The sequence below is a fragment of the Hemicordylus capensis genome, chromosome 12, assembly GCF_027244095.1.
Source record: "Hemicordylus capensis ecotype Gifberg chromosome 12, rHemCap1.1.pri, whole genome shotgun sequence".
Lineage (NCBI taxonomy): Eukaryota > Metazoa > Chordata > Lepidosauria > Squamata > Cordylidae > Hemicordylus > Hemicordylus capensis.
In genome coordinates this window covers 16,560,732-16,703,051 of record NC_069668.1, presented here as the reverse complement: position 1 = coordinate 16,703,051, position 142,320 = coordinate 16,560,732, and the positions used below count along the sequence as shown (strand labels likewise).

At 51.0% G+C, this 142,320-nt stretch overlaps 3 protein-coding genes across 13 annotated transcripts; all 3 read right to left on the bottom strand.

Annotated features, from left to right (window-relative positions):
- Window positions 1–10,747: 10,747 nt before the first annotated feature.
- Window positions 10,748–18,928, bottom strand: MRPS23 (mitochondrial ribosomal protein S23). 3 transcript variants are annotated; one of them, XM_053275608.1, is made up of 5 exons: window positions 18,773–18,928; window positions 15,763–15,939; window positions 14,694–14,771; window positions 14,389–14,512; window positions 10,748–11,179 (listed from the first exon to the last, which is right to left on the bottom strand). In XM_053275608.1, exons 1-5 carry the CDS (start codon window positions 18,814–18,816, stop codon window positions 11,036–11,038), a joined length of 567 nt encoding a protein of 188 aa, XP_053131583.1. In that variant the 5' UTR covers window positions 18,817–18,928; the 3' UTR covers window positions 10,748–11,035. The 3 variants fall into 3 exon arrangements, with proteins under 3 accessions (XP_053131583.1, XP_053131582.1, XP_053131585.1); XM_053275607.1 differs by lacking the exon at window positions 18,773–18,928 and adding an exon at window positions 18,578–18,708; XM_053275610.1 differs by lacking the exon at window positions 18,773–18,928 and adding an exon at window positions 18,571–18,614.
- Window positions 18,929–30,169: 11,241 nt separating this feature from the next.
- CUEDC1 (CUE domain containing 1) lies at window positions 30,170–81,910 on the bottom strand. Of its 7 annotated transcripts, none has more exons than XM_053275225.1 (13): window positions 81,773–81,910; window positions 79,065–79,136; window positions 65,158–65,284; window positions 53,248–53,868; window positions 47,929–48,056; window positions 45,330–45,456; window positions 44,096–44,279; window positions 43,514–43,597; window positions 40,223–40,312; window positions 37,776–37,869; window positions 36,214–36,272; window positions 34,911–34,979; window positions 30,170–34,434 (listed from the first exon to the last, which is right to left on the bottom strand). In XM_053275225.1, the coding sequence occupies exons 4-12, from the start codon at window positions 53,545–53,547 to the stop codon at window positions 34,912–34,914; spliced, it is 1,134 nt and encodes a 377-aa protein (XP_053131200.1). In that variant the 5' UTR covers window positions 53,548–53,868; window positions 65,158–65,284; window positions 79,065–79,136; window positions 81,773–81,910; the 3' UTR covers window positions 30,170–34,434; window position 34,911. The 7 variants fall into 7 exon arrangements, with proteins under 7 accessions (XP_053131200.1, XP_053131199.1, XP_053131201.1 ...); XM_053275224.1 differs by lacking the exon at window positions 81,773–81,910 and adding an exon at window positions 80,972–81,097; XM_053275226.1 differs by lacking the exon at window positions 81,773–81,910 and adding an exon at window positions 80,276–80,361.
- Window positions 81,911–83,962: 2,052 nt separating this feature from the next.
- On the bottom strand, window positions 83,963–114,422 carry VEZF1 (vascular endothelial zinc finger 1). Of its 3 annotated transcripts, none has more exons than XM_053275625.1 (9): window positions 114,001–114,422; window positions 102,944–103,662; window positions 102,239–102,302; window positions 96,339–96,522; window positions 94,966–95,007; window positions 93,408–93,548; window positions 87,711–87,749; window positions 87,025–87,069; window positions 83,963–86,354 (listed from the first exon to the last, which is right to left on the bottom strand). In XM_053275625.1, exons 1-9 carry the CDS (start codon window positions 114,031–114,033, stop codon window positions 85,924–85,926), a joined length of 1,698 nt encoding a protein of 565 aa, XP_053131600.1. In that variant the 5' UTR covers window positions 114,034–114,422; the 3' UTR covers window positions 83,963–85,923. The 3 variants fall into 3 exon arrangements, with proteins under 3 accessions (XP_053131600.1, XP_053131601.1, XP_053131603.1); XM_053275626.1 differs by having other exon boundaries at window positions 102,965–103,662; XM_053275628.1 differs by lacking the exon at window positions 87,025–87,069.
- Window positions 114,423–142,320: the final 27,898 nt, after the last annotated feature.

The following is a 142,320-nucleotide window of genomic DNA, read 5'->3' as shown; positions in this document are numbered from 1 at the left end:
GAAAATATATTTATGCAGCTGAATGCCATGGTCTCCTAGAGGAGGAAGGTGTAAATTATTCCAATTAATGTCTGTATCCCCTAATGACCTCTTAGATATTTCTCCTCTGACAACACCGGCAGCGCTTAGAGCAGCTGAAAACGCGGCTGGAAATTTTTTCGCAATAAAACAGCAGCTCGCGACATCTTCCCCCCTAACTAATTAGAACCTCTCTTTGCCTCGAACTCCTCCTCGCTTCCAACTTCTCAACAGCCGCTCTGCTCCGGGCAGCAATTAAGAGACTCAGGGGTGTTTTCCACGTCCTGCTTCCAGATCATTTACAACAGTGCAAGCTTTTCGGTCCACAGTGCCGCACACGAGGCTGGACGTTCCCAAACTGAGAGCAGCGAGGGGAAGACCTCGGCTCCCGCAGCGAGGGACGGTTTCCCATACACAAGGCAACAGGTTCACTCCCTTTCCCAGGTAGAGCTGGGAATTAAAAATTCCCACCCGGAACCTAGGAAGTGGCTGCCGACTGAGTCAGACCTTTGGCCCAGCTAGCTCAGCATGGCCAGCACTGGCTGGCAGCAACACTGCAAGGATTCCATCAGGGGTCGTTCCCAGCCCTACCTGGAAAGGCTGCCAGGGACTGAACCTGGGGCCTTCTGCATGCAAAGCAGATTCTCTACCATTGAGTTGCAGCCCGCTTGCAGCGCTCACAGGTCAAGGCAAACTCTCTTGTGCTTGCCTCCTTCCCATCATCCTAATAGGGCCAAGGATCTGCATCTGTGCTTGGAGGATCCGGCCACGCTCTGGGCAGGCACACCGTGGGATCGCCTGCTTCCAGATGGGGCTACTTTCGCCTCTCAGAGACGACTTCATCTCTCTGCTCCGGCTTGGCCCTCTTCTGGTCTGGAAGGCTGCCCGATAAGTGTCTTAGAGCAACATGCTGGGCAGGCAATCCTCATACGCTTTAGGAGTAAAGAGATATCCTGTGGCAGCTTCCGAAGCAAATCAAATGAACTTGCATTGACTTCCGTCATAGGGACGCAGGAAGCTGCCATATACTGAGTCAGACCCTTGGTCCACCTAGCTCAGTATTGTCTTCACAGACTGGCAGCGGCTTCTCCAAGGTTGCAGGCAGGAGTCTCTCTCCTAGCCCGATCTGGAGATGCTGCCAGGGAGGGAACTGGGAACCTGCAGCTCTTCCCAGAGTGGCCCCATTATCCCCTGAGGGGGAATCTCTTCCAGTGCTGACACTTCTAGTCTCCCTTTCATATGCAACCAGGGTGGACCCTGCTTAGCTAAGGGGACAAGGCATGCTTGCTACCACCAGACCAGCTTTCCTCTCCTAAAAAGATCTCAAGTACAGAGCCAGGAAAGATCTTAGGGAATATAGGAAGCTGCCATATACTGAGTCAGACCCTTGGTCCACCTAGCTGAGTATTGTCTTCACAGACTGGCAGCAGCTTCTCCAAGGTTGCAGGCAGGAGTCTCTCTTCCAGCCCTGTCTCGCTGGAGATGCTGCCAGGGAGGGAACTGGGAACCTTCTGCTCTTCCCAGAGTGGCGGTTCCATCATCCCCTGAGGGGGAATCTCTTGCAGGGCTCACACTTCTGGTCTCCCTTTCATATGCAACCAGGGCAGACCCTGCTTAGCTAAGGGGGACAAGTCATGCTTGCGACCACCAGACCAGCTTTCCTCTCCTAAAAAGATCTCGAGTACAGAGCCAGGAAAGATCTTAGGGAATATAGGAAGCTGCCATCTACTGAGTCAGACCCTTGGTCCACCTTGCTCAGTATTGTCTTCACAGACTGGCAGCGGCTTCTCCAAGGTTGCAGGCAGGAGTCTCTCTCCCAGCCCTATCTCGTTGGAGATGCTGCCAGGGAGGGAACTGGGAACCTTCAGCTCTTCCCAGAGTGGCTCCATCATCCCCTGAGAGGGAATCTCTTCCAGTGCTCACACTTCTGGTCTCCCTTTCATATGCAACCAGGGCAGACCCTGCTTAGCTAAGGGGACAAGTCATGCTTGCGACCACAAGACCAGCTCTCCTCTCCACCTCCATCCCTTCAAGCACAGGCTGGGACATCAGTAAGTGGAACAATCCCAAGAAGAACCATCCAGGAATCCTCTATCTGTCTATCTGATTTGTACACCGCCCCAAACTCCTGCCTCTGGGCGGTTAACAATAATATGAAAGCAAGTTAAAAACATACACAAACACTTTAAAAAACCATTTAAAACAATTTAAATCCCAACACAGATGAGCCATAGCGGACCACATGAACTGTTGATAGATTTTGTTAAATCTATTCTTTTTAAAAAAAACACTGTTTTAACTGTGTTTTAAAACTGTTTTTAATGGCTGTCAGCTGGTTTATAAATGTGATGAATGAATGGATGAATGGATGGATAAATAAATAAAGCAACATTGTGGGAATTGGCCTTATAATACTCATCCTATTACAAACTCATAATCAGTCAGTGTGTTGTTTAAATATTTATTATTATTATTTATTTCTTGTTGACACAGTCAGACAGGTGTTCTTGACTGGTTTGTTTTATCCAGACATCGAGTCCTTCCCAAGGTCCTGGGATGCCAGGATTTTATTGTCAATGGTTATAGATATCATCGCAGAATATAGGCTGTTCCCAGTAAAGCTGCTTTTTGTCATTGGCTGATGGTGATTTCTGTGGCCCCTCTGGTGTTGAGGTGCTCTTCAAGGTCTTTTGGGACTGCACCCAGGGCGCCAATGACCACTGGGATTATTTGGGTCTTCTTCTGCCACAGCCTTTCAATTTTTGATCTTTGTATTTGGTGATTTTTTTCTATTTCCTTATAAGCAGGTCTGGTGGTCGCAAGCAGGACTTGTCCCCTTAGCTAAGCAGGGTCCGCCCTGGTTGCATATGAAAGGGAGACTAGAAGTGTGAGCACTGGAAGAGATTCCCCCTGTTAGGGGATGGAGCCGCTCTGGGAAGAGCAGAAGGTTCCCAGTTCCCTCCCTGGCAGCATCTCCAACGAGATAGGGCTGGGAGAGAGACTCCTGCCTGCCACCTTGGAGAAGCCGCTGCCAGCCTGGGTAGACAATACTGAGCTAGGTGGACCAAGGGTCTGACTCAGTATATAGCAGTTTCCTATGTACAAGAGTTCACTCCTGATCAAAAGTGCCCGGATGCGAGGATGCCATTTCACAGCTCCGTGGTGCCTTGAGCCAGATGGAGGGATGGAGACGCTAGCCTCTTGGCACCTACGGCAAACGTGGCTGCCACACCATGTGTTCTGCGGAAGCTTGCCAGACAACCGGGGAGGTTGCCGGGGGGTGCGTTGTGACCCACATCCCCTCTGGTGAGCTCTCGGGAAGGAGGAGGCCAGCCATTCGGCCCAGAAAGGTCAACAGGGAGCTCTCTTAATGGGACGCAGCAGGGAGAGGGACAAGGACCTGCTCCACTCATTAACAGGACACGCCGTCACATCCTTCGGACCCAGACCGAAGCGAGACGCTTCGTGCCGCCTCCCAGCGCCGTGCCGGTGCGATGCGGAGCTTAAGAGGGCAGGTATTTCTGCTCCTTGTTTTGCACAAGACCCGACAGCACCTCTTATTCCGCACTAGACCAAATCCCTTCACACCGCAGAGCCCTAAAGGGAAGCCCTGTTGCTTTGAGCGGAATGGATTTTCAGGGAAGGATCTGGTCCTCCATTGGGAGCGCCGGGCAGGAGTAGCACGGGCGATCGCCGGAAGGCCGGCTCTCGCATCGCCCACCTCGCAGCTGTGAGAAACGGCAGTATGCATCGCCAGCCCCGAGACCGGGGCGGGCAACCGGAGGCGCTCCGGCAGTTGCTGGACTACAACACCCATCGTCCACGGTAAGTGCGGCTGGGGGTGATGGGAGTTGTAGTCCAGCGGCTGGAGAGTCTCTGGTTGGGCCATCCCTGGCCAAGCAGATGATGGTCCATGATGCCAGGGGTTCTCAAACTTGGGTACGCAGATGGTATCGAGTTGCCACCCCCGTTGGCCTTTGGGCATTGTAGCCGGGGATGATGGGAGTGGAGGTCCAGCAAGATCGGGGGACCCCAGTTCAAAGACCCCTGCACGATGCAGAAAGTTCTGCCTGTGCTGCGTATGAAAAACGAAAAACTTCACCGGTGTCGCGTGGGGAAAAATATACTCTGTACATGGTAGCCGATGCACACAGCCGGCCAGCCAGCCCGGCCTGGGAGGCTGCTGCCCACACATCTAAGCCTGCGGGGTGTCCCCATCGCGTACTTTACACCACTCCTTTGGATTTTGACATGGATGGTCTCCCTTGCTAAGCAGGCTCCGCCTTGGTTTGCATTTAGATGGCCGACTACTTGCGAGCGCTCCCGGATCTTCCCCTTAGGGGATGGAGCCATACCTGTGTGCAGACGGTCCGAGGGTCAGCCCCTGGCCGCATCTCCAAGATAGGGCTGGGAAAGACTCCCGCCTGCAACCCGGGAGAGGACGCTGCCAGTCCGGGTTGACCAAGGGTTGACCAAGGGTCTGACTCAGTAAGTGGCCGCATCCTGTGTCGCTGACGACCACAACCATCTCCAAAGGGCGCATTGGGGGGTACTCCGATCCTATCAGGCAGGAGGATTCTTCCCCCTTTGCTATTCTGAGATCACTCCCGACGGCGGCGCTCGTGTGAACATCAGAGCACCCTGGGCCGGACGGGGCGGGCTTCAGTCTCTCCCACCCGGGAGAACGCAGGCCGCACTCCACCCGGTGCTGCAACTGCTGGCGGCGTCTTTCTTCGGAGCTCCGGCTTCCTCCTTGCGGAGCGGGAAGACGATGGCCAGGAGGAGTTTCGAGCGATGAAATCTCAGGGTGGCGAGAAGGCCAGTCGTGGCTGCGCTCGGGCGGATACACGGCTACGCGCAGAGCTTGCCCGGTTGCCCTCTCCTGTTGCCCAGGCGCATTTCAAGGTCTTGGCAGGCTCTTGGCGGAGAACTATAGTTGCTAGATTGGCCTTTTTAAAAGCCCAATTTTTGGGTTACAGCCCATTGGACTCACGAGTATACCCCTTAGGTTCCGGCCAGGAGTCCCGCATTGCCTTGACTACTTTTGCCGACTGGGCCAAGAGGCCGCCTTGAGGCCAAGGCGTTGTGCCACGCTGCCTCTCCGTTCCAGCACCGCCTCTTTTCCAGTGGCGGGGTCTCCTTTGGGCCATTTCCCTTTTAGACTGGGAGCCCCTTTGGGGGCAGGGAACCGCCTCCAGGCCCCCCACGGTGTGGGGACCAGCCCTGCTGACTGGGCCAAGAGGCGCCTCTCCAAAATGGCGGCTCTCTTCCATTTAGCCGCTGAGGGGAGGGGGCTTGCTTAGCAACGGTCCCTCTCCGGCGTCGGGGGTCTCCCCCTTGGGGGCAGAGACCCCTCTTCTCCGGGCAAAGCCCAGCAGGCAGGGTCTCAAGGGCGGCCTCGTTAAGCGGCACCTGCCAACTGGGCCAGCCATGAGCCCCCTCTCAAAATGGCGGCTCCCTCACTCTCAGCGGGGGGAAGGGGCAGCGGTCCCTATTGAATATTAGTTTCCCCAGGCTGCATATCCTTCAATATGCAGAGAGCCAGCGTGGTGTAGTGGTTAGAGTGCTGGACTAGGACCGGGGAGACCCGAGTTCAAATCCCCATGAAACTAGCTGGGTGACTCTGGGGCCAGTCACTTCTCTCTCAGCCTAGCCTACCTCACAGGGTTGTTGTGAAAGAGAAACTCAAGGATGTAGGACACCGCTCTGGGCTCCTTGGAGGAAGAGCAGGAGATAAATGTAAATAAATAATTAATAATAATAATAATAATAATAATGAATAGCAGCTGACCTGAGGAAAACTCCTCAAAGTAGCCCCACTGGACTTAAAAGGAGCAGTTCGGCCGTGCCCAGAGGCATTTTTTGGGAGAGAGGGACCCATCTTCGCTTCTGCTCTGCAAACCGCTCCGAGAACCTTTTTGTTTACATACTGTAAATGCTTTTAGCAACACATGCGCAATCAAAAGAACGGAGTGCCATTGGGTGCCCAGCTCAGGAGAAGAGAGGCCGTGGGAAGAATGCACTTAGAATAAATAAATAAGTTTTTGTTTTGTATATTTTTTGTGTGTGTGTTCTGGGCGTGTTGAGATCTCATGCTCTCTGTTTTTCCTTGAAGTTTTGATGCTGGGTTGTGAGCCGCCCAGAAAACAATTTATTAGGGGGCGGCTAACAAATAAAGTGTATTATTATTGTTTACACAGTCAGACAGGTGTCATTGACCGGTTTGTTTTATCCAGACATCGAGTCCTTCCCAAGGACCTGGGGTGGCTGGATTTTATGGTCAATGGTTATAGATCTCGTCGCACAATATAGGCTGTTCCCAGTAAAGCTGCTTTTTGTAATTGGCTGATGGTGATTTCCGTGGCCCCGATGGTGTTGAGGTGCTCTTCAAGGTCTTTTGGGACTGCACCCAGGGCGCCAATGACCACTGGGATTATTTGGGTCTTTTTCTGCCACAGCCTTTCCATTTCAATTGGTAGATCTTTGTATTTGGGGGTGTTTTTAAATTTCTTTTTAGGAACATAGGAAGCTGCCATATACTGAGTCAGACCCTTGGTCTATCTAGCTCAGGATTGTCTGCACAGACTGGCAGCGGCTTCTCCAAGGTGGCAGGCAGGAGTCTCTCTCCCAGCCCTATCTCGTTGGAGATGCTGCCAGGGAGGGAACTTGAAACCTTCTGCTCTTTTTCTTCTATTCTGCGATCACCTCGTATTGCTATGTCGATTATTTTGACTTGTTTTTCTTTCTGCTGGACTACAATGATATCTGGTGTATTGCGTGGCTGTGTTTGTTGTCGGAAGTCCCATAATATCTTTGCATCTTCATTTTCTACCACATTTTCAATTTTATGGTCCCACCAATTTTTTTTTAATTATTATTATTGTTGTTGTTGTTGTTGTTGTCGCACACAGGCAGGTGGGGAAGAGGACCTCCAATGGCGTGTCATTCATGGAGAGCAGCTCACAAACTGACCACTAGCCCAAGCATTCCCCCATCTCCGACACACTGGTGGGGTCGCCCCACTCTTTCCCTGTGACCGGAGCCGGGGCGCCTTGGAGAGCACAACTGGGACATCCAAGGATGGCCTTCATATGGGAGGTGGGATGTTCCAGCCCCTCCGGCAGTTCACACAATTGACGGCAGTCACAATCCCCTGGGCAAGTGGTAATGCCAGCTCCCCACAACCACCATGGAGGAGTGGGGTGGAGACCCCCACTTCCTTCCTCCTGTGTAGGAAGAGTAGCTCTCCCTCCCACCCTCCCTGGGGCCTGCAGGGTGTGGGTGCCCTCCAACGGGAACCACGTTTCCTATTCCACCAACAGAACGAACACTGGCATTGCCAAGTAAGTGATCTGCTTGACGATCTTCAGCACACCGCTGTGTGTTCTCATTTAAGGAAAAGATACCAAAGGGTTTGGGGAAGGCATTGCTCCTTGGAAAACCAAACCACAAGCTAAGTAATAACCGTGTACAAATCTATGGACACACACTGCATACCTAAATTGAATTAGTCTTACACGTATATAGAGAAGCAACAAACTTTTTCACACATAATATTACATGTCTATAAAGAAGCAACGAAGAATAGAAGGATTGAACTGGACCCCCTCAAAAAATTTGTAAGAATAAATGAAAGTATATGAGTCCACTCTCTGGTGATGATAAATAAAGAGTCCTTCCATTCAAAATGTACTGGTTAATTATCCAACTGTCGTTCCAAAATTAGCTCACACTTCTTTCCAAAACTTGGATCCTGAACCAGCTCCTTATGCAAAACGTAGCTCCTTAGGTAAGTATTCCTTGTCCAGAAGATATTGGACCTGAATGTTCTCTGTCCACAAGATGTTTACTTGTTCAAAAAATATTTGCTCAACAGGTTTCCTAGGGAGTATAGACCTGTTTCCTCCTGCGAAAGCAGGACTTCCTCAGGAGGAAAAGAGATGTGTTTTCTTCCAATAGTGCCCCTGCACTACCCAGTGGCTTCTGAATTCAGAAATCCTACCGGATACCAAGTACATTTTGAATGGAAGGACTCTTTATTTACCATCACCAGATAGTGGACTCATATACTTTCATTTATTCTTACAACTTTTTCGAGGGGGTCCAGTTCAATCCTTCTATTCTTCGTTGCTTCTTTATAGACATGTAATATTGTGTGAAAAAGTTCGTTGCTTCTCTATATACATGTAAGACTAATTCAATTTAGGTATGTAGTGTGTGTCCATAGATTTGTACACGGTTATTACTTAGCTTGTAGTTTGGTTTTCTGATCCGTGTTTCCTCATTTTTTGTATTGCTCCTTGGAAGACAGGGATGCTGGTAGAGGAGGGGAAACGGGGACACCACGGGAAACCCCACAGCGACACCAAGCGGGCAGGAGAAAAGCGAGCACCCTCGCCGGCTGGCAGGGCTGTCCTTCCTGCAGTGACATTTCCCAAACGATCAATATCCCATTATTAGCCAGAATAATCCCGAGCCCGTGGTTTGGTCGTGGCAGAAACAGACCTCAATGAGAAACACACATTTGGGGAGGGTGTGTGTGTGGGTCTCTGGCTCCCCTGCTTGTGCACAGCTGGGCAGACACTGCATCCTAAAAGTCAAGATCCTTCTTGCCACGGGGGGAGCTTATGCATCTCACAGCCAAGGCTGGAGGGAGCCGGACCAGCTACTTTTTCAACGAAGCCCAAACAAGGGGTGGGTAGGGAGAGGGATTTAAGGACAAGGGGCACGTGCCCCCCACGCCCCCCCCATAACTTCAAAAGCAGCCACTGGAGCGGGTGACCTTTTGCTAACTGCTGGAAGGTAAAAGCTTGATAAATAAGTAAGCAGGTCACCGCTGGGGGTTTCGCTACCAACCTTTTAATTAAAATCCTCTGGCTCCTGGAAGGTCACCGTGAATGAGAGCGGCCCAAGTACAAAGCAGGCCTGCCCTTCGCAAGCTGTGAAGGATGCCTGCCTTGCACACTTGGCGGTTCAAAGAGGCAGACACCCCCACCACCCCGGCTGGGGACAGAGGTCAGCCATCCAGCAACTCTGGCTCCAGAAGGCCGTTTCTACAGGTGAAACTCGGAAAATGAGAATATCGTGCAAAAGTCCATTAATTTCAGCAATGCAAATTAAAAGGTGAAACTGATCTAGGAGGCAGACGCATTACCTGCAAAGCGAGATCAGTCCAGCCTTAATTGGTTATCATTGTGATGATCATGGCGTACAGCTCGTGAGAACCCCAAATCCACCATCCCAGAAAATGAGAATATTACATGGAACCAAGAAGACAAGGATGGTAGAAGAGAACAATATCGGACCTCTGAAAAGTAGAAGCATGCATATGTATTCAGTCCTTGGTTGGGGCCCCTTTGGCAGCAATTCCTGCCTCCATGCGGCGTGGCATGGATGCTCTCAGCCTGTGGCACTGAGGAGGTGTTATGGAAGACCAGGATGCTTCCTTAGCGGCCTTCAGCTCTTCTGCATGGTTTGCTCTCATGTCTCTCATCCTTCTCTCGGCAATGCCCCATAGATTCTCTATGGGGTCAGTTCAGGCGAGTTTGCTGGCCAGTCAAGCACAGGACACTGTCTACTTTTCGGAGGTCCGATATTGTTCTATTCTACCATCCTTGTCTTCTTGGTTCCATGTAATATTCTCATTTTCTGGGATTGTGGATTTGGGGTTTTCACGAGCTGTACGCCATGATCATCACAATGATAACACACTAAGGCTGGACTGATCTCGCTTTGCAGGTAATGCGTCTGTCTCATAGATCAGTTTCACCTTTTAATTTGCATGACTGAAATTCATGGACTTTGGCACGATATTCTCATTTTCCGAGTTTCACCTGTAAATCTGGAAGCTCCAGCACACACAAGCCCTGTTTCTGCCGCCAGGGAAGAGTCAGCAGCAAGGGCCGACCCCTGCCCGCTCGCTTAGCTGGGCTGCTCACTTGCAGTATTCCCAGTTAATTGGGCCACATCGCCAGCTAGGCCATCGGGCCTCTTTTCCTGCCCCCTTCCCCAGCCCCACCCGCAGGTCCTCTGGCTGTGGATTCTTTCCAGCAGGGGTGCGGCGGCAAAGCCACCATCACCGGGGGGGGAGAAGCCAACAAGCCAACTTCCAGGCTGTCCAAGGATGGCAGAAGCGGGTGGGAGGGGGGATCCTCCGAAGGGCACCGTCTGGGCACCGAGGGCAGAGGAGAGCCGGCTGCTGCCCCACAACTCCTTTTGAACGGGGGCGTTGCCAAGAGTCACAGCCGGGAAGGAGGCACCACCCGGACGCGGCCTGTTGCCACGAAGCAGGAGCTGAGGCTCAAGCAGAGATCCTGCTCAGGCAAGCCTAGGCCAGCGTATGCCGCCCCACCCACCCCCAGATCTCGATACGCCCAGATCTTCCGAGATCCGCTGGAGCCAAGCAGAAGCCGGGTTCGAAGCAGAAACCGGATCGTTCTGAACGAGGAGCCCCTCCAGAGCAGGCAGGGGACATGGACACATTACCAGACACACACTGGTGCCGTTTGAGCGAGACGCGGGTCTTTGTGGCAAGCCCTCCCAAGGACTACAAGCCCCATAATGCCTTGCTTCGCGCGGGCCCGTCTTGTGCCTAGGCAGGCGGCGTTGAGCAGGGTGTAGCAGCACGAGGAAGCAACAAGCACCTTAATACTCTGAAGTCCCAAGGACAGAAGGAGCCAGTGCTACGGATAGGGTTCGAAGGGCCCCCGGAGGACACAAGAGAGCAGGATGATTTCCACACACACACACTTTTAATCACTGGAATACACACAGACTTTTGACATGATGCAGTCTTTCCCCAGGCCTCAAGGCGAGATCCCTTCTGCAAGGAGCCCACATTTGCAACGGTTTGCACCACGGGAAGCAGGCGGTGGGCGGAACCCCACTGGCGAGGGAGACAGGCCTTCTCTTGCCGGCGGGAGGGTCTCTGGGTGAAAAGGCTGGCGGCCGACGGGGCAGGGGGTCGGCCCACAGAGCGTTGTGTCGCCGTCCCGGCCAGGGCAAGGCAGAGCCCCACTTAGGAGTCGTCTTTCTCCCCCTCCACTTCTCGCTGTGCGCCTGTGGACTCCGGCTCCTGCAGGCTCCCGTGCATCTCCTGCAAAACGCTCCCGAGCGGCATTCCCAACGCCGGATCCCTGGGTGTGGCTTCCTGGGGTGCAACCTGTGGGTGAGCAGGACAGGGGGTCACGAGGGGGGCTTCTTGGCTGGCGTCCACCACCGCACGGGTGCCGGCAGACCCCTTTCACCCAAAGGTCCCAGACCCAGGCCTTCTCTGGGCTGACAAGGCCCTGCTATCGTGAGCCTGGGACCACTGACTACACAACGGGAAGCTCCCCGACCCGGGACCCACCGCTGTGGAATGTCTGCTCAGGAAACGTGTGGGTCCCCCTCCTTTCCCCGGCTTTGGGTGGGCTGTTAAGGCATTCCTGTTCCTCCAGGCATTTGGCTTTTTCTTTTCTGTGGCTGCCTTCATAGCGCTGACTTTTTATTTTTATTGTTATGGGTTGGTTTTAGCTGATTGCCATTTTAACCCACCATACACTGGGACACAGGCAGCTGCCCATATACGGAGTCAGACCCTTGGTCTATTTAGCTCAGTATTGTCTTCACAGGCTGGCAGCGGCTTCTCCCAGGTTGCAGGCAGGAATCTCTCTCCCAGCCCTATCTCGTTGGAGATGCTGCCAGGGAAGGAACTTGGAGCCTTGTTGCTCTTCCCAGATCGGCTCCATCCCCGGAGGAGGAATCTCTTCCAGTGCTCACACTTCTGGTCTCCCTTTCATATGCAACCAGGGTGTGCCCTGCTTAGCTAAGGGGACAAGTCCTGCTTGCGACCACCACACCAGCTTTCCTCTCCTAAAAAGATCTCAAGTACAGAGCCAGGAAAGATCTTAGGGAATATAGGAAGCTGCCATATACTGAGTCAGACCCTTGGTCCACCTCGCTCAGTATTGTCTTCACAGACTGGCAGCGGCTTCTCCAAGGTTGCAGGCAGGAATCTCTTTCAGCCCTATCTTGAAGATGCTGCCAGGGAGGGAATCTGGAACCTTCTGCATGCAAGCAGGCAGGGGCTCTTCTCAGAGCGTCCCCCAAGGGGGTTATCTTCCAGTGCTCACACATGTAATCTCCCATTCAAATGCAACCAGGGCAGACCCTGCTTAGCTAAGGGGACCCGTCTCCATCACAGCTTTCAGAAAGCATGTTAAATCTTGGATTTTTACCCAGGCTTTTATATGATCGTCTCGGCTGCTGCTCTTTGTACTTGCATGCTGTATTGTTTTTATACAGTGGTCCCTTGACTTACGTAAATAATCCATTCCGAACGCACGTTCGGAGGTCGAAATTTTCGTAAGTCGAGGAGCGCACCACGGAAGTCTGAAAACATTCGTAATTCGAGGAAGCCGCATCTAAACATTCGTAGGTCGAGTAAGCTGAATCTAAACCGGCAACTACTTCCGGTCTTTTTTGTCGCTCGTAACTCGAAAACAACGTAAGTCGAGTAGTTCGTAGGTCGAGGGATTACTGTACTTGTGTTTTAAATTTTTTAACCAGCTTTGTCTTTATATTTTTAGCTTAATATTTTAACTGTGTCATTTTTTATAATCTTGTTTTTAAATTTTGCTGTAATTCGTGCTTGGGGTTGTTTTAATGAAAGGCGGGATATAAATTTAACAATAAACAAATCATAAAATAAATAAGTCATGCTTGCTACTACAAGACCAGCGCTCCACTTAGATGCTTGTTTCTTTTGCAGAAAAACCACCTAATAATGTTTCGGAAAACACACACACACACAGAGAACAGTCTGCCTAGCAAAAGGTGGCAATGAAGAAGACCAATTAGTGAAGACTCAATCGGCGCTCAAGTTACCGGGGTGGCCAGATCACTGGATGCAACCACCCTCGGACGGAGCAGTTTCCGGTGGTACTGGCTAAACTGTGTTCAAAGCCCTTGACGTGAATCGTCTTCCTCACACCCTCACGGGCAAGGATGACGCCGCTTAGCAGTGGGCGTCGGTGGGCTCTCTGCTTCCCTGGAGGTTTCCCCGACAGAGCCTGGCCTAGCAGACCTCAATAAGGTCCCTTCTAGCTCTGACGCGCCACGGTTCTCGCCATCCCATAAGGAAGGCATGGCCCACAATATGCAGAAAGAGCGGCTTGCTGAAGACGCTGCAGGGGGTCTCCCCAGCTGGAAGCTCGGCCTTAAGCACAACACACCAGCCTCAAGAAGGCGCTACTGTGAGAGAGACACAGACGGCTGCCAGGATTTCTAGGGTTCGTCCACAGCAAAAGCTGGCTGGCCAGCGCTGCCCAAGGTCCCCCCAAGTTTAGGGATTTAACACAGGGCCGATTTCAAGTGTCTTCGCACTACAGACCAGCAAGTGGGGTTTGTGCAAGAGAACAGAAGCGGGAGCCCAAGGCTGTGACCGGCACCGCACAGGCTCGCTTGCTTGCTTGCACATTTGTACACCACAGGCAGCGGCCAGACCCAGGGATTTGGCGATCAAGGACAAGAGGAGAGGCTGGAGAAAATCAACACACGAGAGAGTCTCACAAATGCACAGGAAACTCACAGGAAAGGAAACACACACAACACAACCCAATCCCATTTACAGAACGTGCAGCTGGGCTCCTGGGTGACAGAGCCTAGCTCGTCCCAGTGAGACCTGCTCCCAAGGAAGTGTGCACAGAAGCACCACACTCTCCGGCAGCTGCTGCACCAATTCCTTCTTTGACCAGACTCTTGGACAAGTTGGTTCTGACTCGTCAGTGACACGGTTCCCATGAAATCGACTGTTTGTGGTCCTGGTAATGTCTCGGCTAGTGCCAGTGAAACAACTCCTTACGTTATGTCCCTCAAGTCTGTATCTCACTGTAGTGGATTCCCTAAGTGGTGGCACCCAGTAAGAATTCAAGTACGTACTTTAAAAAAACTTTTTTTAAATGCCAGTACTGCTGTACAAGTCTACATTTAGGATGCCAAGTCCAAACCAAAAAAAAAAACAAGAGACCACTCTGTGTAAGGAATTACGACGCGAACGCCTTTTTTTGCTGACGGGGCCAACAGAAAAGGCTACCAACTTGGTAAGTATATTTTCTAGAGCTCCACTGAATCTTTACAATCCTTTCCCACTTTTTCCTTTTAGGCCACATGCTGTTCAGCTGACTCAGTATGGTGCTATTACCATACTGTGGCTTTAAGGGCTTTTTTTGGGGGGGGGGGTATATAATTTATAGATTGTTTATATACGATTTATAGATTGTTTGCTCCCCCCCCCACCGCTTGCTTTTTAAAAAATAACAACTCCAACTACTAGGCTTCACTTCCGGGCCATGCTTGCAGAACACCAGAGCACCCCTTCAGAATACATACATTTCCCATGGCTATTCTTCGTAAGATGATTCCCTCTGCCAAGAGCGCTCTCCCCGTCTCCTCAAACAGTTTCTCATCGTCCACTTCTCCTTGTTTCTGCAGTTCGGTGTATTTCTCCACAAACCTGGAATGCAAGGGGCTCATGGCGACTCAAAACATCAGCAAACAGGGGAAGAAATAAACATTTCCATCATCGTTTGGTCCAGGACCGTAAATAAAACTTGACTTGACTTGACATTTCCATCTCTTGAACGGAGGCAGAAATCTTCAGGTCAGAGTTTTCCAGCAGTCGTTTGCTCACTTACCTTTGGCAGGCAGATTTGAAGTTCGAGCGGGAAAGCTGAAAAGCTCTTGGGCCATTCCCATATGCGGCATAAAACTTCCTGTTCAATGAGACAAGAGGATTTGGGCTGAGACTGCTCTTTGCAGGGCTTGCAATCAGTATTTAAAGACACGAAGCAGGCATCTGAGAGGAAGCCAGGGCAGTTCCTTAGGGTGGATTTCCCTCCCAGGATCTCCACTGGCTTCCAAAAGCCTCCAAGACCAAGTCAAGAGTCTGGGCTAGCTCTACAACAGCTCTAAGCAAAGTGAGTCTGCTGTTCTGCCTTAGAGACCACCGATTTACACATTCTCCACTGCAATCGCCAAGATCAACCACGACCATCCCAGTCGCAATGTCAGGAAAAGGACTCAACTCAAGACCAATCATTTTGGGAAATGGGACACGTGACCCAGACTAGGACCGGGGAGATCCGAGTTCAAATCCCCATTCAGCCATGAGACTAGCTGGGTGACTCTGGGCCAGTCACTTCTCTCTCAGCCTAGCCTACTTCACAGGGTTGTTGTGAAAGAGAAACTCAAGGATGTTGTGCACCGCTCTGGGCTCCTTGGAGGAAGAGCGGGAGATAAATGTAATAATAATGATAAATAAATAAATAAATAAATAAATAAATAAATAAATAAATAATATGACTCTCCCCCCGACCCCTTCTAGCTTTAAAAGCAGCTACGGAGTGGTGTGATTTGGATTGGGGCTTTGGCGCTAGGGGAGGGGGAGTTTAATTATCCTCTAGGGCAGGGATTCTCAACGTTGGGTCCCCAGATGTTTTTGGACTTCAACTCCCATAATCCCCAACCAAAGGCCACTGAGGCTGGGGATTATGGGAGTTGAAGTCCAATAACACCTGAGGATCCAAGTTTGAGAATCCCTGCTCTAGAGAATGTGTCCCCCCCCCCTTAAAAACTGCTATCAGCCACAGATGTGGGAAGACAGGCAGGTACCCAGGAACTTTCTACACGCAAGCAGGTGTTCTATTCCAGAGCTACGGCTAGTATGTCAGAGAAAGACTACAGAAGGATGCCCTTGGGACTTACGCTCTGATTGCATCTTCCGGATACAGGATGGGGGGGACCACGTCTTGCACTTTGCCATACCGGGGACGAGGGTCCTGATAAAGAGGCTCTCTCAACGGAGGGAAAGCTGCATAAACATCGTACCAGATTGGTTTCTTGGATTCAGGCATGGCTCCCGAACGCAGCAAGTCCCGCGTCCTGACATAGACAGACAGACAGTATCAGCCAAGAACAAGACCAGGATTTTATTTAAAAGCTACAGCCAGGAAAAGGTCATCTCGCAAGAACAGCCCAGATTGGCCTGGAGCCTCCGGGAATCAGCATCCATCTCCAGGTGAGGAATGGAAACAAGTCTGGAGATTTTAATGACTTGGTATTCTACAAAATACCGGGGGGGGGGATCCCCAAGAATATCAGTCGAGCTCTGATATTCTGAGCAGTCCCACCACTTCTCAGCTCATTGGAGGAGCACGCAAGGCTCTGCCTTTTATTTAATGCTCACAACCACCCTGCAAGGTAGTAGGGCGACTACGACCCCTCCACGCTTGGCAAGGACTCTCTGGGAACTGGCATCCATCTCCAAGGGATTCTTGAAAACAACACAGCAAGGAGGCTTCATCGGGAGCACCCTCAGCTCAGCCACAGACGACCCCCTTGGCATGCAAAAGGCCCCCAAGTTTAAACCCTGGGGGGCAGAAAAGTGGGGGGGTGCTCTCTGAGAATGCGGGAGAGCTGCTGCCAGTCAGTGTAAGTAGGAAGATAGAGCTGGACGGGCCAGGAGCCTGACTCAAGATAGGGCAGCGTGGGGACACTTGCTGAAAAAGCGATATATAAATATTCGGCGTTGTCATAATTATAAACCAGGCCTGCTCCACTTTGGGGGCCCCGCCCAAGCTGCCTTTGGACTACAACTCCCATCATCCTCAGCCACAGTGGCCCACAGCCAGGGATGATGGGAGTTGTAGGCCAACATCTGCAGGAGGGCTGGAGTTGAGCAGCCGATATAAACACACACACACTTATTTGCATGCAGTACATACAGAAAACCGCCCTTTTTAGTGGACTGCCCCCCTCTAATTATTATTATTAATAATAATAATAATAATAATATTTCTTGTTTACACAGTCAGACAGCTGTTATTAACTGGTTTGTTTTATCCAGACATCGAGTCCTTCCCAAGGACCTGGGATAGCTGGAATTTATTGTCAATGTTGTTGCTGTTGTTATAGATCTCGTCGCAGAATATAGGCTGTTCCCAGTAAAGCTGCTTTTTGTAATTGGCTGATGGTGATTTCTGTGACCCCGATGGTGTTGAGGTGCTCTTCAAGGTCTTTTGGAACTGCACCCAGGGCGCCAATGACCACTGGGATTATTAATATTATTTTATTTTATTTTGTTATCCACGTAACTGTTGTAAGAAGATCGCACAGACTGACAACAAACAAAGGCATGACAAGGTAGCAGGAATGATACACTGGAACATCTGCAAAAAATACAAGCGACCTGTAGCCAAGAATTGGTGGGACCATCAAATTGAAAAAGTTGAAGAAAATGAAGATGTAAAAATATTATGGGACTTCCCACTACAAACAGACAAACATCTGCCACACAATACACCAGATATAACTGTAGTCGAGAAGAAAGAAAAACAAGTCAAAATAATCGACATAGCAATACCAGGGGATAGCAGAATAGAAGAAAAAGAAACAGAGAAAATCACCAAATACAAAGATCTACAAATTGAAATTGAAAGGCTGTAGCAGAAGAAGACCCAAATAATCCCAGTGGTCATTGGGCACCCTGGGTGCAATTCCAAAAGACCTTGGAGAGTTGGTTTTTTTTTTAATTTTTATTATTATTATTTTATTTATTTACACAGTCAGACAGGTGTGATTGACCAGTTTGTTTTATCCAGACACCGAGTCCTTCCCAAGGACCTGGGATGGCTGGATTTTATTGTCAATGGTTATAGATATCGTTGCAGAATATAGGCTGTTCCCAGTAAAGCTGCTTTTTGTAATTGGCTGGTGGTGATTTCTGTGGCCCCTCTGGGGTTGAGGTGCTCTCCAAGGTCTTTTGGGACTGCACCCAATGACCACTGGGATTATTTGGGTCTTTTTCTGCCTACAGCCTTTCAATTTCAATTTCAGTTTGTATTTACAAATTGAAATTGAAAGGCTGTGGCAGAAGACGACGAAAATAATCCCAGTAGTAATTGGAGCCCTAGGTGCAATTCCAAAACACCATGGAGAGTTGTTGTTTTTTTTTAAATTTATTATTTCGATCTTTATTTACACAGTCAGACAGGTGTCACTGACCAGTTTGTTTTATCCAGACATCGAGTCCTTCCCAAGGACCTGGGAAGGCTGGATTTTATGGTCAATATTACTGTTGTTGCTGTTATTATCATAGATATTGTTGCAAAATGTAAGCTGTTCCCAGTAAAGCTGCTTTTTGTAACTGACTGATGGTGATTTATTTTGGTCTTTGGGAATTGCACCCAGGGTGCCCAATGACCAGTGGGATTATTTTGGTCTTTTTCTGCCGCAGCCTTTTAATTTCAATTTGTAGATCTTTGTATTTTGTTGATTTTTCTAATTTTTTTTCTTTCTATTCTGCTATCCCCTGGTATGGCTATATTGATTATTTTGATTTGTTTTTCTTTCTTCTCGACTAGTTATATCTGGTGTATTGTGTGGCAGATGTTTGTCTGTTTTGTTTATTATTATCATTAATTTATTATTATTAATTTATTATTAATACATTATTATTAATATTAATAATTAATAATGGTGATGATAATAATAATGGGAATGCACAAGACAAACCGCAAACCATAAAACTGGCCAGAACTCATTCAGGGCTTGCAACCTGCCACCACCAGAGACTCCTAGACAGACCCTTGGAAAAAAGTAGAACGTCCACGTCCAGGAGCAGTCGGTCTCCTCCATGCCCTGCGGGGCGGGGGGGGGGGCTCTGCGGGAAAGGAAGAGCCGGCCTCCCCACCCCCGCCAACGCCGCCGTCCTTACCGCGTGAAGACGCTGCCCAGTTTCTCCAGCCGGCTCCCAGACATGGCGCGCCGCGAGCCTGCTGCGGGCAGGCCTTCCCTAGCAACCCCGCGCCGGCCCTAGCAACCCCGGCGGAAGCGGAAACGCGAAGCCTCGCGGGGCCGCCGAGCGACGCAGCCATAGACGGGGAAACCCTAGAGCGGCAGAGCGCGCGTCTCTCCTGCCTGCGTAGGGCGGAATGGGAAGCGCAGCCAGGGAGGGGCAGTTGCCAATCGAAGCCGGAGAAGGATGGGAGGGAGGGGGCAGGCAAAAGCAATCGAGGAGAGTGGAGTGAGCTGAAAAGAACCTCTGCTGAGGAATAGAGGAGCAAGCTGCCATTTACCGAGTCTGACCCTTGGACCAACTCGCTCAGTATTGTCTGCACAGACTGGCAGCAGCTTCTCCAAGGTTTTAGGCAGGAATCTCTCTCTCAGCCCTATCTTGGAGATGCTGCCAGGGAGGGAACTGGGAACCTTCTGCATGCAAGCAGGCAGATGGTCTTCCTCATCCCCTAAGGGAAATACCTTACACTGCTCACATGTGGTCGCCCATTCAAATGCAAACCACAGCAGATGCTGCTTAGCAAAGGGGACAACCCATGCTTGCTCCCACAAGACCAGCTCTCCTCTCCTGCTCCATAGGAGGCCGCAAGCAGAAGGCTCTGCAGCATCCCTTGAGCTCTGCCTGGCAACCCCTTTGCGGAAATTGGGACTCACCCCTGGAATTTGCAACTTGGCATGAAGAACGCAGCTTCACGTGCAGAGCGCTCAGTGGGAAAGCTTCGTGCAGAGGGTCCCAGGGTCATCATTCCCTGGCATTGCCTCCAGATAAGATGCTGCCAGGGTGAGACTCCTGCCTGAAACCGGGGATTGCTGCTTCCAGTCAGTGAAGGCAGGGCTGAGCTAGATGGACCAAGGGTCTGTCACACAGGAAGGCTGCTTCATCGGGAGCAGCCTTTGCTCAGCCGCGGAAGACCCACTGTGCATGCAAAAGGTCCCAAGCTTAAACCTCGGGTGCAGTGTTCCCTCTAAGGTGTGCACACACAAGTTATGTGATGTCTGCTCACCTGTGGGAAGGCTAAAGCCTATTGGGATATGAGTTATAATGAATTAAAGAAAATATTTAAAATGACATTTCCTAAGAAGCCAGAATCCTTCCTGCTGGGAATAACACAAGGTGTAATCTCTACAACTAACTTAACATTCTTTATGTATGCATCTACGGCGGCCAGAATTATATATGCACAGAAATGGAAGTCTAGTGAACTGCCTTCAAAAGAAGACTGGCTGATAAAAATTTTGGAATATGCGGAGATGGCAAAACTCACAGCACTATTGAGAGATCAAAACTTGGAATGTTTTAAAGAAGATTGGAAAGCATTTTTGTTGTAGCTAAAAAATTACTTTCCTACTATGGACTTGACAGCAGGGTTTGAAATTTAGTATAAATCGCAGGTTGGTTAGATTAATTATGTTTGTAAGGGTCTGAACTTATGTTTTGATTTATTATCATAGCAAAGGTAAATTTCATAGTTGTTGATTCACGAAGAAATGTGAGCGGGAAGTCCACCTTTTATGTGTGTTTGTTTAACGAATGATAATATTGCTATTGTTAAAATCAATAAAAATTGAATTTGCAAAAAACAAAAAACAAAAAACAAGTTATTTGATGTCTGCTCAGTTCATTTAAGATCCCACTCCGGTTGAATCAGGAAGGTCCCATTCTGAATGCACTGCCTGGATACTGCCACCCAGAACAAGACTCATTCTGCACACAGATGAGAAAAAAATTAGAACACTGGTTGTGTGTGAAATGTGGGGGTGTGTGTGAAATCCTTCCTGAAAATCTGGAGCTGCTGCCACTCAGTGTAGGGAGAGTGAGCTAGATGGACACAGGGCCTGATAATCATGGGGATATCTCCCACCTCCCCGTATTTTGTATCATACCAAGGCATGAACATCTCCAGAAATTGTCCATTCCTCACCTGAAGATGGGATACTGACTTCCTGGAAACTCCAGGCCGATCTGTGCTGTGCTTGTGAGATCACTTTCCCCTGCAGGCAGCTTTTAAATCTTTTAAATAAAATCCCTGGAATCCACTCTTGGTATGGGCTGATATGGTCTGGCCGTCAGGACACATTCTCCACGAGGGCATGTGTGCTCCCAGCTCTCTCATGCTTTAGCCTTTGGCTCCTTGTAACCATCATCATTATTATTATTTTTAATTATTATTTTTTTACATTTATATCCCACTCTTCCTCCAAGGAGCCCAGAGCGGTGTACGACATCCTTGAGTTTCTCTTTTCACAACAACCCTGTGAAGTAGGCTAGGCTGAGAGAGAAGTGACTGGCCTAGAGTGACCCACCCAGTCCTGCTCAAGGGCCACTCTCAAGGATAAATTATAGAACTGTCCTAGAACCTGCAAGGAACTCTTGACATGTACAGCAGGTCAGGCACTCTGAACATGCACAAGGGCTAGGGAAACACATGCCACAAACGCCCGCCCATCTTTCTCGGAGGAATCCGTTGCTCTGATGCTGACTTGCCATGAAGACACACGGGCCTCTTGGCGGACTGAACACTCGCCATGCCTTGTCCCCTGCTAACTGGGCAAAGAGGCACCTTTTAACGTGGGGATTCTCTTGATTGAGCAGGGGGAGAGTAACTGGCCCTATCCGTCCCCAGCACAGGACTTCCAGTGACTGTTGCTGGTGTGTGTCTTAAGTTTCTTTTTAGAATGTGAGCCCTTTGGGGACAGGGAGCCAACTTCTTTATTTATTATTTCTCTGTGTAAACCGCCCTGAGCCATTTTTGGAAGGGCGGTATAGAAATCAAATTATTATTATTATTATTTCTTGTTGACACAGTCAGACAGGTGTTATTGACTGGTTTGTTTTATCCAGACATCGAGTCCTTCCCAAGGACCTGGGATGGCTGGATTTTATCATCAATGTTGTTGCTGTTGTTTATAGATATCGTCGCAGAATATAGGCTGTTCCCAGTAAAGCTGCTTTTCGTAATTGGCTGAGGGTGATTTCATTATTATTATTATTATTATTATTATTATTATTATTATTATTATTATTTCTTGTTTACACAGTCAGACAGGTGTTATTGACTGGTTTGTTTTATCCAGACATCGAGTCCTTCCCAAGGACCTGGGAAGGCTGAATTTTATCATCAATACAATTTTATCATCAATGTTGGATGATGATGATGATGATGATGATGATGATGATGATGATGATGATGTTCGAAAGAGAGATCTGTGTGCATCCATAGGTCTCATAGCCATGTGTGTTTACAAACCACCCCAGTGTTTAGAAAGCCACATTTCCCCTCTCAAACTTTCCTGTATTTACCTGAAGGCGGATTGTGGATGGACTTGTTGCTCGACCAAGTGGAAGTGGAACTTTTGGAGCCAGCAAAGGGAGCTGCAGGGCTGCGTTTCCCTTGGTCTAACCTGGCCCCGGATGGCTTGGTGCAGAACTGGGGGCTCAGCTCAGGGGGCCCCCAAAGGCTCCGAATGGGGTCGTTGGACTCTGCCTTTGCGCCGCTGACTTCCAAAGAGCGCCCAACATTAATTGCTCTGGAAAACTCTCCTCTCTACCCCGAGCGGCTTGTCCGAATGAGCTGGGGTGTGTGGATAAGCGCGTGCAAAAGGAGGCACAGTGGCCTCGGCTTCCCGGAGTTCTCTTTGCCCCTCTCCCTGCCGGCCCCGCTGCCTGCAGGCTGGCCATTCATCAGGTAGAGCTCTTGGTCAAGACGGCCAGGGGCTTTGCGCTCAGCCCAGACCAGATCCGCTGGCTCCTCCGATGCCCTCCGGGGTGCAGACTGCCCGTGAAGCATCGGAGAAGTCAGTTTGACTGAGCTGCCCCCAAAGCATTTATATTTCCCCCCCCCTCCTCAAAAAAGTGTCTCTCCTTTCGCCCCAAGCAACTGCTCCAACCTTTCCGCTCGCTGCCCCCCTGGGTAGCTCAACTCCTCCCCTACGCCAGACAGCCTGGGTTTCTTTTCCTCTCCCTTTTGCACACACTGAATTACGATGGAGGACCTCTGTGTGGTCCCAAGGTCGGAGTGCCCAACTGCAGCCCGCTAGCTGCTGTTGGACTCAAACTCCCATCAGCCAGAGCGGCCAAGAGCCCTAGGAAGATCGCAAGCTGCCCGATGGTGAACTCGACCCTGGATCCATCTAGCTGAGTGTCGTCGGCACTGACTGGCAGCGGCTTCTCCAAGGTTCCGGGCAGGTGTGTCTCTACCTGGAGATGCTGCCAGCCAGGGACTGAACCGGGCACCTTCTGCATGCAAGCAAGCAGGTGCTATTCCACTGAGCTACAGGTGAAACACGGAAAATTAGAATATCGTGCAAAAGTCCATTCATTTCAGTCATGCAAATTAAAAGGTGAAACTGATTTATGAGACAGACGCATTTCATACAAAGCGAGATCAGTCCAGCCTTAATGTGTTATCATTGTGATGATCATGGCGTACAGCTCGTGAAAACCCCAAATCCACAATCCCAGAAAATGAGAATATTACATGGAACCAAGAAGACAAGGATTGTAGAATAGAACAATATCGGACCTCCGAAAAGTATACAGTGTACTGTGCTTGATTGGCCAGCAAACTCGCCTGACCTGACCCCATAGAGAATCTATGGGGCATTGCCGAGAGAAGGATGAGAGACATGAGAGCAAACAATGCAGAAGAGCTGAAGGCCGCTAAGGAAGCATCCTGGTCTTCCATAACACCTCCTCAGGGCCACAGGCTGAGAGCATCCATGCCACGCCGCATGGAGGCAGGAATTGCTGCCAAAGGGGCCCCAACCAAGGACTGAATACATATGCATGCTTCTACTTTTCGGAGGTCCGATATTGTTCTACTCTACAATCCTTGTCTTCTTGGTTCCATGGAATATTCTAATTTTCTGGGATGGTGGATTTGGGGTTTTCATGAGCGGTACGCCATGATCATCACAATGATAACACATTAAGGCTGGACTTCTCTCGCTTTGCAGGTAATGCGTCTGTCTCATAGATCAGTTTCACCTTTTAATTTGCATGACTGAAATTAATGGACTTTTGCACGATATTCTAATTTTCCGAGTTTCACCTGTATGGCCCCATCCCCTCAAGGAAAGGGTTAGCAAAGGGGGCAATTCATGCTGGCTGTCCCAGGACCAACTCTCTCCCCAGCCAGAGAGGAACAGCTGGAGGTCTGGTTCTCAGGGTCCCGGCGCCTTCCGGCAGCTTTCTCCTTCTTCGTTTCAGAGCACGCAAGGAAGAGGGACAACCGGCAACCACAGATGCTCCTCGAGAGGAGGAGAGCACGTCGGAGAAGGCGGAGACGGTGGTGGTGCCATCTGTGTGTCGCAGCGCCACACAAGCCCAAGTCCTTCCGCTGCGCCCAGATGGCCACGCAAGGCGGGCCCAGCTGGCTTCAGCACCTCGCCGTCTTCCACGGGGTGGCTTCTGCCAGCTTTGTTTCCCCGGCACCGGCATAAATAGCTGTGCACTTGATGCTGCCTGGAAGGCACATTTTTATAGCAATTGTCGGTTAAGAGGAAACCGTTCTGGAGGCCTTTCCCCCGCAAGCCCATTTGTTCCTCCTTTTTCGTTTTGTCTCGCATCCTGGAAAGAGGCTTCCCCGATGGCCCCGAACGCTTGCTCTGAGGGGGGCTTCTGGCTCCGAGGGGCAGCCCTCCAACTGGGGTGAAAGGCGGAGAGAGCCTTTTGCAGCTGGGGGAAGCCACTCAAGGGGGAAGGCAGGCAGGCCGTGGCATGGAGAAGTTTCTTGCAAGAGAAGGAAGGGAAGAGAGCTGGTCTTCTGGTCGCCAGCATGACTTATCCCCTTAAGCTAAGCAGGGTCCGCCCTGGTTGCATATGAAAGGGAGACCAGAAGTGTGAGCAGCACTGGAAGAGATTCCCCCTTAAGGGGATGGAGCCAATCTAGGAAGAGCTGAAGGTTCCCCGTTCCCTCCCTGGCAGCATCTCCAACGAGATAGGGCTGGGAGAGAGACTCCTGCCTGCAACCTTGGGGAAGCCGCTGCTGCCAGTCTGTGAAGACAATCCTGAGCTAGGTGGACCAAGGGTCTGACTCAGTAGATGGAAGCTTCCTATATTCCCTAAGATCTTTCCTGGCTCTGTACTTGAGATCTTTTTAGGAGAGGAAAGCTGGTCTGGTGGTCGCAAGCAGGACTTCTCCCATTAGCTAAGCAAGGTCCACCCTGGTTGCATCTGAATGGGAGACTTGATGTGTGAGCACTGCAAGATCTTCCCCTCTCAGGGGATGGAGCCGCTCTGGGAAGAGCAGAAGGTTCCCAGTTCCCTCCCTGGCTTCTCCAAGATAGGGCTGAGAGAGAGACTCCTGCCTGCAACCTTGGAGAAGACACTGCCAGTCTGTGTAGACAATACTGAGCTAGATAGACCAATGGCCTGACTCAGTATATGGCAGCTTCCTATGGTCCTTCTTCCAGGGAACAAGGCATACCTGCCTCTGGCTTGCAGCCCTCCCTCTCTTCCCGCCTCTGCGTTCACAAGAGCGGTGCTGCCGTGTGGTTAACCAGCCTCTCTGGGCGGGATGGGGAAGAGATGCTGCTGGGAAGCAGAGGCACTTGTGCCTCCGTGGAGGTCTGCCCGGGCTCATGAGGGCCAGCCGCTTACTGGGCTGGGTAGTCCGTTCGAAGAAGAGGAGTGAGACCTCTGTGCCGTTAACCACGCAGCTCTCCCTGACAAATGGCCAGCCTGCAGCTAGCGTGGCTTTTACTAATGCCAGGGTGGGGTGGGAAGAGGTGGGGGCACAAACTGAGCTCGGGGGGCATCCTCCTCCAGCTCATTATTATTATTATTATTATTATTATTATTATTATTATTATTATTATTATTATTACATTTATCTCCCGCTCTTCCTCCAAGGAGCCCAGAGCGGTGTACTACAGACTTGAGTTTCTTTTTCACAACAACCCTGTGAAGTAGGCTAGGCTGAGAGAGAAGTGACTGGCCCAGAGTCACCCAGCTAGTTTCATGGCTGAAGGGGGATTTGAACTCGGGTCTCCCCGGTCCTAGTCCAGCACTCTCACCACACCACCACACTGGCTCTCATGAGGACACTACTGTTGCTACTGTTCAATACCATCCCTCTTTACTTTTTTGGGGGGGGGGGAGAGAACGAAAGAGGCAGGGCTGGGGGTATCACATAAGCCCTATTCACACGTTATGTTTAATGCATCTGCCGTGGTATCCTTCCCATCTGTGGCCTGCATTTGACAACAACTCAGGTTCACCTTTAAAGTGAAGACGTGTACAAAAACCAGGTATACAAAATCATGAGTGCGAGCATAGACACCTGTCAAGTGTGCCCTCAAGTCGGTGTTCGACTCCTGGCGCCCACAGATCCCTGCGGTTGTCTTGGGTAGAATACAGGAGGGGTTGACCATTGCCTCCTCCCGCACAGTATGAGATGATGATGCCTTTCAGCACCTTCCAAAATCACTGCTGCCCCAATATAGTACCAGCGGGGATTCAAACCGGCAACCTCTCGCTTGCTAGTCAAGACATAGGAAGCTGCCATATACCGAGTCAGACCCTTGGTCCATCTAGCTCAGCGTTGTCTACCCAGGCTGGCAGCGGCTTCTCCCAGGCTGCAGGCAGGAGTCTCTCTCCCAGCCCTATTTGGAGATGCTGCCAGGGAGGGAAACTGGGAACCTCTACATGCAAGCAGGCAGGGTGCTCTTCCCAGAGGGGCCTCATCCCCTAGAGCAAATATCTTGCTCACACATGTAGCCTCCCATTCAAATGCAGACCAGGGTGGACCCTGCTTAGCTAAGGGGACAAATCATGCTGGCTCCCCAAAGGCCAGCTCTCCCCTCACAATTTCCCCGCTGCGCCATGAGGCGGCTACACAAGACACCCGTAGTCCAACGTAATGCCCGAATAGGGTTTCAGCTGCCCACCGGAGAATTACCCTGCCCTTCTGCCAACGATCTAGCTGGCTATGCCAAGGTCAAGGGATGGACCCGGAGCCATCTACATGCTCGACGTGGGTTCCTGCCGCCGTGCCATAACCCCTCCCGGTGTGTCACTCCAAGGAGATCGAGGTATCTGGTAGGTTCTTTCACTTTTTATAATTTTTTTCCCCGTTTTTAGCTTTTGAAATAACTTTTAATTTGAACCTAAATGAATGAGTCACTTTTATATATGCACAGAAATGGAAGTCTAGTGAACTGCCTTCAAAAGAAGACGGGCTGATAAAAATTTTGGAATATGCGGAGATGGCAAAACTCACAGCACTAATAAGAAACCCAAACTTGGAATGTTTTAAAGAAGACTGGAAACCATTCTTGATATATCTAAAGAATTACTTTCCTATTATGGTCTTGACAGCAGGGCTTGGAATTTAGCAAAAAAACTGCAGGTTGGCTAGATTAGCTATGTTTGTCAGGGTCTAAATTTATGTTTTGAATTATTATTATAGCAAGGGTAAATTTTACAGTTGATGATTCACAAAGAAATGTGAGTGGGAAGTCCACCTTTTATGTGTGTATTTGTAATGAATGACAATATTGCGATTGTTAAAATTAATAAAAAATGAACTTGGATAATTAAAAAAAAAAAAGAATGACTTTTAACTTGCTTGTTCAATTTGGTTCATTTCATCAGTGTGTCTTGTGTATCTATTTTATCTATTTATCTATTTTATTGCGGTGAGCTGCCCCGAGGGGTAGTGCACTGGAAGGACGGGGTATAATAAATAAATAAAGGTGAGACAGCTCACCTTCTGTCCTTGGCTGGTCACTCGCAAAAGAGGTCTGCAAACCCCACTCCATGCATGGCGGTGAATGGGGATGTGTCACATCCCTGGCGCTAGCCAATCAGTACTATGCCCAACTCACAGGGCCGGTTTCTCTCAGCTCGATCCTGGGAAGGAAAACTCTCCGTCTGGACATCGCTCCATTCCATTTTAAGCAACGTGCATTGCGGGGGGCGGGTTAAGTCATGTGCATTTCCATAATGTAGCCTAGAAAAGCTTGAGGCCCTATACCTTCTCTCTCTTTTTGCTTTAATTTTTTAAATTGATTTTAACAATATCTTAAGAAGCTCATTACATCAAACATTAAACAAAACTAACTTCCAGCTCACCAGTCAGCGCGAATCACTAACTATACAATTAACCCTTGCTATAATAATTCAGAACATATATCCTATACCTTACCAAACTCAATTTTCGTCTACTCAAACCTGCTAATATTGCTAAATTTCAAACCCTGTTGAAAAATCAATATTAGGAAAATAGTTCTTTAAGTACAGTAAGAATGGTTTCCAATCTTCTGTAAAACCTTCCAGATTTTGATCTCTTATCAGTACTGTCAGTTTTGCCATCTCCGCATATTCCAAAATTTTTATCAGCCAATCTTCTTTTGAGGGCAGTTCATTGTCCGTCCATTTCTGTGCGCAGACTATTCTGGCCACCGTGGTTGCATACATGAAGAATGTTAAATTGCTTGTGGAAAACTCTCCTTGCGTTATCCCCAGCAGGAAGGATTCTGGGCTCTTAGGAAATGTCTCTTTAAAGATTTTCTTCAACTCATTATATACCATGTCCCCAAAAGCCTTTGCCTTCCTACAAGACCACCACATATGAAAAAAAGTTCGGAGGCCCTGTACCTTCTTTGCACAATTCCTTGAAGGTGATCGGCACTTTTGGGATGCATCCACCAGGTGGCATCAAATGCAACGCTTCGGAGGCCGCCACCATTATGGGCGCTGTGCTCCTCCCCGCCTCCTCCATGATTAACGGCTTGGAACACCTACATGAAGGTTACTGCCACAAGTCAACAGGCTTCTCATGCCTGGACTGTTTCCAGGAACCGTCTGCTACCAGGGACAGCCTAAGACATACAGGTGAAACTCGGAAAATTAGAATATCGTGCCAAAGTCCCTTAATTTCAGTCATGCAAATTAAAAGGTGAAACTGATCTATGAGACAGACGCATTACATGCAAAGCGAGATCAGTCAAGCCTTAATGTGTTATCATTGTGATGATCATGGCGTACAGCTCGTGAAAACCCCAAATCCACAATCCCAGAAAATTAGAATATTACATGGAACCAAGAAGACAAGGATTGTAGAATAGAACAATATCGGACCTCCGAAAAGTAGAAGCATGCCTATGTATTCAGTCCTTGGTTGGGGCCCCTTTGGCAGCAATGACTGCCTCCATGCGGCGTGGCATGGATGCTCTCAGCCTGTGGCCCTGAGGAGGTGTTATGGGAGACCAGGATGCTTCCTTAGCGGCCTTCAGCTCTTCTGCATTGTTTGGTCTCATGTCTCTCATCCTTCTCTCGGCAATGCCCCATAGATTCTCTATGGGGTCAGGTCAGGCGAGTTTGCTGGCCAATCAAGCACAGTACACTGTATACTTTTCGGAGGTCCGATATTGTTCTATTCTACAATCCTTGTCTTCTGGGTTCCATGTAATATTCTAATTTTCTGGGATTGTGGATTTGGGGTTTTCATGAGCTGTACGCCATGATCATCACAATGATAACAAATGAAGGCTGGACTTCTCTCGCTTTGCATGTAATGCGTCTGTCTCATAGATCAGTTTCACCTTTTAATGTGCATGACTGAAATTAATGGACTTTTGCACAATATTCTAATTTTCCGAGTTTCACCTGTACCAGCCGGCTGCATTCAGAGAGCCCTGCCATTTCCTCCCAGTATGTGGAGTACTGCTCATGGGTCTGCATTGCATGTTGGCTTGGCTCTTCGGCCCAGGGCAAAGAGGCAAGCCTTCAAGGCTATTTAGGGAATATAGGAAGCTGCCATATACTGAGTCAGACCCTTGGTCCACCTAGCTCAATATTGTCTTCACAGACTGGCAGCGGCTTCTCCCAGGTTGCAGGCAGGAGTCTCTCTCCCAGCCCTATCTCCTAGGAGATGCTGCCAGGGAGGGAACTGGGAACCTTCAGCTCTTCCCAGAGCGGCTCCATCCCCTGAGGGGTAATCTCTTCCAGTGCTCCCACATCGTCTCCCTTTCATATGCAACCAGGGCGGACCCTGCTTAGCTATGGGGACAAGTCGTGCTTGCTACCCCAAGACCAGCTCTCTCCTAGGCTGAAGGCCTAGCTAATGATCCCTAGCATGGAATTTGCCTTCCCCCCCACCCTAAGAAGGGGGAAAGCCCAGAGCAGGGGCTCAAAACCTAAAACGGGAGACGAGGGAGATGAGCTGTGCTGGGGCTGGATGCGGCCAGCTGCTCTCCCCCTGCTCAATACAGGGGGGCCAGCACCCTAAAAGGAGGTTCTTTATCTGGTTAGGAAGGCAGGAGTAGGATGGCAACTGGGGGGGGGCGGGGGCTGCGAATCACAAAGCCAAGCTTTAAGAGAGTTCAACAGGACTTTATTATATGAATTACTATTAAACATCTTTTAAGGAAAGAAAAAAAATCATGTATGGAAATAAATTCTAAAATCAGCAACACTCACAAACGTCACAAGTTTTGTGTTTCTTTCCCGTGGGTTTGACTTTTTAAAAAGTTTTTATTGGGGGGGGGTGGGCGGCGGTTTAGAGAAAGCCATAGAAACATTACCAGGGATGTGTACACGGATTGAGAAACACAGCTCGGCTTCAGAGGCCACCTGGCAGCAATCGGGCACGTTTTACATCAGATCTTTTTTTAAAAAAAACCACACACACACACACACACACACACACACACACACACACACACAGGGAAGGAACACCCCTGGGTTCCCTTTCCACGGCTGGGTCGGTCGAAAGACGGCTGGCTCTCCGTTTCTGCCCACCCTTTGCTGCTTCCCGGCCGTACCAAGCAGGTCTGTTGTTCTCGTCTACCTGGCCGTACGATGCAACAGTCACGAACCCTTGTTTTGCACGGCGGGGGGGGGGGGCGCCTCCATTCCTGGCGGTGACAGTCCGGGGAGGCTTTGCAGGGGCCCGGAAGGTGTGAGGGGGAAGGTCTTTTTTCTTCCTCCCTCCCCGGAAGGTGGGCTGGAGCAGGGGCACGCACCGGCCGGGGTCCCCGAGTGCTGCTGGATCGCAACTCCCTGGATCGCAACACCCCCCGCCCCTGCTCTGCGGAGTGTCCATTGGGGAAGGGGAAACGGGCATCTAGCAGAAGTCTGTTTCCAACAGGAGGCAGGCAGGTGTTTCTGGGCAGCCCAGGAGCGAGCCGTGAAAGGCAGAGAGGCCTTTCCCGGGTGGGCATCCCCAGCAACCGGCGCACTGAGGTAGACTGCCGCCACACCCAGAGGTTCCACAGGGCCAACCTGCTGGCCCACGGCAGCCAAGAGGCCTCTCCTCTGCCCCGTGTTGGGCAAAAGCGACTTCTAAACCCAGTGGCCCAACCGTGCATCGCATGGTGGCCTCCCCAAAAGGTGCAGATGGGGGCTTTGCAGGTGGGAGAGGGCCGCTCTCCTCCCCACTCCTACCAGAGGCGGCACCGGGTTCTGGGAGCCCACAAGAGGGCTTCCGGGCTGGGATCCAGGGAGCCGTCTCCAGGGGGGTGGGGTCAGCTGTGGCAGAGGATTCTGCTCCTAGCCCCACTGCCCACCCTTCTCTTCCGGGACCCAGGAAGAGAGAGGGGCGGCTGCAGTGGGACCCTCCCTGGACAGCCCAGAGGGGTCTCTTGGCTGCAGATTCCCCTTCCCCTAATCAGCCCAGGAACCCCCCCAAGGGCTGCAGAAGCTCCGGAGCGGCTTGGAGGCCCAGATTCCTGTGGGCTTGCGGAAAACGGCACAGCCATCCAAGCGAGGGGCGTTCGCCACTTTCTAAAATGCATTTTGTTCCGGCTTTAAAAACAGAAATAAAAACAGGAGGAGGTTGTAGTGGCAGGAACTTTAAGAACAGCCCTGCTGGATCAGGCCTGAGGAGCCTCCGGTTTCCCACAGGGGCCCGCCAGATGCCTCTGGGGAGCCCGCAGGCAAGGGGTGAGAGCAGGCCCCCTCTCTGGCTGCTGCAGTCACCCCCCTGCAGCTGGAGACACCGTCCACGGTGTGGATCCAGAAGGGACGGCCAGTTAGGCGGGGAAGGCAAGCAAGGGGAAGCAAGTGGGTGGGAAGGCAAGGAAGGGGAAGCAAGTGGGTGGGAAGGCAAGCAAGGGGAAGCAAGTGGGTGGGAAGGCAAGCAAGGGGAAGCAAGTGGGTGGGCAGCCAGAAGCCCTGGGCTACGGTTGCTTGGACAGCGGCCCCCTGCTCTCCAGGAGCCAATCCAGAGGTGAGAAGAGTGCAAGGCAGGGTCGGGGGGGGGGGGTTGGCAGAGAGATTTCACCACGGATGTGCTTGGAACTGACAGAGCGCAGTGGCCTTCCCTGCTTTTCAGGCGGTGTCTACTTGGGCAGAAGACCTTCGGTGTCGGAGCCCTTCCCCACCGGGCAGCCCTCGGCATAGTAGTACGGGGCCATTCTCCGCGCTGGGAGGGCCCTTAGGACCGACGGAGCCCTATCTCAAGAGCTCTGTGGGGAAAGCACCCGGAGGGGTGACACTGCCCAGACGGTGCCGGGGCTCAAGTGGGCCCCCGTCCCCCTTTAAGGATGCCCCCCCCACCTGCCCCGGGCAAAGCATGCCGCGGCGCGGGGAGGAGGACCGTCTCTGCATCGTGCCAAGGGGGCTGTGCAGAGGATTCAGCAGCCTCCGAAGCGTCACCAAGGCCCAAGAAAGAGCCAGGCCGCCCCACTCCGGGTTGACGGGGGTCGCCATCAGCCCCCCGGGCCTTGCAATGAAGAAGGCGGTCCTAGGGGGACCTTTTGATGCCCCCAGCCCTGCCCAAGGCGGCCATCCATCCAACCAACGAGTGGCCGCGAAAGGCACGAGGCGGGGAGGTGACACCACAGCACCACGGGCAGCCCTCAGCTCCAAGCAGGCGGGCCCGTTTCCCTGCCTCAAGGGGGTGGGGCACATCCACCCGCCTCTCTTCACAGCACTGCATTCCAGAAACACACACACATACACACACTGCCCGCCTCTCTCTGGAAAGGAGAACACACACCGCCCGCCCGCTTTCCCTCACCGCATTCCACAAAGGCTCCTGTTTGGGGCCTCTTTAAACCATCCCCGGAGCCTGGAGGGAAGCCCAGCCTGCCAGCGGCCACGAAGAAGCAGCGCTGGAAGGCTCCACGGGCAGCTCCCACAACCCAGACGCCTTCGCCGGCATGCAGAGAGCAACGCTGGCGGGAGGGAGGGAAGGAGGGAGGGAGGGAGGGACAGCCGCCTCTCCCGGGAGAAGCTCGCCCGGGCACGCACAAGTGGGGCAAGGAGAGGGGCACGGTGGGGCACCTCTCCGGGAAGACCCGCTCGCTGGGCTTCCCAGAGGGACCCGCTCACGCCTGGACACTTGGGGTGCTTCTGTTTCGTCTTAAAGCCAGCTTCCTCCCCCCTCCCCTCTCCGAAACTTGGCTCTCGCCCCACAGAAGGGCCACCACCGCATGACGGATTCCCAGGGGCGGCAGCTTTTGTCTGAGCGGGGCCGGTGCCGCTTGCCAGCAGGCCGGCCCTGGAGGGGACACAAGTCTCCATTCAGCCGTCCCCCCCCCCGCCCGCTCGTGAAGCCTGCCTGACCTTCCCCTCTTCCATTTTAACGTCTCGGGCGCCTCGAACCGGGCTCCCTTCCAACGGGGCCATGTTGGCGATCTGCAGCGTCAGCCCCAGTCCTCACGGTGGGGGGAGGCCTGCCCGCCAGGCAAGACCCACCCACCCACACACACACAAACACACACCTCTACACAACCCGGGGCAGGGGGTAATCCAAAGCCCTCCTCCCCACGGGACCCTTCGCTGGAGCTGTCCATACACACACACACACGCGGCTGAAAGAGGTGGCCCGGAGATCCCAAAGGGTCACCCAGGGCTGAAATGGCCAGGAGGAGACGCGGGAGGGAGACGCCAGAGCGACAGGGAGAAGGTTGGCTTCCCTGCTGCAGCCGCCGGTACAAAGGACGGGCGCCGGGGCCCGATCCGTCGCCAAGCTGGACGGTGGGCTCCGCAGAAAGAGCTCTCCGTGGAGCGGATTTTAAGTCGTGATTCGGATTGCGACCCCCGGACGTTTCGAATCAGGCTTATTTCTATTAGCAGCAGCAGCAGCAATCATCATCATCATCATCATCATAACAACAATTAATAATAAAACAACGCCATGACATTCCGGGGCCATCTTATCCCTGGGCAAAAAACGGCCACACGACTCCATTCGTTGAAGCAATTTAGGGTTTTTAAAAACGCCAGGCCAGAAACCCGTTTGGGGCGGCCCTCTTCCATTCAGACATCCGCGCCGCGGAACAGAAGACAGACAGACCCAGACCCAACCCTTGTGGGGTGCTTGAAATCGAGGCACCGGCTGCAAAGTTTTGCGTAGAAAAACGAGGACTCACTGTTAATTCTCTCCTCCTTTTTGGCTGGTTTCCTTAGATCGGAGAGCGGGGGGAAATGCACGTGTGCTCATACCCTTTGTAAGGAATCGTTGTGCCCGATGCTAGAACGACGCTTGTATTTTGAGAAGAGGCAGACTCCTCCAGAGCGGGGATGAAGAGCAAGCCTGCCGTCTTCCTGAGCCGTTTCCCAGTTCTTGCCTTCTCTCTCTCCCTCCTCCCCCCCCCTTTTTAAATCGCCAATGAAGAACAACTCAGGACCTAGAAGGAAAGAAAAGGGTACACCAACTGCATTCCGGCCCCAGAGAAGCCGCCTCAAAATGTAAAAGTCTCTGGCACACAGCTGAAGCAGGAGGGGATGGAGCCCGCCTTGGAGGGTCAGCAAACATCTGCAAGCTTGGATCCACTCAACGCCACCCCCAGCGGGGCCATCAGGTCTTGCTAACGGCACACCCAAAAGGCCGACAGCAGAGCCTGACAGGTGTTGGCACCGCTGGGGGTGAAGTCAAGCGGATTTAAGCTTGCCGATTTTTGCTGAAATTCTGCCAGGCCCATGAGGCAGTGTGACGGTGGTTTAGGGGTCAAATCTCCGGGGGGGGGGACTTTATTAGGGCCAAAATTCTCCCTCCGTATAGACCCACATGCTCAAATACCCAATACTGAAGCACATGCGGGCATGCACACGCCCCCCACATATTCCTGACATTAAGCAGCCCTTAGCAAAAGGCATCCCTCACCTCACTGTGCTACTTTTGACGTTTCCTCTTCCACATTCAACTGCCGTCTTCTTGCCTGGAAATCGTCGTCTGAAATGCAGCCACAGGGGAGAAAACATTGGCATGGGCAGAGCAGACCCCCATATACGCTCCTGCTGGGCTACAGGTGCGCCAAACCAATAAACCCACCTGCAAACATTTGCATATAAATAAGGCAATGGTTTTGCAGAGAGGAGGGAGAGAGAGAGAGAGAGAGAGTGTGTGTGTGTGTGTGTAGAAAGGGGATTGAAAATAAAACGGCTATGATTATAATGCCCGTATACAAAACGATGGTGCAGCCACACTTGGAGTGCTGCGTACAATTCTGGCCACCACATCTTAAAAAGGACATTGTTGAACTGGGAAAGGTGCAGAAGGGGGCAACCAAGATGATCAGGGGCCTGGAGCACCTTTCTTACGAGGCAAGACTACAACACCTGGGGCTTTTTAGTTTGGAGAAAAGACGACTGCGGGGAGACATGATAAAGGTCTATAAAATCATGCATGGCGTGGAGAAAGTGGAGAGAGAGAGAGATTCTTCTCCCTCTCACACAACACTAGAACCAGGGGTCACTCCATGAAATTGATGGCCAGGAGGTCTAGGGGACCAACAAACGGAAGTCCTTTTTCACACAACGCGTGATCCACTTGTGGAACTCTCTGCCACAGGATGTGGTGACGGCCAACAACCTGGATGGCTTGAAGAGGGGTTTGGATGACTTCGTGGAGGAGAGGTCTATCAATGGCTACTAGTCGGAGGGCTGTGGGCCACCTCCAGCCTCAAGGGCAGGGTGCCTCTGAGTACCAGTTGCAGGGGAGTAATGGAAGGAGAGAGGGCATGCCCTCAACTCTCCGGCCTGTGGCTTCCAGTGGCATCTGGTGGGCCACTGTGTGAAACAGGATGCTGGACTAGATGGGCCTTCTGGGGCCTGATCCAGCAGGGCTGTGCTTGTGTGTGTGTGTGTGTGTGTGTGTGTGTGTGTGTGTGTCCTTTGTTCCTTCCCTGGTACACGCGTGCCTCTTCTTGAGATGGCACATACCATCTGAGGCTTTAAAAACACACACACAACACAACACAACACAACACACAACACAACACAACACAACACAACACAGCAGGCTTCCCTGTTGGAGGCACTTTTTGAGATGACCCAAGACAGGTTTTTGGTGGATTAACCTAACCGATTAATCAAGCACAGATTTCCACCCAAACAGCAGCCAGATGAGTTGGGAATGGGGCGCGGCCGTAAGGGGCAGCCTGGCCAGAAAGAGGCCTTCGCCTTACCGCAAGAATGTCCTTCCACATCATCGAGGAGATTCGCCGTCGAGGCTGCCGTCCCCAGGCTGGGCCGGCCATTAAGGAGGAAACCCCCAGAATTGTGGTGCTGCCAGGACAGCGGCTAAACCAAGCTCCCCCTCGGCGGAGTTCCATAAACGGCCCCGGCTCAGTCCTGGGATATGGGGAGCCAAGGCAAAGGTTCCTTGGGGCGTGTGCAGAGAGCACCCTTCCCTCCTGACGCCACCACCCGGCGGACTTTGGGCAGGGGCTTCCAAGGCATGAGAAACCAGCAGAGAAGCCGCAGCGCTAGGCAGGGGAAGGTAAATTACGTTAAGAGAGGAGGGCCACTCAGACCTGTGGGAAGGCTAAAGCCTATTGGGATATGAGTTATAATGAATTAAAGAAAATATTTAAAATGACATTTCCTAAGAAGCCAGAATCCTTCCTGCTGGGGATAAGACAAGGTGCAATCTCTACAACGAACTTAACATTTTTCATGTATGCTTCTACGGCGGCCAGAATTATATATGCACAGAAATGGAAGTCTAGTGAACTGCCTTCAAAAGAAGACTGGCTGATAAAAATTTTGGCATATTCGGAGATGGCAAAACTTACAGCACTAATAAGAGACCCAAACTTGGAATGTTTTAAAGAAGATTGGAAACCATTTTTGTTGTCTCTAAAGAATTACTTCCCTACTATGGACTTGACAGCAGGGTTTGAAATTTAGTATAAATCGCAGCTTGGTTAGATTAATTATGTTTGTAAGGGTTTGAACTTATGTTTTGATTTATTATCATAGCAAGGGTAAATTTTATAGTTGTTGATTCACAAAGAAATGTGAGCGGGAAGTCCTCCCTTTTTGTGTGTATTTTTAATGAATGATAATATTGTTATTCTTAAAATCAATAAAAATTGAATTTGCAAAAAAAAGAGAGAGAGAGGAGGGCCACTCCTTATTATGAATTACAATTAGCTAACGAGCAGGAGGAAAGCATGCGAGGACCCTCACAGGTTGTGGGACCAGGGTACCCTGCCACGGGGAATGATGTTTGGGTAGCTTTACAAGCCAACAGAGAACCGGGAGGTCAGGGCAGGCCAGCAGCCGCGTTTTATTAGAGCCGCGAGGGTCGACATCCAATGAGCTCAGCATTTAAACCGTCTCTTAGCCAGGAAGCTCACGAGATGGTACCCTAGTCACCGAGAGCAGAAGACCCATTCCTAGGAAGGCGAGAGAGTCCTGGGACACCCTCAGCCCGGGGTCTCCAAATGGGGTCCTTCCCAGACATCCCGGCCAAAAGTCCCCGAGGCTGCCGATGAAGGCAGCCAAAGCCCCACAGCGTCTGGCGGGAGGACCCCAGCGGGCGACCCCTTGCCCCGGCAGACAGCCACACCGCTTGGCTGGCTTCGTGCAGGCTGAGGGATCCTGGACATGACGGGGACAGAGCTCTCAGCACCTGGAAACTGAGCTGGCCAGCTGGCCGGGCAGAACCCCCCGAGCGAGAGCCCACCAGCAAGATGGCTCCTCCCCTCCGAAACGGGCGAGGCGACTGCACACAGAAGGATACACCTGATGCTTCAACAGCTGTTTCCTTTTCGATTTCCTCATCTTGGTCTTCTCTGAGAAAGCCCGGGCAAGCTCAAAGAGCTTCTTGCGCGTTGCTGAAAGACAAACGGGGAGCCGTTTCAAGGGGAGCCCCCACCCGGCCACACCGCCCAGAATTCTCTGGAGCGGCTGCATCAACCTTCACTGCCAGGAGAGGTTCCGGTACCAGCCGCTGTGCAGAATTGCAGCTCAATCACACTTCCATGCAACCCTCTCCTCTGCCCTTCCCCCTGGCCACACGCGGGCGGGGAGAATTCTGCTCCCAACTGTGGGTCGAAACAAACCAAGATCTGCGGTGACATCCAAACCGGCCAATCTTTGCTCATTCTAAACAGTTTCCAAGGCCTGAATGGGAGAGGCTCGTCCAAACAAGTTGGGGGCGGGGGCAAGATGAGGCACAACCGCCTCTGCTTCCCGGAGCTCCGTTTGCTCCTCTCTCTCCTGCTCTACCTGAAGGCTGGCCATTCTTCAGGTAGAGCTGTGCAGTCAACCGTGCAGCTCTACCTGATGAATGACTAGCTTGCAGACAGCACTGCTCTCGTTAACACTGGGGCGGGCTGGGATTGGAGAGAGGAGCAAACAAAAGAGAGAGGAGCAAATGGAGCTTCAGGAAGCAGAGGCAGCAGCTGTGCCTCCTTTTCTCCCCTCTCCTCCTGCTCCTCCCCCCGGTTCATTAGTACAAGCCGCTCCTGATTTCAGATCTCTCCGCCTAGATGGAAGATCATCAGTTCCTGCACACCCCAGGGTTAAAACATCTAGCTCATTAAAAAAAGCAATGACTAAGCAATTAAAGATTTCCCTAGACTTCTCTCAGTTCCCGCCACTGCTTCCTCATTAAACGGGGCTGACCGAAACCAAAGCCTGCTAACGCTGTCCGATGCAGCAGCTGAGAAGAATGGACTAAAATGGAAAAACTAATATCGGTGGTTTCATTACAGGCACAAGGGAGGATCTTTTCCGAGGGAGGTTTTCTGTATTCCCGGGACTCACACATAATGTGCCGCCTGCAGCTTCTTTCCCACTTGACAGAGCTAGACCGAGACTGAGATGGGGCTGAGTGGGGCTGTGTTTTAGACAGAAGACCATGCTCACAGTAGCTAGCCCTGCTCCCTCCTTCAGTCCAGTTCTGTGGTTGCAGGAATAAGGACTCTGATCTCTAAAAAAACAGAACTGAATCGAGTTTCCGTGAGCTTCGAATTTTTGCTTTCGAAAACTCTTCGGGAGCAGAGTGAAGCAAATCACCCGAAAATCAGGAGACGAACCGGAACCTAAAGTCTCTTGGTTGCCTTGAATCTGAAGCAGAACCAAAACCTCAGGATGGAAGAAGTGGTAACCAGTTCGGTCATTATTACAGCTATTGAACAGTGACCACACTTTGTGTTTTGAGTGCTGGGTTCTCGTTCAAGGTGGCCATGTGAGATCCGACTTCAGTTCTGGTTCACCCTGAACTGGTTTTCGACTCCCATTCTTAAGGACCGGAAACCTGCTTCAAAGCAAAGCTGTGAGGTTCTGTGGATGCCGGGTTCTTCACTTGCAACACACAGGGCCCTGACTGCAGAATTAGAAGCACAGAGATAGAGCCCCTGGGAAAGCACTCTCACCGAGAACATGAGTGCCCAGCATGGGAAGGCAGATACGCTGATCCCACCCCCAGCCCGGTCTATGCTATAACCCTGTACAGGAGGACCTCGATATCCACGGATTTGCATATCTGCGGTCAGATAAACAACACCTGGCCTCGGCATATGGGGAAAAGAAAGGTGAGGGGGAACATGCCGACCTCGTGTATCCGTGGGTCAGGAGTGGCCGGAAATTACCCCGGTTGTCATTTCTGGCCACCATTTGTGTTTCGAAGCCTTAAAATGGCTCCTTTTTTAAAAGGGGGGGGGTGATTTTCGGGGCACAGCGCAACTCAAGGGGGCAGTGAAGCCGGGTAGAGAGCTTCCTCCCACCCCCACCCCCCCAAAAATATGGCCGATTTTTGGTCATTTTCTATGAGTTTCCCAACAACCGGTAACATAACCCCCACGATCCCAGATGATCCCATAGTTCCCTAATGATTCGATATTCGCGGTTTCCATATCCACGGTTGCAGCCGGGAACAGAACCCCCGAGAATATTGAGGTCCTCCTGGATTGACCTTTTGCCCAGGTAGAAACTGCCTCTTCCTACCGACAGACCAAACTGCAGGAACCAGAGGTACCCTGCGAGTGCAAATATCAGCAGGCGAGAGACATTCCCTGAGGTTCCGGGACCGCCAACACAAACCCCTGGGGTCGGAACGCCGAGTTCTAGTACAGTGTGTCCCTGGAAGCACACGCACTCGCACACAAAGCAGCAGTCATTCTCGGCAGAAAAACCATCAGGGCCCCCCGAGTCCGAGCTGCCGTCCGCCAAGGCACAACTCACATTTCCCCATGTGTTTCAATTTGTCCCTGAATAAGGCATCGTCGGAGATGGCACTGCTGGCCACACTGGTGAGAGAGCGGGCAACGTCGTCTGAAAGGCAAAACACACATGTGGGGTCAGCGAGAAGCGGCGGAGGGGGGGAAGGGAGGAATCTCCGGCACTCGGCACTGACCCCTTGGACTGCCAAGGTTTCAGCCGGCATCCCCCACAATTCGGGCCCAACTTGACGTTCAAGGAGTACTGATGGAGCCCAAAGGCAGGAAGCGTAAATGCCACACCCTTCTTCTGCCGTTGCTCCCCTGCAACCGGGATTCAGTGGAAGATCCGTGGGCACTCCACACAGCCCTTGAGAGACCTCTCCAATGCCTCCCGGAATCGGGTCCAATCCCCCCGCTTGAAGCTATTAGCCATCGACACACCCTGCAGCAGAAAATTCCCCTACGTTCGTTGTGTGGGGGGTGAAGAAGCCCTTTCTTTTCTTGGGGAGACCAGTATGACGAGGAGGAGGAGGAAAGCATCGCCATCGCCGGGTTCCGCCCATGACGCATTGCAACTGGACAGGCTAGGAGCGGCTTAACGATGATCACTCAGGCATATGTTTATTATTACCACCTGGGGATCATTTTTGATGAAAAGCTGCCTAAAAATCAAAACGATAACAACAGGCGGCCTCTAGACTAAGCTAGCCACGTCGAAGGAAAAATTAAGAGCTCTTGAGTTCTGTACCCCGGCTAAAGCAGCCAAGAGGCACCTTTTAAAAGTGGCGATTCGCTTCCATTTAGCAGGAGGAGAGCATCTGACCCTATCCATCCCCAGCACAGCATGCCTCCAGTGGCTGTTGCTGGTATCTGTCTTACCTCTCTTTTTCAGACTGTGTACCCTTTTGGGGGGAGAGGGCCATTTTATTTCTTTATTTATATCTATGTAAAGCCTAGGGGGCTTTGGTTGAAAAGCGGCAGATAAATATCTGTCGTCTTCCTAGTCAGCGAGTCCACAGTGTGGCTCTGGGGCGAAACAGGAGGGTGGGACGGCGGGGGTGCGCTCAGACCCCTCCCAGATGCTGCCCATTTGGGCTGCGCGGGCCGGAGGGTTTCTGCCTTTTGCCCCCACAACAGAGCCTCGGCTTCCCTCGAACAGCCTCGGCCAAAATGGCCCCCGTGTCGCGCTCCGTCTGGCCTTCTCCTCTTCTGCAGTTCTCGACGCAGAGCCAACAGACAGTGGCTCTAATTCCCTCCGCGGAGGCTGCCGCCCGGCTCGGTGGCGGAGGGCGGAGGAGGATTATTCACAGGCTCTGACAGCCAGGTCACCTCCCCTGGTTCAAAAGCCGGAGGGGGGGAGGAAGAGGAGGGGGAGGAAGAGGAGGAGGAGGCAGCGGCATCGCCAGCAGCTGCAAACCAGAGCTCCCCGCGTCCAAAGGGATTTGGAGTGGCGGCGGGAGCCGAGAGCTCCCCGAAGCCCTGCTCCAACACCCGAAGCGAAAGGGGCTCGGTTACAAAATGCATCGGAAAACGCCCGCTTGCAACGCATGCGCCTTATTCTCCCGGCTATGTAAACCGCTTGGTGAACTCGGGTTGGCTTTGCCAGGCTTCTTCGTCGTCACAAAACCGAACGCTGGGGAAAGAGGCGCGGCGGTCCGGGCTTTGCACGGGGGGGGGCGGCTTCGTTTCGGAGCGGGCTTCTAGGGCCGCCCCCCTCGTCCGTGAGGTCCTAGCTCCCACTGGAGAGGCTCCCGCAAGATGGCGACTTAGAAGAAAGGGACTGGGGTCGATTCAGCGGCTGCTGGGATCAGCTCAGCGTGGCCCACAAAAGCGGCACGAATCCAAACACACACCGCCTCGGCGTCCACTTAGGTCTACACTACTCTCTTCCAGAACACCAGGACCAGGGGTCGTCCCCAGAAACCGATTGCCGAGAAATCTGGGACCGGCAGGAGCAAGTCCTTTTCCACACAAGGCACAATCAACCTGTGGGATTCTCTGCCGCAGGATGTGGTGATGGCCACCGGCTTGGCTGGCTTTAAGAAGGGCTGAGATAAACTCATGGAGGGCAGGTCTATCAAGGGCGACTAGTCTGGTGGCTATAGGCGAGATGCCTCTGAATGCCAGTTGCAGGGGAGTAATAGCAGAAGCCACCTAATGCGCGCAGCGGGGAAGTAACTTGCCGAGGGAGCAAGAGGTTGCCGGTTCGAATCCCGGCTGATACGTTCCCCAGACTATGGGAAACTCCTATTTCAGGCAGCAGCGATGTAGGAAGAAGCTGAAAAGTATCATCTCATACTGTGGGGGAGATGGCAATGGCCAACCCCTCCTGTATTCCACCAAAGTCAACCACAGGGTTCTGTGGCTGCCATGAGCAAGGGCTGTACCACTTCAGACCGACAATTCCATGAATGCTCTCCCACGGAAACCCACACAACAAAAAGGAACGCTCCCTCGGCCAGGACCACTCTCGCCCATCAGGGTGAAAGGTCCCCTTCCAGCCGGCCTCTGCCGCGCGGGTTTTCCGAGAGGGAGGGAGCTACGAATCGTGACCGCCCAGCTTGGACTCTCGCCCGGGCGATGGACTCCCCCAGCAGTCTTAAGCAAGTGGTTCCCCTCTCCGACTCCGCTGCAGTGCAGGAATAATTCGCCCGGCTTCCCTTACAGGGCTGTTGTTTGGATTACATCAAGATCAAGATCTCTCTCTCTCTCTCTCACACACACACACACAAAAACACACACACAAAAACACAAAAAAACACACACACAAAAACACACACACACACACACACACAAACACACACACACAAACACACACACACAAAAACACACAAACACACACACGCCAACCAAGCTCTCTCTCAAAAAACACTGCACTGCCGTTTACTATCACTCTTCCCCCTCGCAGGGGGGAGAGTGTCACTTTCTTTTCCGTGCTCCCCTCCGCCGAGGGTTCTCCAAATGGGGCCCCCGGATGTCGCTGGACTCCAGCGACCATCACCCCCCGCCCCGCCCCAGCCCCAACGGCCCAAGGCATTAGCTGGGGATGATAGGAGTTCAAGTCCGGCGGCATCCGAGGACCCTGGCTGGAGAAGCCCCGCCCGCGGAAACCCGGCTCAGGGAGGCGGCTGGAAGGAAACGCGCTCCCGCTGGCGCCCGAGGGGCTGCTGACACGCAGGACGTTTCCTCCGGGAAATGCTGGGAGGCCCGTAGAGGCTGCTGACCCTCCACGGAGCCCGGTGTGATTGTGGGAAGCGATCGGGGACCCGCAGGAGGACCGGAGACACAGAGGAACAAGCCCGAGGGGGCCTACCTGACATTCCAGAGGAGAAGCCGACATTGCTACTGAGGACAGCGGTGCTCGTCTTGGATTTCTTCGACTCGTACTTCAGTCGATCTAGAAGTCGGGCGGCGGCGGGGAGAAAACGTGTTTGAACACACACGGCCCAAAGAAATCTCTGTAGCATACAGCTCAATCAGCCCTGGTCCGTACAGCGTACAGCCCTGGTCCGTCTAGCTCAGTATCGCCTGCACGGGCTGGCAGCAGATCTCCGGGGCCCTGGGCGTGGGTTTATCCCAGCCCTACCTGGAGATGCTGCCAGGGATTGGACCTGGGAATTCCTGCATGCAGAGCAGGTGTGCTGCGCCAGGGATCTCCCTTAGAAGCACACAAAGCGGCCTGAAACCGAGTCAGGCCGTTGGTCCATCTAGCTTGGCACTGACTGGCAGCCGCCGGCCAGGGCTCTCTCTCAGACCGGGGGCCTCCGGCAGGTAGAAGAGGGGCTCCACCCCTGCCTAAAACGACCAGGCACGAGCCTACGAACCTGCCGTCCCTCGATACGGACAGGCAGCCAGGAAACCCAGGCTCCAAGGGGGCGGGAAGGGGCCCGTTTACCTCTCTCGAGGGCCAGGAGGAAGTCCCGGTTCCTCTGCAGCTCCTTCATGAACTCCTCGTTCTGCAGGAAGAGGGCGATCCGCTCGTCCTCGAGGTACTGCTTCCACTTCCGCTCTTGCTCCAGGGAGCCCTGGGGCCCTTTGCCCCCTGGGCTGGGGGGCGTCGCGGGGCAGCTCTGGGAACTCTAGGCAAAAAGAGAGTGGGGACCACCCAAAGGCCTGAGTCGCGGGGCGCGGCGGCAAGCCCAAGGGGGGCCACGCGCCGCCGACCCAGCAGGCGGTGGGCATGGTCCTCGTCTCGGCCCATGCAGCTCTGCGGCACCCACGTTTTCAGAGGCGCACGGGAGCACAGCGCAACACACCACCGCGTGTGGAGCGGCCTCCCTTGGGGTGGAGGAGATCCCCTTCTCGAGGCCCGGATTTGCCGCCCAATTCCTGGCGTGGGTCTAACCCAGGCCTGGCTCAACTTTGGACCCCCTCCGCCCCGCTGTTCCTGAACTACAACTCCCATCATCCTCAGCCACAGTGGCCAATCGCCAGGGATCGTGGGGATGGTAGGCCATCATCTGCAGGAGGGCGGACACAAAGTGGCCCTGCTGTAACCCAAAGAGGGAGAGGCAGAGAGGGCCCCTCGCCTGACCACGGCGGCATCCCCCCCCCCGCTCCTTTTTAGGTGTCCGGGTGGAGGCCCTTCCTTGGCGACCCGCCCCTCGCCTAAGGGGCAGCGTGGCTCTACGCCCAAGAGCAAAGGAGGCCACCCTCGCCGCCGACTGGGTCGAGGAAGGCGTGGGCGCAGAGACCCCCCGCTCCCGCTGACGGGAGGCAAGGCCGGGCGAGGGCAGAGGGGTCAGGGGTGAAGCAGCCCGCGGGAAGCGGCGAGTCCCCTCGCCTGGGACAGGCAACGGGGGGGGCTCTCCAGATGCTGCTCAACCGGCCCCAGCTGCAACTAAGTGGGGCCGAGGGGGTTGTAGCTCGGCAACATCTGGAGCGTCGCACGCCGCCTACACACCCACCCTCGGCGCTTGCACCCGGGATCCAAGGTCTCTCGCTATAGGCCACGTCTCGGCCTTGGGGGCCAAGACGGTTTTGGGGCGAGAGCCCCAGGAAGCCGGAGGCCGCCGGCTGGCCATGTTGTGGCCGGCAAGACGGGGCCGGCAAGACCCTTCGGAAGGCAGGTCGGGGGGGTGCAGGGAGAGGCCGCCGGCCGGAAGAGAGAGAGACGCCCGGCTGCCCACCTGGACCTTGTCCATCTGCTGGGGGAGGATGCGGAGGAAGTCGTCCGGGAGGTTGCCTAACAAGGGCGGGTTCCAGTTCCGGTACCGCCTCTGGGGCTGAGGGCCGCTGGGATGCTGGAGGTCAGCCCTGCGGGGTCAAGAGAGAAGCCGAGTGAAGAGGGCACCGCAAAGCGTTCCGGCCCTGCCGACTGGACCACTGGACACCTTCGGGGCTGGGTTATATGTCTGGGGATTGGGCAGGATCTCCAAGCAGTTGTTACGACCCATGGGGGTTGGAGGGGGCGAAACCACCATGGATGCTTTTGCATTTCTCCGGGGCCGTATTGATGGCCTTAAATGTTAAAAAACGGCCGTCGGCAAAACCTCTGCCTAGGTCGGTGGGTTGAATTAAAGCATGCACAATCCATCTCCCGGGCACCACGGAGTTCCCAAGCCAGCAGGTAAGCGCGGGGGCAAAGACTTCCAGACTTCATCTCTGCTGTGAACCCACTCGCTGGCCCGAGGCGAGCCGCTCCCTCCCAGCCTCAGCTGCAATGTGGGGGCAATAAGACTGACCGACCGACCGACCTTACAGGATTGCTGCCGGGATTACAAGGTCATTAACATGAAGTGCTTTGAACCCTCAAAAGCACGGCGCAAATGCCAAGAATGATTACTGCAATCCAATTAAAAACGCATCGTCAAAACAAAACCGCCACCAATTAAAAAGGGGGACACAAAATGAAACAGAGCCGTCCTCAAGAGCGAGAAAGAACAAAAGCCTGGAGAGAGAACATGGGTGGGGGTGGCGGGACACTTGTGCAACCTTATGAACTAGGAACTTGTTTTTCTCTCTTTCTTTAAAAGCAAACAAGCTGTGAGTTTTGGGATGCCCAGTACCATAAGGATAAATATTGATCCCTAGAGTTTGTTTTGTTTCATAGCTTCATGAGTTACACCCCACCTCCAGTCGAAGGGTAACAGATTGAACACACAAAAGGTCCAAACAAAAACAACTGGAGAGAGACGCAGCTCTGCAGAAACGGGACCACGCAACTGAACCCGCTTGCAAAGATCCCAGAAACCTGGGGAGGGGGTGTGTGTGTGTGTAGTCGGATTTCCCATGCTCAGAGGAAGGTGGTGTAGTGGTGAGAGTGCTGGACTAGGACCGGGGACACCCAAGTTCAAATCCCCCTTCAGCCATGAAACTAGCTGGGTGACCCTGGGCCAGTCACTTCTCTCTCAGCCTAGCCTACTTCACAGGGTTGTTGTGAAAGAGAAACTCAAGGATGGCGTACACCGCTCTGGGCTCCTTGGAGGAAGAGCGGGATAGAAATGTAATAATAATAATAATAATAATAATAATAATAATAATAATAATGGGTGGGGTGGGGTGGCTTCAGAACCTTGCCTAGGTCTCTGCCCTCCCAGGACAGCACAAAATACAAGCCACGCAACTCAATCCGCAGCACGGATCCAAATGGCAGAGAGCCATCCACCTGGGCCAGTTTCGTGCAGAATACCCCATAATTATCCCCCCGCTCCTTTGAACAATCATGAGGACAGTAGGTCTCTGCCCCAGGAGGAGGGAGAAAAGACTCCCACCCACTCAGAAGGCCATGGAGGGGAGGCCCAGAACACCCACCGTGCAGCGCTCTCAGCTTTCCACCCGGCCAGGCGGCCAGGAGAGGTGGCCAACCGCCCGGACTTCCTGAATTGGCCGGCGGCAAGGGAGGCCTCTTGGAAGGAAGGGGCCAAAAGCCAGGAAGAGGGGGAAATGGCGGCGGGATCGAAGCCGCTAACCCCACGCTGGCCTCCAAGCGGGGGGTCTGTCTCCGCGGACCCTCTGCTCAAGGCGTCGCACGGGGTCCCGGCCCGAATCCCAGAGGCCCGTTCGAGAGAAGGGGTTTGGTGGTTTCCCCCAGGAAAATGAAACGGAACCCCAAAGCGAAGCACCGTTTAGTAGCCAGGGCCAGACAGACAGACTAGATCAAAAGGTAACCGGTTCTAACCAAGCGGTTCGACAATTCGGGGCTTTCTATTTCTATTGTACGATACGCAGTACGGTACGATACATTGTACTTGCTATGGTACGATACATCTCTTATTTTCCTGGTTTTTACCCTATGCGTAAAAAAACTTTTTAAAATTCTTTAAAAAGCTTTTTTAAAAGGGGTCTCTCTTTTTCTCGAGTCAAACCTGAGAAAAGGGTTTTTTCCCCTCCTCGGCTTTTAAAAATATAATTTTTTTATTATTATTATTTCCCCCCTTGATTCTGGCCTTGCTCCAAGAAGCCAAGGGTGGCATACGTGGGCGTTCTCACGCTACCCTCCCAACAGCCCTGCTAGGTAGGCAAGGCTGAGAAGGTGGTGCTTGGTCCAAGGTCAGGCCACGGGATTCCTGGGTGAGCGCAATTTGAACCCAGGGCCGTCCCTCGTTCTGCGTTCATCCATGACACCCCCACTGGCTCTCTGCGGAGCATCGCAGATACCCGGTGCTGACCCAGAGGGACAGCTGGAGAAAGCCACCATAAAGACAGGAAGGGGGGAGGTGGGGGGGGGAAGCATTAAGACTTTTTGAACTCCAAAAAAAGAGAACCAAAAATAGGGTTGCCGCTTACCTGGGGGGCGGTGCTGGAGGAGGCTGCAGGTATTGCCTGTCAAATATGTGCATGCCGTAGGAGGGGGGAGAGTAAACCGGAGGGGGCTCTTCGTCCGAACTGTCCGGTTCGAGAGTCCGCTCCAAAATCTATTATTGAGAGAAGCAGACGGAGGCGGGATTGCAAACACTTCACACGTTACAGGGGGCGAGGTGAAGACAAGGAGAAAGCTGGCCTTTGTGGCCGCAAGCAGGAATGGTCCCCGTTGCTAAGCAGGGCTTACCCTGGTTTGCATTTGGATGGGCGGCTGCAAGTGTGAGCACTGTAAGAGCTTCCCCTGAAGGGATGGAGCTGCTTTGGGAAGAGCATCTGAGTTCCAAGTTTGCCCCAGTGTATACTGAGTCAGACCCTTGGTCCACCTAGCTCAGGATTGTCTTCACAGACTGGCAGCAGCGGCTTCTCCAAGGTGGCAGGCAGGAGTCTCTCTCCCAGCCCTATCTCATTGGAGATGCTGCCGGGGAAGGAACTCGGGACCTTCTGCTCCTCCCAGAGCGGCTCCATCATCCCCTGAGGGGGAATCTCTTCCAGTGCTCACACTTCTAGTCTCCCTTTCATAATGCAACCAGGGTGGACCCTGCTTAGCTAAGGGGACAAGGCATGCTTACAAACCACTAAAACAGTAAAGAGATAAAAATGAGAGTCCTCCTCAGGCCCAATCCAGCAGGGCTGTTCTGATGCCCAGGAAGACACCGGCCTGCTGTCCCTGCATTGGACCCCAGGCGCGAACCGTGGCGGTCCGTGCGTTCAGCGGAAGGCGTGAAGAGGGCTTGCGTTTTGCATCGGGTCGCCGCGGCCCCCGTCCTGGCGATCGCCCCACGATCCAATTCTGCTCGTCGCTCTGAGCTTCAGGACGGCGAGCAGGGCTCGGTCATCCCAGGCTCCGTTCAGAGGGGGGAGGAAAGGGCAAAAACCTTCCCCGGGGCTTGGAGGGCGGGCGGGCCGCATGCCGCCGGCCCTTTGGCCGCAGGGCCGGAGCGCCCGAGGGGGAGCCTCGGATTCGGCCCTTCAGGCCGGCCCCACTCGCGATCCCCACCCAGCTCAGCGCAGGTGGCCGGCCACGGATGGCAGCCCGGCAGGCGCATCACCCCCCCCCCCTCCGCCCCAGGCAAGGCAGCAAAACACCCAGAGGCTTATCTGTGCAGCCGGGGGGGCTGCATTCGGCTCAGTGGGTCAGCAGCTGCGCAGGCTGAGGGGATTACCCGCCCCCTTGCCCTCCGGTCACCCAGGACGGGGCAGCACTCACGACTCCGGCCGCGGCAACCCTCTTCCCCTGGGGCTTCCCTTTCATCACCCTAGACCCGCCCCCTCCAGTGCCATAGGCTCCTGGGCAGTTTGATGGACGGAATGGGGACTGCAACTCCCAGCAAGGCCTCTGGCCACTGGGGGTGATGGGAGTTGTGGTCCCACCACATCTGGGCGCCTCCGGCTCGGGAACCCCGGAACTGAAAGGATGGAAAACCCATTCACCTAACCCACTGGTCGTCTAGAACGGAAGTGAGGCTCCGCAGCTGTTCCCGGGCTACAATTCTCCTCCCTGCAGCCAGGGATGATGGGCGCTGTAGTCCGAGAAGAGCCTCAGGTCGGCCACCCCCAGGTTTAAACGCTGCCGCTGGTCTTGTGGCGGAGAGCGTGACGTGTCCCCTTTGCTCAGCTGGGTCCACCCTGGTTTGCATTTGAAGGGGAGACTTCATTTTTATTTTTTTCGATTTCTAGACCACCCTTCCAAAAACGGCTGTGATGTGATGGGAGCACTGGAAGGTATTCCCCTTAGGGGGATGGGGCCACTCGGGGAAGAGCGCCTGTCTGCTTGCATGCAGAAGGTTCCTATTTCCCTCCCTGGCAGCATCTCCGAGAGAGGGCTGAGAGAGAGAGACTCCTGCCTGCAACCTGGGAGAAGCCGCTGCCAGTCTGTGAAGACAATCCTGAGCGAGGTGGACCAAGGGTCTGACTCAGTATATGGCAGCTTCCCATGTTCCGATTAAAGGAGCTGGTGTGTGTGTGGGTGGGGAGAGAAACTCTCTCACAAATCCAAAACACAACAGATGTTTTGAAACTTAGGCGTCTGAAACCGAGGAGGATTTTTGTCTGTTTTCAACCAAGCAAACCCCAGATCTTGACTCTTGTGCATCGATGCTGACGTGATAAAGCCACTTGCTTTTTCGCACACCGCTTCCCCCCACTAGCGTCCTCCCAAACTCCAACCATATCCACTTTGGATCATGCTGAAAACAGTTCCTGTTCGTCCAAGAATTCCAAAGAGATACGAGACCAGGAGGGCTCGAAAAACCAATTCCCTGCATCCGACCGTGTCCGCCGGTCGGGGCTTTTCATGGATTTCCACCCCTCTGCCACCGTAGGGACAAGGATACCCCCCGGGGGTGGCGGTGGGGCTGGGATTCCCTGCGACACCCCTTTGCCCAGGAAGCCAAGGAACCCCCAGCAAGTCGAGCTGGCTGGGCAGGAGAGGCGAGTGCTTAAAGCAGGGGGCGGTTTGGACGATACCCCCCTGGTCACCCAATACCCCTTTTTCCTGCCCCCATGGCGAAAAATCATCCGGAGCTGGCAGTTCTGCTGGGCGTCCTCAGTGGGGGGGGGCACCCTCTTTTAAAGAAGGTGACTGCCTCCAGCACAGCCAGGCGAAGAGGCCAGCCACACCCTAGCCACGGAGCCGGAGGGCTCTTCACACTTCGTCACGGGCCTAAGCGACTTAAACCGGATCAGAGCCGTCAGCGGCGTCAAAGCCCTTAATGAGCACCCGTTGACCGAAACCCACTGACCTCTTTCCCCCCAAACAGGGCGGTCCCTTCACCCGCTGGCGGACGGGAAAAACCTTGGGCGGGGTCAGTGATCCTGGGCACACGGAGGCAGGCGGTCAGGGTTCGGTTTGGTTTGCGTCAACGTTTGCGTCAAAACCCGTCAACGTTTTGCGCGGCCCGAACGGCAGGCAGAACGCACTCGACGGACACATGGGGGCCAGGATGCTGCGGCCGCCGCTGCCAATGCCGCACGAGCCATCGGGGTCTGCTGCACACAAGACACGTCCTCAGCCACAGGACGGTCGGCTCAGTGGCCACGTTTCTCGGGACGACTGCCGTTGCTCGAAGAGGAGTTCGGCAAGGCTGGTGCCTCAAGATTAAACACGGCCACCCGGGAAAGCAGAGCCCTGCCCAGCCCTCTGTTCACCTCCACTCAGTGGCAAGAGAGCTGGTCTTCTGGTAGCCGGCAGGACTGGTCCCCCGAGCTAAGCAGGGTCCGCCCCGGTTGCATATGAATGGGAGACTTGATGTGTGAGCACTGGAAGAGATTCCCCTCTTAGGGGATAATGGGGCCGATCTGGGAAGAGCAACTAGGCTGCAAGTTCCTCCCCTGGCAGCATCTCCAATGAGATAGGGCTGGGAGAGAGACTCCTGCCTGCCACCTGGGAGAAGCTGCTGCCAGCCTGTGAAGATAATACTGAGCTAGATAGACCAAGGGCCTGACTCAGTATATGGCAGCTTCCTATATTCCCCAAGATCATTCCTGGCTTTGTACTTGAGATCTTTTTAGGAGAGGAAAGCTGGTCTGGTGGTCGCCAGCATGACTTGTCCCCTTAGCTAAGCAGGGTCCGCCCTGGTTGCATCTGAAAGGGAGACTAGAAGTGTCAGCACTGGAAGAGATTCCCCCTTAAGGGGATGATGGAGCCACTCTGGGAAGAGCAACTAGGCTCCAAGTTCCCTCCCTGGCAGCATCTCCAACGAGATAGGGCTGGGAGAGAAACTCCTGCCTGCAACCTTGGAGAAGCCGCTGCCAGTCTGTGAAGACAATACTGAGCTAAATAGACCGAGGGTCTGACTCAGTAGATGGCAGCTTCCTATGTTCCCCTGCTTGGCATGCAGATGGTCCCGGATTCCTTCTTTCCTGCCAGAGCTCCTGCCAGGCAGAGTAGACCATTCAGTGCTAGACAGACCCCTCTAACCCGAGATAAAGGCAGCTTTAGAATCCAATCCTCATCCATCCTCTCTCTCTGAACGTGACTCTCTCCTTGGAATCTGCCTCCCCCCATAAGAAGTTTCGGAGAGAGGCTCTCTTTCACATCCCGCCAGCTTCTCTGAAATTCAATCGGTGGGGACGCATGAGCAGGCCTTCTCAGTGGTAGTCCCCTCTCTCTGGAACTCCTTGCCACCTGATCTTTGGGTGGCACATTTCCTGGCAGTTTTTTTAACTGCCAAATGGAAACGGACACTCCCATTTCAGGGGCCCTTTCCCAAGACCTCAAGTTGCTGGTTCTTATTACTGTCTCCTGTTTTCTATATTGTCTTATACTCTCTCTCTCTTTTTAAAACGGTTTGTAGGATGTTTATATGATCGTTCCTGCTGCTCTGCTTTTAGAGGGCGAGTGTTCATTACCCCTTCCATTTTTGCTAGCCAGCTGGAGTCTACAGAGAAAGGCAAGGCCTCGGTTTTTTAAAACACACCTACAAAGGACAACCCAAAAAAACATGAACGTGTAAGCAGAGGGCAACACACCTTTGGCCCTGCAGCTGACTCCGGACTACAACTCCCATCATCTCCAGCCACAGTGGCCAATACTCAGGCATGATGGGAGCTGTAGTCCAACCGCTGCAGGAGGGCCGGACCTGGGAGCCCTGATGGAGCACTGAATTATGAATCACCGGCTCAATCCCCTGCATCCAGATATGGGACCATCTTGCTGGATATACAGGCAGACATCAATATCCGCAGATTCGCGTATCCACGGTTGGGTAAAAGACACCCAGCCTCAGCATACACAGGGGGAAAGGGGAGAGAACGCCGACCCCGCAGATCTGCAGGTCAGGGGTGGCCGGAAATGACTGCGGTGGCCATTTCTGGCTGCCATTTTGTGTTTCGGAGCCTCAAAATGGCTCCATTTTGAACATAGAAAATGGGGCCGATTTCGGGCCGATTCGGAGGCATTCGGGCCGATTCGGAGGCATTCGGGCCGATTCGGAGGCATTCGGGACTTCTGGCCGATTCGGAGGCATTCGGGGGCACAGTGCAACTCGGAGGAGCAGCTAAGACGGTAGGCAGCTCCCCCCTGCATTCTCCCCACCCCCGAAATCGACTTTTTAAACCACCATTTTCTTCTAACCCCCCATTCCCCATTGGACTAGTGCCTCGAAGGTTTCGCGATCGTGTCGTGGAACGGAACCCCCGCCAGTATCGAGGCCCTCCGATATTTCCTCCACATACCCCAGAGAGAGGGACCCAGCCACCCCCAGAACAAGAGCTAGCAGCCACCCGACGGCCAGGCACCATTACCTCCGGAGGGATGCTGTCGTCCGAATCGGAGCTGTCCTCGTATCCGCTGCCGTCCAAGTTCATCTGCAGCAGCTGGTCGATGGTGGCGTCCACCGCCCCGTTGTTAGCCCTCAGCACACATTCAATGATGTCGTAATCCATGTTGGGGAACATGGTCCTGAAGTCCTCCATGGCTTGGTTGAACTCCAGCCGCCGGACCTGCCGGGCGGGCCGGCTGTTGTTCAGCTCCTGCGCGGCGGCGGCGGGGTTGCTGCTCCGAGAGCTGCCATTGCTACTGCTCCGGCGGAAGAGACTTGTCATTTTGGAGAACTGTTTTTGGAAAATGTTTAGACTGGTCAAATCCGCTTTCGAGGTAGGAAGAAAGACAGAGGAGGAAACCGAGAGACGCCGGCCCGGCGGAGAGGAGGCAGGGGAAAGGAAGAGGCACGGCCCGCCTTCCGGGTCCGATGTCAGGACGTCACGTGGCCACCGGGCAGCACCGCCGGCCAGTAGCCCAGCACAGAAGGGGGAGGCATCGGAGAGGCCGGGGCGAGGGCGCGGAGGGGTTTCGGCCCAGGGGGACTCCGCCACGACCAGCAAGGGCCCCCCTCAAAGGCGGGCGAGCGTCCGGAGCGTGTCCAGCTGGAAACAAACAGAGAGACACGTCAAGGGAAAGCATCCACCGGGGTGAGCGAAGGTAGTCCGCAAATGATGGACCTCGTCGGAGTTAGAGGTTGGCAGGTGGGGAGCGGAAGCGTTGAACGGTGTTGCCTTGAATGGCAGGGATCCCCAGATGTGGCTGACTACAACGCCCATACTCCCCAGCCAAGGGCCGCTGCAGCGGGGGATGCTGGGAGTTGTAGTGGAAAACATCTGGGGATCCCTTTTAGAGGGAACGCTGGTGTTGAACTACCGAATGGGGCAAGTTGGCAAGTAACGGGGGAAGGGACACAGGCAGTTGCCTTATACCAAGCCAAACCCTCGGCCCATCTAGGTTAGTCTTGTCTGCGCAGACCGGTAGCCGCTTTCCCTGGGTCTCCCAGCCCGGGAGATGCCCGGGATCAAATCTGAGACCTGCGGCATGCAATGCAGCAGCGATACCACCGAGCGGCCGCCTTCTTACAGAGGAGCATTGGAAGCGGCTTTCTACCGAGTCAGACCACTGATCCATCTAGCTCAATATTGACTACCCAGGCTGGCAGCGGCTTCTCCAAGGTAGCAGGCAGGACTCTCTCTCAGCCCTATCTTGGAGATGCTGTGAGGGAGGCAAGCAGGCTGGTGCTCTTCCGCTGAGGTCCGGCTCTATCCCTGGAGGGGAAGATCTCCCCGTGCTCACACATGCCGTCTCCCATCCAAATGCAAACCAGGCTGGACCCTGCTTAGCAAGTGCATATATATATACTATAATCACCCTGTCATGGTTTGGTTCATTGCGTCGCAAAATTGACATGTGTCTGAGCCTTTACATTTCTATGCCAACCCTTCTTCTGCTTTCTTCTGGACTGGAGAGGCAGGCGAAGAAGCCTCCAGGTCAACAGAGCGACGTTCTGCCAAGCGGCCAGTTCCGGGATCTTAAAGGCCACCGGACTCCGCTCGGGAACCTCGGCCAGTGCCGGGGCTGGCTGCACTTCTGACCCCCCCACACACACCGCATCACCTTTGACCCCCCACTCCGACCCACCCTGTCCCCCTCGGCCAGCTCTTGCGCCCGACGTTTCCTGGGGAAGATCATTCGCTATTTCCGAAGAGAGAAACTAGCCACCCTGGGCACAAACACCACAAATGCCCCGGAATAAACTCCACTTTTGGGCCGGTCAGGGAAAACGTGTGGATGTTTCTGACTGTTCCCTTCAGGAAACACCGAAGCAACACCACCGTTCCTTCCACCTCGGATGCCGCTGGTGGAGGAAATCAGGCCACGAAGGCATCACTTGGCAGGGCGTGGTGTAGTGGTTAGAGTGCTGGACTAGGACCGGGGAGACCCGAGTTCGAATCCCCACTCAGCCATGAAACCAGCTGGGTGACTCTGGGCCAGTCACTTCTCTCTCCGCCTAGCCTACTTCACAGGGTTGTTGTGAAAGAGAAACTCAAGGATGTCGTACCCCGCTCTGGGCTCCTTGGAGGAAGAGCGGGATATAAATGTAATAATAATAATAATATCTACTTTCCATTAAGACATCAAGCCAATACAAGGATGGAGCATATTTAACACGCCCCCCACCACCACCATTTCCCCCCTCCAAAGAGGAAGCATCATCATGAGAACCTTCCAGCAGACACCCTACGGACGCAAAAGGCCAGGCCATCCTCTCCGAAATCCATCCACAGGGAACTGCCCTCTTGTCTCGGGAACGTCCGAGTCACCGAAGCAGGAGTGTTCTGGCGCCTCCCGATTCGGGTTGGCAATAAAACATGGCACCCTCCCGTCTTCTCCCCGAGACCACCAGAGGGCTCTGTGGGCGCCACGAGTCGACACCAACTCGGCACCGACTCGGCACCGACTCGACGGCGCACTTTCCTTTCCTCCCACTTCGCTTCGGGGAAGGCAGATCTCCCTCTTGGGCACAGGAAGTGAGACCCTCCACTGAGCGAGACCCTCGGCCCACTGAGCTCAGGGTTGTCTACACTGACTGGCAGCAGCCGCTCTCCAGAGTTTCAGCCAGAGAAAGATGCTGCCAGGAACGGGACCGGGGTCTTCCTTCGTAGGAAGCCACGGACGCTCCCGATGGAGTCAGGAAGCGGCTGTAGACCGAATGGCCCCTTGGCCCGTCTCGCTCAGCCTTGCCCACTCAGACTGGCAGCAGCTTTCCAGAGCTTCAGACAAAGGCCTTTCCCAGGCCGAAGGGGAGATGCTGCCAGGGCTCGAACCCGGGACCTTCTCCATGCAAAATGGGAAAGTCCCACTCAGCCCAGCCCCGTTTCCAAAAGGATACCACCGGAGCCTTCTCGGAAGCTCACCCGGAGAGCTTTGTGGAGCCAGCCCCTCTCCGCCTTGCGTCCCCGGCGCCTGGCTCTTTAAGATAGACTGCCTCCAAACGCGGGGCTTGATCTGAGCGGGATTACAGCTGTAACACAGCTGTCGGCCTCCTACAGCGGGGTCGAGAGTCCGTTCTCCTTCAAAAGCCCGAAAGGCAGCAACCTGGTGGATGGCCAAACATTATCTCATGATCCAGCAAACCCGCCAATTTGCAACTGCTGGGGGTTTTGTGGTCTCTCTGGCGCCTCCCCCCCCCGCCCCGCCCGACACTAGGGAACAATTCCGGGATAATCCTCCTCACCAGCGTGACGCAGGTGGCCGCGGAAACCTGGCGCGCTCGCCGCTGTTCTCCAGGCAGATCAAAACCAGATTGCGCTCCTCGGCAACGTGTCCACGGACGCCTCTGACTGGGCCCACAAACACATGCTTCTCTACACAACAGACACATGCCGTCCATTCGCAGCTCTTGGCTCTCCGACAAGACTTGGGCGGGCCAAGAGGCCTCCCACGCGTTCCATTCAGGAAAACGGCGCCACGCACGCCGAGCAAGGCAAAGTGTGTGTGTGGGGGGGGGGATCGCCATCACCTTGCCAAGGCGGCTACCCCGGGAGGCGCAAAACCACGGTTGGCGCTAACCACGGTTGGAAACCCGCACCACCACTGGAGCTTCCAGGGGTAACGCAGGCAGACCGTGGCTAAGGACGCCTTCCACACTTTCCACAAAAACAAACGTTTTTGCATTTATGTACTTGCGGGATAGGGCCCTCCCCACGGATCTGGCCCGATTCCGCACCTTCCACACTTCCACAAAAACAAACGTTTTTGCATGTATGTACTTGCGGGATAGGGCCCTCCCCACGGATCTGGCCTGATTCCGCACCTTCCACAAAAACAAACATTTTTGCATGTATGTACTTGCGGAATAGGGCCCTCCCCACGGATCTGGCCTGATTCCGCACCTTCCACACTTCCACAAAAACAAACATTTTTGCATTTATGTACTTGCGGAATAGGGCCCTCCCCACGGATCTGGCCTGATTCCGCACCTTCCACAAAAACAAACATTTTTGCATGTATGTACTTGCGGAATAGGGCCCTCCCCACGGATCTGGCCCGATTCCGCACCTTCCACACTTCCACAAAAACAAACATTTTTGCATTTATGTACTTGCGGGATAGGGCCCTCCCCACGGATCTGGCCTGATTCTGCACCTTCCGCACCTTCCACAAAAACAAACGTTTTTGCATTTATGTACTTGCGGGATAGGGCCCTCCCCACGGATCTGGCCCGATTCCGCACCTTCCGCACCTTCCACAAAAACAAATGTTTTTGCATGTATGTACTTGCGGAATAGGGCCCTCCCCACGGATCTGGCCCGATTTCGCAGAGACAAGATGGTCCTTCAAGCAAGCACGGCTCTGCGAGCAAAAGGGAAGAGGGGGTCTTTTCCTCACTCCCCACCGGCAAGTGTCTGCTTTGCCACTTTTTCCCCTCCAAACACCCCTCCAGTACCCCAATGTGAGGACTTCAAAATGTAAGCATCGACGTTTCTTTCCGTAACCTTCAGGAGCTGCGGGGTGCTGAGGATTCACGCCTCTGGAATCCGGAGCCAGGGGCTCCAAAAAACAGACTGCCCCTCTGCGATTAGCCTCCAAAAATGTCAGGAATGCAGGGACACCATTGCCCCCTTTGCTGTGACTAATGCGTTGTTCCTCCATGCTGGAATTTAAGCCTCCGATCGGTCTAAATTAAGCCTATATTAATGAGAAAGGCAAAGGGACTTAATTGAAAAGTTCCATGCCTTGCAGTAATCTGATCTCAGTAGGATGGCATTCTTAAAATACTCGGGGCAGGGGGGGTGTTCAAACATGAAATAAAGGATTCCAGAAAGGGAAGACAATAAGAACATAAAGGAGAGGGAGCGTGGGAGTTGTATATTCGGGATATCGACGTTGAGTTGAGGAATCCAACCTGTAAAAAAAAATCTCCTGATCAACTAAGAAGGTGCCCCCCAAATAATCTGGGAAGCAGGTTTCTAAAAAGAAGGACGCTTTTTCTCCCCCAGGATGCTTGAACTCACACAGAGATTCCATCCATTTTTTAAAAACCTGTATGATGCATCTGTTCGGATGATAGCCTTTTACGTACATTCAGAGGTATAAGATTGTGACGAAACAGACTCTATGCTTTTAAGAACATAAGAACAGCCCTGCTGGATCAGGCCCAAGAAGGCCCATCGAGTCCAGCATCCTGTTTCGCACAGTGGCCCACCAGATGCCGCTGGAAGCCACAGGCAGGAGTTGAAAGAGGCATGCCCTCTCTCCTGCCATTACTCCCCTGCAACTGGTACTCAGAGGCACCCTGCCCTTGAGGCTGGAGGTGGCCCACAGCCCTCCGACTAGTAGCCGTTGATAGACCTCTCCTCCATGAAGTCATCCAAACCCCTCTTCAAGCCATCCAGGTTGTGGGCTGTCACCACGTCCTGTGGCAGAGAGTTCCACAAGTGGATAACGCGTTGTGTGAAAAAGGACTTCCGTTTGTTGGTCCCCTAGACCTCCTGGCAATCAATTTCATGGAGTGACCCCTGGTTCTAGTGTTGTGTGAGAGGGAGAAGAATCTCTCTCTCTCCACTTTCTCCACGCCATGCATGATTTTATAGACCTTTATCATGTCTCCCCGCAGTCGTCTTTTCTCCAAACTAAAAAGCCGCAGGTGTTGTAGTCTTGCCTCGTAAGAAAGGTGCTCCAGGCCCCTGATCATCTTGGTTGCCCCCTTCTGCACCTTTCCCAGTTCAACAATGTCCTTTTTAAGATGTGGGGCCAGAATTGTACGCAGCACTCCAAGTGTGGCCGCACCATCGTTTTGTATACGGGCATGATAATGTTAGCCGTTTTATTTTCAATCCCCTTCCTCATGATCCTTAGCATGGAATTGGCCTTTTTCAGTAGCGAGGTTGCTCTGAACCCAAATCTAGGAGCACGCCGCTCCTGCAAGGTAGGCTGCCACCGGTTGAAGACTGATCTAAAGCCACTGACCGGGCTCAGACACAACTCCAACAACCCAGAAGTGTCTGGCTTGGGACTTACAGGCACTGTGCAGCCGGAGTCCACGCAACCCAGCTCTAGACAACACATTATCGAGAAGAAAAAACTCAACGGGAGCGGACGACCTTACGAGGCACATGGGGAATAAAGAAACAGCCATCCTGGATTCAACCAAAGGTGATTTTCAACCCTAACCCACTTCTGGAAAACCTACAAGAGGGGGACCCAGCATCTCCAAGTCGGGCTGGGGAAGACCACTGCCTGAAATCCTAGAGAAGCTGCTCTCAGTCTGTAGAAACCATGCGGAGCTAGATGGACAAACAGTCTGACTCCGAAGGAGGGTAGAGATGAAGGCAATAACTCTCCTGTGCTCTGCCCCACACCATCTCCCCCTGCATGTCCAGAGAGAGTCTCTCTCTCTCTGAACGCGGGTTACAAGGCCTATCAGATTAATGAGCAGCTGGGGAACTTTGTGTCCCTTGATGTCCTGGGAATCTCTCTCCCCGCCTTTGGAATGCAACGCACAGCGGCGGCCAGAAGCCGTCCCGAATGTGTTCGCAGAGCGGCGGGTTCAGCTGGGCCAGAAGCAGCCCAAAAGGCTGGAGGAGAGAGATGCTTCTCCCTGTTGCCCTTTGGGACCCCCACCCCTGCGGTTCGGCTCCCGGAACTTCTCCCCTGCTCGGAGGAACTTCTGCCCGAGCCCGGAGGAGGAGCAGGCCCCACAGATGCCCCCCTCCAGAACCCAGGAGAGCTCACATGTGGGCAGTGCGTGGGGTGGAGCCGACATTTGGGTGGGCAGTTCGAGCGTCCGACTCAGAAGCCGGCCGCGCGAGACGGCCACGGCCGCCGCTCCCCCTAAGAAGGCCTCCCTGCCAAATGTGGGAAGTGGGCCGGGCGGAGGGAGGGGGGGGGACGGGGACGGGGAACGGAATGGCTATTGGTTTGCCGAGGGCGAAGCAGAAAGGCGCCCCCCTCCCGTGCGCGCAAGGGTTTCTATGGAAACGAAACGAGCGCGGCGCAAGGTGTGTGTGGGGGGGGGGGAGAAAAACCCCTCTGCTTACTCCCAGGCATTGTAAATTATTTAAGCAAGGAGCAGCCTCTGTCCATTAAGGTCCGACAGAAAGATTGAAAGCTAATCATTACAGAGATTGAGAGAGAGAGAGAGAGAGAGAGAGAGAGGCCAATGCCCAGCTGCAAACGGAAAAAGGGCTGGGGGTGGGTGGGTGGGTGGCTTTGATGCCTGCAAACAGCTGGATCAAGACCACCACCAACAGCCTGCCCCGACAGCCGGGTGCAGCGGCCTCGTGGTTCGATATTCCGGCCGCCCCCTTTGGTTTGCCTCCCTTTGCTGGCCACGGCCATGGCCTGGGATAAGGCAGGGTTGCCGCATCCTGGCTTTCCAAATCAGGGCCCCCTAAATTGCATATCGTGCCAATGGGCTTGAAAATAATTTCTGAGCTGGAGAGTGACTGCACGTTTCGCTCCAGGACTCCGCTTCTACGAGGGCTGGAGCTCAGCTTTTTTGCCTTTTTTTTTTTTAAATGAAAGCTGAAATCCAGGCAAAAGGGCTGGGGGTGGGTGGGGGGGTGGCTTTGATGCCTGCAAACAGCTGGATCAAGACCACCCCCCCTCTCCTGGGACACCAAAAGGAGGGCATCGCCGCTGAGGTCCTGCAATTTGTGGCCACGGCAAAAACAAGACTCCAGAAGGCTGAGAGATGCTGTCAGAGCCAGATGTGGCGGGCACAGGTGGCCCGCATCCAAAAGCGGGGCCCTCCTGGTGGTCCCACACAGGGGCAGATGTTCAACCGGCGCCTTTGGACGATGCTCCGGAAACTGCTGGCTCCTGGCAGGGAAGGCTTTCCAACAACAGCCTGCCCCGACAGCCGGGTGCAGCGGCCTCGTGGTTCGATATTCCGGCCGCCCCCTTTGGTTTGCCTCCCTTTGCTGGCCACGGCCATGGCCTGGGATAAGGCAGGGTTGCCGCATCCTGGCTTTCCAAATCAGGGCCCCCTAAATTGCATATCGTGCCAATGGGCTTGAAAATAATTTCTGAGCTGGAGAGTGACTGCACGTTTCGCTCCAGGACTCCGCTTCTACGAGGGCTGGAGCTCAGCTTTTTTGCCATTTTTTTTTTAAAAAAAATGAAAGCTGAAATCCAGGCAAAGCGGGCTGGGCTAAGCAATCTGGGTCAGATACTTAAAATCCGGGTGAAACCCAGAATTCCGGGAGGTGTGGCCACTCTATTATTATTATTATTATTATTATTACATTTATATCCCACTGTTCCTCCAAGGAGCCCAGAGCGGTGTACTACATCCTTGAGTTTCTCTTTCACAACAACCCTGCGAAGTAGGTTAGGCCGAGAGAGAAGTGACTGGCCCAGAGTCACCCAGCTAGTCTCATGGCTGAAGGGGGATTTGAACTCGGGTCTCCCCGGTCCTAGTCCAGCACTCTAACCACTACACCATCACTGCCCTGGAGAATCCCAACGATAACAGGCACTAGGGGCGGGGATGTCATCGTACTGCATGGCGGCCAGCAAAAGGAGGCAAGCCCAGTGGCAACGGCAGCAGTGTGTAGGGGCTGCGGAAGCCAACGTTGGGGGAGCGTGGTGCCCCCCTTGCCCTACTTGGGGGCTCGTGGGCAGAGCCCACGTTTGCTCTGCTCGCCATCTGCCCCTGGCCGGGTTTAAGCTTTGCCCCTCCCGTCAAAAGGATCTTTGGTAGCAGCATCTTCAGAAATCACGCGGCGGTGGCGGCGGGGGATGATGGGAGTTTTAGTCCAAGAACAGCTGGCAAGGTTCCGGCGGGCTAGCCCTAGGATAGAGCAGTTCTCTTGCAGGGAGATTCTATGAGAGCGAGAGAGAACAACTCCCATATTCCTCTGTAGTTGTTTTATTTTATTTGGCCGTATCAAAGTGGATGGATGGATATTCCATCTCTGGAAAGCAAAGGGCTTTTTCAGAAAGGAGGGCAGAGAAGCAAAGCTCCTTCCCCGAGGGCACCCCTCACTCAGCAAATGGTTCGGTCTCCCCGCCACACACACACACACACACACACACACACACACACACACACAGAGCTAAAGATTAAGCGGCCTTTCAAATCAAGCCTGATGCTCCAGCCGGACTCTCCACCTCACCTCCCCGCCCGGAACGGCCCGCAAACCAATCCTCAAGTCCCCAGAGGACGGCGCTTAAATGACATTTCCAAACAAGGAAGAAAGCAGCAGGATAAAGGGAAGGACGCCTGTGCTGGCTCCTCAAGGCGGAGGGAATCTGACCGCTTGCCTCCTCTCGGTCTGTCCCTTCCGAACACAGGCCCCCCCCCCACGCCCTGGAGACTGGTTCCGATACGAGGTTCCGATAAGAGTTTCGGATACGAGTTTCCGATACGAGGTCCCGATACGGGGTCCCGATACGAGTTTCCGATACAAGGTCCCGATACGGGGTCCCGATACAAGTTTCCGATACGAGTTTCCGATACGGGGTCCCGATACGGGGTCCCGATACGAGTTCCCGATACGGGGTCCCGATACGAGGTCCCGATACGAGGTCCCGATACGAAGTCCCGATACGAAGTCCCGATACGAAGTCCCGATACGTTCGGGCCAGGGGTTCTCGGAGTGGGGTTCCCAGACTACATCTGGGAGCCCACGTGGGAGAAGCCCCGCATTAGGACGGATCACCTGCCCCAGGACTGTCACGGGATGTGGCGACAGCCCACAACCTGGATGGCTTCAAGAGGGGTTTGGATAACTTCATGGAGGTCTTTCAACGGCTACTAGTCGGAGGGCTACAGGCCACCTCCAGCCTCCGAGGCAGGATGCCTCTGAGTCCCAGTTGCAGGGGAGTCACAGCAGGAGGGAAGGCGTGGTGTAGTGGTTAGAGTGCTGGACTAGGACCAGGGAGACCCGAGTTCAAATCCCCATTCAAACGTGACTCGGGGCCAGTCCCTTCTCTCTCAGCCTAGCCTACTTCACAGGGTTGTTGTGAAAGAGAAACTCAAGTATTTAGTACACCGCTCTGGGCTCCTTGGAGGAAGAGCAGGACATAAATGTAATAACAACAACAACAACTCCTCCTGCCTGTGGCTTCCAGCGGCATCTGGTGGGCCACTATGGGAAAGAGGAGGCTGGACTAGATGGGCCTGTCTTGGGCCTGGTCCAGCAGGGCTGCTCTGAGGCTCTTAGCGGCCCACCAGATGCCTCTGAGAAGCTCACCGGCAGGCCCTCTCTCCTGCTGTCTCTGTTTTCCCTCCTCACAACAACCCTGTTTGGTAGGTCAGGCTGAGAGCGCGAGTCCGGCCCAAAAGGCAAGCAATGAGTTTCAGGCTGACGGGGATTCGAACCCAGATCTCCCAGCTTCTAAAGCCGCTGCTCTGCCAACTTCTCAGTCCCCTGAAGGGCCCTTCAAGCAAAACACCACCACCACCACGCCGCCAAATATCCTTTACGAGCAGGAATCGATGCAGGAAGGAAACAATCCAGGCCACTCCTGTCCTCCCTCGCAAACTTCCAATTAGGCTTAATGAGTACTATTCATCTTTGCATGCAACGAGCAACGCCTGGTTCCGCTGCAGAGATGTAGCCTTGGTCACCGCAATTGGTAGCAATTAAAAGACGACACCATTAAAGAAAAATTGAATTAAGATGGCAGGAGTTATGTACACAGCAGCCACCAGCCAAGATTGAGACGGAGATGGGGGGCGGGAGGGAAGATCAGAAACCCACGAGAGCACGGGAATCTGCACAGGCACCGTTTCAGGGGTCACCCCATGAGATTGATTGCCGGGGCATTGAGGACCAGCAAACTGAAGTTCTTTTTCCACACGCTACGCATCGTCCACTTGTGGAACTCTCTGCCACAAGATGGGGCGACAGCCAACAACCCGGAAGGCTTGAAGAGGGGCTTGGATAACTTCATGGAGGAGAGGTCTATCATCGGCTACTAGTTGGAGGGCTACAGGCAGGCCCCTTTCAACTCCTGCCTGTGGCTTCCAGCGGCATCTGGTGGGCCCCTGTGCGAAACAGGATGCTGGACTAGATGGGCCTCCTTGGGCCTAATCCAGCAGGGCTGTTCTGATGTTCTTATGTAACATAGGAACATAGGAAGCCGCCATATACGGAGTCACACCCTTGGTCCACCTAGCTCAGTTTTGTCTTCACAGACTGGCAGCGGCTTCTCCAAGGTTGCAGGCAGGAGTCTCTCTCCCAGCCCTATCTCGTTGGAGATGCTGCCAGGGAGGGAACTGGGAACCTTAGATGCTCTTCCCAGAGCGGCTCCATCCCCTGAGGGGAATATCTTGCAGTGCTCACACTTCTAGTCTCCCATTCATAGGCAACCAGGGTGGACCCTGCTTAGCTAAGGGGACAAGTCCTGCTTGCGACCACAAGACTAGCTTTCCTCTCCTAAAAAGATCTCAAGTACAGAGCCAGGAAAGATCTTAGGGAATATAGGAAGCTGCCATCTACTGAGTCAGACCCTTGGTCCACCTCGCTCAGTATTGTCTTCACAGACTGGCAGCGGCTTCTCCAAGGTTGCAGGCAGGAGTCTCTCTCCCAGCCCTATCTCGATGGAGATGCTGCCAGGGAGGGAACTTGGAGCCTAATTGCTCTTCCCAGAGTGGCCCCATCATCCCCTGAGGGGGAATCTCTTGCAGTGCTCACACTTCAAGTCTCCCTTTCATATGCAAGCCAGGGCGGACCCTGCTTAGCTAAGGGGACCAGTCCTGCTTTGCCACCACCAGACCAGCTCTCCTTCCACTCGAAGATGGAGAGGCCAGAAACCGCTCACTCCGGGCAGCCTTGGGGAGCCTTTCACCTGCCCAAGGCCACCCTCGCCAGATGCGTCCTGCTGGCATCGCCAGGACTATAACTTCAAGACTGAAAGCGAGAAAGCGCCATTACCTCCAATTAGCATCAGCTGGCTGCAGCCCCGGAGGAATATCCCCTCGGAAAGGCGCCCGATCCCCACCTGTGGGCGGCTTGGTCTCCTGGCGGCGGCCGGGCGGCCTTCCCTTCAGACGCAAGCGTGCTGCGGAGCAAAGGGAAGGTGTCACCCAGGCGGCAGGCCAAAAACGTGCAGGGAGGAGGAGGAAGCACCACTTACACTCAACACAAGGCGCCCGAGACGGACTGTTCGGCTGCTCCGAGCAGGAGGACGGAGAGGAGGGACCACTCTGTGCACGTGGGGCTCCTGCCCCACATGCCCGGATGCCGAGAGAGCAGTGCCCCTTGCTCCCCGCCCTCGAATGCTCCATATTCCCCCCTGTCCGAAGCATCTTTGCCCGATTCCTTCCACCCTCCTCCCGATTCACAAGAAACCCAGACACCTGCAATCGCACCTGGGCACACCTGCTCCGGGCTTCCTTGGCCACTCACCTGCCTCTGTGGGCATTTACAGGTGAAACTCGGAAAATTAGAATATCGTGCAAAAGTCCATGAATTTCAGTCATGCAAATTCAAAGGTGAAACTGATCTATGAGACAGACGCATTACATGCAAAGCGAGAGAAGTCCAGCCTTCATTGGTTATCATTGTGATGATCATGGCGTACAGCTCGTGAAAACCCCAAATCCACAATCCCAGAAAATGAGAATATTACATGGAACCAAGAAGACAAGGATTGTAGAATAGAACAATATCGGACCTCCGAAAAGTATAGAGTGTACTGTGCTTGATTGGCCAGCAAACTCGCCTGACCTGACCCCATAGAGAATCTATGGGGCATTGCCGAGAGAAGGATGAGAGACATGAGACCAAACAACGCAGAAGAGCTGAAGGCCGCTAAGGAAGCATCCTGGTCTCCCATAACACCTCCTCAGTGCCACAGGCTGAGAGCATCCATGCCACGCCGCATGGAGGCAGTCATTGCTGCCAAAGGGGCCCCAACCAAGGACTGAATACATAGGCATGCTTCTACTTTTCAGAGGTCCGATATTATTCTCTTCTACAATCCTTGTCTTCTTGGTTCCATGTAATATTCTAATTTTCTGGGATTGTGGATTTGGGGTTCTCATGAGCTGTACGCCACGATCATCACAATGATAACCAATTAAGGCTTGACTGATCTCGCTTTGCATGTAATGCGTCTGCCTCATAGATCAGTTTCACCTTTTAATTTGCACTGCTGAAATTAATGGACTTTTGCACGATATTCTAATTTTCCGAGTTTCACCTGTAGATTGTAGGCTGCTTGGGGCAGAGACTCGCTCCGCGGGTTGACTCTTTTGGTCTGGCTTTTCATGGAATCGGCTGAGTGCCATGTATGCAGATGGCCCCATATAAACCCGGAGCAATAATCACAATGGAAATAAACCCAAGGCGCACCTCGGAAAGGTGTGGGATGTGCTACCTTCTTTCGTAAAGTGGCATCCGAACCACACTTTTCGTCATTAGTTTGGGCTTTCATGTAAGAACATGGTCAGAAACTAAGAGACTGCAACCCCACATATAAGGTATAAAATATACCCCCTGGTCACCCAATACCCATTATACCCCACATATAAGGTATAAAAATGCGATGAATGAATGAATGAATGAATAAAATACACATGCTTATTTATCCAGGAACAAGGCCTACTAGATACAGCTTCTTTCCAAGTAAATGTGGATAGGATGGTACCATTCCACACACATCCGAATGGCTGCCTATTGCTAAACAAAAGGATTCTCTCTCCCCCAAAATACTGGCCACCCAAAAAGGCGTCCGAATTCTACAAAAACGGCAAAATATAGCCCAGAATAAAGACATGCCAATAAGGCAGCTTAATACAAATCATTTGCATTCAATCATTTGCATCATGATTTGCATTTTTTTAAAAAATCCAGAAATCCACATTCTCAGAATGTAGACAGGATTCTGGTGCATCCACATCCCGACTTCCGCTTCCTGAAGCCTGCCGTCTCTGGCAAACGACCTAAAATTCCACCAAGGTCCTTGATCATCCGTTTCATCAACAGTCTGTTTTCCTACCTCACAGGAATGGATCACCATGTCCACCACGGTGGACTCACAGAATGAATCGTAGAGATATTTCAGGTGATCTCTAAACGGAGCCACACCAAGTGTGCAAGCTTTAGATGTCAGACAGAACTCTGCCTGAAGCAGAGTCGTGTGTAACTTTGAGGCCTACATCATAATTCTTTAACAGAGCAAGATCAAATAGACAAGAGATCGGTCTTACCTATAGAGGCAATGTGTGTGTCATAAGAGGAGCAGGAATCCCTGCATTTCTGGGAGGAAGAAGGTCATTGACTACTAAGCCATATGCAAATGAGCGGCAGAGGGGATTAAAAGGAGACAGAATCACACCAGCTGTCTGCAAAGCAACCATTAATTAAAGGGGCAGTGCTGGGGCTGGTCTGAGTTAAAGCTCCCAAGAAGACAGAAGGGATGCGCGCGCCCCAGACAAGATTCACTCCCCACTGCACCCCGTCTGCTTTTTAAGAAGAAAAAAACAGCAGGAGAGGGGGCTGAATTTCTCAGGTCAGAGAGGCGAGGACCAGAAGTCATGTTTAGCTGTTCTAATGTACATCCAGAATGGACCCAATGTTATTAGACAACTAAAAGTGTGTGTGGGGGGGGGGACCACATTAGAACCATGTTGGAGTCCTGTTCGTATTGGGAGCAAGACCCGGCCACCCCCAGTTGGCGCTCATCCCGACATGCCAGCCCCAAAACCTGAGATGCAGCATCTGCACCAACCCCAACCCTTCACCCATCCTTATTTCCAGCAGATGCAGGAGATGCATCTGAGATGCATTTTCAGGACATGCATTTTCCTGAGATGCAGCGTCTGCACCCACCCCAACCCTTCACCCATTCTTATTTCCAGCAAATGCAGGAGATGCATTTTCAGGAGATGCATTTTCAGGAGATGCATCTGAGATGCATTTTCCTGAGATGCATTTTCCTGAGATGCAGCGTCTGCACCCACCCCAACCCTTCACCCATTCTTATTTCCAGCAGATGCAGGAGATGCATTTTCAGGAGACGCATTTTCAGGAGATGCATTTTCCTGAGATGCAGCATCTGCACCCACCCCAACCCTTCACCCATTCTTATTTCCAGCAAATGCAGGAGATGCATTTTCAGGAGATGCATTTTCAGGAGATGCATCTGAGATGCATTTTCAGGACATGCATTTTCCTGAGATGCAGCGTCTGCACCCACCCCAACCCTTCACCCATTCTTATTTCCAGCAGATGCAGGAGATGCATTTTCAGGAGACGCATTTTCAGGAGATGCATTTTCCTGAGATGCAGCATCTGCACCCACCCCAACCCTTCACCCATTCTTATTTCCAGCAAATGCAGGAGATGCATTTTCAGGAGATGCATTTTCAGGAGATGCATCTGAGATGCATTTTCAGGACATGCATTTTCCTGAGATGCAGCGTCTGCACCCACCCCAACCCTTCACCCATTCTTATTTCCAGCAGATGCAGGAGATGCATTTTCAGGAGACGCATTTTCAGGAGATGCATTTTCCTGAGATGCAGCATCTGCACCAACCCCAACCCTTCACCCATTCTTATTTCCAGCAGATGCAGGAGATGCATCTGAGATGCATTTTCAGGAGATGCATTTTCAGGAGATAGCAATAGCAATAGCAAATTTATATACCGCTCTATAGCCGGAGCTCTCTAAGCAGTTTACAATGATTTTAGCATATTGCCCCCCCCAACATTCTGGGTACTCATTTGACCGACCTCGGAAGGATGGAAGGCTGAGTCAACCTTGAGCCCCTGGTCAGGATCGAACTTGCAACCTTCTGGTTACAGGGCGGCAGTTTTACCACTGCGCCACCTGGGGCTCTGAGATACATTTTCAGGAGATGCATTTTCCTGAGATGCATCTGAGATGTATTTTCCTGAGATGCAGCGTCTGCACCCACCCCAACTCTTCACCCATTCTTATTTCCAGCAGATGCAGGAGATGCATTTTCAGGAGATGCATCTGAGATGCATTTTCAGGAGATGCATTTTCAGGAGATGCAGCATCTGCACCCACCCCAACCCTTCACCCATCCTTATTTCCCGCAGAAATAAACTACAGAAGTCGACCCTGCCTGCCTCCTAGGCGCTCAGAAGCAGACCCAGCTGCCAAATGCACCCCATTTCTGGATACGAACAGAGGAAATCCCGTTTGGGAGGACTCATGTCTTGCAGCCTAGAAAAATATATGCATTTATAGATACATATATAAATCCAACCATCAATAAAAAGCCTCTCTGTGCCGGGCTGATATCCAGCCCCTTCGACAGGGCTGAGAGGAGGACGGGGTGGCCGACAGGACCCATCCCCTCTGCTGCAATTCACGGCGGCAGGGGGTGATGGGGGCTGTAGTCCGAAAACATCTGGAGGGCCTCTGGTTGGCTGCCCCTGTCCTCGCTACCGGGGAAAGCGAGTGGCAGCCCGGGGGGGGCTAGTCTGGAAAAGACTATAAGGACGGGCTGGGCACAAACCTGTCTTCCTGGAATCCACTACCATTAGGCCTGTGGTCCGGATCAGAAAGAAGAACAAGTGGAGGGCAGTTCCAAAGGACAGTGGCGGCGGCTTCTGCAGGCTCCGTCGCAGCAGGACGGCCACAAAGCAGGGCACCAGAGAACAACACGCAGTCCTCACCAGAGGGAAACAAACAGAACGCTGCTAGGAGACCAGCCAGTGGGCGGCAGAAGTCCAAGCAAAACGCAAGGCACGTCTCCGTGGTGGCAGCTTTTCGATCGAGCCGGCTTGGTCACCAGCTCCGAACACAGAGCGGGTTTTCTGGACAGGAAGCTGCCTTCCGCTGAGTCTGACCCTTGGTCCATCTAGCTAAATACGGCCGACCCGGTCTGGCAGCGGCTCTCCCTGGTTTCAGACAGCGAAGGGTTTCCCCGAGACCTACCTGGAGATGCCGCCAGGGATTGATCCTGGGACCTTCTCCGTGCAACGCAGGGCTCTACCATAGGAACATAGGAAGCTGCCATATACAGAGTCAGACCATTGGTCCATCTAGCTCAGGATTGTCTTCACAGACTGGCAGCGGCTTCTCCAAGGTTGCAGGCAGGAGTCTCTCTCCCAGCCCTATCTCATTGGAGATGCTGCCAGGGAGGGAACCTAAATGGAACCTAAATGCTCTTCCCAGAGCAGCCCCATTATCCCCTGAGGGGGAATCTCTTCCAGTGCTCACACTTCTAGTCTCCCTTTCATATGCAACCAAGGCAGACCCTGCTTAGCTAAGGGGACAAGTCCTGCTTGCGACCACCAGACCAGCTTTCCTCTCCTAAAAAGATCTCAAGTACAGAGCCAGGAAAGATCTTAGGGGATATAGGAAGCTGCCGTATACTGAGTCAGACCCTTGGTCCACCTAGCTCAGTATTGTCTTCACAGACTGGCAGCAGCGGCTTCTCCCAGGTTGCAGGCAGGAATCTCTCTCCCAGCCCTCTCTCGTTGGAGATGCTGCCAGGAAGGGAACTGGGAACCTTCAGCTCTTCCCAGAGCGGCTCCATCCCCTGAGGGGGAATCTCTTCCATTGCTCACACTTCTAGTCTCCCTTTCAAATGCAACCAGGGCGGACCCTGCTTAGCTAAGGGGACCAGTCATGCTGGCGACCACAAGACCTGCTCTCTTCTCCTAAAAAGATCTCAAGTTCAGAGCCAGGAAAGATCTCAGGGAATATAGGAAGCTGCCATATACTGAGTCAGACCCTTGGTCCACCTAGCTCAGTATTGTCTTCACAGGCTGGCAGCGGCTTCTCCCAGGTTGCAGGCAGGAATCTCTCTCAGCCCTATCTTGGAGATGCTGCCAGGGAGGGAACTTGGAGCCTAGTTGCTCTTCCCAGAGCGGCCCCATTATCCCCTGAGGGGGAATCTCTTCCAGTGCTGACACTTCTAGTCTCCCTTTCATATGCAACCAGGGCGGACCCTGCTTAGCTATGGGGACCAGTCATGCTCGTGACCACAAGACCAGCTCTCCTCTCCCCCTAAGCTGAGGTCCTTTATTTTGGGACAGAAAGGAAGGATGGAAAGAACACCACGTATTTTTACACACACTTTTTTTGTGGGGGGGGTTGTTCTCATCCAAGCACACCTGTCAATTGCAGCTCACGCTCTTTCCGCCTTTGGCTGCAGAGACCCGGCCAAAGGCCTCTGCTCCCGGCCCCCAAGCCCCGGCGCCCGCACAGGATGGAGGCGCGAGTCTTTGCAAGGGGCTGCAAGAACCGCTCTTTTTAAAACAAAAAACAAAACCCAACCGCCTTCCGAGACCTCTTGCAGGCACCCGGGTCGGGCTGAAGGCAAGATGCAGACTCTCCCGCTGGCTGTCAAGCACACAGTACAAAGATGCCGCTCCAGAGTCCGTGCCCAGATCTCCCTTCGGGCATGAGGGCGGCGTGGCAGGTATGAAGGAAAGCAACAAGGCGCCGGGCAGCAGCCACACCGGGGGAGCGCGCCGTTCGGGCCGATTCTGCAGGGGCCGTCAGCTGACAAGGTGACGGGTGGAGTGGAATCGCTTTAGCCTCCCGTCTCCAGTTCCCGGGGTTTTAAAAAAAGATACCAGCTGCTGAGATGAATTATCCCCTGGTGCACAACAGCAGCTGTGCCGGTGGCAGGGAGGAGAGGGAGAAAGCCGAGGGATGGCAAGATCTCTTGCTCCCACCAGAAGCGGGATCTCTGGCCCGGGAAAGAAACCTCTTGCATGACCCCCAGGGATGCCATTATTATTATCATCATCACGATTATTAATCGGATTTCTATTCCAAAAATGGCCACCCAGAAAAATAACAAATGGCACACAGAGAAAATAATAAACACAGAGATAAACACAATAGATCGACACAAAGAAATAATAAATAATAATAAGAGGGATCCCTGTCCCCAAAGGGCTCACAGTCTAAAAAGAAACACAAGGTAGGCAGAAGCAACAGTCACTGGAGGGATGTTGTGCTGGGGACGGAGAGGGCCAGTTACTCTCCCCCTGCTAAATAAAGAGAATCACTGCGTTAAAAAGGTGCCTCTTTGCCCAGTTAGCCATATCCTGGCTTTCCAAACCCGGGTGCCTGGTTTGCATATGATGTAAAATTGGCTTGAAAATAATTTTTGAGAAGAGTGGCTGCACGTTTTGCTCCATAACGCCGCTTCTACAAGGGCCGGAGCTTAGCTTAGCTTAGCAAGCTGGTCTTGTTGTCGCAAGCATGACTCGTCCCCTTTGCTAAGCAGGGTCCGCCCTGGCTTGCATATGAAAGGGAGACGAGAAGTGTGAGCACTGGAAGAGATTCCCCTCTTAGGGGATGGAGCCGCTCTGGGAAGAGCAGAAGGTTCCCAGTTCCCTCCCTGGCAGCATCTCCAAGATAGGGCTGAGAGAGATTCCTGCCTGCAACCTTGGAGAAGCCGCTGCCAGTCTGTGAAGCCAATACTGAGCAAGGTGGACCAAGGGTCTGACTCAGTATATGGCAGCTTCCTATATTCCCTAAGATCTTTCCTGGCTCTGTTCTTGAGATCTTTTTAGGAGAGGAAAGCTGGTCTTGTGGTCGCAAGCATGACTGTTCTCCTTAGCTAAGCAGGGTCTGCCCTGGTTTGCATATGAATGGGAGACTAGAAGTGTGAGCACTGCAAGATCTTCCCCTCTTAGGGGATGGAGCTGCTCTGGGAAGAGCAAGAAAGTCCCAAGTTCCCTCCCTGGCAGCATCTCCAACAAGATAGGGCTGGGAAAGAGATTCCTGCCTGCCACCTTGGAGAAGCCACTGCCAGTCTGTGAAGACAATCCTGAGCTAGATAGACCGATGGTCTGACTCAGTATATGGCAGTTTCCTATGTTCCTATGTACCAGTAGCATGGGGGTCTTACGGCCACCCGAAGAGCTCAAGTGGGGGCTCTTCTCGCTTTCCGCACCACGCTAACCAACAGCCCTAGTGAAAGAGTGAATTGAAAGCAACTCCTACAATCTGGGGGGCAGGCGGCTGCTGCTAACAAGGGGCCCAGAGATGTAGGTGTCAACCTTCTGGGTGGGTGGGTGGGTGGGTGGGGGAAACACTGGCCTCCCCCAGCAGGGCCACTTGGAGGAGAGACTTGTGCAAGGATACGCTCAGCCTGCTTTGTGGACCCCAAAGATTCGGAGCCAAGCCGGTATTTGTGGAGAAGAATGTTGCCTCCTGCTTCTATGACCTCGAACCCGGCAGCCCAGAATCCAGCTGCTCTCTCAGCCTCCCTGCACCTCTCCGTCAGCGTGGTGCAGTGGTTAGAGTGCTGGACTAGGGCCGGGGAGACCCGAGTTCGAATCCCCCTTCAGCCATGAAAACTAGCTGGGTGACCCTGGGCCAGTCACTTCTCTCTCCGCCTAGCCTACTTCACAGGGTTGTTGTGAAAGAGAAACTCAAGGCTGTCGGACACCGCTCTGGGCTCCTTGGAGGGAGAGCGGGATATGAAATGTAAAAATAAAAATAATAATAAAATAATAATAATGTCCATCCGGGCAGCCCTCCTCCTGTCCCTCTCATTCCTCTGGAGCGCTACGGATATTTATACACCACTCTTCAAACCCAAGTGCTCACCGTGGTTTACACAGAAAACTAAATAGTACACAAAAATAAGACGGTTCCCTGGCCCCAAACAGCTCAAGATCGAAAAAGCAACACAAGCCACCGGAGGGATGCTGTGCGGGGACTGGAGAGAGCCAGTTGCTCTCCCACTGCTAGATACCAGAGAATCCCCACTTTAAAAGCTGCCTCTGGGCTCAGCAAGCAGGTGCCACGGAGCCCGAGTTCTCCCCACTTGGCCACACGCTCCCACACGCTTCTTCATGCCCGCGGCAATTCTGTGCATGCACCCCACGGACGAGCGGTGGTCACTTCCCCACTCGGAGATGTCACCGCTGACATCTGTGGAGGGTGGTGGACCCGGAGAAATGGCCACGCGAGGCACTTACTTTCAAAGCATTTCCCCCAAGGGGGGGGAAACCAAGGACAGCCATTACTTGGGTTGCAACCAGAAAAGAACATGGTCTAGGGATCATTAGGAAGGGGATTGAAAATAAAACGGCTAATATGATAATGCCCGTATACAAAACGATGGTGCGACCACACTTGGAGGACTGCGTACAATTCTGGCCACCACATCTTAAAAAGGACATTGTTGAACTGGAGAAGGTACAGAAGAGGGCAACCAAGGTGATCAGGGGCCTGGAGCACTTTTCTTACGAGGCAAGACTACAACACCTGGGGCTTTTTAGTTTAGAAAAAAGACGACTGCGGGGAGACAGGATAGAGGTCTATAAAATCATGCACGGTTTGGAGAAAGTGGAGAGAGAGAGATTCTTTTCCCTCTCCCACAACACTAGAACCAGGGGTTGTCCCATGAAATTGATTGCCGGGAAATCTAGGACCAGCAAATGGAAGTCCTTTTTCACACAACGCGTTATCCACTTGTGGAACTCTCTGCCACAGGATGTGGTGACGGCCAACAACCTGGATGGCTTGAAGAGGGGTTGGGATGACTTCATGGAGGAGAGGTCTATCAATGGCTAGTAGTCGGAGGGCTGTGGGCCACCTCCAGCCTCAAGGGCAGGGTGCCTCTGAGTACCAGTTGCAGGGGAGTAATGGCAGGAGAGAGGGCACGCCCTCAACTCCTGCCTGTGGCTTCCAGCGGCATCTGGTGGGCCACTGTGCAAAACGGGATGCTGGACTAGATGGGCCTTCTTGGGCCTGATCCAGCAGGGCTGTTCTGATGTTCTTATGTAGGGACCACCTTCCCCATTTAGGAGAGGAGCGGTTAGAACACCTGCCCTCCCGAGATCCTGCGTCTTCTGCTCTTTAATGTTACAGCCACAAGCCAAAACAGAAGAGAAAAATTACAGTTATATAACAATAAATTGAGTGTATATAATTAAAACAGGCTGAAATTAGAATTAGTTAAAAAAAAGTTTGACAAAATGGAAAACATAGTGATAATAAAAATTTAAAACAGTCATATATCCTTATTAACCATCCGGCGACCTATATTTATGGCAGCAGCACAGAATTCAGCCACATTAGATGTAATTAAACACTCTTCCTGCTCTTGCTTTCTCAATTCTGCCTGTTCTGTCCTTCTGTGACATCAGTGAAGCTCAGCCAATAGAAATCCTTCTGACAAGCTCAGTGCAACAGCCAAGTTAAGTCACTAGCGATACAAAAGCTGGACTGGGATATTTAATACAGGGGCAGGTTCAACACTTCATGTGCATCAACACTGAAACAAATTCAGAGTTTTATGTAGAATATTTATGTAGAATTATTATGTAGAATATTATGTAGAATAATATTCTTTTATGTAGAATTATTATGTAGAATATTATGTAGAATAATATTCTTTTATGTAGAATATGTAGAATATTTTTCTTAGAATATTCACTAAATCAACAAAACCTCTGTACCACCCCCACATTTCCTAGGGATAATCACGTGAAAAACATCCATTGCAGTGCTGAGTGGCTACATCTCTGAAACTGCAGGAACGTTATGGACATCCGGATTCATATGTAGGGTGGGCCTCCCATTTCCCAGAAGCCCTCTGTGCATCACCAAAATAGGTCCCTGAGGCTCGCATGACCCTCGGGGACATATGTTGGTGGTGCACAGGGGGCTTGAGAGAGGGCTGGCGAATGTCGCCCTTTTCCTTGCTCAAGCAACAGTAGGAGTCTTGAGCCTGCACTGTTTCATATGCGCAATGTCAGCCCGGAAGCCAGCCAAGGAAATTTTAGAAGTGGAAGAACATCCATGGGAAAACTAAATATGGGATTTCCCCCCGGAAATGTTCCAGTGCGGAAGATTTTCCACAGAAAAATGAATCCAAACTTCCTGTCCTGAAACTCCGTCCAGGGGCACTAACCGTAAAAGCAGCTGTTCCCTGTCTCTTATGACAACCCAACTGTGCCCTGAGATAATTAGATTTAAAATTAAAGCCTTGCAAAAAAAAAAGATTTGAGATGGTGGAACAGAGTCGAAGATTACCACAACCTGAGCTCGCAAGCTGAGAGTCAGTCCAGGTTTTAGAGGCAGAGGAGGGAGCCGTTTTGTTGCGATAAATGAAGGAGCACCTTTTAATTTATTTCGGATTTAGAACATTAGTGCTCAGGCCTTCATGCCAAAGGATCAGTGGCAGAGGCATTCCGATGTGACCTCGGAGAAATTGCCGCCTGCATTTGTTCAGCTCTGCGAGCTGCAGAGAGGATATAAACACACCAATTTCCCGTTCAATCCAAATGGCTTCCTTAAATTGGTCCCTTTATTGAATCTTATCAACGGTATCTTTGCCCAACAACGCAGGATCCAATTTGGGCCGTTTCCCAATTCAAAGAACTGGTCCCTTTTGACACCAGCTAGTAGGTCCCTGAATCCTTTGCTTGGAAGATGTTCTCGCATCCAGGCCCAGCGTACATAATCAGATGCCAAGACAACATCCCCCAGTTTCATTTCAATTTCCGACTGGGGTATACATCCAGAGATCGGACAGAGTTGCCAAGAAGCCACATCCGTCACCAAGTGACTCCGGAAAATCATCCTGGAGATGGGACAGTTCCCAATTAGCAATAGCAGCTAAGCTCTTGCAAAGTCCATCTTGCCTCTATGACTAGCCAGCAACACTGTTTAGTGCCTACTCTTTTAACATTTTCGTTGAAGAGATACTTGGTGGCCTCGGATAGTAAACTGACTAGAAGGAAAGCCAAACACTAGAAGGTGGACAAGAATCAGGACAGAGGTGTGCTCACATTCATCAGAGGCAGTCTGCAGGTCTACAGGTGAAACTCGGAAAATTAGAATATCGTGCCAAAGTCCATTAATTTCAGTCATGCAAATTAAAAGGTGGAACTGATCTATGAGACAGACGCATTACATGCAAAGCGAGATCAGTCCAGCCTTAATGTGTTATCATTGTGATGATCATGGCGTACAGCTCATGAGAACCCCAAATCCACAATCCCAGAAAATGAGAATATTACATGGAACCAAGAAGACAAGGATTGTAGAAGAGAACAATATCGGACCTCCGAAAAGTATACAGTGTACTGTGCTTGACTGGCCAGCAAACTCGCCTGACCTGACCCCATAGAGAATCTATGGGGCATTGCCAAGAGAAGGATGAGAGACATGAGACCAAACCATGCAGAAGAGCTGAAGGCCGCTAAGGAAGCATCCTGGTCTTCCATAACACCTCCTCAGTGCCACAGGCTGAGAGCATCCATGCCACGCCGCATGGAGGCAGGAATTGCTGCCAAAGGGGCCCCAACCAAGGACTGAATACATATTGGGGGCTTCTACTTTTGGGGGGTCCGATATTGTTCTATTCTACAATCCTTGTCTTCTTGGTTCCATGTAATATTCTAATTTTCTGGGATTGTGGATTTGGGGTTTTCACGAGCTGTACGCCATGATCATCACAATGATAACCAATGAAGGCTGGACTTCTCTCGCTTTGCATGTAATGCGTCTGTCTCATAGATCAGTTTCACCTTTTAATTTGCATGACTGAAATTAATGGACTTTTGCACGATATTCTAATTTTCCGAGTTTCACCTGTATTTACTTCTGCCGTATTCATTTAGGTGTCCTCTGTTCCCTTAGACTTTCTCCTCAGCTTCTGCAAAAGATCCTCCTGAGCCTCAGATGTAAAGAGCATTTTGTTTGTCAGGAACATTTACGGAGACCCGCTGAAATCCACACGCACTGTCAGCCCACAATTTATATCTGGCATGGTCAGTGGAAAAATAAATAAAAATGAGTTTACAAAGGAAAATAAACCCTAGCCATTTAGAAAACAGACGTTTGTGACCCAGGCTGTCAGTCAGCAACCTTGTTCACCATGACAGAGGGGGAGATGTTGGGGATACAGGATAACCGGGAGGAAGAGAGGGAGGTCCATCTGTCTGTCCCACTGCTAGACTTCAGACCACAGACAGATTTCAAAAGCGGGTCTCTCATTCAGAGAAATAGAAGATGTTCTTGTCAGTGAAACAAGTCCGTGGAAAATGATGTTGTAGCACGCAAACGAAGAATGACCCACGAGGGCCAGGGAGGGAGAGTCTTCTCATAACAACAGGTGTTGCTTCTCCCAGAAACGCACTCCCTGCATTCCTCTCCGTGTGCTTCAAATCACGTGTGCCATTTAATCTGACACATCAGTGCTCCAGGTGATGCTTCAGGATGCGTCTGGAGGTGGGAGCAACATTCCAGGCCATGCGAAACCATCTTGAAATGCTCAAAGTACAGCTCAGAAACTTTAACCCAAGATGCAAATGACAGCAACGGAACCGGGTGTGTCATCCGCAGATCCCACGGAACCGGGTGTGTCATCCGCAGATCCCACGGGGCAAGACACAAACACACACACACAACACAACACAGATCGTAACATTCCTGGAGTTCTTAAGAAATGCTCCTGCAGCTGTTGCGTTCGTTTCACTCAGGAAGCAGCCAGATTTCAGAGACTGAACTGCCAAGGCATGCAACCAAAAAGAAACAGAAACAGAAAAAGAAATAATAGAAAAATAAATCGAAAAGGAAAGTGGGGGAGCACTAAATCCTTTTAATTTCCTCCACTTCCTCTCTAAAAAGCAAGCCTTGGCATCATGGACCACCTGGCAAGACGAAGCGTCGAATTGGTCCAGATCTCACACCCCCTGAACCGACAAAGCTGCAATCCTCAAACGCACAACTAGAGAGCGAACCCCACTGAAACCAGTGGGACCTTGCTCCAAGTAAACGCACACAGGATTAGGCCATCAGCAGCCTCAGGCAAGACACTCTCTTTCTGCCTCAGTGGCCCTACCTGCAAAATGGGGAGAATCATCCCAACCTACCTGACCGCTGCCAGAGGAGGAAGCCGTGTTGGGGGTCTTACAGAAAAAAAGCCGCCGAGAGGTCTGTGGCACCTAAAAGACAAAGATTTAGCGTGGCATAAGCTTTGGCGGATGATACAGCCCTTTTGTTTATGCATTTACATTATTTATTTATTTATTTGATTTATATACCGCCCTTCCAAAAATGGCTCAGGGCGGTTTACAATTAAAACAAACTTGTAAAACAATGAAAAGCTAAAACAAATTAAAAGCAATAACACAACCCTCAACAGTTTAAAAACATTCTAAAAGAAGAATTAGAACATTTACGTTATTTATTTCAATGTAAACCGCTCTGTCTGAGAAACTTCTGTGGAAAAGCAGTATACAAATATTGGTCGTATCTGTATATAGCCCACTTCACCAGGTGCATGAAAGGTGATCGCAGCAGGCGAGAGAGATGTATGTACAGAGAGAAAGGGGAAGCCATTTTTGGCCACCCTAACCCTTGGATCTCTCTATTGATATCTGTTCTTCTTTCTGCTCATGTAGGTGCGTGTGTGCACATGTATTACACACACATATAATGCTGGGCGGGCGGGGGGGCGAGATGCACATGCACAATACAGATATTATATGCACCTGCATGCATACACATATGCATATCTGTATGCATATATGCATATGTATATATATATGCATATAGATCTACAGGTACACACCCCTGTCACCAACTAGTCCACAGAAACTTAAACCACTATAAATGTTTGGGCCTCTGAGGTGCCAGGCAACGAGCGTCGATTGTACCAGACAGGGGTATACATTCAATCTACATGCGGGGTGTATGTGTGTGTTTGGAACACTACAGAGACCCACCAAAAAAGACAGATATTAGCCCTAGGAATGGCTTGCAATAAATTCATGGAAAGAAAAGTGTCTGCAATCAACAGCCCCTGGAAACCCACGGAGGAATGGAGAAAAAAAATGGGATTATTTAGGGGTGTGGGGGGGGTCTAAGGAAAAGAAAACGGACAGTTCTGGGGATGGCCCCCTGTGAAATAATTGGGGTGGGGTGGGAGAGAGAGCAACCATGCTGGCCCTAGCTATCCCAAGCAGCCCCCCTGCCCTGCCCCCCAGGGGACTGGGGGTGCCCCCAAACGGAAGCGGCTCCTTGGGGAGGGGGTGCTGCTGGGAGGGGGGGGCGCCGGATGGCGGCCAGGCCCCCTTCTTACCTGCTGGAGAGAGAGAGAAAGCCCCTTGCTGCTGCTGCTGCCGCCGCTGCCTGCCCAAGCCTGGCTCTTCCCCCAGCAGAGCTCCTTCTCTGGCAGCAGGCACGCCCCCCCCCTCCTCAAAATGGACAGGAGCCTTCTGGGGAGGAGCCCCCCCCCCAAAAAAAACCACACACACACACACACACCCCTCTGGCACAAGAGCTGAGGAGTGTCTCTGTGTGTGTGTGTGTGTGTGTGTGTATGGGTGGGTGGGTGTGGTACCAAGCACTGCCACCCCACCCCCAAAAAATAAATTTACATACCTACCTACAGATTAGAGAGAGACAGAGAGATATAGAGACAGGTAGAGAGACAGAGACAGGCTTTCTAGGAACGGCCCCCTCCCCAGGCAGGGCCAGTCGGGGGGTGGGGAGGAGATGGGGGAGCGTGGAAGAGAATCCACTCCGAGGCCGGGGGGGGGTCAGGAGAAGGGTGGGGGGGCTCCCTTTTCTCACACACACACAACACACAGAGAGACCCCCAGCCGGTTTTCCGCCGAGGGAAGGGCGCGTGGGGAGAGAGGAAGGAGGGAGAGGAGAGAGAGGGAGGAAGGAGGAGGGGGGGTCCTCCGCCATCAGCGCCCCCCCCCCGCCCCAGCGCCCCCCCCGCCTCCTCCGCCTCCTCCTCCTGGCTACCTGGGGTGGGGGGGGCATCTACCTGAAGCTGCTGCGGCGGCTGCTTTTGCTTCTTCCACCAGCCGAGGGAGGAGAGGGGAGGAGAGCCGGGCCAGCCGCCGCCGCCGCCGCCGCCGCCGCCGAGGGTCCCCCCCCCCGTGCTCCTCCTTCTCTCTCCCTCCCTCCCTCCTCCTCCGCCCCCCCCCCTCCAGCCTATAGGGCAGCAGCAGCAGGAGTCCTCCCCCCAGCCCCAGCCCCGCCCCCGGGAAGGCTCCTCCCATCCCTCCCCCCGCCAGCCGCTCGGGGAGAAGGGGAGCCGGAGTCTCCGAGCGCGCGCGCGCGCGCCAGGCAAGGAAACAGGAGAGGGGCGTTGCCGGGCTAGGCCCCGGGGGGTACCAGGGAGGGCATCCAGCCGGGCCACCCCCACCACCACCGGGGAGGGGGCATGCAGCCCGCCCGCCCGCCACTCCCCGGGCTGGGGCTGCCCGGCGCCTCCACTGACTGCTGGCGCGGCCGGCGCACCCCGCCCAGCTGGGTGGGTGGCTGAGCCCGCGGCCCCCCCCCCCCCCGCCGTCCCCCACGGTTGCAGGAGGGAGCCCCTCCTCCGCCTGACCCGGACGGCCCTCCGCCTGCCTGCCAGCCAGAAGCCAAGCCTGCCTCCGGCGGCCACACGAGGGGGCTCTCCGGGCGGGGGCCCCGTGCGCTCTGCTGCGCTCCAGGGAAGGGCTCGCTTTGCGCATCCTCTCCGGGGAGACGCAGGCGGAGAGGGAGGGGGCGGCCTTGTCCTGGGAGGCACGCGCCTGCCCCCCACCCCCCCACCCCCAAAAATTAAAATAAATCGCACTCCCGTTCTCGACAGCCAGAGTCCTCCTCCTCCTCCTCCTGCGCCGCTTGCTCTGGTATTTTTAGCATCCCATTAGCCCATTTGGCGAGGGCCCCTTCCGCAAATAGAAAGCGAGGGCTTGTGCTGGAGGACTCCAGCCTAGGGAGGCGCCTTGCACTGGAGGCATTGCACTTCCCATCAGAAGAAGCCTGTTCCGTTTAGCCTGGTTTCCCTTTGCAGCCGCAAGGAATGAGACCCTCCTGGCATGGAGAGCAAAACAAACCCCATTGGCTAGTGGGGGTGGGGTGGGGGTCCTTCCTGCCGGCCTTTGAGTGTGCCCTGGGTTCAGGGATCTGACCACTGTCTTTCCCTACATACAAGTTATGACTGTATGACTATCACCAAAGGAGACAGTCTGGTGTAGTGGTTAGAGTGCTGGACTAGAGACCCGAGTTCAAATCCCCATTCAGCCATGAAACTTGCTAGGTGACTCTGGGCCAGTCACTTCTCCCTCAGCCTAGCCTACTTCACAGGGTTGTTGTGAAAGAGAAACTCAAGGATGTAGTACACCGCTCTGGGCTCCTTGGAGGGAGAGCGGGATAGAAATGTAAAAAATAAAAATAAAATAATAATAAATGTATAAGCTGCTTGCTTTGAGGCCCCGAGGCCCCCAACCCTTGGGTGTTTTCCTCAGGCCAGCACGGTGTACTGGACTAGGACCGTGCTGGACTAGGACCGGGGAGACCCGAGTTCAAATCCCCGCTCTGGGCTGCTTGGAGGAAGAGCGGGAGATAAATGTAAAAAATAATAATAAAATAATAATAAACGTATAAGCTGCTTGCTTTGAGGCCTAATGCTGCCAACCCTTGGGTGTTTTCCTCAGGCCAGCGTGCTATAGTGGTTAGAGTGCTGGAATGTAATAATAATAATAATAATTCTGTGCACACTTAAGGCGGCAACCCGCTGGCCTTTTCGGAACACATCCGTATGGAAAGACGCACTGGGACCAGCAAACCCAGCCCAAGCAGCAGCACCGCTGTCCGAGGAGGGATTCCACCAGCTCCAGTTCTCAACGCCACAAGTTTAGTGGTGGAAACTGAAGACTTGAAGACTGAACCGTGACTCATCGCCAGGCTATGACTCCAACAAATCCCAGACAGGGCTCTTTATTTCAAACAGTGCCGCTGATGAATCATGGATCGCTGCTGATCTGCTTTCATGGCATGTTTGCACCACTTCCATGTGTCATTTCTCCCCATACATGGGTCGTTCTCAGTGCTGCCTCCGAGCTGGTCTAGCTTCCAGCCCATTTTCATTTCAGAAGGGCGAGAGTGCTTTTTTTTTTTTTTTTAAAGCAGGGGGAATCCAAAAGTTCTCTCCGACAGCCTCTTGGGTGCCTGTGGCATCCCCCTTGCTTGGGATGCTCCTCCCTGGAAAGAGCGTCTGCTTTAAAGGAACCAAACGTAGGACCTTCTGCCTGTAAGCAGCATGTGCTGCAGCCCTCACCTAGGCAGACACCTCATGCACATGAACACAGGGATGCTCAGACATCCCTGCTCTTACAGACGGCTCTCTCAGGCTTGTCAAATGGCCACTGGGGTGGCCCCATGGCCAAGCCTTGCTGCTAGGATGGTAAGCTTTCGTAATGTGAGAATCCGTTCTCCAAAACCACCCGTGTGCTCCTGAGGCAGCCAGGCAAAGCGAGTCGGATAGAGCTGCACGGTTAGTCTTGGAGGCTAGCACAAATCCCTGAACTGCGTGCCAGGAACACCAGCGTGCTCAGTCAACAGCTCTCCACAGGCTTCATGCGCAGCAGTGACTGGCTGCAGAATCTCTGTGCGACGAACAGCAGGCGATTAGGCAGGGGCTGTTGATGGCAACCGCTTCAGGACCTCTTAGGGCTGCTTGGCCATTCTTGAAAGGGTTGGGTGTCCAGTGCAAACAGAAATGCATCTTAAAAGGGGCATTAGTGGCCGGAGCTTCTTCACGGGCACTCTTTAAAATGCCCAGGTTCAATCCAACAGAGAGATGGTGCCATCTGGCCTGTGGAACAAGGCAACTTTGAAACGTCCCAGCAAGAGGACCCACCAGGCAAACGGCCATGCACCCCCAAGGGCCAGGCCTTCATTACAACCTGCTTGGAGCATCCATCAGCTGAAGGGCAGGCCACGGAGAATCCGACAGGGGAACATACCACACATCACGACGAGGTCTCTACATTTCTGTTTATTGAAGAGACAAACTAATTAAAAGGCACAAACATGGGGCATATGTTTACATGACATTATAACAAACATATACATTAAAAGTGTAGGAATGTGTTCTCTTTTCTGCTACACAGGAAGTTCCTAAGCTTTTATATATACAAAAGTTGTACAATTTGATGTCCTAAGGTACAAAAAGATCATTTATAAAATTATTTTACACTAAGTTCTATTATTCCCCCCACTTTTTCTTTTTTTTCCTTTTAAACTATGTAGTCCAAGCCCCTAAGAACGTTTTTCACATAATGATCTGGACACACGCCTCCTGACCTCAGACGCCTGCCTTTAGAAGTTGAGCATATGCTGCTTTTACACTGACATGATGGGTATAAACACAAAAAAATGGACCTCGGCCCTTTCAGGCTCGCCAGCATCCCGTTAGAATCACAATACTGTTGATCACTACGCTGCCGTAGCCCTTTTCCTGATCCGATGCCATCACACCTCCCCCTTCGTGATTTCTAAACTCCACCTTCGTTACCGGGTAAAAAGTGATTGCGACATGATAGCCTAAGAACTTGCTTCCCTAAATTTTCCATCCTACTTTATGTACAGGGGGGAAAAAAACCTTGAAAAATGTAAAGGGCTTTATTTATTTATTTTCTTTTTTAAAAAGTGTGACCATTAATGGGGGGGATTTCTCCTTCACTTGATAGGTCAGACAGCTACTGGGAAACCCCCACAAATTGATAACTATGTGTTAACATAATACAAACTAAAAGTAAAAATGAAGGGGGGGGAGAGAGAGTTTTGTTTGCAAATATTTACAAAGTTGAAGAGATCTGCACAAGACTTGATTAAGAAGGGAAAGTAAGATTTTTTTATTTTTTTAAAGAAACATAAGATGCACTCTCTTGGCTTGTCCTGAAGGGGCATCCTAACTAGTTAGTGGTTAGAATAAAAACTGTATACAATTTATAATATAAGACAAAAAACTTCTAGTGAACACCCGCCTGCCCCCATCATGACATCAGCAGGTTCTGATTGAGAGAATTGGGGTCCACACACGTGAGACCCCCCAAGCACCTCCACGGTCTTCCAACTTCCAAGCCGTTTTCCCGTAGGCTTCAAGGTCCACTGCTTGCTCTTCAGAGAGAGTCCCAAGTAGATTCTGACCAGACACCATGTTTCTCATGGATTTCAGTTCCTCTTCCATTAGCCATGGCTGTTCCTCGCCAAAAGGTGAACAGTTTGTTTTTAATATGTTGACGATGCCATTATATTCCCTTAGGGTAATATGCTGCGCAGTATTTACATCTCCAAATATCAGGTCACAATCCCTATTATATGTCAAAGTTAGAATGTTAAGTTAACCATATGCTTTGCATATCAGAGCTGGTATCACTTTTCCCATAGGGAATTTGGCCTGAAATCATATCCCCAAAGGTAAAATGCATCATCATTCAAAATGCATTTTTTTAAAAAAATAGGACGATGTACTGCATTTAACTTTTTTTTTAAAAAAAAAGACTACAACACTACTTTCTGAAAGTCAGAGGGATTCAGGACTCACAAGCTAGGGTGAGCCATCTCCGCCCTGTGACTGTTACGGGAGGCCTTATCTAGAGCCTGCTAATAGTGTTTAAATTAGAAAGTGTTTCTTCGTTTGTGATTTCTAGGTTATCAGTAATGCTGATTTATTTATTTTTTTAAAAATCATTTGGGTTGGGTCTGCTCCTCTTCCAAAAATGTTGCCCGCTTAAAGCAAACAAAGTGGATTATAACAAAGATGCTCTCGGGAGTCTCGAAACTGGCGCACGGTTTTTCGCCCCAGCTGGACTAGTCTGGTTGCATTACCAACATCAACTAAAAACAAAAAAAGATAGTTGCTGGAAAGGTCTTGCTTTGCATTCCGCTTTCTAATACTGCTGCTGTGGGGCTTTGATTTGTGGGCGCGCGTGTTTCTCTTTACCAAGGGGGAGAAGTCGGCAATGCCTGAGGAAGGAACGGCATACTCTCCACGGGCCTCATGGCGATGTTCAAGGGGCCGGCCAAGGTCATGGGCGTCGGGAGGTTCATGGGCGAGGTGATCGTGACCGGATGCGCGATGTTCACTGGGGCCGTGACTGAAGTCGGGAGATTGACTGGTGTGGTGAGCGTTAACGGAGACGTCATCGACAACGGACTGGTGATCGTGACCGGGTGGCCCAGGCTCATGGGGCTGGAGATGTTCACCGCGCTCGAGACATTGACCGGGCTCCTCATGTTCATGGCCGCAGCCACGGTGACTGGGTTGGTGATCGTCCCCGACGACGCCACCGAGGAGGTGATGTTGAAGGGAGTCGAGAGAGTCACCGGCGTAGGGGCAGCCGTGGATGTTTGGCACAAGTTGGCGGCTTCTAAAAAACAACGAGAGAGAGAGAGATAAAAAGACCAACTTTTTACAACACAGAGGCACGCATGGGGGGGAAGGTTGTGAACCACTGCAGGTGAAAAGCGGAGGGCTCCCCCTTGGAACGCTTGCAAATCCAGCCACCCCTCCTCGACGCTCCGTATTCCTACCCCACTGTGGCACATTCCACCAACACCTGGCAGGCGGCTTCGATGACATCACGGCAGCCCAGCCAATGGCTACGCAGGGCTTGCGGGCGGACAGGCTAACTTGCCTGGCCGGCATCTCCCTCCATGAGTTGGCAAAACCTCTCTCTCTGTGCGTGCGGGTTGGTCTTCTTCCTTTTTCCTCCTTTTCCTTTTCCTTTTGGCAAGCTACACGTTCTGTGCTTTGACACCTCCTTTCTCACTACAGCAGCAGTACCCTTAAACAGTATCTACCCAAACACAGTAAGACATTCTATAATTCTGCACCCTATAGTAACTTCAAGTCATGCAACTCATCTGATTCCAAAACATTTCCTGGGACGTTAGGGGGCAGGGACTGGTGTGTGCTCTTTTTTCTTTTCTTTTCTTTTTTAAATATAGAAGAGGGAGTTGGTCATAAAAATAGCACAGTATTAGCAAAAAAAAAATCCTCTCATGAGGAACATTATAAGTAGAGGAGAGTGTACATACCGAACGGTACGTACTCTATAGCCTTCTCAAAGGTGTACTGACATTCTGTGAAGGTTTTAAAAAGTCATTATTAGGGACCAATAACGCAAACCCCGTTTCACTCTCAAGGTCACTTTCAGCCACAAATCGGTGGAATCCGTTTATAGTTACAGTTCGCCACACCTGGACCACTCCGTGCTCCCGACTGGGTCCACACGGCCAGGCAGTGCTCCCTTCCGACTGGAGGAAGGGTCAAGGCGGGCAAGGTCTCCACCAAGACTACCCTGGGGGCAGCTGCCTGGGGGGGCAGAGCAAGCAGGCAGGCTCTACCCAAGGGGGCGAAGGCACAAAGCCCCTCCACATTCTCGCCAGCACGCCAGACCTCCCCCCACCACCACCTCGTGGCCAGCATTCCTTAGCAGGCAGCAGCTCCACTGCTAGGCCAGCCCATCACTCCACTGGACAAGGGCAGGCCGGCGATGTCCATTTCAAAAAAGTGGCGCTCCCGCCTGCACGCCTGGCAAGGGGATTCAAACGACACAGTGCGGCAGGGGCGAGAGGACAGCCAGGATGTCATTTTCACAGGCTGGAAACAGGCGCGGGTGAGGCGCAGGTCTTCCAAAAAGGGGGGTGGGGGGTGGGGAGGTCACGACAGCTGGGAGTCCAGCCACACCATAGAAGCTAAAAAGAAAGGTATTCGACCCTACCTTGCTTGACAGAAGTTGGCCTCAGAGTCTGCTGACTTTCTGCAAATCAAAATTGGGAGGTGGAGGAAAGGTGTTGCAGTTAAGCCATTCCATGACGCGTGTCCTCAAGTTCCCCCTCCTCTCTCTCGTCAAACCACACCGGCGGCCTTGGCGCCCGAGCACAGGACCCGCAGGTCTACTCTGGAACCTTCACCACCAGTCCCAGGGCTCCCCGCCAAGACAGGCTCATGTCAAACCGGAGAGCCCACGAGATATATGAAGCGGCCTTCTCTCTGCTGGTCCGTAGCCCCGTCTCCGGGGGGCTGAGGGAGAGGCCTTCCCCACCCGCTGGGACCAGACCCTTTTCAGTGGATATGTCAGCGACTGGAGCTGGGGGGGCCTTCAGTGCGCAAGGCAGAGGCCCGCCCACTGGCCGGGGACGCCGTGTCCTGGCGGCACCCAGCAGCTGCCACAGTCCAGACCACCCTGTCTCTTAGGAGACGGCACGTGCAGAGTGGTTTATACAGCCATTTGGTGACCCACCATTCAGACTTGCTACCGCCGGGGAAGAGGAAACGGAAGCATCAGCTAACTTGCTCTGCGGAGCCGATCCTCTGTCCCAAGTGGTGCTTCCACGCTTTTCTGACACGGCTGCCTTGAGCAATGCTGCCACTTTTTGCCCAGAGTTCTCGGCAGGAGCGCTTTCATGGGGTCAGCCCTGGCAGCCTTTGGGGATGGTTCAGCATTGCACAGGTCCTGGCCTGGCTCCACCTCTACAGCCTCGGAAGGCTCCCTGGAAGCCTCCGTGCGCATGCACCGTTTCATAAAAACGGGGGGTGGCAGAGGGTGGATTAAGACCCAGTGTTCCCTCTAAGGCGTGCACATGCTCACAAGTGTTTTTTTTTTATGTCCGCTCAGTTAATTATAGATCCTGCTCGGGTTGAATCAGGAAGGCCTCACTCGAAATCAGGATTTCTCAATGTGAGGGTCCCCAGATGTAATTGGACTTCAACTCCCATAATTCCCAACCCACGGCCACTGGGGCTGGGGATTATGGGAGCTGAAGTCCAACAACATCTGGGGACCCACACGTTGAGAAACCCTGCTCTAAATGCACATGCGCGCGCACGCACTGCCTTGATGCTGCCGCCCAGAACAAAACTCATTCCACACTCAGATGGGGAGGGAAAGAGAACGCTGAACACCACCAGAGAAAGGTGAAGCTGCAAGTGGCCATGGGAGAAGAGAAGGCAACCAAGGTTTGTGGAGTCTAATGTGGCTGGCAAGCCAGTGCCAAGGAATCGGGTTTAGCTAAGCCTCCCTTGTTTTGAGAAGAGGGAGGGAGATTCTGAAATACAGAGAGTAGAGAGGAAGTGGTCAAAACAACGATGATAAAGTGGGCTCAAGATGTGGGACACAATATAGAAATGGCAGCCTGGGAAAAGTTATGGAAAAATGATTTAAAATTTACTGCTTGTTATGCTTTGAAGGAAAACTATTATAAAATGATGTACAGATGGTATTTGACACCAAAAAAAACTGGCATTAATGTATAAAAATGTTTCAAACAAATGTTGGAAGTGTGGGCATTCTGAAGGTACTTTTTTCATATGTGGTGGACCTGTGGGAGGGCTAAGGCCTATTGGGACATGATATACTGTATAATGAATTAAAGAAAATATTCAAAATGACGTTTCCTAAGAAGCCAGAATCCTTCCTGCTGGGAATAACAAGGAGTAATTTCTACAAATAACTCAACATTCTTCATGTATGCTTCTACGGCGGCTAGAATAATGTACGCACAGAAATGGAAGAGTAATGAACTGCCTTTAAAATTGGTTGATAAAAATTTTGGAATACGCGGAGATGGCAAAACTTACAACACTGATAAGAGATCAAAGCTTAGAAGGTTTCAAAGAAGATTGGAAACCGTTCTTGTTGTACTTAAAGAACTATTTTCCTAATATGGATCTTACAGCAGGATTTGAAATTTTAAAAAAATGCAGGTTGGGTAGATTAATGGTTTTTTATTTTTTATTTTAAGGTTTAAATTTGTGTTTTGTACTAATACTATAGCAAGGGTAAACTGTATAGTTGATGTTTCATGAAGAGAGGTGCACGGAAAGTTCATTTATGTCTATTATGATTGTTATGGATATTACTGTTAAAAATTAAAAATTGAATTTGCGAAAAAAAAAAAAAAAAAAAGAAATACAGAGAGTAGCCCATGCATTGGAGCATGTTGCTATCGTGCCGTGGTTGGAAGGGTCGGTATGGACCTGATGGACCCAAGCTCAAACCCACGCTCTGCTAGGAAGTCTGGCCAAGGGTCAAGCAGAACACCCCCGCAAGTGTGCTGCCCTTGGAGGAAGGTCAGGTCTGGCAGGCTGATAAGTAATGCTCCCAGAGATTCCCCATTCGAGAGTGGAAACCAGAAGCTGACATATTCTAACTGCAGAACCGGCATTTCCTGAGTGCGCAATGTACACATACTCCCACCTCTGAGGGCGATACATGTTCGACCAACCGAACACAGGCTTCTCTTCTACAACACTGAAGTAGCCGATCCATCAACACTAGCGGAAAAGTTAAAATGGCCCCCTCTGAACCCAAGTCAGCCGCTGGCTCTGTAGCTTCCATGACCAGGGCAAAAACCAAGCAGACATGGTTATCCTTGTTTTAAGCAACAGTCAACACGGATTTTCAGGAGGATGCCTTTGCAAAGGAAACTGAACATTTGTGGTATTCTTTTTACTGCCGCTGCTTTGTGTTTGATGTAGTATTTTTAATGGGTTAAGTTTTTTAATAGATTTTTATATTGATCCTATCTGCACTTTTGTATTTTAATTATGAATTACTTTAATTATATTGTAAACCGCTTTGAGATTATTTGAATGAGAAGCAGTACAGAAATTGAATTAATAAATTAAGTTGGTGGCTGCTTTGCATGAAGGTGCATGGTGGAAAGTAGGACGTGTACTTCGGGTTGGTAATATTTAAAATACAGTGGTCCCTCGACTTACGAAGATAATCCGATCCGAACGCACGTTCGTAGGTCGGAATTTTCGTAAGTCGAAAAGCACATCCACGGAGGTCCAGAACACTCGTAAGTCGAGGAAACCGCATCTAAAAATTCGTAGGTCAAGGAAGCCGCATCTAAACCGGCAACGACTTCCGGTATTTTTTGTCGTTCGTATGTCGAAACATTCGGATGTCGAGTGCTTCGTAAGTCGAGGGACCACTGTATGTATTTGATCCAGAAGAATGGAAGTGGCCACTTGAAAAGCCCAAGGACCAAAGAGAGGCAAGATACTGCCCTTGAGGAGAAGGTGCAGCTATTCTCTTCCAACCGAGTTCGCCAACACCTCCTTTGCTCAGGCATGTGTTTTACATTTAGCAACAGCAGAGAGAGCGCTCCCAAAGGCAACTGACCAGTTACAGGAGTGGGCTCACTTTGGCTACCTCGCCACTTTGGGCTTTGTAGCAGTAACATTTCAAGCCAGCTTGCTACAAGCTCAGGACACAAGGGGAGAAAAGGCAAGTGGGATAAAAATGGGAACAAGGTCAAGACACCAAGGAGGACCAACGGCTAAAAGCCAGGCCGAGATGTGGGCTTTCTGGAAAGGTTTGAATTGGAAACGTCTCTCTCTCTATGCACATTTTCCTAACACCCTAAATAAGTGGGGGATCTGATGTTATTTGACTTGCTTAGTAAAAAATCAAAACCCATATTTCCCATGCTATATTCCAAGAGGTTTTTCAAGCAGCTGAATGGCTCAACTGACATATTTGAGGGGAGTTAAAAAAAAAAGTCACCAAATATGCTTAATATGGTTTAAAATCAGTCACCCCTTGCCAACCACGGTTTTGAGTATATGTGAATAGGAAATTGTGACCCGTCTTGCCAATGCGACCCAAGTAGCTGCAACTGGGGAGGTTTTTTAGTGACTCGTGGGTGGGTTTCAGCAATTTTGGGGTGTTCAGAGGTTCAATCTGCTCATTCTCCTTGTTGACCCTTGCCAATTTAAAATGCCTTTGAGTGATTTGGGGGGGTTCAAATATTTTCCAGAGGTTCAATCTGCTCATTCTTTGTGATGCCTGGCGATACTACAGGATTTTTTAGCATTTGTTTTGGTGTTTTCTTTTTGCAGTCATGGTTCCCCCTAACCCCGTTTCCCATAGACTTTAATGCCTCGCCAACCGCAAATTTGCCAAGGGTGAGGTTTTGCCAGAATGGAACCCTAGTGGTTAGCGAGGGACAACTTTATACTGAAAGCAATTTTTAATGGGCCTCTACATCAGAATCCCCAACTCCAGCAGAAAGGCATCATCTCCCCAGCGCGGCAGAGAGATGGGCGCACCCAACACAGTCAGCGCCAGGCAGAACTCACGATTCCGAAAACCGGGGTGAGGCTTTTCACTGGAATCTGAGGTTGCAAATGGGACACTGAGAACTAGCTGCTACAGTTCCCAAACACCTTCCCAGAGCCCCATTCACACCCTCCCAGTGATCCTGTGTGGCGCATTCACAGCCTGAGATTCGGGTGAAAAGTTCCCCCGACCACCAACACCTGCTTCCACGAAGCGCCAGGCAGATGGACACATGTCTGCCAGAGTTGAGAGATCCTATTGCACAGACCTAGTTTTTATTGGGAAACTCAAACATAGTACAGTACTCCCATAGTTTCTAGGGATGCTCACCTGAAGAGCACGGTTTACAACTTGGAAAAATTGCCACGCCGGCTCAGTATTGCCTTGGTATCCATTGATGGTTGCTAATGAATTTTATCTACCCATGACCAACATCTGGGCTGACACTGCACACAGGCAGCAGTGTGAGTTCCAGTCTACCATTGTGCTGGCATTTTGAGCAGGGGAAGGGGTGACGCACAGTGGGCTTCAGAGGGGCAGGGAGAGTGGCGAAAACCATCCCTTCCCCTGCTCAAGCGTTAATGCAGCAGCAGTTTGGAACTCACAGTGGCTGTTGCTGGTATCTGCCTTATGCTTCTTTTTAGACTGTGAGCCCTTTGGGGGACAAGGTCCATCTTATTTATATATTTATATTTTCTATGTAGGCCGGTTTGAGAACTTTGGTTGAAGAGTGGTATGAAAATATCCGTGGTAGCAGCAGCAGCAAAGCTAGTCTAAATGTTAGCCAAGACCTTTTAAAAAATATCCCACACCTGGCAAGCCAAAGGAGAGAATTTGCGAGCAAATCTGAGATTCGGGGCATCTCTGGCCTTCGCACATCTATTGGTTTCATGCCAGTTTAGTGATCACAGCTTCCCACAAAGTTGCTGAGAAGTCTCCGCTAGATACTCCTCCCCAGGGATATCCTGGAAACTGAAGTTCTGTGATGAGGGGCGATTTACACCACAACCTGCTTCACCAAGAGTATACTGCTAGAGCTTGAGGCTTCACAAAGATTATCCCAAAAAGCATTTAATCACAGTTTTCTGTACACCGTTAATTCCTGGCAGTAGAGCAAGAGCTCTCTCTCTCTCTCTCAATTTAAGCAGCCAATCACATCCCCAGTTTGCAAGCCCATAACAATACTTGACCCCTCTTATCCTCAAAGAGGAGCTTAAGCGGTACTGGCTGCTGCCACCAGAAAATCTGGCAGGGCCTGCCACCCCCCTGGTATGTTCCATGCTCCCTGCCCAGTATGCCGGTCTGCTCGACGCTGAGGGCAATACCACCAAGGCTATAGGCTTTTACCTTTCTTCCTCGCTTTGACAGCTTCTTCCCATAATCTCAGGGTCTCTGCCTGTTTTCCAGGCCAGCTGGTAACATGCTGCTGTGGGGGCGGCTGTTGTTGCTGCTGCTGCTTCTGGCTGTTGCTCTCTTCATTCATGCAGGCTATTCCAGCCAATTATTGGTTTAAAAAAACAAACACACACAGACAGGCTCAAGTCAGTGTCTTCCCCATCAAAAGACCTTTTGCTGAAGGTAAGAACCATGTTTGGAAACTTAAGATGGCTAAGTTTAAGGCGACGCGTTAGCTCCTCGCGTTTTCCCACATTACTGCTCCATGGTTTTGAAGAAAAGAAGCAGTTAAGAACTTGACACTTCTGAAGTCCACCTCATCACCTTCTCCCCGGCTGGAGCCACTGAGAGCAACTTCATAGGAAACATAGGAAACTGCCATTTACTGAGTCAGACCCTTGGTCCATCTAGCTCAGTATTGTCTTCACAGACTGGCAGCAGCTTCTCCAAGGTTGTGGGCAGGAATCTCTCCCAGCCCTATCTTGAGATGCTGCCAGGGAGGGAACTTTGAGCCTAGTTGCTCTTCCCAGAGCGGCTGCTCCATCCCCTGAGGGGGAATCTCTTCCAGTGCTGACACATCAATTCTCCCATTCATATGCAACCAGGGCACACCCTGCTTAGCTAAGGGGACAAGTAATGCTTGCTACCACAAGACCAGCTCTCCTCTCCTAACTTCAGTCTTGCCCTCAAGCCCCAGTCATTTAAGAGGCTCAGAGAGACTCTAAGCAGTGATTCTCAAACTTGGGTCCTCAGGTGTTATTGGACTTCAACTCCCATAATCCTCAAGCAAAGGCCACTGAGGCTGGGGATTAGGGGAGTTGAAGTCCAATAACACCTGAGGACCCAAGTTTGAGAATCCCTGCTCTAAAGGATTGGGGGGAGGGGGGCGTGTTGGCGTTTCTGCTCCTTTCAGGCACCTTCCCAGCGAAGACCTGACCAATGTCTAAATTCAGATTGTTCTTGTAGAGATGCCTCAGCCCCATTTGTTCTTCAACTGAGAATCCTTTAAGGGGGGGGAAAGGCCCCACACAGAATGGTGTTTAACCTGCCCTTGAGCCCTGACAGAGTCAAAGGATGTCTAACTGGCCCTCTGGTCATGGCACTGCTGCAGGTATATGGAGCACAAAACTTGCTGCTGCATTACAGATTCGCCAAAGCGTGGTGTCTGAGCCCCTCTATGCAAGTGCTTCTCCCATGGGGCTCATAGAGCTGTGAATGAAACAGGTGAATGGAAGGGAACCTATTGGTGTTGACACGAGTGCACTGCAGGATAGGTTTCAGAGTGGGTCGTCAGCACTCACATGCCCATGAGGAAGTATGGGGAACCCCACTTATTGGAGTTGGGGGGGGGGCCACAGGAGCTTCTACCATAATGGACAATTCAAATATCCAAAACTCTTTAAGTTTTCCAGCGAGTGCTAAACTGCTGTGTATCCAAGAAGAACAAGACATCACTCCCTGCACCAACAACTTAGTCTTGAGATACCCAGTTTAAACAGTTTCTACTCACAAGCAGGAAGGTGTAGATTTTCTTGCTTGAAAAAACCGAATTCTGCAATGAAGAAGAAGAAGGCAGATGAAGCCACCCTGCACGGCCGAGATGGACAGCTTCACCGCCCCACACTGCGACTGCCAGGAGGGCTTCATGAGAACAGTTTGGGGAGGAAGGGGGCCATCAAGAGGGAGAGGAGCGGAGAAGGGCTGGGCCAGCTTTGGGCATGAGAAGTCTTGGCTCTGCCCCCCAAGCCAGGAAGCCCACTAAGTGGCCGCTTCAGTCCCGCCCCGGCGAGCTGCCACTTCTCTCGGGGGGGTGTACTATAGGCTTGGGCAGCCCTGCAAAAACGCCCACATAAAACACTAGCCAAAAAACACACATTTCAGCAGCTCACATGCCCACACACGCTTTCGTCAGTCAGGCTTGGGCAAGCAGCAGCAGTTCAAGACCGCAGGTAGGGGGTGCCCCTTCTGAACGCTCTCCCATATGAAAGATCATTTGAAAGCACGCGCACACACCCCAGGGGGAAAGGTTCCACTCTCGTCTGCTGCTTGCAGGGCTGAGTTTCTGCCCGCAGGGATTGAAAAGCCTCACAGGTGAGCATCCAATAACGGCGCTCCTCCCCTATCGTGGAAGAGTTTGGCCAACCATCTGGGGGCACTTTGGGCACCCCTGAAAAGCACAACCTTTTCATATGGGGCGGGGGGGGGGGGTCCTCTGCACTGCTAAACGTGACGGGACATTTCAGCTCCAGATTTCTCCTCCGGGCCCGAAGACGACCCATCCCCATGAAGGCTTGTTTCTCAAATACTTGTCAGCCACCAGCTCCCGCAGGCCGAGAACACGGAAGCCGCATCTCAGAGCCTCCTGAAATCAACAGGGCACCTGCCACTGACTTCAAAGCAGGGTGGATTTGATTTAAATCAAACTGATTTAAATCACGATTTAAATCACGATTTAATTCACTAGCAGGGTGGATAAAAATCAATGATTTTTTAAAAAAAATCAAAAAAATCAGATTTTTTTTAAAATTTAAATCGGATTTTTTTGATTAAAAAAAAAAATCATTGATTTTTATCCACCCTGCTAGTGATTTAAATCAAATCCACCCTGCTTCAAAGGGTTCTGGGCGGGGCCCTGCATCCCATGCTCACAGCCTGGCAAGTCCTCAGATCACCAGCTGCAAGAGACGAGTATTTGTGATGCCTCCCCACTCCTCACCAGAGATGCTCTTCCTCCGGCCAGGCCTAACTGGTAAGCATACAATTGCTCTTGTTCCACTATCGCGTGTCCCGTCCTCAAATGCCCAGCCGCCTCCTCCTTTCAAATACTGCATTTAAAAACGGATACGCTTGGTACCCGCCTGCTCCAAGGAGCCCCCCACGTACTTTTATTGATGCCTTGTTTGCAGGTATTGCAGTTGATGCTTTGGCTCTGCCCGTGCGTCTTCAAGTGGCTGGTGATGTAGGCGGCGCTCAGGAGCTTCCCACAGATGTTACACGACACCTTTCCTTCGTGGCGTACCATGTGGGTCCGCAGCCGGTCTTTGGTGGCAAAGGCAGCTGTGCATGTCTGCAAGGGAGGGGAAGAGGAAGCTGAAGGCCGACCCCCTGCCTCTGCAGCAGACCTAGAGCTGCCCCAAGACTTTGGCACCAACTCCCTCGGGGTGTAGCAGCTTCCCCATCTCGGGCAGCTTTTGAAAGCGCCCCCAAGCCTCATGCATTTAAGCAAGCCTTCAACCCGTTGTGAGTTGCTTTTATTAAGTTACTGCCGTCTCAAATTTTCAACTGTTTTAATGCCTGGCTATTAGCGGCGGTTTTGTTTTTGTTTTTTTGTAAGCCACCATGGGACATGTGTGTACGGCGGGACAGAAATGTAAATACATCAACAAAATTCGTAATCTTGACTCTTTACTGTCCTTCAAGAGAGCCCTTAAAACCTACCTGTTTGGCCGGGCCCTTTCAGGGTTTTTAATCGGTTTTAATTGTTTTAATACCTGGTTTTCAGGGTTTTAATTGTTTTGATAGTTTAATTGTTTTTTTAAAGTTGTTTTTTAAATTGGTATTTATATTTGTATCTCCGTTTTAATTGTTTTTAAGGTTTTCTGTTTTAATTGTAAACCGCCCTGAGCCATTATCGGAAGGGCGGTATATAAAATCAATCAATTGTTCTTTGCAGAGTTTGTGTCCTTGGGCCTTGCTGAGGTTTCTCTGAGTTAGAGCTTTTTAAGTTTCTAAGCAAAGGAGTTCCTTTGGTTTACTGACAAAACGGAGTAGCTTTGGTTTACTAAAACACATCAAATCAATCAAATAAATAAATAAAATGCCACCTTTTAAGTGTGTACGCGTTAAGCCGCCAACACCCCTTCTCAAACCCCGCAAGCCAGCCGAAGTCCAGAAACTTAATGGGAGGACACTCAAAACCCTTCCGACTTCTACCATGAGAGCCCACCAGGTCTTCTGCCCTCAAGAGCACACAGCTAAGAACCCTTCGTAAGAGAACCCTACAAATGGGACTGGAGAAGGACAGGAGCCGTGCCCGAGGGTCTGCAAGGAGGGAGGCCCCACTTTGCAGGAACGGCCAGGGAGGTGCTGGCCTGGGCCTCCGCTGTGCAACTTCGGGGGAGTGTGTGGGATCACCACAGGCCCAGAGGCTCTTCCTCAAAGAACAAAAAAAAGCCCCCCACAAACACCCCTCTACAGGGAAAGTTGCACACCAGGGAGAAGACTAGGGCGAGACCCTGGGCAAAGAGGCACCTTTTCCCGTGGTGATTCTCTTTATTTAGCAGGGGGAGAGCAACCGGCCCTATCCGTCCCCAGCACAGGACCTCCAGTGACTGTGGCTGGTGTCTGTCTTATGTTTCTTTTTAGATTGTGAGCCCTTTGGGGACAGGGAGCCCACTTCTTTATTTATTATTTCTCTGTGTAAACCGCCCTGAGCCATTTTTGGAAGGGCGGTATAGAAATTGAATTATTATTATTAATAATAATAATAATAATAATAATAATAATAATAATAATAATAATAATAAAGCAGTGATTCTCTTATACTTAGTGGGGGAAGTGCGACTGGCCCTATCCTGCCCCAGGATAGCATCATCCCTCCAGCGGCTGTTGCTGGGGTTGACCTTACGTTTCTTTTTAGACCGAGAGTCCTTTGGGGACAGGGGACCATCTTATGGATTTATCTATGTGCACTGCTTTGAGAGAACATCTGCGGAAAAGCAGTCTACAAAGAGGAGTAGCAGCAGTTCTCCCCAGCAGGATGGTTTTCTAGGCGGAGGGCGGGCTTGTTTCTGCACAGAAGAACATTCGGCGCTGTGACCCTGGCTGCCACCAGCAGTTTCAAATCGTGCCTGTCAAAGCTCAACCCATGTTCTTAAGTTCTAGGAGTCAGCCCAGAACTTTAGAGGTAGACCGTCTTCCGTTCCAGGAGGGGTATGGACTCACCCCCAGTGACGCACTCCACTCCACGGTGGGGTGAGGGCGACTTCCCAACCTTGCTTGCTTGCTTGCTTGCTCCTCCTCTCCTGGTCATGTCCTATCTGGCTCAAGGTGGCAATGGACCAAAGTGACCAGAAGGCAGCAGGAGAAACCCACCTCTGCTTGGCCTGCTCACTTCTCCTGGACACATCCATCAGTTGCCCGGCTCAGGCACTAAGGCCAGCTGAAACTTGCACATCCTCAAGTCCTGGCATGTACATCGCCCCCTCCTCTGCTGGAGGAAATGTGGCTAACACCCCCCGTAAGGCCCTTTAATTCCCTCCACCAAGTACATATTTGCCGCTGAGTTTTAACAGAGCGGTGGTGAGGCAGATGCAAACCAGTTCACACACATTCGGGGATGAACTTTGTTCCCTGCCGACCCTCTGCCCTCTCCAAACTGATGTAACCATAAGCCAAAGATTGAATGGCTCCCCTCAAGAACATGAAATGGAGCTGAATATACTCCAGGATGAAAGCGGAGCTCTTTTTTTCTTTTTCTTTTAAAGGGGGGAGGCTACAATCCATACGTTCCAAGTTGACAAAAGGCTTAATAAATGCTAGATGCACACACAGGTTGTCTCCTGCACAGGTTTCCTGACCATAAGAACAGCCCTGCTGGATCAGGCCCAAGGCCCATCTAGTCCAGCATCCTGTTTCGCACAGTGGCCCACCAGATGCCGCCGGAAGCCACAGACAGGAGTTGAGGGCGTGCCCTCTCTCCGGCCATTACTCCCCTGCAACTGGTACTCAGAGGCACCCCTCCCCTGAGGCTGGAGGTGGCCCACAGCCCTCCGACTAGTAGCCATTGATAGACCTCTCCTCCATGAAGTCATCCAAACCCCTCTTCAAGCCATCCAGGTTGTCGGCTGTCACCACATCCTGTGGCAGAGAGTTCCATCTTGGCCATTTTAATGATCAGACCAAAAACGGAGGACAAAGCATCAAGCATCTTTCCTTCCAGTTCAAAGCTGCTCAGGGTGAGTCACTGGGAAACAGCTCAGACACACATCGTTTGAGCTCAACAGAACAATCAAGTCGACTGCTCAAGCCACCCACATTATTCTTCATTAAGTTCAGCCTCATTCAATAAGCTGACAAGTTACTAGTCCAGAAAAAAAATTAATTGCTAGCCCACGGTTCACTGTTTGTAGCACACTGCCGAGTTAGGAGGGAAAGTATCTGCTCAGTGGCCACCAACCATTCACCAGCCTGCCTGGGGCTGCCTCCAAAAACGGCTCAGAACCGACCACTGGGACAGAAGGCAGGCTCCTCCATTCCTGGCAGATGCTCAGCCAACTTTACAAGTGTTCTATAGACACAGCCACACGGGTTGCCAATTTGCTCCCGAGCTCAATGTCAAGCGCTGGCATCTGACCGCTCGAGCCCAAAAGGGTCGAGGGTCAGGTTACCTGCTTTTAATTCTCTCTTTCTGAATGGCCTTATGAAGGTTCTCTTCACTAAGCACCTAAAGATGGGGAGGGGGAGCCTGTCCTCTCCAGAGGAGGCGTTCCAAAGCTGTAGCACCGCACTGAGGAGTCTGATCTGGGAAAGAGCGAAGGTGGCCGGTCAGAGTGGCCACTTTCAAACTGGGTGGTGCACACGCTTGCGGGTCCAAAGGGGCATGACACATTTCACGCCATCCGGTGGAATGTCTGAAACCTGGGAAGATGCTTCAGACGGCAGCACACAGTCGGCACACTGTTCTCACACACCAACACCACCCCAGTCTCCCCCAAACCAGTACTGGAATGATTGGGACCCATACACGATAACTACTGGTGGGGGCACTGACAAGCACTCCTCCCCCCCATCTGGCCAGGACGACCAGCCCATGCCCTTTTCTCCAGGGCTTAGCAGCATGGCGGCAAAGCCTCCTTGACCCTGCTCTGTACCTCACAGCTGTGCCAAGAACCTACAGGTGAAACTCGGAAAATCAGAATATCGTGCAAAAGTCCATTAATTTCAGTCATGCAAATTAAAAGGTGAAACTGATCTATGAGACAGACGCATTACCTGCAAAGCGAGATCAGTCCAGCCTTAATTTGTTATCATTGTGATGATCATGGCGTACAGCTCAGGAAAACCCCAAATCCACAATCCCAGAAAATTAGAGTATTACATGGAACCAAGAAGACAAGGATTGTAGAATCAAACAATATCGGACCTCCGAAAAGTAGACAGTGTACTGTGCTTGATGGGCCAGCAAACTCGCCTGACCTGACCCCACAGAGAATCTATGGGGCATTGCCGAGAGAAGGATGAGAGACATGAGACCAAACAATGCAGAAGAGCTGAAGGCCGCTAAGGAAGCCTCCTAGTCTTCCATAAGACCTCCTCAGTGCCACAGGCTGAGAGCATCCATGCCACGCCGCACGGAGGCAGTCATTGCTGCCAAAGGGGCCCCAACCAAGGACTGAATACATATGCATGCTTCTACTTTTCAGAGGTCCGATATTGTTCGATTCTTCAATCCTTGTCTTCTGGGTTCCATGGAATATTCTCATTTTCTGGGATTGTGGATTTGGGGTTTTCACGAGCTGTACGCCATGATCATCACAATGATAACACATTAAGGCTGGACTTCTCTCGCTTTGCAGGTAATGCGTCTGTCTCATAGATCAGTTTCACCTTTTAATTTGCATGACTGGAATTAATGGACTTTTGCACGATATTCTAATTTTCCAAGTTTCACCTGTATATAACTCTCCACATTTCTGCTTCCCACCGAGGCCAGCCAAAGATTTGTGGATCCCCGAGACGAGGAAGCTGCTTCTAGAAGTGGAAGCTCCTCCCGCCCCTTTGCCTTTTCAGCTATCCTAGAAGCAGCTTCTGGCTTGTCACCCAGATGATCGGCACCTGGCCAATGCAACCTACGGGAACCGAGCCTGGGCCTTCCCTACAGTAGGTGGGGCCTGATGGGGGAGCTTCCAAGGGATCAGAAGGGAACCCAATTGGGTCCTTGGGACTGAGAATCTCAGCCCAGATGGGATGTCGGACAATAAAATGATTTGAGTTTCGCCTGTGGTCGTATTAAGGTCTGGACTTTGAGGTCTTCAACTCTGGTGCATTTTGACGTCTTCCCATCTGTGGTGCTGGTGGGGGAAGGTCATGGGAAAAAACCCTATATTGAGCATATATGACCCTGTGGGGTAGGAGCTAATGACACTATGAAGCATGTCCTACTTTATTGCATTATTTTATTGTGAGCTCTGTAATGTTTTAATGCTACTTTTTAAATTAAAAACTTACCAGGATGTTCAGATGAATTTTAGGTTTCATTTCTTCTCTCAGATCAGCAACTGGCTATTACCTACAGTGTTGCCAAATTTTGTGTTGCAGAACGTCGAGTTCACCATGAATTAACAGATTCTACCAATTAAAATCCTTTTTAATTTAGAAACAGAGTAATTTTAATAACCAAGGAATTGGGTAATTTTAGGTACTGGATTGACCTATGTCTTGTATTTTATTTTTCTGGTCAAAGACCCTAGATCAGTGATTCTCAAACTTGGGTCCTCAGGTGTTATTGGACTTCAACTCCCATAATCCTCAAGCAAAGGCCACTGAGGCTGGGGATTATGGGAGTTGAAGTCCAATAACACCTGAGGACCCAGGTTTGAGAATCCCTGCCCTAGATTCAATTCAGCCCAGACTGATCCTTCTAATTCAACGATTCAAATTGCACGACAGATTCAAACTATTCAAATTGCACGATTCTAATTCAAATTGCACGATGGAGCCGTTTAGCCAACTGCTAACTAACAACCCAAGTTATGCTCTCAACAAATCATGGAAACCCTTACTTGGCATTTGAAGGGTCTCTCTGTAGAGTGAACGTGTTTGACATGACAGCTTAAGTGATCAGGCCTGTGAAAGAAAAAGGAAGAGGGGACACAAGAGAAAACCGTGTTACAGACACAGTCCTGGTTGCTTTTATAACCCAGCCTCCTTCCCAAGGACCAGAGCAGCCATGCCCCACCCTCCTGCCAATGACACAACGACATTCCCAAATGGCAGGAGTTCATTTTATCTCGCCTTAGTTGCACGGCAGCTTTTAAGGGAGCAACCAGTCAAGTGTTTACAAGCCTGCCTTGAAAAGTTCCGGTTATGTTTCTCCACACACCCCACTGGCTTGAATCCGCATTTTTAAAAGGCAGAAGCCGTATATGTACTTAGAACTGGAGATGGTTCTAGTTGGATAAAGGCTAAACACTGCCCCAGTTCGACCAGATGAAGGCTCCCCGCTCTCCACAAGCGGTGTCTACCACCTGCCCATGTTTCATAACTTCCAACCATAAATGACTTCCTAGTTTGAGAATTTCTTCACTGTCTCCCATCGCAGGCAAAAACTGCCTCTAGAGTGTTAAAAATCCACATCCCAAGACTGAGCCCTGTCCCCTATCCCCCCACCACCACCACCACCCCTCCCAGCTCCCACTTTCCTCACAGCCCCCTCCCTCCCCACCCCCCTCGCGAATACGGAATGAAAATCCAATACTGGAGCTCGCCTGGGATTTTCTACATGGTACCTCGAAAAGCCTTTTCCACAAACACCACAGGTGTAGGGTTTGGTGATGCCACCCTCATGAGACCTCACGTGATAGGTCATGCGGTCCTTCCTTTTGAAGCGCTGGTTACAAATGGGGCACTCGAAAGGCTTCTCGTCCGAGTGGGAGAGCTTGTGCCGGTTGAGGTGGTAGACGTCCCGGAAAGCCTTGCCACACATCTCACAGGCGTGGTTCTTCTTGACGGGCTTGCTGGGCTTCTTGGCGGCCTGCGTCACCGGCATGGCCGCGGCACCGGCGCTGCTGCCTGGGTTGGCAGCCGAGGAAGACGTGGTGACCGTCGACAGGATGCCCGCGATGGTGGACACCAGCGACGTCCGGCTGTTGTCGCCCGCGATGGTCGAAATGAGGGGTACCATGGTGGCAGGGGCTTTCTTTGGCCGGGACACTAACTTGATCCCCGTGTGGCAAGACTCGTGGCGCCTCAAGTGGTAGCTGTCCCTGAAGGCCTTGCTGCAATATGTACACACAAAGGAGGTTTTCGGCTTCTCCTTTTTAATCCCGACAATGGCATCTTTCAGGGTCTCCGGTGCAGGGGGGGGCTTCTGGGTTATCGGCAGGGGCAAAATCGGTTTCTGGTCAGGGGGCTCGACAGCAGAGCTGAGGAGGGGCAGCAAGCTGTTCTGTGCGGCTTGCTGCTGGTGATGGGACGCTTCGTGGGCCTACAACCAAAACAGTCAACACTTCAGAATTTAGGTAGACTGAATTTAGGCAGACAGAATGGGATAGACTGGTGAGTTAGGTAGACAGAATTTAGGTAGACTGGTGATGGGACGCTTCGTGGGCCTACAACCAAAACAGTCAACACTTCAGAATTTAGGTAAACTGAGAGCATACCACTATGCTTTAGTAAGAGGCAGCTGCTCAGATATTTGTGGAGGACATAGGCCCTACTAGCAGCATGGTTGCAGGACTTGTTTTAACATGGAAGACATTGCTTGGACAGACCTGAGCAGCACTTAGTCCCTACAATTCTAGGATCCAGGTCATTTATAGCACCCAGGGGTCACACGGACCAAGGAGAAGAGGGACACATCAGGCGTGTGTCAACAAGTTATACACCAAGAATTAAGGGAAGCGCCAATGTATTTTAACTTGCCTAAGCTGTGTGACAGCTGGGATTCAGGCTTGTTTATTTGCACACACAAGGAGGGAAGAGAAGCAAGTGATGGGAAGGTATGGTGTCCCAGCAGGAGAGCTGCAAGGCACAGGCAGCAGCCAAGACAGCAGGCAGATATGACAGGACTTGACAAATCCCAGGCAGCCAGCAGCCGTGGCACCTAGAAATTTAACTGAGGCACTGGACTAGGGGATTCCATGGAGGCCCACCAGAGGTCACACTTTTGTTTCTAAGAAGAGGATGAACACAGAGTGCTTCAGAAAGGCTTATTTGATAAGCAGACTTTAAAGAAGTTTCATACAAGCAGAACCGTGGAACCTTGTCTGTTTCTTGTGTGTTCTGTATGATCCAGAGAGATGGACGGTCACCTACGGGTCTTCCTGGAGGGGAGAAAGTACCACCACCACCCCTTTGTTTCCACTAGACGTTTCCTAGCCAAACTGGTGTGAGACTGAACAAGGAAGGAGAGAGATTACACAGGAGCATCTTAACCCTCGTTCTGGTTGTGAAAATATTCCTATCTGACAGCATGCAGACACCAGCACTCTCTTGCACACAAACTACCTGTGGACAGGAATGCGATACGAGCGCGGTTTTCACCGCCTACTACATTCGGAGGACCTTGCCACACTGCCTCGCCTGCTGACACCGCCGCCACTGACTGCAGAAGATTCTTGGAGCACCTGAAGGGTATACCACTTCCATGGACCCCATCCAGGCCTATGAGGCTGCAGAGTTGCCTTGTCAAAGTAAGGGAACACCTTAGAACACATCCAATGTTCTTGCAACTACATTTTGCTGCAAAAGGGGACATCCTGGTCTGCCGTTGCCCAGTCTTCTATTGGGATATCCCCAAGAAGCACTCTAGGCTTCCCCGGAATACAATCTGAACTAGAGAGGACTACTGTGCCTCCCTTTTTATTATCAACAAGAGCAGGCGCAAAAGGGCTCTTGGAAGCCAACCGTTGGCCAACTCAATGCTAGCAATATCCCCTAAAAACACACACACACACCAGCTCTCACCCAAACTAGGCTCTTCTCCCCTAGAAACACCAGAACAAATCCCCACCATAGGAGCTGAGGTTAACAGACACTAGTTATATAATCTCACCCTCCGCGATTTCCTGATAGGCAGATAAGCCACTTGCTCTATTCTAAACACAGGCGCTCATGGCAGGCGGACGGAGCAAGGTGCATGTTACAGCCAACCCTTTTCAATTCCCCGAGGGGAGCCATTCCTACAACTAATGACTGGGTGTCGGCTGCACGGCTCAGCCCGTTGCGTGATCTCTATCCTAATGACAGCCTATTTGGTTAACTACAGTTATAAATACAATTATAATGCCCGATCTACCCTATTAGACTGTTGATACATTAGAGGGGGGAAATTACACAACTGTCAACACCAGCACCCCCCCGCCCAGAGGTAGGCTGCCCTCGAATGCCACCCATGAGCCAGCTTGCAAGCCAGAGAATGAAGACCGTTTATTCAAACAGATACTTGCCATAGCTTGCCAGTGCTGTAACTAAACACAAGGAACCTGTATTTGGAACTCAACGCCTTCTGAAGTTTATATATTTAGTAACACAATGACTAAGGCATTCTAAGCAGCTGGAGAAAGGTGGAAAATCAGAGAGGGGCCCCTTGTGCCATCAGCAACTTCTTGGGGGAAAGGTTTAGGTCAGGCAATCTCATTATTCTTAGCCAGTGGAAGGGGTCGGGACTTCACTTCTCAAACCACAAGAAGCCAATGGCCTGGAGGCCACATCAGCTGCATGTGGTGGACTTGAATGGGCAAGTCAGTTGGACTGAAGGACGTGGGGAGGGCAGATTTTGTTAAACCAAATATGAATGGTTGCCTTGAAAGGGATGGGATTTTTTCCCCCATTTGCAGTGCTAACTTAAGAGCTCCTGATACACAGAAAATATCCTACAGAAGGAAAGGTGCTTTTCAAACATGCTGCCCCCACCCCATGTAAAGACAGTCCCCAACAGGACAACACACCAGAGGCAGAGCGGGGCTGGCAGCTTCTCTCCAAACCACCGGCCAAAAGGCAGGAACAACTCTTGGGTCATAGTTGCCTAAGCACCAAGTGACACTGCCAGAAGAAAATCTTGTTCTGGCCATGCCTCGGAAAAACCAAGCTTGAGTACTGTCCGGAAGTATAAGATTTGGCAGCCTTTGTAAATCAAAGCAATAACCAGTTCTGCTTGTACCTTTGTGCATTAAAGAGGTCTTCCATCACCACAAACAGATCCAAGCCTATAGGACAGGACCAAGAACTTAAATGCATCTCGTGTGCCAGAGTGCAAGGTAACCCTGAACAGTGAGACAACTGTACATACCTGCGAGACAACTCAAAATACCTGCCACCAGTGTTTGTTCTGCATCCCTGTGGATTTTACAAGGACGTTAGAGCTCCTTGCACCAATTGTTCTCAGTACCACTGAATTGTTTGGCATGTATACATGCACTATGTATGTTTGTTTGTTTGTATACATACACAGTGTGTATATATGTATATGTATATACATATGGGTGTGTGGAAATACACACACACACGCAACTAAATAAAGTGAGGTCTGTATGTAAATAAAACATTTGGCTATTTCATCTGTTGGCCTTTATGTTATATGCACTTTGTTAAGTTTGCTTTTCTCTAGCTGCAAAAAAAACCGGAAAGCTACACAAGTCACATGGATGGCTTCTTCTGAATCAACACTGACAAGAGTACTGAATGAACTGCTCTCAATCCAAAGACATCCCAAGTTCTTTTAATAGTCCAGTTCTGGAAAAAGCGGCCTCGGTTGCCACAGGTGACCACTAAGCCTTATTCTCCTCTCTGTAACCCATGTCTAGAAGCAGCAACCACAATATCAAATATGCAAGTGTAAACAAAGCCTCTCTTAAGTGTTTGCATGCTTGGAAGTCGCTTCAAGAGCTGCAAACCATCCCAGGAACAAACCAGGCCAGGTTCCAAAGAGCCGCTTAGGCTCATGCAAAGGGCTTGGGCTAGCCCAGTGGAGCCGGCCTTTCTTTGAACAGTAGCCCCTTAAGACTGCTTTTAAAACGTACATCTTCAAAAGCCGTTTGCCAAGCAAAACAAGTGCTCCTGCTTCGGGGAAGGCAAGTCTAGACAACTCCCTTCAGGTGCATGGGACAGTCTTCTGGCTCCAGAAGAATACAACCCTTGCTCATGAGCTGCAGAACTTCCACCAAAACTGTCACTTGAAAAGCCTGGCTGGGCAACTAAGCCAGGGATTCTCAACGTGTGGGTCCCCAGATGTAATTGGACTTCAGCTCCCATAATTCCTAACCAAAGGCCACTGGGGCTGGGGATTATGGGAGTTGAAGTCCAATCACATCTGGGGACCCACACGTTGAGAAACCCTGAACTAAGCAATCCCGGGGTGTGGATGCTCCTCAGCCCACCCTTGTGTGGTCCTATATGCCAAGGCCATGCAAGAACTGATGGGTCTGGAGGCAGCTAGTCAGCACTTCTGGTCAGCTTCACGGAGGGCAAGAAGAGGCAGGTATTTCTGCCTTGACAGTGCCCCGTCCTGTACTCTGCCTGGCATCAGTCCAGAGACACCCCAGCTTCTCCTCGGGACGAAGGTCTCTGCTCCTGTGAAATTTAATTTAAAAGAAGAGGCCATCTTTGAGGGCTATCAAGACCGAAACCTGCTCTCATGGCATTTCTGCCACATGCCAGCTACCACATTTGAGAACTGGTCGCTCGGCAGAGGTGGGGCCGAAGGGTAACCAGGCTGCTTAGGCAAAGTGTTGTTGTTGTTGTTGTTAATAATAATAATAATAATAATAATAATAATAATAATAATATTTTACATTTATATCCCGCTCTTCCTCCAAGGAGCCCAGAGCGGTGTACTACAGACTTGAGTTTCTCTTTCACAACAACCCTGTGAAGTAGGCTAGGCTGAGAGAGACGTGACTGGCCCAGAGTCACCCAGCTAGTTTCATGGCTGAAGGGGGGATTTGAACTTGGGTCTCCCCGGTCCTAGTCCAGCACTCTAACCGCTACACCACGCTGGCTCTCTATGGAGGACAGTCAGTGCACTTGACTGAATCCCGCCCCCCAACCTCCACACCCTGTCCCTGCTGCACAGAACATTTCGGCCCCAGGAGCCTCCAGGTACCTGCATTCATAGCTGCATTTGAAGCCCACGTGTATTTTTAATAGCAGGAAGCAGGGACGGGAGGAAAGATGACCAGAACATGAACCCAACACAGGGCTCCACTTCCCACCAAGATTCCTCCTAAAAACATGATTCTGTCCCTTCTCTAAAATGTCCCAAATAGTTCTTTATGGGCAGTAGAGCCAAAGATGCAGGGCCAGAAAGCCAAAACCGAAGGCCTTTACAGTTTTTCCCTGTAGTCTTTATAAACTATTTTGTATATGAATGGGGTGCGCATTTCCTTCAAGCGCTTAAGGCCCTGGCCAGCAAACAGTACTGTTAGAGGGCCACTAAGACGAGCTGGGATGCAACCCTTGAGCCAAGACCAAGAATGAGGTCATTTCAAGGCACCATCGTACACCGGAGTAACAGCGAGCCCAGCCACCATGGTATTTAGGACCCTTCTAAAGCTGTACAGCGTTATTAAGCACTGTAAGCTTACAACACACTTTGTCTTAATACAATAACCACTATCATAGTGTCTCACATTCATGAGCCCTTCCGCTATAAAAAGGCAATCTGAATAAGGCTATGTACCTTGAGACCCGGGCAACTCCGCTTGCCAAGGTTTGCTAAAATAGCTAAATTAATGTTGCTTTTGGCCACAAACACCCTGTGGTTCCTACGCATTAAGGCCTTCTAAACAAGGATCAAGAGGTAAAATGATAAATGAGGGCGTGCAGCATGAAACTGCATCTGACGACCCTTTGTAAGTCATTTCATTCACTTGCAGAGGATGGCTTTATATGGCCTAGCATTCAAATCAACAGCTGTGGGTTTGCTTTCCATCCCTGCGAATTCTATGGTAACACAATCACACACCAAACAGTTTCATAGCCCAGGCTGGGAGGATTTGGCATTGTCATCTTCCACTGCCAGAGGCAAAGATTTTTTGCAATGATGCCTTGATGTCAGCTCAGCCAATTAGCATCTGTGAGTCATATACCTTGGTTATGCCATGAGATGATCTCTCCCTTAATTGTACTCCCTAGGCAGATAAGAACCATTTCAAGATAAGCAGCATCCGCTCGGACACCCGGGTACAGGCAAGGAGGAGTCCTGCAACTCACTTCAGTGCCAAGGTGCACTTCAATATACAGACAAGTTCAGAAGTGGCCAAGATTTTAAGAAGTCACATTCTTCCCAAACTGAGCTTTTGCCCAGTCTTAAATAACATACATGATTTATTTAGGTAAGAGCTGAAAGCCTTATGCAGAACAAAGTACATAGGAACATAGGAAGCTGCCATATACTGAGTCAGACCATTGGGCTATCTAGCTCAATATTGTCTTCACAGACTGGCAGCGGCTTCTCCCAGGTTGCAGGCAGGAGTCTCTCTCCCAGCCCTGTCTCGTTGGAGATGCTGCCAGGGAGGGAACTGGGAACCTTCTGCTCTTCCCAGAGCGGCTCCATCCCCTAAGGGGAAGATCTTGCAGTGCTCACACATCAAGTCTCCCATTCAGATGCAACCAGGGCAGACCCTGCTTAGCTATGGGGACAAGTCATGCTTGCTACCACAAGACCAGCTCTCCTCTCCTGTAACAACTGATTAGACAACTGATTAAAACAATTTGTGGTTTTAAAGGCAAGCAGGCAACTACAGACAGCTCACAAGAAAGGGAGGAAGAAAAAACCCATCCAAGGGATATCCTTCCACTTCCTCCTCAAAGCACTGGTAGAAAGATTAACAATCTTCCCAAGCACTTGAGGCGATCGGTTTTGAGATGGCTCTTGATATTAAAGGAGTATGCACGCCAAATGCTTACAGGACAGTCATTTGTTTTTAGCCAAGGGAAATGCTGAATCCTTGAGAATCAATGCTGAACCATGTAACTTCAATCTAACTACAGAGGAGAAAGAGTCGTCGGACAACACTGACTGTGCTCTGGCACAGATATACCAATTGTGAGGAGGCCATTAAGGTCCTTTGGTCTATTTTCACAATAATATTTCCTGCAAGTGGTTACGAGGAAAGATGCGAGAAAATGGTGGGGAGGCGTGGAGAAGAGAGAATAAAAGAATGCCTTCTAACCCATGCAATGGAGATGGTGTTTCAGTAAGGAGATTAACTGTTCAAATCTCAAAAGAGGGAAAATTAAACCCTCGATAGGACTGCCTAAAGATCATTGCTGGCATCTGCATATGGCAACATATTTCATAGCGAGTATGCAGCAAAGATCATAATCACACAGGAAAAAAAGCTTAGTTACCACCGCCTCAAACAGATTTTGTTTCCAAGAGCATGTTCTAAGCCTGCTTCCAGAGACCGGCCACCTAAGCGAGTGACTCATCTTTGTACTTGGGGGAACTATTTTCCTTGAGAAGAAAGAGGCTGCAGTGCATTTGCCTCAGATTTATTCCTTCACTTCATGTTTTCCAACTGGAGCCACGCTTTGTATTTTAAAAAGAACAGAAGACTCAATGGGCAAGTGACGCATGCCTGTAATTTGCAGAGGATTATTTTACCTTCAGGAACGGGAGGGGGGAGAGAACAAGCGGTACTGCATTAGTATACATTTTCAACCTTTAAGAAGGAGAACGTTTGTGGACTCGCTTCTCAACTGGCTTGCAGACATGAGGAAGGAGTCTGGCAGAATGCATTCCTTGTGGAAGATTAATACTTCCCATGAAGGACAGGAGACAAAAAGCCAAGGGGCTCAAGTTGCAGGGTGTCATCATTAACGACACTAAACTCTAGAATCTTTCCCAGAAACAGCTCTAAGGTTTAGTTTGGTTTTGGAGTGGGGCGGGGGCAGAGACAGGGAGAGAGATCTAAAAAGGAGACATGTTTATCATTTACTCAGAGCCCATTTTGAGGAGAAAATCCTTGGAATGTCTCTTGGGCAAGTATTCTTTGAGATCAGGCTGCAGGCTAGCAAATTGCTTAGAAAGCCGAAAGCAACCTTCCCCTCACCACAACTCCAGATGGTACATCCCAACATTTTCTTGTTACACCAATCAATTCCAGCAAATAACTCCATTAATGCCTGCTCTTCTCCGAGCAGTTCACTGTTTGCTTCCATATGCAGATAAGAGGGTCCCTATCCCATATAAGAAAACTGAGCATATTTTAATACATTATTCTGTCCTTTAAATCACATTCAATGATTTCAGTTTCCTAAAGAGCACCAAGTAATTTTTAACAAATAAAGTCATTTTTTTCTAAGACTCCACAGATAAGTGGCAAAAACCAGAAATGGAAGGTCTTTTATGTGACGGAGATAAAAATAAAAGGGAGCAGAGTACAGTAATTTTAAATAGGGGAGCAGAACAAAGGGGGGAAGTATGGAATAGAGAAAGCAGCACATTTTGGAAGTCAGGAGAAGATAACATGAAGCATGCAACTAGCACACCAGAAAACACATCTTTGGAAAGAAGGGAGAGGAAGCGGAGGGCAAACTGAAGATCTAGGGAAATAAGAAGCAAATAGATAAAACTGGAAACAAGAAGGGAAACAATAAAGCACAATTAAACACCGCTGGGATGAAAATGAAAAACTGTGACAAAGACAACACTGGAGTGGACAGAAAAGGGGGGAAAAACAGAAGGGTGAGAAGCAGAAGCAGAGAAGCTAACTGAGAAAATGAGAGGGCAAAGTTTCAGAAGATGGTAGAGAGCAGAATTGGAAGGGGACAAGAAGAGAAGCAGTGCCATTTAAAAATGGGACACAGAAGGCAGCAAAGGGTGAGAGAAAAGCAGAATTCCCACATGCAAGAAGAAAAGGAAAATCAACCATTTACAAGGAGGGAGATGGAGAATGAAAGCTTAGTCACACAGACGACTAACATGGTATGAAAAAGAAGAGGGAGGTAGAAAAAAAAACAAAAAAAGGAGTAGCAAGCATGAAGTCAGAAATTCCAGAGGGGTAGCTGTGTTAGTCTGAACACAAAAGGATACCCTTTGGCACCTTAAGGCGACTTGATGATATATAAAGAGGGGAAACCTGCAATTTAGGCAAAAATCCTAAAGAAAGATGAAAGAAAGCAAACAAAAATCAGAAAGGTAACGAGAGAGTAATTCTCAATGAGGCCAAAAACAAATGAAAGAAGTACTGGGGAGAGAAGAAAAATAATTGGAGAGCAACCACCATGGGGGAGAGGGGGAGGAGACCGGATTGAAGCATTCAGAGATTATTTGAGGGGAGCAGAGGAGGGAACAGTTAAAGAGTCCCAAAAATGGGAGGGGGAAACATAGCAGCAGGAGCAGAGCGCGCGCGCGAGAGAGAGAAATAAGCAACTAGGAAACCCAAGATGGAGAGTCGATTGGAATGAAATGTGCAGAGAACCACATTTTGTGGTGTTGGGGGCGAGAATGAAGACTAAATCCAGTTTAGGGAAAGGAGGGAAAGGCAGAAAATTGGTGAAGGAAGGAGGATAAGTTGTAGTACACAGACAAGGGGAGATTAGCGCAGTCTTGGAGGGAGGAGAGAAAAAAAATAATGCAGCGGCAATTGGGAGGGAGGAAGCCGGAGTGTGCAGACAGTCATAGGGTGAAAGTGGGGGGGGAGACGAGTCAGGATCCTGAAGAACTTTGAAAGCAACACTTGAAACACCGTCCAAGGCAGCAGAGGAGAGGCGTGGAGATCCATAACCCCCAACCCGGTCCTGGAACTTGGAGGGAATTCCTGCCCCCACCCTAAAAATTAAAAAAAATAAAATAAAAAACCACCCACAGGAAAAAAAAAAGGGAGAACAGCAGGAGAAAAATCAAAGAATGCAACAGGAGTCAAAGAGAACTGGGAGGGCTGCAAAGGCAAAAAGCAGACGAGCCAAAAAGTACAAAAGAGGGAGGGCAGAAGAGAAGGGAGAACAGCACAATTTAAGCACCCAGTTTTTTGGTTTAAAAAAACAACACACACAAAAGAGAAGGGAGAACACCACAATTTAAGCATCCAGTTTTTTGGTTTAAAAACAAAACAAAACAGGATAAAACCTCTCATTTTCCCTCATCCAACATCAGCTTCATTCCTCCCCCCTCCCCAAAAAATCACAGACCAACCGTTTGAAGGGGGGGGGAGACAAAGGCAAAATGAAGTGCAGGAAAAGGGAGAGAAAAGGGGCAGAAAAAGTCGGTGCTCCTGATGAGGAGGAAAGAGGGTTGTGGGGCAGGGTGGGGGGGGGAGAAACGAAGGCGAAGCAGAGCGCCGCAAAGGCCCCCCCCAGCATTGCACAGACCAGTTAATCAATAATAAAACAATTAATAACAACAACAACAACAACAATAATAATAATAATAATAATGCAACTTTGTAAGCCGCCCCCCAACGTAACCAATTGTTCTCTGTTAGAGCCCCCACCCTGACCAGAGTGAGCCCCTCTTCCTCCAAGGGTGGTCGTCTTGCGGGGGGGGGGGTGCAGATGAGGAGGAGGGGCGACTTCTTGGGGGTTTTCCTCCTTCTCCTGCATCTCATTTCATTTTGGAAGCGGGGGGGGGGCAGGCAGACCAGTTTAATAAAAAATAATGGTAATAATAATAAGAGGAGGGGGGAGGAAGAGGAAGATTAATAATAATAATAAGAGGAGGGGGGATGAAGAGGAGGATTATTATTATTAATAATAATAAGAGGAGGAGGAGGAAGAGGAGGGTTAATAATAATAATAATAATAATAATAATAATAATAGGATTATTATTTTTCCCTTTCCTGAAAAGGCCCCGGAGTCGAGAGGGGGGGTTCTCCTCACCTGGAAGAGGAAGGCGGTCCAATTGGCCTCCATGGCAGCCGCCGCCGCCGCGGCCGAGTCGAGCGCGCGCACGCGCTGAGGTGGGGGGGGGTGGATGGCGACGCGGGGGGGGAGGAGGAGGAGTTCAGAGGAGAGATAGAAATAGAATTATATATTATATTATATTATCTTATATATATAAATATTATAGAGAGGGGGGAGCGAGGCGTGAGTGGCGACGGGGGGGGTGTCCTGAGGAGTTGGGGTCACGAGGGGGGCCCCCCCGGGGGGCGCGCGCGCGGCGGGCCTGCGGGCCGGGCCTGCTGCTGCTGCTGCTCCGGCTGGCCGCGCTCGCGCCCGCTGCTGCTGCTGGGCCGCCGGCCTCTCGCCGCCGTCCGCCCCTCCGCCCGGCGGGCCTCCCCGGCTGGCTGGCTGGCTGCCCTCCCCGCCCTCCCTCCCTCCTTCCTTCCTTCCCTCCCTCCTTCCTCCCGGGCCCGGCCGCTACATGGAGCCGACAACAAAGCCGGGGCGGCCGGGGGCGCTGCTGCTGCTGAGGCGGCCGAGGAGGAGGAGGCGGCGGCGGCTCAACATGGCAGCGCCTCAGCCGCGGCCGCGTTTCCGCTCGCCCTCGGGACGAACCATCCGCGCGGCGGCGGGGGGGGGGGAGCCGGAGCCGGGTGGGGCGGGGGTTGGAGGGGGCGGGGGCGCCCGCGCGCCCCTCCCAGCCAACCCGCGCGGAACGCCCCGCCCCGCCCGGGGGGCGCCGCGCGGGGAGGGGCGAGGGGGCCGCGCGGGGGGGGGGGCCCGCGCGCCGGGCGGACTCCCCCCCCGCCCAGGCGGCGAATGGGAGCGTCCCGCTCCTCCGGCGGGCGGGCGGCAGCAGGGCAGAAGATGGAGGCGGAGGGAGGGGGGGGGGTGCGCGCGTGCGTGCGTGTGCGCGCGCGAGGGGGGGGGGAGAGGCGGCAGGCCCAGGCCGGCGGCGGCGGGGGTTGAGGGGGCCGGGTGAGGAGGGGGCGCCTTGGAGGAGAAGAGGGGGAGGCAGTGGCCCCCCCACGAGGAAACCCCCCCAGGAAAGGGGGGGGACTGAGGACCACCAGCGCACCCCCCCCAAAAAAAATATGGAGGGCTTGTGTGGAGTTGGAGCCCCAGGCTGGGAGGACCTCTTCTGAGACCCCCGCCCTGTCCAGGGAGAGATGAGTGAGGGGATTCGAGGAGATAGGTAGACACACACACATACACACCTATAAAGGGTTTGTGTGTATATACACACACACATATACACGCACACTCCACACACGTATAAAGGGTTTGTGTGTATACACACACATATATACACACACACTCCACACATATAAAGGGTTTGTGTGTATACACACAAATATATACACGCACACTCCACACATATAAAGGGTTTGTGTGTATACACACACATATATACAAACACATTCCACACGTATAAAGGGTTTGTGTGTATACACACACATATATACACACACACTCCACACATTCCACACATATAAAGGGTTTGTGTGTATACACACACATATATACACACACACTCCACACATTCCACACGTATAAAGGGTTTTTGTGTATACACACACATATACACGCACACTCCACACACGTATAAAGGGTTTGTGTGTATACACACACATATATAGACGCACACTCCACACATTCCACACGTAAAGGGTTTTTATGTGTATACACACACATATACACGCACACTCCACACACGTATAAAGGGTTTGTGTGTATACACACATATATACACACACACTCCACACATTCCACACGTATAAAGGGTTTTTGTGTATACACACACATATACACGCACACTCCACACACGTATAAAGGGTTTGTGTGTATACACACACATATATACACGCACACTCCACACATTCCACACGTATAAAGGGTTTTTATGTGTATACACACACATATACACGCACACTCCACACATTCCACACGTATAAAGGGTTTTTATGTGTATACACACACATATACACGCACACTCCACACACGTATAAAGGGTTTGTGTGTATACACACACATATATACACACACACTCCACACATTCCACACATATAAAGGGTTTGTGTGTATACACACACATATATACACGCACACTCCCACACATTCCACACGTATAAAGGGTTTGTGTGTATACACACACATATACACGCACACTCCACACACGTATAAAGGGTTTGTGTATATACACACACATATATACACGCACACTGCACACATTCCACACGTATAAAGGTTTTGTTTGTATACACACACATATACACGCACACTCCACACACGTATAAAGGGTTTGTGTGTATACACACACATATACACGCACACTCCACACACGTATAAAGGGTTTGTGTGTATACACACACATATATACACACACACTCCACACATTCCACACATATAAAGGGTTTGTGTGTATACACACAAATATATACACGCACACTCCACACATTCCACACGTATAAAGGGTTTGTGTGTATACACGCACATATATACACTCACACCCTCCACACATTCCACACGTATAAAGGGTTTGTGTGTATGCACGCACATATATACACTCACACCCTCCACACATTCCACACGTATAAAGGCTTTGTGTGTATACACGCACATATATACACGCACACTCCACACATTCCACACGTATAAAGGGTTTGTGTGTATACACGCACATATATACACTCACACACTCCACACATTCCACACGTATAAAGGGTTTGTGTGTATACACGCACATATATACACTCACACCCTCCACACATTCCACACGTATAAAGGCTTTGTGTGTATACACGCACATATATACACGCACACTCCACACATTCCACACGTATAAAGGGTTTGTGTGTATGCACGCACATATATACACTCACACCCTCCACACATTCCACACGTATAAAGGCTTTGTGTGTATACACGCACATATATACACGCACACTCCACACATTCCACACGTATAAAGGGTTTGTGTGTATACACACACATATATACACGCACCCTCCACACATTCCACACGTATAAAGGGTTTGTGTGTATACACACACATATATACAAGCACCCTCCACACATTCCACACGTACAAAGGGTTTGTGTGTATACACGCACATATATACACGCACACTCCACACATTCCACACGTATAAAGGGTTTGTGTGTATGCACGCACATATATACACTCACACACTCCACACATTCCACACGTATAAAGGCTTTGTGTGTATACACGCACATATATACACGCACACTCCACACATTCCACACGTATAAAGGGTTTGTGTGTATACACACACATATATACACACACATTCCACACGTATAAAGGGTTTGTGTGTATACACACACATATATACAAGCACCCTCCACACATTCCACACGTACAAAGGGTTTGTGTGTATACACGCACATATATACACGCACACTCCACACATTCCACACGTATAAAGGGTTTGTGTGTATGCACGCACATATATACACTCACACACTCCACACATTCCACACGTATAAAGGCTTTGTGTGTATACACGCACATATATACACGCACACTCCACACATTCCACACGTATAAAGGGTTTGTGTGTATACACACACATATATACACACACATTCCACACGTATAAAGGGTTTGTGTGTATACACGCACATATATACACGCACCCTCCACACATTGCACACGTATAAAGGGTTTGTGTGTATACACGCACATATATACACGCACCCTCCACACATTCCACACGTACAAAGGGTTTGTGTGTATACACACACGTATATACACGCACACTCCACACATTCCACACGTACAAAGGGTTTGTGTGTATACACACACATATATACACGCACACTCCACACATTCCACACGTATAAAGGCTTTGTGTGTATACACGCGCATATATACACGCACACTCCACACATTCCACACGTATAAAGGCTTTGCGTGTGTGTATACAAACCTTCCAAGGAAATCACAGAATTGCTTTCTCTCGTCACCCAAACGAGAGCAGCATCAATTCCTCTTGGGCACCCGCGAGACCCGGCTGCTGCAGCACCCAAGTTAGGTCTTGCCCTCGCTCGGCAAATCGCGCAGCCACCCAAGTCTAGCTGGAGGCTACAAACTCTTGCAGCTGCCTTCTGCCGAGTCAGACTTCCTCTTGCAGCTGCCTTCCATCGAGCACAGCCCTGACTGGCAGCAGCTTTCCAAGGGTTCAGCACCCGTTTCCCCAGCCCTACCTGGAGATGCGACCCTCTGCGTGCAAAGTGCTCTGCCACTGGGTCCCTGTGGGTGATTCTCCATAAGCCCAGAAACCTGGCAGTCAGGCACAGATTTCAATGTCCCACAAACCTCGGCTTGTATTCACCCCAGTAGCGCTTTAGCCCTCAAGAACAGCGAATCAGAATTGGCATTGATGTATAAAAATGTTTCAAACAAATGTTGGAAGTGTGGACACTCTGAAGGCACCTTTTTTCATATGTGGTGGACCTGTGGGAAGGCTAAAGCCTATTGGGATATGAGTTATAATGAATTAAAGAAAATATTTAAAATGTCTTTTCCTAAGAAGCCAGAATCCTTCCTGCCAGGGATAACACAAGGTGCAATCTCTACAAGTAATTTAACATTTTTCATGTATGCTTCTACGGCGGCCAGAATAATATATGCACAGAAATGGAAGAATAATGAACTGCCTTCAAAACAGGATTGGCTGATAAAAATTTTGGGATATGCGGAGATGGCAAAACTCACAGCACTAATAAGAGATCAAAACTTGGAATGTTTTAAAGAAGGTTGGAAACCATTCTTGTTGTATCGAAAGAATTACTTTCCTACTATGGACTTGACAGCAGGGTTTGAAATTTAGCAAAAAACTGCCGGTTGGGTAGATTAGCTATGTTTGTAAGGGTTGGAATTTATGTTTTGAATTATTATAGGGTAAATTTTATAGCTGATGATTCACGAAGAGATGTGTGCGGGAGGGAAGTCCACCTTTTTGTGTGTATTGGCAATGAATGACAATATTACTACTGTTAAAATTAATAAAAATTGAATTTGAAAAAGAAAAGAAAAAAAGAACAGCGAATCAGAATATAGCAAGCCTGCTGGCCACACCTGCAGAGGAGCCAGGGAACCTGCAAGGCCGACTTGCAGCCGCCGAGGCTCCCGCGCCCCATTCTTTCCACATGCCCCATAACTAGGAGCACAGAGGGTGATCAAGCAGCAGGCAGCTGCTCGCTTCACGGAAGACGCTTGCTTGCTAGCTCAGACCAGAGGCTAGCTTGCTTGCTAGCTTGCCTTGCTAGCTTGCCTTGCTAGCTCAGGCTAGCTTGCTCAGGCTAGCTTGCTCAGGCTAGCTTGCTTGCTAGCTCAGATCAGAGGGCCACCATCTGTATTCCAGCATCGAGCTGGATGTTTCCAGCAGCCGGAAAGCCGCTGGACGCCCCACCAGGGGCAGAGCCACCATTGTGCGGACGGGTTCGAGGAACCTGGGCCGCCAACGGAAAGGGCCGCCGAAGCCCACAGGGGGTCGTGGCTCGGGCTTCGAAAGATTCCCCAAGCGAACTCCCCCACGCCCGGCCTCCAGAGAGCCCTGGGTCCTTTACGCTGGAGGAAGAGAAAGGGAAATAAAAGGCTGTCGTGCAACAGACACGTGCCTGTAAAGGGCAGGGGAGAGCTCACTTGGGGCTCTCCAGAGCCCAGGTGGGGCGAGCCACACCCCATGTGCGTGATGTCACATGCGCGGGATGTGGCGAGAGGGGCTGCCGGGCAGGGCCGGACTCAGGCCACCATTCGCCTGGCTCTGCCCCGGCGCCCCGCTCATACATCTCCAACATCTGGTACTCTGAAAGGTATACTGCCTTTGAACATGGAGGTTCCATTCCTCTCAAGGCCTTCTGGGTCCCCCTTCTCGTCCACAAAGGAAAGAGTCTCTCCCCCCGCCCATTTACTTTAGCTTCTGATAAGTACACCATGCTGGTCGTTGACCGAAATAAAGAGATTGATTGATTGATTGATTGATTGATTGATTGATTGATTGATAAGTACACACTGCCTCTGCAGCTAGTGTGTCGCCAAAGAGTCTTGCTTCAGCGTACCATGAAGCTCAGCACAGCACTTTTCATGCCAAAAAGAGAGGTTAAGAACCGAAGAACAGCCCTGCTGGATCAGGCCCAAGGAAGCCCATCTCGTCGAGTCTCCTGTTTCGCACAGTGGCCCACCAGATGTCCTAGGCAGCCTTCCCCCCCAGACCCAGACCCATTGAAACCAGCAGGACATTCGTCATGACGGACTTGTCTCACCGATCGAAGTGGTGCCTAGTCATAACTGGCTAGTCTAGGTAGAAAATACACAGGTCAAGAATTAAGGGCTGCTAAGCTGCCAACCCCCCAGCCACCTTGCCCCCCAGAATCTGCATTTCTCAGAAGCAAGAAAGGGGGTGCTAATGGCTTGATCTTAGGAAAGGTATTGGGAAAAACACGGGGGGGGGGAGTATATCCACAAGTAACTTCCATCCGAGTTGCCAGTTCTGTGCCTGTGACGTACACACACCCCAACCGATAATTAAGGGTTGCCAACTTACCAGCCTCCATCACCAGGAGCCCTTGGAAACAGCCCTGGAGATTTCCATGGCTTGGATCTTGCGGTGTTGAGAAGATATATAGCATGACACAGAGAGTAGACGCCCTTGGGAAAGGTAGATTGTACTAACCCTGCATAAAAGCCAGAGAAGAGATTTAAAAATATATATATCTAAAGCCATCACCCTTTTAAGCACTCTTCTCTAGAAAACACCCCACTCAAAAGACTTGGTTGAGCTCTAACCTTCTAAGAACTGTAACCCAAAGGAGCACCTCACTCCAGACTGACTGGCATTATACCCCACTGAAAGTGGAGGGTGAGGCGGGTCACCTGGAGGCTCCACCCACCACACAGCCTGATAGGTGTCTCACTTGGAAATACTGCCCCGGAAGTTTCCCTTAAAGGGATAGGAGCGTAGGGAGCTGCCATATACTGAGTCAGACCCTTGGTCCATCCAGCTCAGGATTGTCTGCACAGACTGGCAGCAGCTTCTTCAGGGTCGCAGGCAGGAATTTCTCTCTCAGCCCGGTCTTGGAGATGCTGCCAGGGAGGGAACTGGGAACCTTCTGCATGCAAGCAGCCAGGCGCTCTTCCCAGAATAGCCAAGGGGAATGCCTTACAATCCTCACGCTTGTAGTCTCCCATTTGTATGCCACCAGGGTGGAAGACCCTGCTTAGCAAAGGAGACAAGTCATGAGCCAGCATGGGGTAGTGGTTCGAGTGCTGGGCTAAGAGACCCGAGTTCGAATCCCCATTCAGCCATGGGACTAGCTGGGTGACTCTGGGCCAGTCACTTCTCTCTCAGCCTAACCTACTTCACAGGGTTGTTGTGAAAGAGAAACGCAAGGATGTAGTACACCGCTCTGGGCTCCTTGGAGGAAGAGCGGGATATAAATCTAAAATAAAAATTAATAATAATAATAATAATAATAATAATAATAATAATAATAATATCCGGCCTCCACGGCAGGACCAGGCCAGCCTAGCTTTATTTCCTGACCCAGATTTCGTCCCTGACAGCATCTCCCGATAGGGCTGGGAAAGACCCCACCAAAAAGATTGGCATTAATGTATAAAAATGTTTCAAACAAATGTTGGAAGTGTGGGCATTCTGAAGGCACCTTTTTTCATATGTGGTGGACCTGTGGGAAGGCTAAAGCCTATTGGGATATGAGTTATAATGAATTAAAGAAAATATTTAAAATGACATTTCCTAAGAAGCCAGAATCCTTCCTGCTGGGAATAACACAAGGTGCAATTTCAACAACGAACTTAATATTTTTTATGTACGCTTCTACGGCGGCCAGAATTATATATGCACAGAAATGGAAGACCAGTGAACTGCCTTCAAAAGAAGATTGGCTGTTTAAAATTATGGAATATGCAGAGATGGCAAAACGAACAGCATTACTAAGGGACAAAAACTTGGAATGTTTTAAAGAAGATTGGAAACCATTCTTGTTGTACCTAAAGGATTATTTTCCTACTTTGGACTTGACTGTAGGGCTTGAGATTTAGTAAAACTGCAGGTTGGTTAGATTAACTCTCTCTCTCTCTCTCTCTCTCTCTCTGTATATGTATATGTATATGTATATATGTGTGTGTGTGTGTATATATATATATGTGTGTGTGTGTGTGTATATATATATATATACACACACATACATATATATATACACACACATACATATATACACACACATATATATACACACACACACACATATACACACACACACACACACACATATATATAAATATATGGGTTTGAATTTATACTTTGAGGTATTATAATAGCAAAGGTAAATGTTATAATTGATGACTCACGAAGAAATCTGAGCGGGAAGTCCACCTTTTTATTTTTCTGTGTGTACTTGTAATGAATGTTGACATTATTGATGTTAAAAATAATAAAAATTGAATTTGAAAAAAAGAAAAGACCCTCTCTGAAACCCTGGCAAGTTAAGACTGGGCCCGTATAAGGGAAGCAGCTCCCGGGTAAGTGTGCACAGGGACATCCGCTTCACCTTTTCCACGCCCCATTTGGGTTGCCAGGTTTTCTTCACTGCCCCGGTCCCCACATCTTTTAACCTCAGGGTGGCACACCGGAATGTGGCATGTTAACCATTTTTCTCTTTTTCGGGGAGAAGCATCAGAGACGCTGACGCTGCCGTTCAAGACATGGCGGGGAGAATGCAATCCCAGCGTTGCTCACTGGGCTTCTTTCCAAGGGAAGAAAAGCAGGTATGCATTCTAAAATAAACGGAGTTCATGCTAGGAAGGGAACAACATAGGAAGCTGCCGTATACTGAGTCAGACCCTTGGTCCACCTAGCTCAGTATTGGCTTCACAGACGGGCAGCGGCTGGGAGGAAAGGCTCATTGGAAGTTCTACACATTGGAAGTTCACACAGTTCTAGTCTGCCTTTCATATGCAACCAGGGCGGACCCTGCTTAGCTAAGGGGACCAGTCATGCTTGCGACCACAAGACCAGCTTTCCTCTCCTAAAAAGATCTCAAGTACAGAGCCAGGAAAGATCTTAGGGAATATAGGAAGCTGCCATATACTGAGTCAGACCCTTGGTCCACCTAGCTCAGTATTGTCTTCACAGACTGGCAGCGGCTTCTCCAAGGTTGCAGGCAGGAGTCTCTCTCCCAGCCCTATCTCATTGGAGATGCTGCCAGGGAGGGAACTGGGAACCCTCAGCTCTTCCCGGAGCGGCTCCATCCCCTGAGGGGGAATATCTCCCAGTGCTCACACTTCTAGTCTCCCATCCAAATGCAAACCAAGGCAGACCCTGCTTAGCTAAGGGGACAAGTCCTGCTTGCGACCACAAGACCAGCTTTCCTCTCCTAAAAAGATCTCAAGGACAGAGCCAGGAAAGATCTTAGGGAACATAGGAAGCTGCCCTATACGGAGTCAGACCCTTGGTCCACCTAGCTCCGTATTGGCTTCACAGACTGGCAGCGGGTTCTCCAAGGTTGCAGGCAAGAATCTCTCTCCCAGCCCTCTCTCGTTGGAGATGCTGCCAGGGAGGGAACTGGAAACCTTCTGCTCTTCCCAGAGCGGCTCCATCCCCTGAGGGGGAATCTCTTCCAGTGCCCACACATCACGTCTCCCATTCAGATGCAACCAGGGCAGACCCTGCTTAGCTATGGGAACAAGTCATGCTTGCTTCCCCAAGACCAGCTCTCCTCCTTGGTCTGCGTTGTGCCCAGCCAAGTCTTCTGGGCCACCTTGGTACCGCCCTGGCTACAAAACAGACCCCTTCCCTATGACCTGCCCTCCCTCCCTTCCTGGCCAGGGAAGCGCCTTTTGGGGCACAGCTCTAGGGTGAGGCCTTTCGACCGCCTCACTCCATGCAAAGTGTCCAGGGAAATCGGGACAGACGGGGCAGGTGTTTGGGAGCTCCTCTCTGGTCCGAGATTGGACCACATTCCTCCTCCATCCTTCACATTCCAAGTTCTCACCCAGGAGACGAAGCCGGTGCCTTGAGCAAATCTGACAGCACTTGCCTTTCGGCGGAAAGGTCTGCTGGGTTGAAAGGATGTGCCCTTTAAGCAGCATATATGCCCTCCCACCCGGCGCCAGTGGGAACGGGGACACCCTCCGGCAGTCAGGGGTCTCCTGCCCCTCCAGACACGGCGCATCCATATGGCCGTGACGGGAAGGGGGCAAGACAGTGGAGGAGTCCACCAACTCGGCTCTGTGCCTGCGCTCTGCCATTTGAGGCAAGCCCTGGAAGAACCGGTTGGTTTCCTGTGTCACTTTTCTGTCTCCCAGATCATCGACAAAAAGAGATTTCTGGGCACTTGTCCTGGCTGCTCCTGCATGGTGGGCTTCCGACCTAACCAGGTAAAGATTGAGGTCTTAATGGCACGAAACACGGAAAATTGAAGTCTTAAGGCACGAAACACGGAAAACTTGAGGTCTTAATGGCACGAAACACGGAAAACTTGAGGTCTTAATGGCACGAAACACGGAAAACTTGAGGTCTTAATGGCACGAAACACGGAAAACTTGAGGTCTTAATGGCACGAAACACGGGAAATTGAGGTCTTAATGGCACGAAACACGGGAAATTGAGGTCTTAATGGCACGAAACAGGGAAAACGAGGTCTTAATGGCACGAAACACGGGAAATTGAGGTCTTAATGGCACGAAACACGGAAAACTTGAGGTCTTAATGGCATGAAACACGGAAAATTGAGGTCTTAATGGCACGAAACATGGAAAACTTGAGGTCTTAATGGCACGAAACACGGAAAACTTGAGGTCTTAATGGCACGAAACACGGGAAATTGAGGTCTTAATGGCACGAAACAGGGAAAACTTGAGGTCTTAATGGCACGAAACACGGAAAACTTGAGGTCTTAATGGCACGAAACACGGAAAATTGAGGTCTTAATGGCACGAAACACGGAAAACTTGAGGTCTTAATGGCACGAAACACGGAAAACTTGAGGTCTTAATGGCACGAAACACGGGAAATTGAGGTCTTAATGGCACGAAACACGGAAAACTTGAGGTCTTAATGGCACGAAACACGGAAAATTGAGGTCTTAATGGCACAAAACACGGAAAATTGAGGTCTTAATGGCACGAAACATGGAAAACTTGAGGTCTTAATGGCATGAAACACGGAAAACTTGAGGTCTTAATGGCACGAAACACGGGAAATTGAGGTCTTAATGGCACGAAACACGGAAAACTTGAGGTCTTAATGGCACAAAACACGGAAAATTGAGGTCTTAATGGCACGAAACATGGAAAACTTGAGGTCTTAATGGCACGAAACACGGGAAATTGAGGTCTTAATGGCACGAAACATGGAAAACGAGGTCTTAATGGCACGAAAAACGGAAAATTGAGGTCTTAATGGCACGAAACAGGGAAAACTTGAGGTCTTAATGGCACGAAACACGGGAAATTGAGGTCTTAATGGCACGAAACACGGGAAATTGAGGTCTTAATGGCACGAAACAGGGAAAACTTGAGGTCTTAATGGCACGAAACACGGGAAATTGAGGTCTTAATGGCACGAAACATGGAAAACTTGAGGTTTTAATGGCACGAAACACGGAAAATTGAGGTCTTAATGGCACGAAACATGGAAAACTTGAGGTCTTAATGGCACGAAACACGGGAAATTGAGGTCTTAATGGCACGAAACACGGGAAATTGAGGTCTTAATGGCACGAAACACGGGAAATTGAGGTCTTAATGGCACGAAACAGGGAAAACTTGAGGTCTTAATGGCACGAAACACGGGAAATTGAGGTCTTAATGGCACGAAACATGGAAAACTTGAGGTCTTAATGGCACGAAACACGGAAAATTGAGGTCTTAATGGCACGAAACATGGAAAACTTGAGGTCTTAATGGCACGAAACACGGAAAACTTGAGGTCTTAATGGCACGAAACACGGGAAATTGAGGTCTTAATGGCACGAAACACGGGAAATTGAGGTCTTAATGGCACGAAACATGGAAAACTTGAGGTCTTAATGGCACGAAACACGGAAAATTGAGGTCTTAATGGCACGAAACATGGAAAACTTGAGGTCTTAATGGCACGAAACACGGAAAATTGAAGTCTTAAGGCACGAAACACGGAAAACTTGAGGTCTTAATGGCACGAAACACGGAAAATTGAAGTCTTAAGGCACGAAACACGGAAAACTTGAGGTCTTAATGGCACGAAACACGGAAAACTTGAGGTCTTAATGGCACGAAACACGGAAAATTGAGGTCTTAATGGCACGAAACACGGAAAACTTGAGGTCTTAATGGCACGAAACACGGGAAATTGAGGTCTTAATGGCACGAAACACGGGAAATTGAGGTCTTAATGGCACGAAACAGGGAAAACTTGAGGTCTTAATGGCACGAAACACGGGAAATTGAGGTCTTAATGGCACGAAATACGGAAAACTTGAGGTCTTAATGGCACGAAACACGGAAAATTGAGGTCTTAATGGCACGAAACATGGAAAACTTGAGGTCTTAATGGCACGAAACACGGAAAACTTGAGGTCTTAATGGCACAAAACACGGGAAATTGAGGTCTTAATGGCACGAAACACGGGAAATTGAGGTCTTAATGGCACGAAACACGGAAAACTTGAGGTCTTAATGGCACGAAACACGGAAAATTGAGGTCTTAATGGCACGAAACATGGAAAACTTGAGGTCTTAATGGCACGAAACACGGAAAACTTGAGGTCTTAATGGCACGAAACACGGGAAATTGAGGTCTTAATGGCACGAAACACGGCAAACTTGAGGTCTGAATGGCACAAAACACGGAAAATTGAGGTCTTAATGGCACAAAACACGGAAAATTGAGGTCTTAATGGCACGAAACATGGAAAACTTGAGGTCTTAATGGCACGAAACACGGAAAACTTGAGGTCTTAATGGCACGAAACACGGGAAATTGAGGTCTTAATGGCACGAAACACGGAAAACTTGAGGTCTTAATGGCACAAAACACGGAAAATTGAGGTCTTAATGGCACGAAACATGGAAAACTTGAGGTCTTAATGGCACGAAACACGGAAAATTGAGGTCTTAATGGCACGAAACACGGAAAAATTGAGGTCTTAATGGCACGAAACACGGAAAACTTGAGGTCTTAATGGCACGAAACACGGAAAATTGAGGTCTTAATGGCACAAAACACGGAAAATTGAGGTCTTAATGGCACGAAACAGGGAAAACTTCCAGAGCGATGGGGGTTGAAAGTTGCGTCGGCCCCAGCGTCTGGTTCTGGGCTGCAGTGGGGACCCGACCCTTTCCCCCAAGATGCCCTAAATCCCTGCGGCTGGCCTGTCCTGCCAGCATAGGCCTCCACACAGAAGCTGCCTGCTTGCCTGTGTCTCGTGAGAGAGACAGGAGGCGGAAAGGCCATTTTGGAGACGGCGTCGCTCGCGCCTTTCCTGCTCCCTGCTTGGCGGTCTTGGCCAGCTTGCAAGTGCCGAGCCGGCCTCCATTGTCTGGCATCTGCTGCTCACTGGGACGCAGACGCGGCAACAGCAAGAAGGGGTTCTTGTTTCCCTTGGAATTCTAGCCATCCCCGCTAATCTTTGCCGGGCCTTTGATGTGATGGCCGTGAATCTCCGCCTTTGTCCCCTTCTGGCCGGGGCCTCCTTGTCGCAGGAAACATTGCTTCTGCTTCTCTCCTCTCTCGGAGGAGGATCATCCTTTGGGACAGTGTTTCTCAACGTTTTTGGAGTCATGGACCAGTGCATTATACACGCGCCGTTTCCTGGACCAGCAGTTAGTAAAGGGGTCACCCCCCTGACCCCCACCCCCAGGCACCCCGCAAAAAACAATTTCAGGCCGTTCTCTGGAGCTCATTTCCAGGCAGCCCTCACTGCTGCATAATATTCATTTCAAGGAAGTGAAATGAACATTATCCAGAAGCAAGGGCTGCCTGGAAATGAGTTCTGGATAGCTTCCAGTGGCCCCTGCCAGCCCAAAATTGTTTTTGGGGTGTGTGTGTGTGTGTGATTTTTATTAGTGATGCCTCATGGACCGGTACCCAATGCCTCGCGGACCGGCACCGGTCCACGGACCGGTGGTTGAGAAACACTGGTTTGGGAGATGATCCTCGTTCGTGGAGAGCTCTGAACGGACGCCCAGTTTGGATTCAGTTCAGTTTTCACAGTTCTGCCCTCGCCCACACCGATGATGCCACAAAGCCATGCCACAAAGCGGGTTTTAAGCCTTGTTCAAGGAGAGCAGCGGCAGACACTCAGGCAGACGAAATGTGCACGATTCCAGCTCTCTGACGTCCGGCAAATGATTCCTCCTCAAGACCCAACTTTCCCTCCATCCTTTAATTACGCCACTATAACAAATCCCGGAGGATGTGAAACAGAAATGGTAATGTTTGTGCATCCATCTCCTTCCTCTCTTGCCCCCCACTGCTGTATTGTGGACGACTGTACGCCCCTAGGGGCAGAGACCTGACTCCTTGCGTGGTGTGATCCACCACGCACACAGATCATATCGTCATTATCGTTAACCTTTTTATTTTGGTAGGCAAAACACAAGGAGCAAGAAAGTTTTTAAACAAGGTAGAAGAGTCAACATTTCGCCCGCAACCAGACCCCACATTTCTCCCCTTTGACCTCCTTCCTTTCCCATAAACCCACCCATTCGAGCCCCTAACAAGAAGACGAGGAGGACAGCAACAATTTAAGCCTCAAAGGAGGCAAGACCCTTTCTCTGTGGCTTGTGCCTCCTGTTGATTAGCGGGAAGAGGGTGCGATTTGGTTGGCTTTCTCAGGCATCCTCCCATGCTCCCTCCCTCAAAAACAAACAAATTGTTAAAAACAAACAATGGAAATCTGTTTAAAGATGAGATGAGAGCCAGCGTGGTGTAGTGGTTAGAGTGCTGGACTAGGACCGGGGAGACCCGAGTTCAAATCCCCCTTCAGCCATCAGACTTGCTGGGTGACTCTGGGCCAGTCGCTTCTCTCTCAGCCGAACCTACCTCACAGGGTGGTTGTGAAAGAGAAACTCAAGTATGTAGTACATCACTCTGGGCTCCTTGGAGGAAGAGCGGGACAGAAATGTAAAAATAATAATAATAAAAGAGGGTTTTTAATGTTTCATCTCTGTTTATATCTGGTAGGTTCTTTAGTTTTTATAATACTTAGTTTTTAGCTTTTGAAATAACTTTTAATTTGAAACTTTAAAAAATGATTGTAAGTTTAAATGTGGTTTTAGCTTGGCCTTTTAACTGGTTTATCTTAAACTTGGTTCACTTTCTTAGTCTTATTTTACATGGTATCTTTTTATTATGTCGTGAGCTGCCCCGAGCAGTAGTGTATTGGAAAGGCAGGGTATAAATACTTTGAATAAAGAAATAAGAAGAGGAAACCGCAAAGGTGCCACAGAAGTAGGGTTGCCAACTGTCCCTCGTTATTTTTTTATTTATTTCATATTTTCATATTATGAAGGATGTCCCTCGTTGCAGGGATGAAATGTTGGTCCCTATAGGGGCAGCATTTGTCTCTCATTTATCCAATAGCATATAATTCAGTTACATATACGACAGTGATACTCAGGCTCTTGATGATGATGATGATGATGATGATGATTTTACATTTATATCCCGCACTTCCTCCAAGGAGCTCAGAGCGGTGTACTACATCCTTGAGTTTCTCTTTCACAACAACCCTGTGAAGTAGGCTAGGCTGAGAGAGAAGTGACTGGCCCAGAGTCACCCAGCTAGTCTCATGGCTGAACAGGGATTTGAACTCGGGTCTCCCCGGTCCTAGTCCAGCACTCTAACCACTACACCACGCTGGCTCTCTTACCACTGCATATACCACGCTGGCTCTCTTACCACTGCATATGCCTCCCAGACCCACCCCACCGCAGCCAGCCCCTACACACTTGTGTCCCTCATTCTGGCAATGAAACGTTGGCAACCCGACCCGGAAATGCCTTTTCTTACTAGGCCCAGTGGCTCTTCTCCTTGGGGAGCACCCAGAAGGCAAAGCAAGCCTTCTGTATGATCTCAGAGTAATGCCAGGATCAAAACCTCTTAGTCCTCCAGCCCAGACCCCTGCAGTCACTCGGACTTTATTTCCTAACCTATCCAATGCGGAACCTCTTTTTTCAATAGTATGGCTAACCTTGCGGGAGGTCACACAGGTTGAGTTGATCTCTCCTTTACTTACACACACTTTTGGGTCCTCCGTTTCTGGGTCTTTACCAGCATCCCCCTTCGGTGTAAACAGCAGAGCCCTTCTTGTTGGGAATGCCAGTGTGACCTCTGAAGCTTGCAGATTGTCAGGAGCTGCTGAGGCTAGCACCAAGAACGCGTGAGCCTCTAGTATTGCAGGTAAGAGTGTTCCTTAAAAGGTCCCCAGCCTTCAGAGTGATTCCATCTCGGCCGGTAGCTCCTCTGCCCTGGGAGAGCTCTAGTGCCTACCTGCTTGGATCGAGGCTCCCTTTGCCGGGGCAAGCAGTTGGTGTTGGCGAACACCGTGCTTTCCAGGGTAAAGGAAAGGAAAGTTGTGCCGTCAACTCAGTGTCGACTCCTGGCACCCACAGAGCCCTGTGGTTGTCTTTGGCAGAATACAGGAGGGGTTGACCATTGCCTCTTCCCACGCAGAATGAGATTATGCCTTTCAGCATCTTCCTACAGGTGAAACTCGGAAAATTAGAATATCGTGCAAAAGTCCATTAATTTCAGTCATGCAAATTAAAAGGTGAAACTGATCTAGGAGACAGACGCATTACATGCAAAGCGAGAGAAGTCCAGCCTGAATTGGTTATCATTGTGATGATCATGGCGTACAGCTCGTGAAAACCCCAAATCCACAATCCCAGAAAATTAGAATATTACGTGGAACCAAGAAGACAAGGATTGTAGAAGAGAACAATATCGGACCTCTGAAAAGTATACAGTGTACTGTGCTTGATTGGCCAGCAAACCCGCCTGACCTGACCCCATAGAGAATCTATGGGGCATTGCCAAGAGAAGGATGAGAGACATGAGACCAAACAATGCAGAAGAGCTGAAGGCCGCTAAGGAAGCATCCTGGTCTTCCATAAGACCTCCTCAGTGCCACAGGCTGAGAGCATCCATGCCACGCCGCATGGAGGCAGTCATTGCTGCCAAAGGGGCCCCAACCAAGGACTGAATACATATGCATGCTTCTACTTTTCGGAGGTCCAATATTGTTCTCATAGTCTGGGAAACACACCAGCGGGGATGCGAACCGACAACCTCTTGCTCGCTAGGCAAGTCATTTCCCCGCTGAGCCATTAGGTGGCTTTCAGTGTAGCAGATGCAAAATCCAAGGCAGGTCCTCTGCCCCAAAGAGCTTCCAGTCTTAACTGGAAATGTGGACAAGACGAGGAGGCAGCGAGGAAGGGGTGAGCCGAGTGGTCAGCATTCACTGAAGCAGCGGAGCAAAACCCAGCCACAATCTTGGTGCTGATTGCTGCGAAGTGCCATTGTAGCTCTCCAAGAATATCATCTCATTTTAACGGTCCAATATGGAACTGGAAACAGCTAATTAATGCCCCACCAGCCATGATGGCTCTTGATCCATTTCTCCCCTCAGTCAGCCTTTTCCCACCCGAGCCGAATGATGATAGGCGGAACATGTAGACGCGAGCTATTATGATTTAAAAATATTTACAGATCGCTTTTCAACCACAGGTTCTCGTAGCCAGAAGCAGAGAGGAAATGGTTCTCTGCCCCGAAGAGGCCCAAAAAGAAGCACAAGGGAAGCCCCAGCAAAAGCCACGGGCCGGGCAGGGGTGTGTGTGTGTGTGTGTGTGTGTGTGTGTTGGGCTGAGCAGGGCCAGTTGCTCTCCCCCTGCTCAAGAGGAGAGAGCCGCCCCCGTTGAGACAGGACTCTCGGGCATGTCTGCAGGGACCCCTTCATGAGGCCAGCCGATGGAACTGCTCGCTCAGAATCTGTCCACACCGCTTTTCAACCCAAATACCAGTCATGTCTCCAGAATTGAAAGTGGGGTGTGAGGTGTTTCAATTGGGGGGGTGGGGAGGGGTGTGTGTCAGGTGAGACATACTGAAGGCACCATAAGAGAGATATGGATTTTTAATGATTTTTATGAAAGGCGGTATATAAACTGAACAAGAAAGAGAGGAGTAAATAAAGCAGTGGTGCTCTGTTGGTGGCGGTGGTGGTGGTGAGGAGGAGGAGGAGGGATAGCTGCTCCAGCACCAGAGAGGAGAGCTGGTCTTGTGGTTGCAAGCATGACTTGTCCCCTTTGCTAAGCAGGGTCCGCCCTGGTTGCATCTGAATGGGAGACTTGATGTGTGAGCACTGCAAGATCTTCCCCTCAGGGGATGGAGCCGCTCTGGGAAGAGCAGAACGTTCCCAGTTCCCTCCTTGGCTTCTCCAAGATAGGGCTGAGAGAGAGACTCCTGCCTGCAACCTTGGAGAAGCCGCTGCCAGTCTGTGAAGACAATACTGAGCGAGGTGGACCAAGGGTCTGACTCAGTATATGGCAGCTTCCTATATTCCCTAAGATCTTTCCTGGCTCTGTACTTGAGATCTTTTTAGGAGAGGAGAGCTGGTCTTGTGGTCGCCAGCATGACTTGTCCCCTTAGCTAAGCAGGGTCTGCCCTGGTTGCATCTGAATGGGAGACTTGATGTGTGAGCACTGGAAGAGATTCCCGCACTCAGGGGATGGAGCCACTCTGGGAAGAGCATCTAGGTTCCCAGTTCCCTCCCTGGCAGCATCTCCAAGATCGGGCTGAGAGAGAGACTCCTGCCTGCAACCTTGGAGAAGCCGCTGCCAGTCCGTGAAGACAATACTGAGCTAGATAGACCAATGGTCTGACTCAGTATATGGCAGTCTCCTATGTTCCTATGCTCCAGGCCCCGGGACAAGCCGTCCTGCATTGGTTTGTTGGAGCCCTTTTGGAGTGTGCTCACCTGTTCTTCCTTTCTCTTTTGGAGATCATCCTAGCCAGTGTGGCGGCTTATTGGAATGACCACTTTGCGTTCGGACAGAAGCTGACCAACCACCACACTGTTCACACACCTATGCCTTGACTCAACTTGAAGGTGTGTTCAGTAAGAGCAGAGATCTACAGCACCCAGCCCACATGTACACACCGAGGTCATCCACACCATCCAAAATCATGTTCTACCTGGGTTTGGGAGTTTTGTGCGCTCCGAGGGTAGCAGTGACGGTGTGAATGACCTCATTCGTTCGAAGGCCTCCCTAGCTGTCGTTTTTTCCCTTGGCCGGCAGGCAGCGCTCACACACTAATCATTTCCTTCCCCTCCCAGAGATTCCCAACCTTCGATTGGATTCCCAGATGTGGTTAAGTCCCGGTTTATTGAGTCTGAGGAGGACGGGGTTTGTAGTCCAACCACAGCGGGAGAACCTTAGGCCGGCCACCCCTGGAGAAATGTCGCTGCTCAGAAGCTGGGCGCAGAGAGTGAACTTGTGGCAAGCCAGAGTTGAGGATGGGAGTCTGGGATGGAGAGGGCCAGGGGTGAGGAGGAGGAGGAGGAGGAGGAGGAGGCGGAGGAGGAGGAGGAGGAGGAGGAGGAGGAGGAGGAGGAGGAGGAGTGAAAACCCACTTCACAGGGTTGTTGTGAAAGAGAAACTCAAGTATGTAGCTCTGGGCTCCTTGGAGGAAGAGCGGGATATAAATGTTAAAATAAAATAATAATAACAACAACAACAACAACAACTCTCCCTTTATTTAAAAAGAAACTGGGCTGATCTCCAAAGAACCGTTGGCGTACTCATTAATTCTATAGCACCATTGAAGTATCGGGCACATGATTTGTACTGATTGTTCAGTTTCTATACCACCTTTCATAATGCATCTCAAGGCGGCCAGCAAAAGTTAAAACGCAATAAAAATCCCATAAGCGTTCCATTTAACATCTTAAAAATCAGCGAAACCACTGCGTAGTCCTGGACGCAGAAACCAAGCCTGGTCCCTGCCCTTAGGCACTCAGGTTTAAGGAACCGACGGGGAGAAGAAGACAGGGAGAGGCAGAAAGACAAGGAGAAAGCAACAGGGTGGTGTGTGCAAAATGCAGTGGCAGGTGCAATACTGATAGGTTGCACTGCGTGCAGCTGGAAATTAAAATCCAAAGGTAGACTTGTTAGGGGTATGCTGAACAGCCTCTTTGGGTCCCTGGCGCTTTCCTCCAGAGAGAGGCAAAAGGACAGACCTGGAGAACTGCTTGCTGGATATCAAGTCCGACCCTTGGTCCATCTAGCTCTGAATTGTCTACCCAGACTGGCAGCGGCTTCTCCAAGGATGCAGGCAGGAATCTCTCTCTCTCTCAGCCCTGTCTTGGAGGTGCAGCCAGGGAGGGAACTTGGAACCTTCTCCCCACAAGCATGCCGGTGCTCTTCCCAGAACGGCCCCATCCCCTATTATTATTATTATTTTTTATTATTTTACATTTATATCCCGCTCTTCCTCCAAGGAGCCCAGAGCGGTGTACTACATCCTTGAGTTTCTCTTTCACAACAACCCTGTGAAGTAGGTTAGGCTGAGAGAGAAGGGACTGGCCCCGAGTCACCCAGCTAGTTTTATGGCTGAAGGGGGATTTGAACTCGGGTCTCCCCGGTGCTAGTCCAGCACTCTAACCACTGCTCACGCATTGGAGACAGTGTGGAGCCTTGTGGGACTCCATGATTTAGTTCTCGCTTTGCAGAGCTGCAGTTTCAAGCGACACCATCTGGAACGTACCAGAGAGGTAGGCACGGAACCACTTTAAAACAGTGCCACCCAATCCCACGCCCCTCAGGGAATCCAAAAGGGTACCACCGTTGATGGTGTCGAAAGCCACCAAGAGATCCAAAAGGATCAGCAGAGCTGCGTTCCCTCTGTGGATAGCCAATTGGAGATCACCCATCAGGCCGACCAAGGCCGTCTCAACCCCATAGCCCACCCAGAAGCCAGTTCAATGGGTCCAGATGCCCTTCCAAAGGTCGGTTTCCACTGTGGGTTGGCCAAGCCACATGGGGGTGCAGCTGGAGAAAAACAAGTCCGACGTCTCTCTAGGAGCGAGGAGGCAGAGCTGGCTAGGTTGTCCTTTGGGTCCTGCCCATGGGATCTCGGAGTCCGAGGGTGTGAGCCACTCTTGTCTCTAATGTCCAAAAACACAGCCCAGCAGGGGCGTATCTAGGGGTAGGGCAGGCATGGCATGTGCCCCGGGCACCACTTGAAGGGGGGGCGCCATTTTTCTAAAATTAAAAAAAAAATTAAAATGGCTGCTGAAAACAAAATGGCCACCGCGCATGCTCAAATGGCCTCTGTGAGGCCCTAGGCCATGCCAGGCCTCGCAGAGGCCATTTGAGCATGCGCAGTCGCCATTTTGTTTTCAGTGGCCATTTTTAAAAAAATATTGTTTTTTTAAAAATGGCCACCGCACATGCTGAAATGGTCCCTACGAGGCCCTAGAGGCCAGAGAGGGGAGGGGAAACCTTTGCAGACCCCCCCCCCACAGCCTTTAGGAAGCCCCCCGAAGGGGCTACAGGTAATTTTTAAAAATTAATAAAAAAAATTTTAAAAAATTAATTTACATTTTTTAAAAAATATAATATAAGTCACTGTACACATATTCAGTTTGGCACTATGTACAGAGTATCAGATGGGTGTCCGATGTTTGGGCAAGGGGCGCATTTTCAGTGCTTGCCCTAGGCACTATTTTCCCTAGATACGCCCCAGTGGTGGCCTCCGACGTCCACAGGATTTCAGCGATTGAAATCTGGCCCCCGGCTTTGTCTGTGAAGCCAGCCAACTCAACAGGAGCAAGAGGCTAAGGCTGAGGACAATGGTGTATGATCTCACCCCCTTGGAATGTGAACTCCCGTCAGAGAGAAACAGGCCACAAAGCAGGTCTTTAGAGTGGAAGTTTTCCCTTTGTCTGTGAGATCTCATCATCACTCTCACAATCCGCCATTTGAGATCAGCAGCATCGTTTGAGAACTCTCGAAATGATTGTGCTTTATAAGAAGCACCTGCGGTCATAGGCACTAGTTTCATCAAGGAGGCTGAAAGCAGTGGGGCAGGGAGTGGATGTCCTCAGAAGGCAGCAAGGACGCCCTGGGTGTTCTTCACACGGCAGGCTTGGCTGCAAGGCAAAAAGTGGGTATTTTTTATCCTGGATATAAATTGGGCCACGCGCTTCATGCCCAACGGAAAACCTGAATCGTGTGCGAAGTGCTCCCCCGAGAGCCCGCAGGGACTTCAGGGTCAATCTGAAAACCACTCTGGCAGAATTACTGGTGCGTTCTGCTGGCCGTCACTGGCCTGCTGAGAATTTCCATTTAATAATAATAATAATAATAATAATAATAATAATGGCAACTTGCAGAAAGAAACAGAGGGTTTAATACTGGCTGCACAAGAACAAGCACTAAGAACAAATGCAATAAGAGCCAAAGTCGAAAAATCCACCACAAACAGCAAGTGCCGCCTTTGTAAAGAAGCAGATGAAACTGTGGACCACCTGATCAGCTGTTGTAAGAAGATCGCAGGCTGTGCAATTCTGTTATTATTTCATTATACATCGCACAGACTGACTACAAACAAAGGCATGACAAGGTAGCAGGGATGATACACGGGAACATCTGCAAAAAATACAAGCTACCTGTAGCCAAAAACTGGGGGGACTATAAAATTGAAAAAGTGGTAGAAAATGAAGATGTAAAAATATTATGGAACTTCCGACTACAAACAGACAAACATCTGCCACACAATACACCAGATATCACTGTAGTCGAGGAGAAAGAAAAACAAGTGAAAATAATCGACATAGCAATACCAGGGGATAGCAGAATAGAAGAAAAAGAAATAGAAAAAAATCACCAAATACAAAGATCTACAAATGGAAATTGAAAGGCTGTGGCAGAAAAAGACCAAAATAATCCCAGTGGTCATTGGCGCCCTGGGTGCAGTCCCAAAAGACCTTGGAGAGCACCTCAACCCCAGAGGGGCCACAGAAATCACCATCAGCCAATTACAAAAAGCAGCTTTACTGGGAACAGCCTATATTCTGCGACGATATCTATTAACCATTGACAATAAAATCCAGCCATCCCAGGTCCTTGGGAAGGACTCGATGTCTGGATAAAACAAACCAGTCAATCACACCTGTCTGGCTGTGTAAATAAATAAATTAATAATAATAATAATTCGATTTCTATACCGCCCTTCCAAAAATGGCTCAGGGTGGTTTACAAAGAGAAATAACTAACAAATAAGATGGCTCCCTGTCCCCAAAGGGCTCACATTCTAAAAAGAAACTTAAGACACACACCAGCAACAGTCACTGGAGGTCCTGTGCTGGGGACGGAGAGGGCCAGTTACTCTCCCCCTGCTAAATAAAGAGAATCACCACGGGAAAAGGTGCCTCTTTGCCCATTTAGCAAGTGGCTAGACCTCATGGCCACAAGGCAGAGCTGCAAATGGGAGAAGGAAAGAGTGAGGCGCTCACGTAGGGAAGCAAGAGGGAAACACACAGGCTTCACTTTCAGAAAACTCCCTGGGGCATAAAGGGCTGGCGTTTAGTGTGCTGGGTTCAGATCCCGCGTCTGCTGCGGGTGGACTTGTCTATATACACTCAGAAGCAAAGGTATCTGTACCCAGTTTCACCTCTCTCTTGCTTGGTCTGCCAAGGATAGAGAAAGAGGCTTTTCACACGCTGGCTTCCCGTGAAAGGAGATACTATAATAGGAAGCTTGCGGCATTATTGCCATAATCTGTTTATAATCTTACCCCTGCCCAGCCACCATTTTACCAACCGTGGTTTTGAATATACGCAAATAGGAAGCGGCGAGAGGTCAACCACGACCAAAGTCTCCACGGTGGGCAACGGTTTTTTTTAGTGATGACGTTCCCCCCGCCCCTCGACTTTCAGCTATTTTTTTTCTCCCCAAATTCAATTTTTATTAATTTTAACAGTCATTCATTGCAAATACACACACAAAGGTGGACTTCCTGCACACATCTCTTCGTGAACCATTTAAATTTTTTTTTTAAAAAAATTACATTTTACATCCAGCTCTTCCTCCAAGGAGCCCAGAGCGGTGTCCTACATCCTTGAGTTTCTCTTTCACAACAACCCTGCGAGGTAGGTTAGGCTGAGAGAGAAGTGACTGGCCCAGAGTCACCCAGCGAGTTTCATGGCTGAATGGGGATTTGAACTCGGGTCTCCCCGGTCCTAGTCCAGCACTCTCACCACTACCCCACGCTGGCTCTCTGAATCACCAACTATAAAATTTACCCTTGCTATAATAATAATAATTCAAAACCTAAATTCAAACCCTGACAAACATAGCTAATCTACCCAACCTGCAGGTTTTTTTGCTAAATTCCAAACCCTGCTGTCAAGACCATAGTAGGAAAGTAATTCTTTAGATACAACAAGAATGGTTTCCAGTCTTCTTTAAAACATTCCAAGTTTGGCTCTCTTGGAATGTAAGTTTTGTAAGTTTTGCCATCGACTTTCAGCTATTTAGGGCGGTTCAGAGGTTCCGTCTGCTCGTTCCTGTTGGCAACCCTGGCTGTCCCTTGCCCATTTAAAACGCCCCAGTGATTTGGGGCGGGCTGGGTTTCCCCCAAAAATGTCCAGAGGTTCCGTCTGCTCATTCTTTTAGCTGACTCTTGGTGATATTACAGGATTTTAAAGCTTTTCGAAATCGTCTCCCGCTCTATTTCTAGGTCTTTTTTTTTTTTTTTTTTGTGGTCGCGGTCCCCCTAACCCCCATTTCCCCGTAGACTCCGATACTGCACCGACTGCTAATTTGCCCGCCGGGAGGTTTTGCCCGAACGGGACCCTCGCAGTTGGCGAGGGATGGGCTGTATTTCCACCACCACCCCATCTTGAGCGGCTGGGAGCAGACGGACACCCAGCCAGATGGCACGAGCCTTTTATAGGGCCGCCAGCTCCACAAACGCAGCCCACTCTCCAGACTTCTACATAGTAACATAGGAAGCTGCCATATACTGAGTCAGACCCTTGGTCTATCTAGCTCAGTATTGTCTTCCCAGACTGGCAGCGGCTTCTCCAAGGGTGCAGGCAGGAGTCTCTCTCCCAGCCCTGTCTCGTTGGAGATGCTGCCAGGGAGGGAACTTCGAACCTAGATGCTCATCCCAGAGCGGCTCCATTATCCCCTGAGGGGGAATCTCTTGCAGTGCTCGCACTTCTAGTCTCCCATTCAGATGCAACCAGGGCGGACCCTGCTTAGCTAAGTGGACAAGTCCTGCTTGCGACCACAAGACCAGCTTTCCTCTCCTAAAAAGATCTCAAGTACAGAGCCAGGAAAGATCTTAGGGAATATAGGAAGCTGCCATCTACTGAGTCAGACCCTTGGTCCACCTAGCTCAGTATTGTCTTCACAGACTGGCAGCAGCGGCTTCTCCCAGGTGGCAGGCAGGAGTCTCTCTCCCAGCCCTCTCTCGTTGGAGATGCTGCCAGGGAGGGAACTTGGGACCGAGATGCTCTTCCCAGAGCGGCCCCATCATCCCCTGAGGGGGAATCTCTTCCAGTTCTCACACTTCTGGTCTCCCATTCAAATGCAAACCAGGGCAGACCCTGCTTAGCTAAGGGGACAAGTCCTGCTTGCGGCCACAAGGCCAGCTCTCCTCTCCTCTTCCCGCTCCTTCCATGCCCTCCCAAACGACGGTCTCCTCCAGTCCCCACCTAGGCAGGTGGTGGTGGTAGCCTGGCTAGTCACCCCCAGGCCCCCAACCCCATTGAGCCAGCCACCCCGCTCCAGAAAAAGCCGAGTGTGGCTCCCGACTGGCCATACTCTGCGGTCGCCGGAGCGCAGGTACAGGAGCCCCTCTTCTCCCCCAGCTCATCCCGGCCTTAGCTCGCCTCCTCTTCTTTGGGGGCCTCCTGGGTGACCTCTTCTCCGATGCTTTGTGCATAGTTGGCACATAGTTGGCACAAAAGAGAGAGGCTTCCAACACTCCCCCCACCCACCCACCCGCCGTGAGCCAAGATGGAACCAGCCCCTAACCCCGAGAGGCACAATTAGAGACAGACCGGTGATGGCCCTCCCCGGGGGACACATTCCAGAAAGAGGGGGCAGTCGGGGGCCTCTGCAGTGGGGGGACCCCCAGCCGCTTGGGGGGGGGGCTGACCTGGACGGAGTGAAGTGAGCAGGATTCTGGTGGGGGCAAGAGCACCCGCGCCTCGGGTGCCAGAGAGGAGAGCTGGCCTGGTGGTCGCAAGCATGCCTTGTCCCCTTAGCTAAGCAGGGTCCGCCCTGGTTTGCATTTGGATGGGAGACTTGATGTGTGAGCCCTGCAAGAGATTCCCCTCAGGGGATGAAGCCGCCGCTCTGGGAAGAGCATCTAGATTCCCAGTTCCCTCCCTGGCTTCTCCAAGATAGGGCTGAGAGAGATTCCTGCCTGCAACCTGGGAGAAGCCGCTGCCAGTCTGTGAAGACAACACTGAGCTAGATAGACCAAGGGTCTGACTCAGTAGATGGCAGCTTCCTAGGTTCCTATGAGACTCCTAGAATCCATCATTTTTGGAGAGGAGAGCTGGTCTGGTGGTAGCAAGCATGCCTTGTCCCCTTAGCTAAGCAGGGTCCACCCTGGTTGCATTTGAATGGGAGACCAGAAGTGTGAGCACTGGAAGAGATTCCCCTCAGCAGGGGATGGAGCCACCACTCTGGGAAGAGCGTCTAGGTTCCAAGTTCCCTCCCTGGTAGCATCTCTAAGATGGGGCTGAGAGAGATTCCTGCCTGCAGCCTTGGAGAAGCCGCTGCCAGTCTGTGAAGACAATACTGAGCTAGATAGACCGATGGTCAGACTCCGTATATGGCAGCTTCCTATGTTCCAGGCTGCTGGGGCACCAGGAGGAGAGCAGAATGCCTCCCACCCCTGGAGCGGCTCTTCAGGCCCTTGCAAGAAGCGTGAGGGGAGAAGAACAAGGGGGCTGCCGGCAACCTCACACCCCACTCCCACCCCCGGCCCTTGTGCCTCTTTCCAAGCAAGCAAGCGGCTCGTAGTCTCTTAGGGGAAGGGGCTCACTACCCCGGCCCCCGCAGGCAGCATTTGGCACCTCCACCTCTAGAACTGCGTTTCTTGCACAGGTGCCATCGAAACAACCGGGCATGTTTTGCCCGACTGTTTGTTTGGTCAGGAGATCCGAAATCGTGTTCGGTTGCCTTTGGTAGTCAAGTATCCTGGCCATGCGGATAGGTTTTCTCTGCAGCACCTTTTGTCTGATAGATGCTGATCTCATTTCTCTACATGTGGCTAAATTTTGCTTTGTAGCTTGCACAATACGCAAAGAGACCCTTCCTTGGATGTCGGTCCTTATTGTCTGCAGCCAGCTGTATGATTAGATAGTTTATCTGGCCGATGACCGTAATAAAGGATAGCTATCTACAGGTGAAACTCGGAAAATTAGAATATCGTGCAAAAGTCCATTAATTTCAGTCATGCAAATTAAAAGGTGAAACTGATCTATGAGACAGACGCATTACCTGCAAAGCGAGATAAGTCAAGCCTTAATTGGTTATCATTGTGATGATCATGGCGTACAGCTCATGAGAACCCCAAATCCACAATCCCAGAAAATGAGAATATTACATGGAACCCAGAAGACAAGGATTGTAGAAGAGAACAATATCGGACCTCTGAAAAGTATACAGTGTACTGTGCTTGATTGGCCAGCAAACCCGCCTGACCTGACCCCATAGAGAATCTATGGGGCATTGCCAAGAGCAGGATGAGAGACATGAGACCAAACCATGCAGAAGAGCTGAAGGCCGCTAAGGAAGCATCCTGGTCTTCCATAACACCTCCTCAGTGCCACAGGCTGAGAGCATCCATGCCACGCCGCATGGAGGCAGTCATTGCTGCCAAAGGGGCCCCAACCAAGGACTGAATACATATGCATGCTTCTACTTTTCAGAGGTCCGATATTGTTCTATTCTACAATCCTTGTCTTCTTGGTTCCATGGAATATTCTAATTTTCTGGGATTGTGGATTTGGGGTTCTCATGAGCTGTGAAATGCCATGATAATCACAGTTATAGCAAATTAAGGCTTGACTTATCTCGCTTTGCATGTAATACGTCTGTCTCATAGATCAGTTTCACCTTTTAATTTGCATGACTGAAATTAATGGACTTTTGCACGATATTCTAATTTTCAGAGTTTCACCTGTATACCTGCATTTCCCCTCTGTCGTCCTTACTACTACAGCAACAGCCTTGAATTGACTTATTGGTTAGGT

Bases quoted from the DNA above. Each gene is read 5' to 3' on its own strand.
- MRPS23 (XM_053275607.1), bottom strand. From the start codon at position 18,693: ATGGAGGAGACCGACTGCTCCTGGACGTGGACGTTCTACTTTTTTCCA. The intron at 14,772-15,762 runs GTAAGTCCCAAG...CTCATTGAACAG, and splicing joins CCGGAAGATGCAATCAGAGC to GAAGTTTTATGCCGCATATG. The intron at 11,180-14,388 runs GTATGTATTCTG...GCTCACCCACAG, and splicing joins GAAGAATAGCCATGGGAAAT to GTTGCACCCCAGGAAGCCAC.
- CUEDC1 (XM_053275225.1), bottom strand. From the start codon at position 53,547: ATGACAAGTCTCTTCCGCCGGAGCAGTAGCAATGGCAGCTCTCGGAGC. The intron at 40,313-43,513 runs GTAGGCCCCCTC...TTTGCCTTTCAG, and splicing joins CTTCTCCTCTGGAATGTCAG to ACGACGTTGCCCGCTCTCTC. The intron at 34,980-36,213 runs GTAAGGCGAAGG...GCTGCATTTCAG, and splicing joins TGTGGAAGGACATTCTTGCG to ACGACGATTTCCAGGCAAGA.
- VEZF1 (XM_053275625.1), bottom strand. From the start codon at position 114,033: ATGGAGGCCAATTGGACCGCCTTCCTCTTCCAG. The intron at 102,303-102,943 runs GCGAGCTCCAGT...TTTCTTTCACAG, and splicing joins TACCATGTAGAAAATCCCAG to GCCTGATCACTTAAGCTGTC. The intron at 95,008-96,338 runs GTACGTGGGGGG...TCTTCATTGCAG, and splicing joins CAAACAAGGCATCAATAAAA to AATTCGGTTTTTTCAAGCAA.